Consider the following 105,446-nt stretch of genomic DNA (forward strand, 5'->3'; position numbering starts at 1 on the left):
AGCCATGCAGAAATTAATCAACACCATTTGACCAATCACAATTGAGCATTTCACCCAATCACTGTGTTATAATGAAATTCATTGCTTAATATTTTTTTAGACATTTTGCAACATGCATTATGGATGATGAAAGGAAAAGACTAAAATATAGATTATTATGTGATATTATATGGCTGAATTTGACTGATATTATCATACAGATAATTCAGGTCTAAATGTTCTGTTTATAGACTATATTTAGTTCACTGTCTCTGGCAAACCCTATTTCTGTATATCTGACTCCTCCAAATGACAAAAAGAGTTACAAACACTACAGCCAAAATTATGTAGACTTATTTCTCCCTTTTGCTGAGTGTTCAGTGGGGTTGAAGCCAGGGCTCTGTGAAACACACTCAAGTTTTTCCTCTCAAAAGATGTCTTCATGGAGTGTCAAGATGAAGAAGGCCTCTAAGTTCCAGAGAAGTCACATCTTAACTCTACAGCATACAAAGAAATTCCACATGTGTTTGCTTCCAGTTTGGAGAAGGCCCACATATGGGTGTGATGGTCAGGAGTTCACCAATGAATTGTGCAATATGTATGACAAAAAATCCCACCCTGATTATTTTCAGTTCAAGTCTTCATGTCCAACTTCAATCTTGTAGAGCTGAAACAGCCATCTTACTGCTGCTAGGTTTATCACTTTCATCACTCGTTTAAACTGAGCCAAATCTCACTCTTTGGTCTCTTTGCTACTTACTGCCCCCATCAATAATACGATAAAGAAATGCCTACATACACTCCCACACAGTGCCTTCCTGCACTGCTTTTATAGTTTCACTCTTTGCACAACAACAAAGCAGAACAGAACAGCTATCTATACAAATAAATCAAATGTAAAATAAAACAAAATAAAGAAATTACTCACTTCTATGTTGCTCATGTTGCTCCTACAAAAGTGCAATATAAGAACGGCCCAGTCCCCTCAGCTGCATAATATATTGTATACTAAATATATAAAGGTGACAAGCAAATGTTGTAATACAGCTATCATTAAAATCAAACAAAAATATAATCATTAACAAACCATGAGCTTTAGAAGTAATAAACCATATGTAATATTAACAAAGCAAGAATATTAATATAAAAGTTTTCTTAACACATACATATTAATGAATGTTAATTAAATCATTCTAACAGTGAGTAAAAAATTCTGTATAAATTAAAATAAATCAAAGCATGTTGTACAATGTTGAACTCAGGTTAGTGGGTGTGAATATTAGAGCTCACCATTCTTCCCCTCTGACAGATAATTAAAACACTAGTTCATGTTGGTGACTGTGAATTTATTTATCTGTGTAAAGTAGATAAAGTTGTAGAATATTCAGATTTTTTATTCATTATTAAGCAAAATATTATTTGACATAGACATTCATTACTTTGTTGAGTATAAATTATGAACAGGTTTTTTAATTCTAAAGTTATTTGTATAAAAACGTGAGCAAATATTCTAAATCACATAGGCAGCAAGGTGGTGTGGTGATTAGCACTGAAAGCTCACAGCTCCAGGGTCACAAGTTTAATCCTATAAGGTTCCTGTAGAAATTGTGTTTCTAGACCAGAAATTCTGCATTATTTTTAATGGGATCCATTTGGGTTCCTATTTAGGTCTACATAGGAATTAAATGGGATTTGTTTAAGAATCCTCATGGTGCACTTTTTCCACTTTGTCTTTAGTTTTTTTTCTAAACAAATAGAACCCTTTTTTTTAGCCTGACAGGGTCTCTGCTGCTTAAAATAGGCTCCGGATCCACTGTGACTATGCAGTTAATGAAGATATATGAGTGTAAATGTAAATAATTTTAGTTAACTGTGTTCTGCAAACATCTCTCTCTCTCTCTCTCTCTCTCTCTCTCTCTCTCTCTCTCTCTCTCTCTCTCTCTCTCTCTCTCTCTCTCTCTCTCTCTCTCTCTGTGTCTCTGTCTCTGACAGTGTTGCATCTTGTTTGATAGATGGCCTACTGCAGTACTACCAAACTCACCTGAGATCTGCAGATCATCCTCTCAGATATCACATCACATATAAATAATGCTGAAAAACACATTTTATTAGTCACATACACAACCACACACAGCACAGACACATAACTATTTGTGTCATGATAATAAAATAAAATAAAATAAATAGACTTTAATAAAAAATTAGACATTTATTGAACTGTACAAGTTAGAAAGGAAAAAAAGTCTATATTCTATACATAGAAAATATAAAAATTATTTATATACTATATACTCCAGTTGAAGTAGTGGGTGTTGTGAAGACCAGAAAAGTCCAAGTTGAGAGCCCGGATGGTCTGTTGGAAGAAGCTCCTCCTCATTTTCTCTGTGTTTGCCCTCAGGGAGCAGTTGTACTTCCTTGAAGAAAAAAAAGAGACAATTGTTCGGATTTGGATTGCTGAGGTATTTTGCTATCTTCCTTACCTTGGTCCAGCACCACTTGGCTACAGATAAACTATAGACTACAAGTTATGGAGCTCAGTGTGGATTGTGTGCTTGGCTGATTGCACCACCCTCTGGAGAGCTCATATTTCCTGATTGGTGCTGTTCCCCAACTAGGCTGTGATCCTACTTGTTAAAATGTTCACAATGGTGCAAACGTAAAAGTTCCATAGCACTGCCAAATTCGTGGTCAATATCTCGTAATCTAGTTCTTAGCTTATGATGATCTTTGATTTGTTTGGGTCATTGTCTGTTCTTAGTTTTAAATTAGACAGAACTCTTGCAGGACATCTGCATCATACACAAAAACCTCAACTGGATTTATTACTCCTTGGAATCCTTTCTCATGCTGTCTCATGCCTTTCCTCATGGTATCTATTCTTCTAGTGTTTATTATTATTATTATTATTATTATTATTATTATTATTATTATTATTATTATTATTGTTGTTGTTGTTGTTGTTGTTGTTGTTGTTGTTACCAATTTGGAGATGAGAAAAACAAAAAACTGGCTTGCAACAGATAGCAGTGCGTCCTGTTTAGTAAAATCTACTCTCAAAGGGCAAACCATCAAAGAACAGAGCATCAATACACTCCCACACCAAGGACCCTTTAATTCTTTACATGCACCAGGCTCTGGTGCAGTGGAAAGCCAGAAATTATGTCTCCAGACTATCTAAAGTGAAATAATATGACAAAAGCTATGTTTCTAAAACAAATGAAGCACAATCAACAGGAGAGTATACAGACTACATTAGACAGCATCAAATATATTGATCTAAATGTACAAATATATAAACTGTACCGAAATATATAAATATATATAATTTAAAATAAATAGCATGAGCATGCTTCTATAATATGCTTACTCACACCAGCTGGATTTGAAATCATTGACTTTTGAAGTACAAGCCATGTTTGAGATTAAGTCATAAGTATCTCAATTATGATTCTTACCTTCATAAAAGTTAAAAAATCTGTAGTTGCACTGTTTGTTACATGACTTGTCTTTTCTCAAAATCTAAAATCAAAATCATCTCTTCTGTCAGCATGTTTGCTTTGCTACATTGTCCAATTTCCTCCTACACAGACCATCTATTGTAGACCACTGCCATTAGATCTGTGGAAATTAAATATTTCAGGCAAGGTTGCAAATATTTTGGGCAAGGCAAGCTTCATTTTGGGTGTTTTTTTTTTATTCTTACAAGTTTGGCAGAAATGCTCTTTCACAAACGGTGAGAGAGGACTGCAAACGCACTTTGACACTTTTAATAAGAGCAAAGGAAGAGAAATCCAAAATGTTAGGCACCATCAAAGTCAAAACCCCGGCATGGACCAGGCGATGAGCAGACAGAGAAGACTAAAGGCAAAACAAATTTGTGAATCAAGAAAGAGGCAATAATCCAAAAATTATAACAACATTAATCAATGACAAACTGTGTGGTCAAATCAGGCACGGGAACTCTGAGAGTCTACTTCACAGCTGTGTGTGATCAGATAGATGGTGAACTTGGATGTGAATATCTATGTTGGTGCTGGGTGTAGTACTCAAATGCAACTGGACACTGAACCCGGCATTGACATGACAACAATCTTAATGTAAGAGATAGTCAAAATGCATTGGTCCACACATCTAGAGAAAGAAAGTTTTTATGCATAACTGTGTTGTATGGAATACAAGTGGATAATTTCTTCATTAATTTGCTCTCTAGCCTTAAATTGTCCTTTCAATTTCAGCTCATTTTGTGGATAAGCAACTGGTATTGTTAAGCCGTCATAGAGTAGAAAATGTATGCTGTACAAACTAGATGATTGGTTTGGTAACATCTAACAGGTTAGATTCCAACTGCAGAGCTGCTCTCCATCACTGTGAACTGCCTTATCAATGGCACCTTAAAATCCTGCCGTTATCTGCTTGGATTTAGCAGCCGTAGGCAGATTGTGAATAGAGTGCAAGTTCTGCAGTGTCAGGCTGAGTCACACTTCGACTCTGTGCAGTGCCGATGGGGGCTACAGGAACACAGCAGCCTTATACATCATAATTCACTTCTATACGGCACCTGGCCAGCCCCCATGCACCCTCAGGGACTCTCCTGAATAACAGATACACACTGCAGCATGTGCACAACTTCTCATCTGCCACTCTATAACCACTACAGAAACAAGCAGATAAAGCAGAAAATGGGAAACATGTTTCAAATATTTGTAGCTTTACACAAAATATCAGAGTAATATAAACATAACTCGAACCTTAACCCCACCAGATCTCTGTCCCCTTAAAAAAAATTGTGTTGTGGGTACCAGCCAAATGTTCTTACCAAGTAAGACTAAAATTTTACTAAAAAATTCCATCCATCCATTCATCCATCCATCTATCTAAGCAATCTGGGTACACCCTGGAGAGGAAAATGGCACAACAAATTAGAGATGCCAATCAAACTGCAACAGATGTCTGTGGACGGAGGAAACCACAGTACCCAGAGGAGACCCTGAGGCACAGTGAGAAAATGCAAACCCCACATACAGTGGGAGCAGCACCCCAACCCTGGAGGTGTTAGGTTTCTGCTTCAGGTAAATAATTGTATAGCAAAGACTATTAATGACATTTAATGTTATACAGCAATGTTACAGGATCTGTACATAAAAATTTTTGATACAGTGGAATCGGCCAGTGCTGTAAATACTTTCCAAGAATAACACATGGGCTGATGGGATGAACTGTAAAACACATTTACAGTATCACGCTGGTCTGATCATGCTTTTTTTTTTTTTTAGAGAGGGCATAATATCACTTTTCCTTTTCTGTCACACTTATTGATATTGACGCTGTTGGGAATGAACTGATCTTATATTATTTTCTTTAAAAGCTTTTATTAGAGTTCAGACAAAAATGTCCAAATCTTCAGATGGAGAACAGGCTTGTGGTTGATCAAAGTACAAGCAAGACAACAAAAGGCTAGGTCATAGACCGAAAATCCAGGTCCAGGTTTTTTACAGTGCAGAAATTTTACTGTGTATTTTCAAAATAATCATAGCTTATCTTTGTGTTAGCTCACAGCAACCTTTAACCAGCTTTGGGATCCATGAGGTGTAAGGACAAAGATGTCAGGCTGTTAGATTTTTTTTTACCATTTTTGTTTGTTAGTGATCGTCAAATATTGGAAACAAAACAAATGACATCTAAATTGAATTGCAACCTTTAAAGCTGCTGAGTTGCAGATAATAATTTATTGTTGCAAGATAATTACTGGAGATGAAAAAGCTAGTTCTATTGAAAAGTTGACCTTTTAGGCCATTGAGTACTTTTAAATACTTTCTACAGAATGAGGATTGCTTATGTAATAAAATAGGGATACATTTTTTAAACCAAACATCCTCTAAGACCGTTTATAATCCAGCTGGCTGAGGCCCCAACAGGCCCACAACTAGACTGACTGCAGAAGAACAAGTGTGGGCTGCACTGCAACCGAGGTGTGAATTAGAATGATTTATACACCCCATGCTTGTGATCGGAAAGTAAACAGAAACCTCAGCAGAATCAATCAACAGGCAGTCCCCCCGAGAAGCATGCTCCTCCATCACCCCACTGAGACCTGCTGAGCTCCTCCATCACCCCACTGAGACCTGCTGAGCTCCTCCATCACACCACTGAGACCTGCTGACCTCAGCGCTAAATGCTAAATACCTACCCTTCTGCCACAGCAAAAATGATTCTCAAATTGAGCTGTAAGCAATACCATTAATTTAAAATTCTGTAAGTCATAACTCTGACTGTGTGGCAGGGAGGACATGCCTGACAGAGGAGACTGCTTGGTTAAACATATGAAACAGTGTGCACAAGATGAAAAAAAAAGTTTTTGTATGAATTCAATTAATTATATCTAAAAAATGTAATCCTCCATTAAAATATATGTAAGGCAATCTCCTCTAATATGTGTCTCTGTAGATCATGTTAGAATCATACATTACTGTTTTTGTGTCTATTAACACAAACTACCTTGCTCTCATTGTTCCTTATTTATGACATTACATATAAGAACATTTTTGTTGTTGTTGTTTTGGTTGAAAGAGCTGTTTTGGTAAAACTTTATACATCTATGCAGATGTCTGAAAAACATTTTATATAATAATGGCTTTTTTTTAAACATTCATTCATATCCGAACTTCTCGGGTCACGGGCATCAAGGCAGGATACACTCTGGACGGAGTGCCAACCCATCGTAGGGCAGACACACACTCTCATTCACTCACACACTCACACACTATGGACAATTTTCCAGAGATGCCAATCAACCTACCATGCATGTCTTTGGACCGGGGAAGGAAACCGGATTACCTGGAGGAAACTCCGAGGCACGGGGAGAACATGCAAACTCCACACACACAAGGCGGAGGCGGGAATCGAACCCCCAACCCTGGAGGTGTGAGGCGAACGTGCTAACCACTAAGCCACCGTGCCCCCCCATTTTTTAACATAATTAGATCAAAGATTACAATTTATAGAAATGTTAATCCTTATTTGAATTGGTTTAATTAATTCTCCTAGAACTAAAACAAGCAATCTTGTAGGAACATTTGAGTTGAAACAACTGAAGGTTATACCAAGGTTGCCCCTCTACCAAGGGGGAACTTGGCCTGCAACAATGTTTTTGGTAAGAAATACATGTCAGTGTAGCATTCACATTAATGCCAGGACCCAAGATTTAACAGCAGTATAACCTTCATAGTGCACCCTGGTGCCACAGGGAATGGTGACACACTTTCACCTGGTTGTCCACATGATGGGCAAGTCGTGGCCTAATGGTTCGAGAGTCTGACTCATAATCCTAAGGTTGTGGGTACTAGTCTCGGGCCGGCCACAACTGCAAGGCACCGAACCCCCAACTGCTCCCCGGGCACCGCAGCATAAATGGCTGCCCACTGCTCCGGGTGTGTGTTCATGGTGTGTGTTCACGGTGTGTGTGCACTTTGGATGGGTCAAATGCAGAGAATGAATTCTGATTATGGGTCACCATACTTAGCCGTATGTCACGTCACTTTCACGTCACTTTCACGTCACGTCACTGATGTAAAATATAATGTGATTAATCAGACCAGCCCACCTTCTGCATTGCTTCATGGTCCATTTCTGATGCTCACATGCCCATCGCAGGTGCTTTTGTCAGTGGTCAGGGGTCAGCATCCCTGCCCTGTGGTAACTAACATAAGATGCACTGTGTTAACTAACTAACTAACTAACTAACTAACTAACTAACTAACTAACTAACTAACTAACTAACTAACTAACTAACTAACTAACTAACTAACTAACTAACGGCACTATCCTACTACTTGACAGGTTCCAATGTAAAGTGAAGGTTTAGTGTCATGGCTGATCTGTGTAGATCAATCAAGTAATCAAATATTACAATAATTACAATAATATTCCTTAACTATTAAATATTTTTATTTGCCATGCTACCTGTCACCCTTACAGTTTAAGATGTGAGTCAATCTAACTTATTGTGACTGGCTATAAAGATTTACTAGAGGATTTAATTGTGATGTACATCAAGAGACACAAGTAAATGAAATGTGATTGAATGCAATCACTTAACACAGTACATAGTTTAGATAAAGCCTCATTTGTGTAAGTGCTTTATCGCCCACCCTCATTTTGTAAGAGAATGCAGAGAAGAGGGATGGAGCAGGGATGGGAACAGAGGGTGAAGGATAGATTAGCTGAGAAAGAAGGGCTTTTGCTACATTGAACTGCACTGTTATACATCTGTCTGTGCCATTAGGTTCACTCCATGTATTGTATCAGTTCACTGAATGTTAAAGGGGAAAATTCAAATTTTTGTTGCTGCAGGTCATGGAAAGCTGAATGTAGACAATTTATTTCACAGTGAGAGTCATTTTATGTACTTTAAAACCCATATAGTTACAGATTGTAATTTAAACTCACATCAGACTTGCTTAAAAATTTAAATCCAAACAACTCTCTGGCTGCGTGCAGACTAGTGCTAGGAATCTGGATAAAGCACAGACAGGAAAAAATAAAGCCCAAACAGCAAGCATTAGGATTAACAAGATCTGGCTTCTTCTAAAGCTAGTCTTGCCAGAGCCTAGAGAACTATATATATATATATATATATATATATATATATATATATATATATATATATATATATATATATATATATACGGGGATAAAATAGACCCAAATGCAGGATAGCATAAAATAACAGGATTTAATAACTAAAAACACGAAACAGGAACACAGACTAAAGACTAGACAATAATAACAGGGGATTCCAGGGCAACAGGGCCAACGCAGCTCAACTAAATACTAACAACAATTAATACATGAGGAACAGGTGTGCAGAGGCAGGGAGAACGAAGAAGGGCATCACAGACACGTCAACACAGAACATCAACAAAAGCACGTGGCCAAAGTCTGGGCTGAGTCCTGACATACATGTTTAATTTCAGAAGTGAGTTTAGAGCACTCCTCTGCTTGAGATACAATGTGAATAATCCTCAGGATTATTGTATGTATCACTATATATACTGTATGTATATGTGTGTGTGTGTGTGTGTGTGTGTGTGTGTGTGTGTGTGTGTGTGTGTGTGTGTGTGTGTGTGTGTGTGTGTGTGTGTTTGTACTTTATGTATAGTGATACATACAAAAATCCGGTTTCACATTGTAAGTTAGGCAGAGGAGTGCTCTAAACTCACTTCTGAAATTAAACATGTATTATAGAAGAAGAAAATAAGTAAAGAAGTGCACCCAGAGTTTCAGTGGGAATAATCATTTCTCCCTCCTGACACGACAAACACAAACAGAGGGACCATAAATGTGATTGAGATGGCACTTAGGTGATGTGGCTGCCTGCCTAAAAGCTCTGTTCCAGCCAGAGATTATAGCTTCATTCACTGCAAACAGAGTGACATTTACAGCTGCAAATCTGTGGGCAGAAACCAAGCTGTTTTTCGAGTAAATGCACTATTACCCAGCATTTAGGTCACAGGAAAAGCTTGCGCATCTAGTCAGATGTCATGTTGTTTATACACTACTGATTAGGTCTTGCCAGTACAAAAAAAGGAATTTGATCAATAGGAGATTCCATACAAATTCAAATGTGGTGCTTTTATTGCATTAAAAAGTGTATCTACTATCTAAGTAAGCTGCAATGATATTCAGGCTTTCCTTTTGTAAACATATCTCAAATCTAGGACTGGAAAATAATTTGTGCAAAGAACTGGCAGGGGGTTCATTTTCTCAGTGTTTAATCCCAACTGCACTCTGTTGGCTGTATGCAGTACACTCTGCAGTACTCCCCTGCTATTCCAGAGAACAAGAATGTAGAGAAATACAAGCTCTGTTAGCTCTATATCAAGTATGATTATCTCTGCAATCTGAAAGGAAGATTTTTGTTTATATTCTCATAGCTGCATATGCATACAAAAAGCTCCATGCCAAAAGATGCTTATCTCTGTTGCTGGAATAATCACTACACAGCGCAAACTTACATAGGAAATTAATGATCACCTGTAGCTTTGTCACTTAACGCAATGTAAACACAATGTGAAATTACAATGCATATTTCTTTTGTAACATAAGGCTTTTTATGAGTACTCGTGTCCTTAGTACAGTGAGGTCACTGTCTCCAGTTGTTAATAATTAAATACTGACAAAGTTTGTTTATCACTAATAAATGTTTAGTTACTTGAATGCACACATTATAGTTGATTCATGGTCCTTTCTCACTAGGGCTTAATTACCTATTTAATCCATAAAATAAATCCTCATCTTACAATGCACATATTTTATTATATTTACAATGGCAGACTGATGAATAAATACAGGACACCTCCATCAAACTACTACCTTCTGCAGTCACCTCATGCTGAACCTATTTTGTTCTTTTCCTTTTCCATTTGTGTCATATTCAGTGATGCCAACCTATAAAACATAACATATCACCAATTTTATCTGAGTGAAAGAAGCAGTGAAGAAAGCAAGAAACCAGAAACCAGGAAGTAGACAGCTTACATATAGGGCTGATATTTTTCTTTACTGCTAGATAGATACATTTACAAACACAGTTTGTTTTAATTTGTTGAGATTTAGGTTCAGTTCATCATTTACCACATGAAACCACATGAGCACCACTGCATACAGCAGAAAAGTATCTCAGTCAAGTGGCTGCTATGCATTTTGAGCATTAGGTAAGAAATGACTGTACTGAAAAAACAAAACAACAAAAAAAATCGACAATGGTCTATCTGTGGATATTAAGCACCATTTGCCATGATAAAGATGTGGCTACTAGTACTTTTAATCTCTTTGGGTCTAAATTCCATATATTATGCAAAACAATAAATAATAATAATATTAACCAGAAGGAGACTAAAGGCAGTAAATGCAAAATTGTGTGTAATTGTTGTCATTTTAAAAGTATAATACTTTAATGTACTTATTATCTCATAGTGATATTTTGTAATTTTGCAAATTTGTCATTTACACCTTGTGTATTCTATTCTGTCTTTCTTATGTCCTTAGGCTGCTGAATTTCTGAATCTTGAATATTATAGTGTAACAAAAGAATCTGTCTATTTTATTGTAACAAAAGAATCTATTTCACAAGGAATCACAACAAGTACACAGTGGACTACTGAATTATTGCAGTAGATTTAATCTGATAGAAAAGCAATGGATTTGTCACCTCCATAATCTCTCTTTTCAGAGTTAGATAAAACAAGAATGCAACAGAAGCAGCATTTTTGAGGCTATGCCAACAACACGTCTAGACATTCTTGTAACTAATTCTGCTAAAAAAAACATTAAAATATACATTAAACATGAGAGACGCTGTTGAAGAAAAATAAAAATATTGAAAGTGCTTTGACCTTAAACCTGTTTGGAATCAGTTCATCTCCTAGTCACCTCGATAAATCCACATAAATCCTACAAACATCCGACCATTAAGATATAAAACTTATAAGAATGTCAGACAACCCCATAGTCACACTTATGGATGGAAAGATCGATGGATAGATGGTAATAATGGTAGCTAGTGATGAAAATAATCTCGGGTTCCTGATCATGACAGGACAGGAATCTATTGAAGAAAAATGATTTTAGATATTTGACCTAGTTGTGATCTTGATACTGTTTGGTTTGATTTCAAAATATAATCAGTTTATCTCCTGGTTCCGAAGATGATGCCCTCTAAATCTTACACAAATTCTTCCACTCATTCTTAAGATATCACATTAAAGAAAATCTCAGGCAGATGGACTGACAGACGAACAGTGTGAAAACATAATTACTCCCTCACTCAATGACAGAGGCTTAAAAATACATTATATTTTCATTATCATATTATCATTTTCATTGGGTTATGATGACATACAATATGAGTGAGAAGATTGGGAGAAGAAAATCTAATAGAAGTCTAGTATATTGATAGAGTATAACTGCATGAATTGTCCTACTTGTATTTAAAATATCAACAAACTGGGTTTACCCCTCCTTGAACCGCCACCTTATTGTGGTGGAGGGTTTGCGTGCCTGAATGATAATAGGAGCTATGTTGTCTGAGGCTTTCTGCGCCTGGTAGGGTCTCCCAAGGCAAACAGGTCCTGGGTGACGGGCCAGACAAAGAGCGGTTCAAATCCCCCTTATGAAGAATTCAAAAGCAAAGTCTGTGACATCGCCCGGTATGACGCAACTGGGGCCCCACCCTGGAGCCAGGCCCAGGGTTGGGGCTTGCATACGAGCACCTGGTAGGCCCACCACCTGCAGGAGGAACAGTAAGAGGCCGGACACGGAATCTGGCTATTGGGACATGGAATGTCACCTCGCTGGGGGGAAGGAGTCTGAGCTGGTGCGGGAGGTTGAGTGATACTGACTATAGATAGCTCGCCTCCATGCACAGCTTGGGCTCTTTAACCCAACCCCTTCGCGAGAGGCTAGACTCTTTACTACTCTAGGCGGGTTGGTGTGGGCTTGCTCAAAGCCCCCCATCTCAGCCGCCATGTGTTGGAGTTCACCCCAGTGAACGAGAGATTCGTTTCGCTGCGCCTTTGGGTCGGGGATAGGTCTCTTACTGTTATTTGTGCTTATGGGCCAAATGGCAGTGTAGAGTACCCGACCTTCTTGGCGTCTCTGGGAGGGTGCTGGAAAGTGCTCCGCTCGGGGACTCCGTCGTTCTACTGAGGGACTTCAACGCTCACGTGGGCAGCAACAGTGACATCTGGAGGGGCGTGATTGAGAGGAACACCCCCAGACCTGAACCTGAGTGGTGTTCTGTTATTGGACTTCTGTGCTAGTCACAGTTTGTCCATAACGAACACCATGTTCAAGCATAAGGGTGTACATCAGTGCACGTGGCACCAGGACACCCTAGGTCAGAGGTCGGTGATCGACTTTGTAATTGTTTCATCTGGCTGTATGTCTTGGACACTCGAGTAAAGAGAGGGGCAGAGCTGTAAACTGATCACCAGCTGGTGGTGAGTTGGATCCGATGGTGGGGGAGGAAGTTGGACAGACTTGCCAGACCCAAACATACTGTGAAGGTCTGCTGGGAACGTTTGCAGCGTCTCCGGTCCAACCTCCAGCAGAGCTTCAACCAGATCCCGAGGGAGGTTGGAGACATTGAGTCCGAGTGGACCATGTTCTCCACCTCCATTGTCGACGCGGCTGCTCAGAGCTATGGCCGTAAGGTTTTCGGTGCCTGTCGTGGCGGCAATTACCGAACCTGGTGGTGGACCCCGGAAGTAAGGGATGCCGTCAAGCTGAAGAAGGAGTCCTATTGAGCCTTGTTGGCTCGGGGGACTCCGGAGGCAGCTGATAGGTACTGGAGCGCCAAGCAAGCTTCAGCCTGGGTGGTTGCGGAGGCAAAAACCCGGGTCTGGGAGGAGTTCGGTGAGGCCATGGAGAAGAAATATCTGGCAAACCGTCCGGCGCCTCAGGAGGGGGGAGCAGTGCCCTGCACACACTGGGAATCTGCTGACTTCGACTGGGGACATTCTCGGACAGTGGAAGGAGTACTTTGAGGATCTCCTCAACACCACTGACATGTCTTCCACTGAGGAAGCAGAGGCTGAGGGCTCAATTGTGGACTCGTCAATCCCCCAAGCTGAGGTCACCGAGGTAGTTGAGAAGCTCCTCAGTGGCAAGGCACCGGGGGTGGATGAGATCCGCCCTGAGTACCTCAAGTCTCTGGATGTTGTGGGGCTGTCTTGGTTGACACGCCTCTGAAACATCATGTGGTGGCTGGGGACAGTGTCTCCGGTCTGGCAGACTGGGGTGGTGGTCCCTCTGTTTAAAAAGGGGGATCGGAGGGTGTGTTCCAACTACAGGGGGATCTCACTCCTCAGCCTTCCCGGAAAATTCTATGCCATGGTACTGGAGAGGAGAATTTGTCCGTCAGTCGAACCTCGGATTCAGGAGGAACAATGCGGTTTCCGTTCCGGTCGTGCATCACTGGACCATCTCTATACCCTCGCCAGGTTGCTGGAGGGTTCATGGGAGTTTGCCCAACCAGTCCACATGTGCTTTGTAGATCTGGAGAAGGCATTCGACTGTGTCTCTCGTGGTGACCTGTGGGGGGTGCTCTGGGAGTATGGGGTCCCGGGCCCTCTGCTAAGGGCTGTCCGGTCCCTATATGACCAGAGCAGGAGTTTGGTTCACTTTGCCAGCAGTAAGTCAGACTTGTTGACCCTCACCTATCATGACCGAAAGGACAAGATCCCGGATACAGACGGCTGAAATGAGTTTCCTCCGTAGGGTGGCTGGGCGCTCCCTTAGAGGATATACTGGTCTGTTGTGGTGAAGAAAGAGCTGAGCTGCAAGGCGAAGCTCTCTATTTACCAGTCGATCTAAGTTCCTACCCTCACCTATCATGACCGAAAAGACAAGATCCCGAATACAGGCGGCCGAAATGAGTTTCCTCCGTAGGGTGGCTGGGCGCTCCCTTAGAGATAGGGTGAGGAGCTCGGTCACTCGGGAGGAGCTCAGAGTAGAGCCGCTGCTCCTCCACATCGAGAGGAGTCAGCTGAGGTGGCTCGGGCATCTGTTCCAGATGCCTCCTGAACGCCTCCCTGGAGAGGTGTTCCGGGCATGTCCAACCGGGAGGAGGCCCCGGGGAAGACCTAGTACTCGTTGGAGGGACTATGTCTCTCGGCTGGCCTGGGAACGCCTCGGTATTCCCCTGGAAGAGCTGGAGGAAGTGTCTGGGGAGAGGGAAGTCTGGGCATCCCGTGACCCGGGCCCGAATAAGTGGCAGAGGATGGATGGATGGATGGACAAACTGGGATTAATTTAACAATATAGCTTAAACCATGCTTTTTCAGCAGCTTATTAAATAGAGCTTGATTTAAGACATCCATTTATTTGACAATATATTTTTTTTTATATTCCGTGCATACAGTTAATTGTATGCACAAACTAATGAATCCGCTAGTCATTAAAATCAAGGTCATGAAATCCTAATGTGTTCAGGATATAGGCTTTTTAATCAAGCTCCTAATTTGTTATTTTGTTGTTGAATTAATAAATTGTTTTTGTTTTATTTGTTTTATTAGCCAGATAATGATGATGGAACTGAACAAATGTGCCATGATCAATGTATTAAGACTGCAGCAGCATATTCTCAATAGATTTATATTTACATACTTGCCATCTATTCATTTTTCCATCATCATTAGAGTTTTTTCATTTTCATTTTATGCTACATCACAAATCATTATAAGTGAAAAGTAAAAAAAATATTCAGGCCACATCTAGGCTTCAAGGCAAGTGCTTGTTTATGAATGTGGTCACCTATATTCATTCATTCATTCATTCATTTTCTACCGCTTATCCGAATGGTCACCTATATGCTACTGGAAAACCCTGATATTTTTACTCAAGAAAAAGCCAACTTTTGTGATGTCTATTAGAAAGAAACCTTTATTGGTCACAAAACAATTTTCTTTTGTATATCCCTGCTTGTTAGAAAGTGTAGAGTCCATGATCCAACATCCCAGGAGTAGAGAAGGGCCCTGCTCAAGAGCCCAACATTAGCAGCGCTTTGACTTAATGCTTTGACTTAACCCCAACCGAACAAACTAGAGCCTTAAGCATTTGTGCCATGCCTTATTACATGCCCTATTACTTGAGATCTGAATTGAGCCACCCATAAATTTGCACTTATATTTCAATGTACATCCTTTTTTATTACTTAAGCACTTGTTTCACCTGGCTCTGAATACAACTAATTGTCTTCATGTAAATACTGACATACTGCAATGCCAATAGGAGTTAAGAAGTTAAGATCATAAGTATGCATCATATGACAACTTTAAACAGCACATTAAAACTTCATTTAAATATTGTGTTCCATGTGATGTCATTTCGATCAGTCTGCAAATTACACAAATTAACATACTGTAAATCCGTGTTTCGGTTCATTACATACATTTTTCATTTTAACACAAGTAATAATGCAGTGTACCTGGTGTACATATTAGCTACTCTAACGCAATATAAGCATTCGATTTTGCACTTGTGCTAGTCTATCACTAGCCTCCAAGCTCTTTATATATTCAAATGCTGTTCTCCACTGGACTGTGTTCAACTTGGCTCTTAATCAATAATTCAGGCTCAGGCAGGCAGAGGCACACAGGTCACCCTGCGGCTTTGAACAGAAGGGCAGGCCATGCTGGCATTAATTTAATCCTTCCGTCCCACCCCCTTGGAAAAGGCTTCTTCCCATGGTGGCGGCATTCATTAGGCCTTTCTACCCAGCAGTTTGTTCCCTTCAACATCACCCACAAGACCACCAATCATGCACTCAGAATAAATAACTGAACATATGCCCTTTAAGATACAAAAGGAAAGCCTGTGCCAGAAATTATCCAAAACCTGCTTGTTTTTATTTACAAATTATTGAAAATGATCCCGAGCCAAATTGTATACTTCCAATTAACTCACAAAACCTGTTTTGGTGAATTAAAACATAAATTATCGTGCTTTCATTCTTAATTCTTGAGAGAGAGAGAGAGAGAGAGAGAGAGAGAGAGAGAGAGAGAGAGAGAGAGAGAGAGAGAGAGAGATTCATCTGGGAGACACCCGAATTAATTTGTGAATCATCCCGTGAGCTGTAACCCCAAAATGGCCTTGAAGCCTCTCCCATTTCTTACTTGATGACTACCAGAAAGTTCATCTGAAGCACCAAGGATTTCATTTCAGGTATAAGATGGACTATCACTTCCTTGCATGTCCACTCGCTGCTCTCTGTATTGCATTTACTGCCAAAGCTAAAGCTATAATAGCACTTGAATCACTATTTTTTTCAAGACCTCGATGTAACTTTTGTCAGTTCAAAGCTCACTCCAACTGTTACTTCACTTTATACAGAACTGGTTTGTACCCTGTATTGTATCTGCTTAAACCCAGAGCTGTTACCTGTTAGAAACAAATCAAAGGTCACACCCAACATGCACCTGATGTTAATTGCTTTCAGTCCAGTTAGATTTGTTCACTGGTCTCCACTGTGGTCGATGTGTAGGCTGACAGATTACAGAATCTATTTTAGTGCTGGAGAATAAGGAACAAAGCCTGACATATGATTACTGCCGTCTCTGCTGATGATGCCGGCCCCTGCAGTGAGATAGATTGCAAGATTCTTGTGCTGCAAATGTTGAAGGAGACAGAAAGCATGGAGAAGAATGCCCATGAATATTTTAGACTGATGACTAACAGACATGAATTGTCTGGTGATCACATGCATCGCTACACATCATTCAGGGTGTTGAGACATGCATCACTACACATCATTCAGGGTGTTGACTACAGAGGGAGAGTAATATTTTATCAACCCCAGAGCTTACAGAATAGAACATAGACTAGGGCTACAATCTAGAAGAGACAATCAATTATGGGTTATTATGTTAATGATTTTTTAAAATTAATTTTGTTTTAAATCATGTGTCTAATCCTGCACTAGACCATCAGAGGCGGCTGGACTTACAGCAAAATCAGTAGTAGTTGCAATGTACAATAAAATTACATGAACTATCATGGATTAATACTGACTTAAATATGAACTAAGGCATATGTTAAGGCATGTAGTTATATGAACAAATGAAGAGCAAACCTTAATTCACACATGAATAACAACCACCATAAGTACATGTTTGTTAATGAATGTTTTAATGAACATGTAAGAGTAAAATAAACATTCTATAAGAAAGAATATAAATTCTACAGTATCCGGGGTGAGATTATCCAACGTAACAAGGGTAAATCTTGGGGAATATTTAAGGTATCTATGCACAACAGAAAGCTATTCACAAGTGCAGAAAGCTCCATGCAGACATACATCATCAATATGAGTCCTGAAGAGCATGTAGAGCCTAAGAAACTGTTATCTTCTCAGAAATAATAGTTAATTTCTAAGTAACGAATGATTAAAATAGTTCACTGTGAACATAACAGAAACAATGTTTCTGTTTGTCTTATGTTTGTCATGTAGAACTATAGTTAACTATGGCTTTTTAAATTAATATCTATTAGTTAATCACTTATGACAACATTATTAAATCCCATCTACAGAGTCTTACCTTCCTTTCGAAACTCTAGGGACAAATGTACTTAATTCCAGCACTTGGCATCTAAAATTCGTAAATTGACTGTAAAATGACAATCTAAAGTAATTCAACAGATATATAATTACAAATTCCACATAAATCTTTGACATTAGTAGCTATACTGTTTTTATTTGTTACATTTCTGTTTATATTGGTAATTCTCCTAAGGTTATGTTGTTTTTTCTTGCCTTTATGAAGCTCTTTGACACATCTATGACTGCATCATAATCGAAACCATTTGTTACCCTTTACAGAACTGTAAAAAGTGTTTGATATAGCAAATTAGGTTTTTCATGTATTAGACACCAAGAGATTATGCTTTAGTCATCTAAACACAACATTAAAATAAATAAGCTTTTGAATGTAATGTGCTTAAATGTATAGCCAGAAACTTGACTGAGTGCAGTCCATTCACTCACTGAACTAGCTGTTCTTGTCCTGTGCAGAGCAAATAGCCACTCTTACAGGCATCAATTATTAGCAGCTCAGATGATTTTGCAAGCTTTGCCAGGTCTCAGCCTTCATAACCACAAATTACAGCCTGCTCACAGTGTGATTAGGGGTCAAGGCTGGGTTATTCTGATTCAATCAGCCTCCCTCGGATACTTCAGGAGATTATAAACCTTTAGTGTTCAGTCTCCGTGGGAGCATCCTACAGTTCCTCTGCCTGGATTATTTTTTTTTAAATTATTTTTATTATTACACATAAATAGTGTTAAAACATACACAAAATGGAATATATTGCAATATTTTCCAATACACTACTGTGCAAAAGTTGTAGACATCCTAAATCATCTTAAATGTTTCTGTACTATCATGTACATTCATATGTCAAAAGAAACTACCAAAATTTGATGTTTAATAATTTATTGTCATATAAATAAAATGTCTGAATGCTTGGTATGCTGTTTAATAAGAGAGAATATCAAATGCTGAGCCATTATTCAAATTAAAATACAGTTCAACCTGATCGTAATTTCCTGAAAAATCTGAAACATGTGAGACAGATGAAGTCTATAAAAGTTCTACAGGAAGTTATTTAAAACGCTTGAATAACCCAACCACCCAATTCTCTTATAAAACCATGTACCAAAGAGAATTTAGGAAATTTTAAAAGGTTTTGATTTAATTTAGAGGGAGTTTTCAGTTGGGTCTATGGTTACAGCATTTGGCAGACACACTTATCCAGATCGAGTTACATCTATCTTATCTATATAACTGAGCAGTAAGGGCTTTGCTTAAGAGCACAGCAGGAGCAGATCGATAGTTCTGGGATTATGCTGCATGTCATTTTTATTTAATAAATGAATGATGATAATACACAAGGGTCTGTATTCAAATTTCTATACCAAGTTTTAGATCATCTGGAAGCCTGCAAAAAGCATGAAGCATAAAAAGTGCAGAATGCAGAATATATATATATATATATATATATATATATATATATATATATATATATATATATATATATATATATATATATATATATATTAATTATTGTATTTACAGCCTAAAATATATTACATACATTTAGCATGACATATTATTGTCACCTCAAACTGTCAGGCAGCAGAAGCAGACTTAATATGTTCCTTGCTGAAGTCAATGTTGAAATTGACCCAAGTTGTGTTTTTGTCACAACAAATAACTGTGGTTAGTCTGAGGTCTGACTATTGATTTATGCAATTTTTGTATTAACTGAATATTTCTTCTTGTTTACTGTTAGTCAGTACAGTCAGTGTATTATATATACATACTGTACATATATATTTTGTGCTTTATGATCCATAATATTGTCCCATAAAAAGCATTAGTTTTAACCATATTATTCAAAGTTTGTTTGGTTTGTTTATTTTGTAATTTAACATGTATAAAAACAAATGACTGTCTTAGTAAATGAAAGTGTTACTATTATTTTACTAATGTATTGTAATAGGAGGTGCACACAGTAGCTTTAACATACGTTTTAGTTTAAGCACAAAAGACATTAACTAGAATTTATTCCTAGGGTTCAGTTAAGTCTTGTTATAATGATTAATTATAAGTTTAACGAATGAATTAATGAATATATTTATTTTTCAAAAGACGAAGAATCTATTTGCATATAAAATGCTTTAATCAAAAACAAAATCGAAATTTGAAAGCCAGCATTGCATCCAAATTTAATTACCCTTCACCTGTTATGCCTAAGAGAGACCTGATGTCCTTTAACAAGTGTCAAGATACACTTTTGTGCTTACATGCGCAATACCAGAAGCTGCTACATTTACATAATACAGTATGTACTACTGCAGCCTATCTGTCAAGACACATCGAGTATAATCTCAGTAGTATTCTCAAAATATAGTTACATTCATATTAAAATAGCATTTGTAACACAGTTTAAAATTTTAAAAGCATCAGTACATTTTTATTGCAAAATAAATCTTAAATGGTATTTGTGTATGTTTCTTTTTTCATTAGAAGTGCAGCTTGAGAGAAATAATAGAAAAGATTTTCTGAATGGAAAAATACTGTTCTTCTGCATAAGGAATTATGTGTGTCAGTGTTGGAGATAGCAGCTACATAAGGTCAACTGAGGGTGTAAAGTGACAGCAAGCGTGACCTACTCAATATGACAGAGATGCAGAATGGATTATGATAGCCTGTGTACGCACACCATGTTATGTGGGTTTATCTGTGATTCAAACAAAAAGCACTATTGACGTAAAGGCTAATATTTGACTACTTGACTATGTGCTTGCATGCATGATAAAGACAGAGAGAGTATGTGTAGAAGAAGCTGTGTGTGTGTGAGTGTGTGTGTGCGTGTGTGTGTGTGTGTGTGTGTGTGTGTGTGTGTGTGTGTGTGTGTGTGTGTGTGTGTGTGTGTGTGTGTGTGTGTGTGTGAGATAGAGATAGAGAGAGAGAGAGAGAGAGAGAGAGAGAGAGAGAGAGAGAGAGAGAGAGAGAGAGAGAGAGAGAGAGAGAGAGAGAGAGAGACAGTGAGAGAGTACACTGTTTTGTAGCATCTACTCTGCTGTTTCCATGGCCACGGCAAGTAAGCTGTCAGTCCTGGTTGAACACTCGTTGGCACTTTTCCCCCCACACAAGATTAATTGTACATGATGCTTTCCTACATGATTGTACGTTACCAGCAGATAATCACTAGTATGAAACATCATCAATAAAAGTTTTTAGAAGCATAAAATGCAATCGCATGTGTTGCACACAATACAATAGGCATTAACTAAGTTTGTTCCTGTGGCTCACTGAATCCTAGCAACCGATTTATTTACATGTGTCTTAAAATATCATAAAAATATAAATGATTTAAAAGATACCCTTGTTTATTCTCTATGTGTATACTGGTCAAGGAGGATTTAAGTCAAGAGTTTCCATCCTCATATACATAAGCACTAATTTTTCTCAGGTCACCTATCTATCTGTCTGTCTGTCTGTCTGTCTGTCTGTCTGTCTGTCTGTCTGTCTGTCTGTCTGTCTGTCTGTCTGTCTGTCTGTCTGTTTATCTATCTATTATCCAGAGGTCAAATCAAAATTGCCAGATTGGTTTGAGCTTCTGGGAAGGATATAGCACCAGTCTGGCCATTCTCCTCTGATGCCTCTCATCACCAAGGTGTTTTACCCAGAAGACCCTCCACACTCAGAATGTTTTTTACAGCATCTTGTGTAAACTAAGGAAATACTCTGTTCTGTGTAAAACACAAATACAAAGAGCTCAGATACTCAGAATTTCTGAAATACTCAAACAAGCCGATTGGCACCAACGACCATGACACAGTTAGTCACAGAGATCACATTGTGATGTATGATGTGAAGCTCTTGACATATATTGGCATGCTTTTATGCATTGTGCTGCTGACACATGATTGTCTGATTGGAGAATTGCATAGGGCTACCGTTGTTCCTATTAAAATGAGGGTATATAATGAACCATGGGGTGGGGGGAAATGTAAACCATGGATCAATTATTTAGTGTTGTGCTGTGCTAATTCTGGGTGATGATCCAGCACTGTGCTCATTACATCATGGTCCAATGCCATCTACACACACATGGGGTGCCGAACTGGTGAAGCTGGGCTTAATTGCCCTCTCTTTAACATCCCCACTGAGCTCAGCTGGTGGCAAGAGAGTAACAGAACTTATCACCATAATAAAAAACAGCTGCTCTTGCTGAGTGACGGAAAAGATAGGACAGAAAAAACAGGAAATGAAAAGCTTGATGAGTGTCGAGGAGTTTATCTCCTGCACCCTTGCATCATTCCCACTTTAACCTCTCAAAAGATTCTTTCCTGTTGCCTTTTTTATTCAATGTTTACAAGATTCTCTACATTTTCCTCTCAGCTGCTTTTTCTAGTTCTCTCAGCCTCAGCACTTTATTTTCAAGTCCATAAAAGCTGAGTGCCAGTGACTGTTGATATACTGTTCAAAAGGATAAAAATGAATCTAATTTCCATATAAGAGCAGTGATCTGAAAATCTAATCAGGTGTTTGTTTTCATATTTTGTATTCTCAGCTTGCCTTTGGAAAAGGATGGACGTAAGTCCCAGAGCCAATAACAACAGACAAAGCCTCACCAAAGCCCCTTGAATCATCAGTCCACAAGAAGTTTATATCATAATCTGTAAACATCAGAAATATTCTGCCTGCATTCAGTCACTCTGCTTAACACAAGACAAAAGTGCATTATGTCTATGTCTTTAGAATCACTTTCATAGCTGAGTTACCTGAGAAAATAAAACTTTTATTGAATTATGGGTTCAAGAAAAGCTTAGATGCTTGAGACATGTGCACCCCAGACCTTTGGTACACTTACAGTACATTTAAATATGTAAGCAAGTGTTTTAATGTATGCTTTGTTTTAATGTGTTATGCTTTTGTTCAGTTCTCATTGTTCCCAGGATAAGCTCCAAATATGTATTAAAAATGAAAAATAATAGGATGTGCTGGATCAAGTGCTATTTTATAAACTGTCAAAGAAAGAAGAGGTGGAATTACTGTTCAATTAAACCAATGTACAGTGATTATTATGATATTTACTATTAATATTTATGCTACATTAGACTGGCAGTATACTAGCCTTTTACTAAATGTTTAAAGTTAATATTTGATGATTAGCAAACTAAATAAAGGTGATTTGCAAGCAAACTGGCTTAAACACATTCTATAATAGCTAATAATAACTAGGGATGTGACTGAATACAGCAGATATAGTATTCGGGAAATTTGCCATACATGAATATGAACACAGATAGGTGAAGTATTTGTTGCTTTGCGAAGGTTTGTCAGAAAGTTTCAGACTAGTGCATTGAGATCCAACACAATGAAACAAAGAAAGCTTTCACTTTAATGTGGAGTTTTAAAGAACAGCTCATGAAGAGTGTTGCCATTTCAAACTAAATTTCTCAACACTCTACATTTTAAAAATTGTACAAACTATTTTGACGTAGGAAAAAGTGGATGTATTCTTTTTCTTTTTCCCTTTCCTTTTTGAATGGTGTACATTTCTGATCTGCAGTGTATATCTGAAACTTGCTAGCATTAGAAGAGGAACTTGGCAATCCTGTAAGCAGAATATGAAAACAGAATAGAATTTAAGAGATACGGATATAGATAATGGCATTACACCCTAAATAGTTATCTATCTTTGTGATTCAAGCTGCCAGTTGGCTAAATGATAAATTACTCTGAGCATTGAGGTGGTTAGATTCAAATAATTATGTAATGAAATAAAGCGTAACTGTAGCCTCAATGTCTGACAAATATCTAGTGATTATACTTGTAGTGACCCTGTGCCCTCTATCATAATGTAGAATAGTGGGTTGATTCATGTAACACACCAACTTGTACCAACCAGTGAACTACAACAGCATAAAGTGATGTTCTGTGTCTTATGAGAAAATTTCAGAATGGCCCACTCTTGTAGAAATATGGCGGAAAAAAAAAAAACTGTTAAATTGTGCCGATTTGGAAGGACACAAAATGACAGGCTTCCTATCTCAACTGTCTAGGCTGGGTTAGTTTGTGCCATATCAGCCTCAGTTTCTTGTTCATGGCTTACAGGAGAGGAACCTGATTCTGCCTTCTGCTGTTGTGGCTCATCCACCTCAGAGTTTGACATGTGCATGTTGAAGTGCAATACTTTACAGTTGTAAAGAATTTTTGACTGTAGCCTTCCAGCCTGTCCATTCTCCTCTGACCTCTCTAATCAACAAGTTTCTTTATGCAGATCAGCAGTTGCTGAAATACTAAACCGACCCACCTCAGATACTAGCTCTGAAATCGATTTCCTAGTAAATGTCCTGAGTTTGTTATGCAATTATAAATCTTTGTAACTAGTTTTATTCCTGTTTATTTGTACCCATTTTCTACTTGCATTCTTAATCCTAACTGGTTTGACCTTACTCTATCTCACGTTAATGATTTTCCTTCCGATGTTCAAGTCTTCCTGTTCATAGATCCATGCTTAAAAGGATTTTTTGAAAGCCTAAATAAACAGGCTTGGCAATTACAATTACAACCTACTGCGTCTGCATCCTTTGTAATATCGAGCTTTATATAAATGCCATTCAAAGCTTGTATTTCCTTTTATAAGCCTTACATATTGTTCCGGTCACATTTGACCCGTTTTTAGGATAAAATTGCCCTAGATTTCATTCTTGTAGCCTAAGATTTTTTTCATAAAGTGACCCAGAATGAAAATGAAACACAAAATGAAAATTGTTTTAAATGTTATACTTTTTACAGGAGCTACAAATTGTTGTCAGAGGGTGCCTTGACACACACACACACAAGATCTACATCTGCAAGCACAAGCACCTGGAATGCAAAGAAATGATTGAAAAATTAATAAATTAGACTCCATTTATTCTGAGTTTTCAGATCAAACCAGAGAAAAAGAAGGGCTGTGGAGTCCTAAGCTTTTAAGAGTAATTGGGCTGTGTTTGTGTGTGTGTTTGTATGTGTGTGTGTGTGTCTCTTTTGAAAATCATATCGCCCATATCACAAAAACAGCCTTCTTCCACCTTAGAAACATTGCCAAGCTGAGAAACATCCTGTCTGTTTCTGATGCTGAGAAGCTAGTTCATGCATTTATGACCTCTAGACTGGACTATTGTAATCCATTACTAGGTGGTTGTCCTGCATCTTTAATAAATAGGCTACAGTTAGTCCAAAATGCAGCTGCCAGAGTTCTCACTAGGACAAGAAAGTATGACCATATAACCCCAATTTTATCATCTCTACACTGGCTACCTGTTAAGTTTAGAATTGATTACAAACTGCTGCTACTTACACACAAGACTCTTAATGGTTTAGCTCCCATGTATCTAACTAGTCTTCTAATACGTTACAGTCCTTCGGTACAATCTCAGATCACAAAACTCATGAAGTCTGGTAGTTCCCAGAATATCTAAGTCCACTAAAGGTGGTTTTCTTATTTAGCTCCCAAGCTCTGGAATAGTCTTCCTGATAGTGTTCGGGGCTCAGACACACTTTCCCAGTTCAAATGCAGATTAAAAACTCATCTCTTTAGTCAGGCATACACATAATAAATAATATTGTGCACTATTACATTAGACTTGCACATTTTTTATGAACAGCAGATATTAATCCCTCTACACTGCTTCTCTTTTTCTACCCATCCCGAGGCATCCAGACATTGTACCAGCTCCGATCATCTTCCGTGCGATGAAGATTTTGGACCTCCACTGAGATGAGGCCGACTCTATGAGAATCCTGAGACATCTACCAGCTCCAGTTGGACTCTGATACTAAGAGGAGATCTGAACTCCATGTGATCCTTACACCAATACAACATTTGTTTGACTGTATATTTGTAATCACACCCTCTAATGTCACCCAAATGAGGATGGGTTCCCCTTTGAGTCTAGTTCCTCTCAAGGTTTCTTCCTTTACCAATTTAAGGGAGTTTTTCCTTGCCACTGCTGCCTGAGTCACCTCAGACTTGCTCATTGGGGATAAATACATATACATACATACATACATACATACTGTGAACTATATATATCTTGAATTTTTATTATATAAATTTTTTATATTACTCCTTATGTTTACCTTCTGTTCTATGTTTATATTCTGTAAAGCTAAAGAATGTCCATTGTAAAACGCGCTTTATTTGTGTGTGTGTGTGTGTGTGTGTGTGTGTGTGTGTGTGTGTGTGTGTGTGTGTGTGTGTGTGTGTGTGTGTGTGTGTGTGTGTGTGTGTGTGCATTTTAAGAAGATGTCAGGCTAAAGGAAGAAGAGACAGTGGGTAGTGGAGGTGTGATATGAACAGCGTACGAGACAACGATGAGGACTATCTTAGAAAAATTGTTGTTCAGTTATGATATGAAGGATCTGTATGCCACTTAAACAAGTCAAACTTTCTGTAAAACATGTCTTTGTTATGTATATTTGTTTTTACTATTCATTAGTATTCATTTTATACAGGCATTGTTTTATACAGTAAACATTCTTGGTAAATAATGTTCATAGAAAGAAAAACAAGATTTTTTATTTTACTGTGTAGTGTATTGTAAAATATCAGAAATACAAGAAAAAAAATGTTCTCATAATAGATTGTAAAAAACATAAATTCTGTTGATTACATACTCAATCATACGAGTTTCTGTTTTATAAAAGATATAATCATAAAAAATTGGGTAAAGATGGGGATTAAAAAAGTAATAAGATTAAATAAAAGATTAAAATACAAATAAGATTGAATAAAATAATTTAGAGTTTAAGTGTTTAGAAATGTGCATAATATAGAAGCAAATGAAATAAAGTGGCATGAGGAAAAATATGTAGACAAAATGTGTATAAAAATGCGGCATTTGAAACAGTTACTGATGAAATTATGTGCAGTTTTTGCGCATGAAAATGTAAAGCGTGCAGTGAAAAAGAACTAAGCAAAAATACTATACTAGAAAATAGTGTAATAAGTTCATTAACATAGCTTTCCACATACTCAAAACAGAGTTAATGTTTTAGACACAAGTCATTTTTGCTCATTTAAAACAGGTCAGGCAGTGAGGCTGAGCTCAGCAGATAGTCCACATAAAAAAAAAATACACAAGGTTACACAAGGACTTCCTGCCAAAGTACACTGACAGCTACCAAAGTAATTCATGTGATGGCTAAGCAGATGTTCCCTGTCCTGCTAGCTGATTGAAGTAACGTCAAGGAAAGAAATATTATAACTTCATTTATTTGATACATTCACACTGTTCTTCGAAATCAGCTAATCCTGAGATTCACTCAGATTTTATGCTTTTATTAAATCACTGAGAAGCCAGTGTGAATATATTTTACCAAAAAAATTGAGTGAGGTCTCTTGTTGGTGAGATGCTCATATAATAATTAGTTTCTATAAAGGCCAACTCTATGGCTTCTTTCAGTTCCAGCCTGAGCTGCCTCAACTCGGACCTGCCACTCTACATCTACCCCAACCCTCAGTGATGGAGATTGATGAAGAACAATGCTTCATCTCATCTTTCCAGCCTTCTCAACATGGCCAGCAAATGCTGGCTGAAAGGAAGCTGTAAGTAAATATTTCAACAATTCACTGTTAGTCCACCAGATGGGAGAAACTTCAGTAAGTCATGGAGAAGAAAGAGAAACTTGAGGAGATCTAAGAAAAGAGGGAAACATTTTTAAAAATGAAACAAAAAAAAAACAAAAAAGGAAACAAAAAGAGGAGGAGAAGATTAAGGTTGTCCTGGAGCAGAGGGAGAAGGTTGATGTTAGGGAGCAGAAGAGCCAGATACAGCCTATACATCAAACATACCAAGATACAACATTAAAGTCTGTCTGCAGATCTTTACTCAACACTTCCCCTTACTCTCTCTCTAGAGATAAGTGTGTAATGGGGTGTTTATTTAATACACTGTATAGCTGCTGTCTGAAATGACCCTTAACACAGAAGACATACACACGGACTATAGGGGTTCAATCCCAGTTCCCTGATACTAAAATACCACAGTGTTTTTCTGTTTATACATGTGTGGCTCATTGTTTGAACATGTATACCTCTCCTTGTACTTTGTACTTGTTGAGTTCCTGAGCACAATTTCCACAATGTTTGTATGGGTTTCCTCCAAGTTCTTCTGTTCCCTGCTTACACAATAAAGTGTCCCCGTGTTTGTGTGTATTCATGTATAGTGCTGTAAACAGGGTTGCATAAACATTACTGACCAAAGAAAAACTTGAGAGCATATTTCCTTTACTCTTTTCAGAGAAAAAATTGAGAAGATCTTGTTCACATGGTTGAGAAGCCAGAGACACAATCCAGATTATGAAGCTGCTTAGATTTGAAGCTGCTCAAACAAACGAGAAAACACGCAAGACATCCATCATCATTTATTTCTTGCAAACATTCAACTGAAGCACAATAAAGTGCTGAAACATCTTGAACTTTTTAATAAATTAAAATAATAATAAACTATTACCAATATAAAACAAATAAAACTAATACCAATATAAAACATGTACAAGCATCAAAACCTGTCTGCAAAATCAGAAGCACATCAACATTAACTAGTTGGGCATGTGGTAGCCTACTGGTTAAGGTGTTGGGCTACCAAACAGCAGGTTTTGAGTTTGATCCCACATCCCCCAAGCTGCCATTGTTGGGCCCCTGAACAAGGCCCTTAACCCTCAATTGCTCAGCTGTATAAAAAAAATTAGATAATGTAAGTTGCTCTGCCAAAAGCTGTAAATATAGTTCTGATTGGTTACAGTCAGTCTGGAAATGACTGGGATCACAAGAAACTGGTTTTATTAACGTTTAGGATGGTTTTGAATGATCTCTAAACTAACCTGAGGTCAACACATACTCTTGTAAGAATAAACTTTTTATGCTGAATTTTCTTATTTCACTTGTGTTGCTCTTTAATTAAGACAATCTCTATAATTACTTAAAATGTTTAATCTTTAATCCTTAATCATCACTACACAATGAGGATCCACGTTGAGCAGCATTTTTTTATTTAAAGGTGCAGAATGTAAAGATTTATTTTTATGATCAGCACTCTAAATCTTAAGTGAGTTTGACACACATTCTTGCCATTTTCTCAAAAAGAAAATCTATTTAAATCATTATATACAGTCAAACAAATGCTCTTATGTTATGATATGTTAAGTAAATCAGGACATGACAGTGGATGTTTTTCTCCAAAAAAACAAGTGCTATAATACCTGAAATATACACCTTCCCTGCTCTTTGAAACATTAATTAATCATTCATTTATTATTGACATAGAGGCTTTATAGATTTAAATAGATCTGCAGTTTAAAATTTGGTATAGACTTATTACAAGGGAATTCTTTCCCAAAATGGTCACAGCCCATACAGTGAAAGCATGAAATATGAACAGTGTGTAAGGCTTAACTGACAGACCCAGTGATGGCTGGTATGATTATTAGAGAGGAGGCCTAAAAACAAATCTATTAATAACTTGATTATAATAGAACTATTACGCTGAACAATGTGTTATATCACAAAGCTGAAATAATGGCCTAGGCATCTGAATTGAAGAACTTTGATTCTCATGTTCTTTCAATCTTTTGTAAAGAACTGCTGGGTTCCTGCCTTGTACAGTTACCAGCTAAACTGTAACCCTTTCATTGTAGCCAAGAATTCTCACACTTATTCCGTTTTGCTCCTAATAAGCTCCCCTGTTTAGGTTCTGTTTGCTGTCTACTTCTTTGTCAAGCTTGTGTTGTTGTCATTGTTTTGGTCCTGTGTGCCACAGCCTCGATCATCATCTTTGCTCTTGCCTTGTAATTATGTTGGCTCTGTAATTATTTAAGCTTAGACAAAAATGTATCTAGAGTAACTCCTCCTAGGGCTTTCGAGCCACATGCACCAAATTTGGATATGTTGTAGACCCTGGTCTGAAGTTTGCTGCTATTAATTTTCTAAGCAATCCTTTCGAACTATCTACACCAAACTCGGCCAGCTCATTTTGGGGTGATTTTCATGGCTACTGTATTTATCCAGTAATTTATCCATCTTAATTAATATTTAAGCATATTAAATACGTCATTATAATCTGTTTACTTCCAGATAAAATGAGGCCCACTGGCTGTAATTGTGCAGTGTATTACATAAATTACAACACTACATAATGGTATCATTTGGTTGATCCAGGATTATTATCATCATCTACAAATCAAAAACTAGTAAAATTTTGTCAAATATAATAATACTTTAATTGCTTAAAATATCTTAATGTACGGTATGTGGGATTATGTTAATACAACATAGTGAGTCATTTGAGGGTAAAAATATACTGTATAATATGATGTTCCTGATATCTTGTGAGTCACCCTGATGATCTTCTAATAGTAATTAGCAGTCAGTGTTGATGGAACACAGGCGACTCTGTTGGACCAAATTCGTGAAAAATAATATGCATACGTCATACGGCAACTCATCACACTTTGACTTCAGGCAGAAGACTCAGGCAATCTGAAAGACAGCAATAAAGAGTCCTTTTAGTAAAAAAATAAAATAAAATAAAATAAAAAATAAAAAAGTATAAAAATGATTTATTCTATAATTTTGGATCCATGATACTGAGTTGAATTTTCAGTGTGAAAAGCCCTAATGGGTTGAACAGGCTACAGACCTGGGGATTAGTCACAGGGTTTCACCAGCTCATCTGGTTCCAATGCTTCCCAGTCCAACCTTCCTAACCTTCTACAGACAGAATGGATTGGGAAGCTTTGGAAGATCTGGTATGTAGCCAGTTATAAATAACAGTTATAACAATTGTTCCTGTTACAATCATGTGAAACAAACTGGAAATAAAACACAAGCTACTTCTGGGTTCTCCCTGCTATACTTCCCACTCATAACAATCTCACAACAGACCTAGTGTAAGAGTATACATGAGCTTTTCTATTTGTACTTGTGCCCTTGGCATAGTAGATATAAACTAATGTATCAAAATAAATCTCTCTCTCTCTCTCTCTCTCTCTCTCTCACACACACACACACACACACACACACACACACACACACACACACACAAGTTCAGATTATTGAGTTAATACAGAGAGAGAGAGAGAGAGAGAGAGAGAGAGAGAGAGAGAGAGAGAGAGAGAGAGAGAGAGAGAGAGAGTTCACATAAAAAATAAGCTGGACATGCCTCAGGTGTGTTGCATTAGTCACTATGACTCTACTTTCCAGTTCATAGCATCAGTAAACCACACTTCATCTCCTCCTCACCCCCTCTGGCCATTCTCTTGACCCAACTGAAACAGGTGTATCGGTTGTCCTCCAGAGAGTTGTTGAACCATTCTACTTCCTTTCATTTCAGACTGCCAGAGCAGTTTCATTCAGAACTAAATGAGACCGTGTATCAAAGTCATCACTAAGCTTAGCAACATCTTCTGATGGCACTGACGACCACACCAGACTCTCCCCAGATAGACTCCTCATAAACTAGCCAAGACTATATTTTACTGAGACTGAGCTGTAACTCATCGCACAAACTGCTCTTGGCATAGCCTACCTGCACTCACAGTAAAGAGTAAATTGTAGTTTAAAGCTGATGTGATGGAAGAGGTTAAAAATAGAGATATCAATAAAGAGGTACTACAGTGTTCAGCTCTGAAGATAATGTGTTAATAAAATCCCATCCATTCTCTACACCATTTATCCTCAGTCACAGAGGACCTGGATCCTATCCCAAAAGGCTCAGGGCACAAGTCAAGGTGCACCATGGACAGGTTATCAGTCTATCACAAGGCACAATTGCACAAACACTAAAGACAATTTAGAGACGTCAATCAGTCTACAACACATGTCTTTTGACTTGGGGGAGGAAAGTGGAGGACCCAAAAGAAACCCCTGAGACAAGGGCAGAACACACAAACTCCACACACACGGTGTTATCCCCTGGAGTTATGAAATTAACATGCTTACCACCAAGAAACCACCCTATGATAAAATATGTTTTTTTAATAAAGTTTAGACTTTATTGCCAGAATTCAAAGACACTACATACATTTTACTTCTGGATTTGGAGGCAGACAAACTTTTTTTCTTAAAAAAAAAAAACCCCACAAAACATAAAAACCCTACAAATGAAATAATAAATAAATAAATAAACCATTAGCCTCCTGCTTTGAACACAGTTCTCAGTTTTCGTCAAATGAAACGCTCTCATTTCCTTTTTTCAAGTACAAAGTGGTCAGATTTAATCAAACTTCATACACTTACAGTAGGCCTGAGCAATTCTTATCCACGTCACCTACAAACATTTGTATATATTAGATTGTATATTAGATTTATCCTCAGAAATGATGAAAAATTCTTGAATACAGTACAAATTAATCCCTATGGGTATTTAAAAAATTCCCTGCTGTCAAATTATATGATTTAGCACAACTACAGAAATCAGACTGAAAAGTCATAGCAAGTGTTTATGATAAGATAGCTGCCCTGTTGTAGTTTTTGATATTATTTGAGTAGAAGCAGTTTTAATTTGTCTCATATATATATATATATATATATATATATATATATATATATATATATATATATATATATGTGTGTGTGTGTGTGTGTGTGTGTGTGTGTGTGTGTGCGTAGATCTATATAAACACACAGTGAAATCCTTTTCTTTGCATAGGATATAGGAGTTATTAGGTTAAGGTCCTTGCTGTCTAGCTGTCACTTCTTAGTGCCTACCACCTAATTCCTCCATCAACTATAATACACAAACAATACCTTTATTTAATGAACTTGTTTTTAAAGATAAAAACTAACAATATCATCCATGAAGCCGCGCTGCCTAATGCAACGCGGCTCACATATATAGCGACACGGACAATCACACACAATGGGAAACAGGTGTGATGACCGGGGAGGAGCAGACGTGGACGGGGCAATCACGTGACACAAACAAACAACAAACGCACATGGCACCAAGTCTGCGCTGATCCCTAACGGATCCGCGCTGATCCCTAACATAAAGCTTTTAACATGGATGATTGGTTAATTAAGGAATAAAACATGACACATCATGCAGTTATAGGAAAAATATCATGTGATGAAGCAATTTACCACTTGACAGATTGCCTGTAGTTTCTGCCATACAAGTCCCTGTGTATTAGATGTTACTGTGAAAACAATTTGTGTTTAAACTTTTTGTGTTTAATAAGCTATATTTTAAAACACATTTAATGGCCCTTTATCTAAAATCTATTTTAAAACGATAGGTTTGCAGAATTGCTTCGTAATATATAAAGCACCATTTATATTTGTATTAAAATATGACACGAGGTACTGCCATAATTAAAATATGACGTGTTACTGCCATAATTGTTACCATAATTACTATTACTTAATTTTATTAATCATTAGTTTTATCCAAAGCATCAACTTCATAATTTGTGCAGTTTATATTAAAACATGCATACATAGTGGTTTAATGCTTTTTATGGACTATATGCATTTGAAATATGTGTAAAATATTTTTTTATATGTTTAACAACCTACTAGTTTAGAAAGTTTTAGACACACAGCTAGTTGCTAAAAAAGAACTATAATGAAAGTCATAAATTTTGGAATGATGTTCTGTACTATGGAGATATAAAGGGCCAACGCACATTTTTATGGCAACAATTTTTTGGCAAATGTGCAACTGTGGACCTTCTTTTTTAGAATTTAAAGACATCTTACACAAGACAGTATATATAAATACTTATAATGTGTCAGCTATGAGCTACAATTAGAAAAGTCTAACCAAGTTGTCTGCATGTTGAAAGTACATTACTGTTTTGTAATCAAGTGTAATCAATCTTATTATGATTAGCATAGCCTGCGTTCCCCTGCATGAAGCTCATCCAGTATCCTCATTACCTCTGCTATAGACTGTGGCTAGTTAATTTTCCCAACCTGGGTACCCAGTGCATAAGTAATTAAAATGTTGTTGTTGTTCTCCGGTTGCATCTTCTTTGGTGTTGTACTGTGGATCTTAATAGCATAGTTTTATTTCCCACATGATTTATCCCGGATGCCCTTCCAGTTGCAACCCTCCCATTTACAATAAATACAGTAATAACACAGACTAAACTGGTATTTAGATTTTAAAATGGGCCATTTTATCACTAGCATTTAAAAGTATAATTCAAAAGCCCATATTCATTCGCCTGCTTTTCATCAGATAGAAAATAAAATCTGTAGAAAGATGGATTCCTAATCATATAGAGGAATATATTAGTCCTGTGCTCTGACCATGCATTTAAACATCATGCCAAACTGCACAGTGACCCTTTCCTTGCTGTAAGAGCTCACAACTTACTGAAAAGGGAAGGATACTGATAATTTGCTTAGCACTGACTGCAGTCAGTTGACAGAAAAGTAGCAAAATAACACAGAGGGAGGTACACTCTGTCTGTTTAGGATCTCAGAAGCCCTTTATTTTCCGTTTGACAGCTCATACTGGAAAATGTGACAACATGAGGAGTAGTTCCTAATTGGGCTAAGAAGCTAAGGAAGATGAAGAAAATGTTCAGACCTGTTCTGAAGAAGCCTTGCTTAACAAACAGTGGATGTCAGGCCTAGATATGTTTTATTGCTGGGTCACTGCATTGCATTACAGAGATGAACAGAAACAGATACACGATGTTAGCAGTCTGTTGAGGTGTATAGATAAATCTACTTACTCATCCATTTTTTTTTATTATTTTTTTTATACAGGATAATATTAAATCTGTAAACACAAAATTAGTGCAGGACCCTCTTTACACAGATGACAGCTCTCAGCACACCAGCTCAATTAACAGCTAAGTGATTGTAGAGCAAAAGGCTGCAAAGATCCACCTGCTCATGACAGTGAATGGCTCTCTGGGATACAACTGGTTCCCTTCACTGATTGATATATAAATTTAAAAATAATTTGATCATAGACTGTGTTGGTGAATATTGGGTGTAATAACTCTACAGTTTCAAAAGCACTTCAAAATAATAGAAATAAGTATGGGGTAATCTAATACATACACTCTGAAAACACTGATTGAAATAGGTGAGCCTCTATAAAACCAAACTTTATGCTGTCATACATTACTGATTCTAATATCAAGGTTTGAACCCAGTTAATGTTATGTCCAGCAAAATATTGCCTTAAACAGTTATCATAGAAAGTCAAACTCAAAAAATGCTGTTAAAGTTCACAACTGGATCCATTGAATGTACAGTGTCACTTGAAAGTTTGTCAACCCTTTTGAATTTTCTACATTTCTGCGTAAATATGATCCAAAACATCATCAGTTATAAAAACAAGTCATAAGAGTATGACAATGTGAACCCAATCAAACAAATCAGCCAAATATATTGTACATGGAACTTTTTTATAGGAAAATGTTATATTTGAGCACAACATTATTCACTTATTTCTATAAATCAATACAACTAATTAACTAAAACATTGTTGCACAGTAGGTACCATTGCTGCCTTATAGCTCTAGGGTCCCCAGTTTGAACGAAATTCCTTTTGGGCTGAAAATAAATTTAAAAATAAACATTTCATTTAAGGTTTTGATGTCTGGTGTCTGATCCAAATAGCACTGTAGGGCACAAACTGTAAAAGGTATAAAATTTCTCTTTGAATGCAGAATGCTTAACAGACTTAATTCCAAAATCCAGAGCATACAACTATCCAACTTCTTTAACTGAATAGACTGCTAGCAAAAGGCTAGTTTTCAGAGACATATCAAATCATCTTCATGCACAGACTTATAAAGACAACCATTAAGGAAATCCAGCACAAGGGGAGGTCACACACCAGGAACTTAGCAAAACATGTGCATGAAAGAATCTTGCCATCTTTATAATTGTAGCAGTAACTCAATGGGATCCTAAATAATTGGAATCCATGGTGCTGTGGTGCAATTTAGACTAGAATGGGAAGTGCTGCTTTCAGCCTTCTCAGAGGGCATCTCAAAATCCTAGGAAAAATACAGGGGTCCAGTCAAAATGGTGAACACCATTCACAGAAGAACCTCCTTAATGGAGTACAAGGCACATATGCTAGTCACCATTGCATTTAAAAGTGTGTCATGGGCATGTAGTGTGCAGTCCCAGTTGGCGATTCAATCCAAATGATCTGAGCTTAAAGATTTAGCAAGCCTAATGGGATCACTGATGTTGATGCTATAATTAGTCCTTACATCCTCTACAGATGCCTATACTGCATTTGGCAGCCTGGTGAAATCTAAGTGGCAAGCAAGATTTACTTTGATCACTCAGGGTTATTTGTGTGAAAGTATGTCTTTATATTTGTGTTACCTTTTGGCTCTCTTTTCTAGTTCTATAGTTCATCGCTAGATCTGGCAGAATCTCTACTTACACTCAAAATGTGCAACCATTTCCGCAACATTTTGTTCCGTATGATCCATTCCTGTTTGATTCCTCCTGCATCTTCATGTGGGGTTTTCTGCATGTGTGAGTCACCTCATTTAGTCATAGGTAATCTCATGTGGACCACCTAAAGACTGAAACTTCACAAAAACTGTGTATGCCAATGACTCACCTGCTTTGGCTATTGTACCCTTGAACCTGTAGACCTACTGTAGACATGCTGTGATCAATGTGGTTGTATAAAGAAGGTTGTTACATGCTTGTTTCTGGATTCTCATGTCCAATATGTTTATTCTAAATACTGTATAATATCAATACTTATAGGGATCTAGATCTGTATCTGTATTTTTTTATTATAGCTGCTTGTTAACACTACTAAGAAAATAATCTTGGACCGAATAGTCCATGGGAGGCAGGCCACATTTAAGCTATGGTAGATGGAATGATAAGGTCAATCTAAATGTGATATGATGGTGAAGTCATGAAACCTGCTTTCTCCTATTGAGGGGTTCTTTGGACACAAAGGTCCTGTACTGTACATCATTCAGAGCTGCTTCATTACTTCTTCATCCAGAAGTAATATGCCAGTCAGCTCCCTTACAGGGGGACAAGAAATGCATATTGGATGCAGAAGACTGCAGATGAATAGTGCATGTATTGCCTGTGAATTATCAGTGTGTCTGTACTCAGCCCTTGGACAATGCAGTTCTGGATGTAGTGCTCTGTCTGGTGTGACCAAGGATAGGAAAAAAAATCACTGCTAATGATTCATCATATTAACCAGATCATGCAGGTGTGGGTGAGCTGGGACATGCTTGAATCTTCATTAAAGCTGTCATTGAAGTCCTGGCACCGTGGTACCTTGTTGTCATTGGTGTTATGCAGAGGACTATGTTCAATGGACTGCAACCTGCAATCCTAATTGAGCCACAAATATCTTTTGGGATGACTGTCACAGCTAGCTTACAGCCTGCCATAGTGCTGGCAGAATTGGAACCAGACCCTTCCCTATACATTTCCTGCAGAGAAGTTAAAAGTTGCAAGTCAACTGGTAGGTCTTTTCAACCTGAAATTCACTGTTGTTGACAAAGCAACCGTGCATTCATCTGGAGAAGGATGACTGATCTTTAAACTATATATAGGAAGGGACTTTCTTTTTATATGCAGCCCAATGGCTAAATGGCTAAAGCTCTGCAATCCTCAAAATTCCCCAAAATAGTATATCCTGGTGGCTCACCATTACACAATACCAATAAGATGTGAGCTAAGATATAGATGGTCACAACTGATACAACCAACGGACTTGTGGACCTTGCAGACATATTTAAAATGCACAGGCAGCAGACCATATTTCCTGTGCTTCTTGCTATACTCGCTTGTCCTGGCCAGATTTAATTCTGTCAAGACACCGCCAGCTGAAAATGCTATTTCAGCATTTCACCACAGTCGGCACAGGGGCTGTCTGAGTTAGACACAGCTTTCTTCAGATGATCAATTACATACACTGACCTTTACATACACTGAAAAAATTTTGATTCCCCAATGTATTAGCAATAAGTAAAATAATCATAATCAAAAATTAATATAATTCCACCACAAACACAACAAAATATGTATAGGAATTCACATTCAAATACACAGCAAATAAGACATTGGAAATTATCATTTCTTAGGACAAGAAGCAATTTAGGGCTCTATTTGGCTTTGTTGTGTATTAAATATTAATTAGACCAAGTACAAGAGAACAAGAACAATGGAGAATTAAGAGTAAATACTCTCAGCCTGAATGTATATATATTCTATATTATTCTAGACAAATTATTTATCGCAGTCCAGTAGTTGCTTGGAACTGCTTTGGTATTATGCTGTAAATGCAGACGTCTAAATCCTTAACATAAACAAAAAATGCATAATTAATATAAGCAACATTATCTCTATTCCTAACATCAAGATTTTTACACAATACAATAAACAATAAAAGTGTGTTGTTACCTTTCAACACCTGGCATAATTACAGCATCATTATGTATAACGGTTTACAAAGTACAATTCTGTGTGTCAGTAATCTAATTAAGTTTTCTTCTGGGATTTTTCAAAACATTTTGTTTCTTGCATTCATCTTTATATCATTATTATGATTTGCTATGCAAATGATTCCTTTCTCACTTACGATAGTATCATTTCTAGTTTATCTGCTTTGTCTCCAGAATTTATATCTATATTTTTATATATATTATATATATATTTATATACTATATGAATTCAGAATCCAACCCTCTTTTTAGTCATGAAAATCTCTGTGCATTATAAAATTTGTCTTGCACTACTTTTTTAATGGCTGCTCCTTTAAAAGAACTTTGCAGAGCATGCAATCTGCAAGTCATTTGAAATAAAGCAGAACAACTTCTTAATTTAAAGTCCTTCCTTTGCTCTTTAGGCACGACTCTTGTTTCTTTACCTTGTTTGGTCTCCAGTAGTGATCACATCCTCTTAGCCCAAGGGCAATCTTTCATTATGCTTACATAAAATCTCAGTAATCAAAGCAATAATTAAAGTGCACCTTTTGAACTGGTCTGAAGTAGAGCCTGGACAATTGCAATACTTTGTCTCACATAAATTTCATGAATAAATGAATATTTTAGGCCTTTTCATGCTCATGCATAAAAATCACTTGCTCATAATACTCAAGAGTGGTGTTCTTTAGGATGACACATTTTCCAATATTTGGAATGTCTTTGGGATTGATGTCTTGATCAGATGTATTAGCATGTCTGTCTTTCTTTCTGACTGATGAAAAGAGGAGAAAACATTGTTGCCAGAAAAGGTGTACTAGCTACATATACAGTGGTATGAAAAAGTGTTGGCCTAATTCCTGATTTTTTTTTTTTTTTTTTGCATATTTGATTACAGTTCTGGTGGAACAACCAGTTATTAGGTTTAGGGGCAAACACCTTTTCACACAGGGCCATGTGGGTTTGGATTTTGTTTTCCCTTAATAATAAAAACCTCCATTTAAAAACTGGACAATGTGTTTACTTGTGTTATCTTTTACAATTACTTAAGTTTGTTTGATAATCTGAAACATTAAAGTGTGACAACCATGCAAAATAAATAAAAAATCAGGAGGGGGGCCAACACTATTTTTTAACACCACTTTGCATTTGTCATGCAGTGCTAATGTTTCCGAGCAGCTTTCTATACAGAGACGAAGAAATCAAATAAGCCAAACTGAGGTTTCTGATTTTCAGTGTCAGGTTTTGGGTTAACTATATTTTCATGATGGTTCTGACTTCATGTTGGTTTGCAGGAGATTTTGGACTCAACTGTGTGTTTTTCTCATTACGATAAAGTGCTTTATTGCCATCTAGTGGACTTGGTTCTGTGAGCTACCTTCAAATATGATACACAAATGCTCCAGAATATGTTATATGTTTGTAAACATGTGTTGATGGTAAGTAAACTATTCGTTAATTTTATTTGTTTTCATCTTTCTGGTCGCTCAAAGTGATGAACACTCACAAAAGTCTTTTGCATTGTGTCATGGCTTTTTATTTATGCACTCTATAGCCAAATGTACACTGACATCCGAGCAATCACACTCATGTTTTCTTTTTTTAACACCTCCCACTTCCTGTGCTGTTATAATACCCTCCATACTTCTGGGAAGGCTACCTAGTAGGTTTGGCATGTGGGCTCAAGGAGGCATTTGAATTCATCTCTAAGGTGATGAGGTCAGGTGTTGAGTCTGTCCTCCTTTGCCTGGCAAAGTTTTTCCCAGATCTGAGTGCAAAGGTTAGTCCACTGGGAATGTGCACCGCCTCTAGCATGTGCTCACTGCTCCATAGTAGTGGACCTGATAGGTAAGTTGCTCTTAGTGCTGAGTGTAACTTAGAGCTGGTAGACCCGAAGGACACACACACACACTCCGAACCCAATTTCTGGAGCAAAGACAAGGTTTTGTGAGGATGTACTGTACATGCCTGAGGAAGGACACACTAAGGCCAGATATCACGTCTCTCAAACCACCAAGCTCTGATGACTGTGAGGGAAAAGGAGTGAATTACACACATGATCCTATCCTTTGATCCTTTAATGATGATTAAGTAAAGAAATAAAGAAAGAATAAAGAAACTACATTAGAAAGGCAGCAGTAGCTCCAGTACCAATAGCAAGAATCTGGTCATATTTCTGTGCACATAGTAAGTAGAGAAAATGAGAAGCAGTGATGGGGTGTGAAGGTACTGTACAGTATTTACTTGACTCTATTTGCTCAAGGTCTTGGCATGAATGTGCACACCCACAAGAGGTTAGAAGGGGTGAAATACATTCTTCCTCTCTCTCTCTCTCTCTCTCTCTCTCTCTCTCTCTCTCTCTCTCTCTCTCTCTCTCTCTCTCTCTCTCTCTCTCTCTCTCTCCCTCTACCATTCTACTCCTGATATACCATTGTTCTTGACCCATCCATCCTGATGCTCTTCTTCTGGTTGGGGTTCTTATCTGCTGAAAATGGCTCCACATATACAGCCTGGAGATCCATGAGATTGCTGTAGAATAGTATCACCAATGAGATGGCTTTGGACTGCACATGCCACAAACAGTTTTGTCTCCTTCACTGAACAGTTGAAACTTCAACAAAATAGAATTCATATTAAAACTAGAATGAGCTTCTTTGTTACGCAATTGCACTTTTTGTTCATAAAGACAGTTTTAGAAGGGAAATTATTTATAATCTCATGCAGATGAGGATGAGTTCCCTTTTGAGCCTGGTTCCTCTCAACATTTCTTCCTCGTATTGTCTTTTTTTTTTATTGATATCCCAAATGTATATATTTATTTATATAATTGTAAATAATGTCCACTGTTAAACATACTGTACAAATCCTCAGTTTCAGAAAGAAAAATGAACAGATAACTAAAAGCTTTCTATATTTGAAAAATTGACTTTTAACTAGAAATTCAGCAGCTTAGATGAACTTGCTGCTCTTGTGCAGGGCAGGAAGAAGATGCTACTGAGCATGTGCAGAGTAAGTGTGAGCACTGTAGCTTGTTGCTGACTGAAACAGTTAGTGCTACAACTGACACTGATACAACTGCCCAAACTTTCCTCTTGAGAGAATATGAACCACAGTTCTGCATCTCTGTGCTGCCATTTTAGCAACGGTTTGAAACACCACAGTGGTCATCTTACAGAGCATTTCACCTTGGAAGGACTTAGTTAATATTATAATATATAACTATTAGCGATGTGTTCATAGTTAAATATTAATGATAAAATGCTCCTATACTAACAGCACTTGTAGAGGGTTCATTTAAAATATTACCAGCAGATTTGAGGTGGTTACATCTATATGTCTGCTATATTTCTTCTATATTTGCACATTGGTAGAAAACAACTTATTTATTTATAGTACAAATTTTGGCTCGTGATACCAAAACTATTGCAGCTTTTGTTGCTGAACAGAACAATTGTCAGTCAATGCCTCAAGTGCCCCTTATTATAAATAACCATACTTTCCTCTTGCGAGAAAAAGAACTGCAGTTGTCAGCATGTTTATGTCTTAACATTCTCTAAACTTTTACTTCTAACTGTTTTATAGGATATCACAACTCATCAGAATCAGAATCAGAATCAGCTTTATTTGAATTTGTTTATAGGAATTTGTTTTAGTGACAGAAGCTCCACAGTAACTCATGACACTTTGAGCTACTGTTGCATCAGTCAGTAAGGAATCAGTTTTGGGTCTGTGGTGAATTTGGAAATTGTGCTGACTAGCACAATTGTGCGCAGGAGCTCTTGGTTGCTTAATTCCACTCAATAATAAGCCATTGTTAAAAAAGACATTATTTACATTTACATTATTTACTGTCCAGTGTCGCCTAAATGAGGATAGGTTCCCTTCTGAGACTGGTTCCTCTCAAGAAAAGTTTTCTTGCCACCTTTGTTGATGCTGAGAAGCTAGTTCATGCATTTATGACCTCTAGACTGGACTATTGTAATGCATTACTAGGTTGTTGTCCTGCATCTTTAATAAATAGACTACAGTTAGTCCAAAATGCAGCTGCCAGAGTTCCCACTAGGACAAGAAAATATGATCATATAATCCCAATTTTATAATCTTAAGTTTATAATTGATTTCAAACTGATGCTACTTATGTACAAGGCTCAAAATGATTTATCTCCCATGTATCTAACCAGTCTTCTAACACATTACAATCCTAAACACTCTCTGAGATCGCAAAACTAAGGATTTCTGGCAGTTCCTAGAAAAACAAAATCTACTAAAGGCGGTAGAGCGTTTTCACATATAGCTCCTAAATTCTGTAAAAGTCTTCCTGATAGTGTTCAGGGCTCAGACACACAGTTTAAATGTAAATTAAAAGACACAGTTTAAATGTAAATTAAAGACATATCTCTTTAGTCAGGTGTACACATAATACTTCCCATAATCTTGTGCTCTAATACATCTGATCAAATACATATTATCATCTAGTGCTTGTTAATATTATGAACAACAGCTACGATAATTCCTCTCCACTGCTTTTCTTTTTCTACCCATCCCGAGGCATGCAGAGCTTGTACCAGCTAAAGTTGTGTTCTGTGTCATTAAAGGTTTGGACCTTCACTGATAAGAGGCCAACCCTGTGAGAATCCTGAGGCATCTAGAGATGTACCAGCTCCAGTTGGATTCTGCTTCATGAAGTACTCAGACATTCTAAGAAGAGATTCCAACTACATGTTCTCTGAGAACAACAACCACTCCTTCGATACACAATTGTCAGACTGAATATTTATAATCACACCCTCTAGTGTGCACCCAAATGATGTTGGGTTCCCTTTAGAGTTTGGTTCCTCTCAAGGTTTCTTCCTCTTCTATCTAAGGGAATTTTAACTTGTTACAGTCACCTCAGTCATCTCAGGCTTGATCACTGGGGATAAATACAAACACATTTAAATATGAGTCTAATATTAATCTTAAATTTTTATATTACATTGATCTTTGTATAATATAATTTTTTTTGTATTGTTTCTTATGTTCTGTAAAGCTGCTTTGAGACAACGTCCATTGTCAAAAAGCACAATACAAATAAATTTAAATTGAAATGATTTATATTATACTATACAAGAATGTCAGTTTTGTGTAGTTGAATGCTATTGCATGCTATTGTGTGAGGGCCTTAGATGCAGATTTTAAAAATAGTCAAAAGTATAAAAATATACACATTTGTATATGAAACACGTCTATATTCACACATCTCTTACATGTAATGTCATATATAGTACTGAAAAGAAACAGCCACAAGCTCATCTGGCAGTTTAGAAGATTATCATTTGTTATTATTATCATAATCATTCCATATCATAAATATTTATGGCATATTCATGTACGTCTGACAAATCACATTTTGCCCCTGATTGCTCACACGATGAAAGAATGTTTTAAAGTTTGAAGAATGAGAACTTTTGTCTGAGAATCAACTCATCCGTTTTGATCAGCAAGCCTACCGTTTAGTTATTGTGATTGAGTGAAAACTTCAAGAAGGTGTACTGTAATAAGCTTTTACAAGGAATCACAGGATCATGGCTACATTGCAAATTAGTGTGGTAAAAGAGGAATAAAACTTCAGAAAATAGACCAATAACAGTTGGCTGAGGAGACCCTATGTTAATTAGAGCTATTGTATTTTTCTTATATCATCACATCCTGAAGTGTTTTATTCCTTGTATAATCAGTTGCGAGGCTAGAACATGAACATTGGGTGGGTCTGAGTATGACAGGGTGGCTAAGAGTTTGAAAAGAAATCTTAGTCATTCAAAAGAACTTAAGTGATTGTAGAAAATGGACAATGAGTCGAAGGCTATCACTTTATTTTATTAATAACCACAATGACTCACTGCCTCATCAGATTTGTATGACATCATTTCACACACACAACCACAGCAAAAGCATAAGATTTTGAGTCCAACAACAGAAACCAGACCTTCTCAAATTCCTTACTAAAAATAATGTCTAAAGTGCAACATCAACATTTTGTTAAACAGTTAAAAAGCTGTTTTAGTGTTGCTATGTATTCCTCATAAACTGCAGCTGTCTTTCAGCTCTCAGATTCTGCTCTCCACTCTGAAGAAGCCTTTATTCGTCTCATATACATTATAGTAGGGGGAAATTATTTTCTTTGCATATCCCAAGCTGGAGTTAGAACACGGGTTACTGCACCCTGGAGCAGAGATCATTAAGGGCCCTTGCTCAAGGGTTCAACATTGGCAGCACTCAAGACACATACATGTTTCTTATATCATGTGATTACAGAATAGGAGAGGCAGGTGGAAAAGGAATGGTGTGGCATGCGTTTCTCTTTATTGCACGGAGTTGCAACACGACTTTCACATCACACCTATACATTTAACACTGGCTGCTAAACGGGTCACTGTGCGTAGCTTAAAGTACTTAAGCACCTTAAGTTTCTCTTTGTTGGGTGAAACCAGGTCAATCTGTAGTATCACCACTGCTTATAATGCAATGGCCTTTTTATTTATTAAGGAAGACATGTCATATGATTTGCTCCATTTATAGACACATTTAATATTGTTTTCATCATGTGCAAAACAATTGCTTTAGAACAAGTTTTTTTTTTCACTCACTTGCCCCTTTTTGGCTCTGATGCAATCAAGACAGTAAAAAAAAAAACTCGGCTGATGTTATTGAAAATTACTTCATGAATAAAAGAACGCTTTGGTAGTACAGAGAAAATCAAAACATCTACAGAGAATGTTTTTTTCACAAACGTGTGAAAAAAGCGCCAACACCTTTTTCCGTCATTTGCTTCCAGCAACCTAGTTAAACTATTCCATTCTTTAGGTTTCACATTCATCACTAGAACATTATATCAGATGATGATCAGAAAATTTTGCATCGTCAGTTTTTATTTATGCATTTTTCATTATTACATTATCATTCCAGTTGGTCACAGTAACGTAAGTAAAGCACAGAAACCAGATTGTTTCCTTTGACACAGAAGTCTGCAGTGATGTCTATGAGGAGCAAGTGAGGTGTTGATATTGTTTGCTGCAGCAGCTGATGCATGTCAGCACCTTTTCATGTGGCTTTTTTGCACGAGAGCAGCGGAAACCTGTTTAAATAACGACAAGCTTGTGCATTTAGTCACAGCTAGCAAAAAAAACAAAACAACAACTACATGCCACCCAGCTTACTGATCAGTTTCCTCTTTGTAGGCAATCATATCCATTCTTGCTCCTGAATCTTTGACATTCGTCCTGTGAGCTCTACAGAAACAGAACCATAAGGGGAAAAATCCACAATGAACTGTAAATTATAGTTTTATTTAGCATAATTTAAAGTCATTACACTGTTAGTTCATTTATACAAATGTTTGTTATAAAAATGACAATTTTGTCAAAAAAAAATCAAGTTCCCAGTGTATAAATGCAGTACCAAATACACCAAAGCAGACAGACCAACAAAGATGTGATGCATCCACGGTTTTCTGAGGGCTTTTCCTCACTGACAAAACCAAAACCGTTCAATAGTCTTAGCACAGAGGAATTTGTTTTAATAAAGACTAGACTAAAGGCAACAATAAGAAACGGCTTGGATGTTTATTACGCTTAGAGTACAATAGAACAGGTCCGCTGTCTCAATGTGCTCTCAGTCTGATATCTTTGTATCCAAAGGCACTCTTTGGCTGAGTATTGTAGTCAAAAATCTAAATTAAAAAAATATATAAAATTATAAACTATTAGCATTCGAGAAGCCTGACTAACACGGAGACACAGCAAGTAAGCCTTGATACGTAGAGAAATGTGCAACATTTTCAGCACGCACAAAACAAACAAAATAATCCAAGTACCACTTCACTTTTGAAACCACGCTACTGTTCAGCAATGTCAGTTCTTTGCATCAGCCACAAACCCAAGATGGCGATTAAATGTGCAGGCGCTGTAACGTGATCAAGTTGCAACCACATGGTATTTATAATAAATGCTGCTGAGATACATCAAAATAAAGGAATAAAGCTTCACTCATGCATAGGCTTATGTAATGCAATTTGTCCAAAAAAAAAAAAAAAACGTCAACCGCTAATTTAACTTTTTTTTAGCACATAGCATATTCGGAAGAAGAAAAAAAAAACAAAGACAATCTGAATTATTTCACAAGTACAGATGATCAATTGGTGATTTTTGGCTTTTAATGGCAGTCTTAGTGAAGCTGCTCTTTACAGAGCACACATAATGAAAACTTCAGAGTGTAAAACCCCCTGCATCCATACACTCATTCTTTTGCTAAGCAAAAGCTGAATCTTGATGTTTGTATTATATTCTAATACACACCTAGCTTTACACAAACACAGCAGCAAGCACTCGCCATCATTTGCAGGAAAGTGAAACTTTAACGAGAATATGGACTGAAATGTCAATTATCAATCAGAAAAAAATAAGTGAAACAAGATACTTAATGTGTCAAAAATCATTCTAGTTGTGACTGCTTTTGTAAGCTCTACAGGCATTTGGAGACATTCCTGTTTCTCCAAATTTAAGCATGTACAGTATGAAATGAGTTTGGTGTATTTGAATAATGCCTATGGAAAGAAATGCATGCTGTCATTCATACCTGCTGGGGCTAAGCACTGACTCACTGTGAAAAGCTGTGATTCAGAATGAATCATTACTAAGGGTTAAGAATGAAGCAGTCACAAATGCCTGGCACTAAACCTTTGAATAGAGAGGACAAACGCTCTATTTTCTTTTAGTACTTTGCTTGTCTCTCTGTACAGGGCACTGAAATGTGTGCTCACTTGTTCACAGGATTCAAGGACTCAATTCCTAGATGAAGCGACTCGGAGTCAATTCCATTGTAAGGCTTCTGACGATTCACAGGAAAAGGCGGGATTATGGATCAAATCCAAAATCAAGTCAGGCACTTGGAATTAAAGTAGTGAGGCAGCGCTAGACACAAATATGTCAGTATGTCATGTAATAGATTGACACTGTTTTGTGTGATGGAGGGAAGACAAAATAGGAAGTGTGAGCTTCCGGCATACAAGGATCTGATAACACTAATCATTTTTACAAGACAAGACTTGTGAAAAATCTTTAACTGTTTGTGTACGTTCATGTAGCCACTGTATTGGGTTGCATTTTCTTTTGTTTCATTCAAAGATGGTGTGACCATGTTTATAAGACAAATATGTCTCAATATAATGGCACACCTTTCTAATGCCTCATTTCACAGAAGCCAAAAAAAAAAACATTGAAAAAAAAAAATAAAAATAAAGAATATGACATTTTGGGTAATAGTAAAATACAATGTCTAAAGAGGTTTTTGCTTTATTATTCTCAGTTGTTAAGATCCCTGTATGTGTATAAATATTACATATAATGCCTCATATTGTTTTTTTTGTGTGTGTGTCAGGATCTGAGCTAACCTGCGAGGCACAAAAAGGACAAAAACTTCAGGCAGTAGAAAAAGTTGTTTCTCTCCTCAGACACTGCTCGAGTCAGAAGCTTAGGTAACTTTGTTTCTGTATTGCTTTGATTCATTCTAAAAAAATATTGCCATGTATCTTGAAATTCCATTTTTAACCATGAGGTAAGTGCGAGAGATCTTGACAACCAGAGCGTTCCAAGGAGACAAAGGAGGGCAAAAGGGAAAGTGGTTCTGAAATCAACAGCTGTTTCTTCAGTTCCAGTAAAGAGTGCATAATTTGGTGAATGTTGAAGAAAAATAATTCAGGGAGCCAAAAACAATACCTAGAGTGGTTAAAAACAGAGAAATGGAGAAATGGCTACCAACACCAGGATCATTTGTCTGTCCACTGAGCTCTCCAAGTCCTTTCCGCCTGTCCCCTAGGCCAAACTACAAGAGGACGCATTTTTTGGAATTCTTTTTGGTGACAGGATAGAGAACGGCACGCACAGCCTCAGCAAAAACTTCCCTGACGCCTTCCTGTAGCAGAGCGGAGCACTCCAAATACTTGACGGCGTTGATCTGCTTTGCCAGCGTCGTGCCCTGCTGCTGTGTGGTGGGCGCCAGGTTCTGCTCCTTTAGCTTCTTTATGGTTTCGGTGTCGTTGCGCAAATCGCGCTTGGTTCCCACAAGCAGCACAGGCACGCTGGGGCAGTGGTGCGACACCTCCGGGAACCACTTGTGTCGGACGTTGGCATATGATGACGGGCTACCGATAGAAAAGCAGATAATGAACACGTTGGTCTGAGGGTAAGAGAGTGTGCGCAGCCGGTCGTACTCCTCCTGACCCGCTGTGTCCCACAGGTTCAGGCTTACGGTGCGTCCATCAACACTCATCTGGGCACTGTAGTTGTCGAACACGGTGGGGATGTATTCTTCGGGAAAGGCATTGGTGGTGTACGAGATGAGAAGGCACGTTTTCCCCACCGCCCCATCGCCAACAACGACGCACTTTATTGTCTGCATCCTTCTTTAGGCCACACAGCCAGGGACACCTAGAGTGCAGAAAAACTGACTCAGTCAAGGTCACTGGTGAATTAACACAACCTTTAATTCTTCTTAAAGTTTGAATTTTGAACATGTTTATGTGAGAAAATAACATATTGCATACAAATGTAAACGGTATCTGCACCAAAAATGTAAACACACACACACACAGTCAGGTGTATAACAAATACTCCATTGATGGGACCAGTTTTGGGAAGCTGACGCAGGTTCGGAAACAAAAACGTGAATTTAATCGCTTTTAAAAAGATTTTGACGAGTTCGCCTAAGTAACTACACATGAAAAAGACACTTGGACTGTTAACGTTGACGGAAGGAAGTTCAGTCAGCAAGCAGCTACACAGTACAGTATTTCCGAAACTAGGCTAACTTTTACCGGCTAACAGCAGCGACAACAAACAGCCTGCTAACAACTAGTTAAATCGGATGAATGGCTAACAAGTGGAAGATGTAAAAACAATAACAACAGCTACATAAACCTGGTAGTCTGTACAGTACCACTGCCATTTTCGGCGTTTATATACATCAGTAATTACCCAAGCCAGGGCCAGAGATAGCTAACTCAGCGTTAGCGCGGCTGCTAACCCTACCCAGCTAATTCATTTCCGCTTCCTTTGCAATTCAAAGCTGTTTAGCTAGCTAATAATAACAACAATATACACAAACACTAAACAGGAAACATTTTACTTTCGCCTCTTATAACAGAAATGTCTATCAAAACATGCACACTAACAGCTCACTAGACCTAACCTACATCCAAACCTGCTCATAATAACAGGATTAAGGTTTCCCAGCTACAGCTACATTAGCCAGCAAAGGTTAGCTCTTTGGCTAATTACCGAGCTATTTTGTTGTTTTTCCGAAATTTAAAGTCGGTTTTAAACAGTGTCACAAGTTGTCTATATAAATAAACAATAACTTTATTTAACAACCAGAAATCTAGTGAACCTGGTAGAACCTCCGCAAAACTGTTTTATAGTTTCCGTAAAAGTTTAAATGAAATATCTCACCGCCTCAGAGATCCTCCCGCGCCCTGATGTAACGCCGCTCCAAACTGAACACAGGAGCACAGCGACACACAGACTAGCGTCGGCGCAGCTACTTCACAATAAAAGTCCAGCTTTCACGTCAGTGTAGGGCTCAAAGGTTCACTGTTTTTATGTTGTCTAGTAACCGGGTGTGGCAGAATGCAATTTAGATAACCGTTTGTGTAATTTAGTTCATCAGGATCTTATTTGATCATATTAGAATCTTATTGGAGCTTTAATTGTATTTTACTGGAAATAATGTCGTGTTAGTGGAAAGTACAGATGGTGCTTTGCTGTTTTTATTTCATTACTATCTGACCAATATTTAGAATGTAATGAGAATAAAACAAGTGATTTATGTATAATCAATACATTATCAGTGCTAATGCTGTTCCCAAAATAATGTACTATATGTGGCATGAATATTAAGAGTAGTTTGGTTTTATATATATATATAAATAAAACAAAAAAGTAAAAAAGTATTATATATATATATATATATATATATATATATATATATCCCATTAAAATATTCCTGCAGACATCCATGTCTTGACCTATGAGACAATTCCTAATTAGAATATATATAGGTTTCTTATTGAAAGAAACCTATATATATTCATCACTGCACTGAACTTGGGCTAAACTGGAACGCAATCAAATCAATCACTAAACAGTATTTGGTGCATGGTTGTAATTTGAAAAGGAGAGAAGTGTCTGAATTTTTTTTTTCCAGAAAGTGTAGGATTCAATATTTTTATTTGTCATGTGCAAATATGTGATTTGATATAGTATACAAGTTGCAGTGAAATTATAATCTGCTCTGTTCTCCAAGACTGTGCATATAAATCATTTTAATTCAAGAGCCAGATCTTATCCCTTGTATCTCTGCCACAGCTCAATGCAATGGAGACGTGTCATTAATATTATTTAAAACAAGTGTGTGACACATGCCACTCGCAAATGTGCCTCTGCCCACCATTCCCAAACAGGCCCCATTTCCAAATAGTTATAAAAAAAAAAATACGTAAAAAAAAAAAAAGAATATTAATGATGAGAAAGAAAATAAGGTAATCGAATGAATAGTCAATAAAGTATGTTTGCATGTTAAATGTAGTAGCATGATACACAATTATGTAGCAGTGAGGAGCATTTTGCCCTGAGTGTCTAAAATTACAGAATATAAAGTGATATATTACTATGCAGATGAGTTACATGCAGTAACAGGTGAATCATTACATTATACAGCTGAAGAAGTGTAAAGTGCAACAGAAGTAAGTGTGGTGAAAGGATGGTCCGTATGAGCATCATAGTGTTATGCAGTAATGATTACTACAGCTGTCTACACTATCCAGCTAATAAAAATGGATTAATACAATAAGCTATTATACAATATTTTCTATTTTTGGCTTGCTGTGTGTGGAAAGTTAAGAAGAATGCATTGTGGGAGAGGAATTAAATAAATAAAGCAGCATGGCATTTACACATATTCAGTTGATACTTTTATTCAAAATGACAACAAGGGATCAGCAATCAAAGAAAAAGGCTGACCAGAAACTTCACAATAGCTGGATCAAGAATAGAGAGAGAGCCATAGCAAAGCCAACACACCCAAACCTACACACTTACATGCAGAAAGAAAGAAAGAAAGAAAGAAAGAAAGAAAGAAAGAAAGAAAGAAAGAAAGAAAGAAAGAAAGAAAGAAAGAAAGAAAGAAAGAAGCTAGTTGGTTTCTCTGTAGGGAAAAAACACTAAATATACAGTGCATTTACATAGATAGGGCAATAACTATACATGAGCCTGAGCCTATAATAAGAGAAACATCAAAAGGCCATAAAGCCATATAATAATTAACACTGGTCATGATGTTGCCAAATGTAACTCTAACATAGCCAAAGTAACTACCAAATATAAACCATTATTTAACAAGGAATTTGAAAAAATTGAAAATTAATAAACTTATAGTTCTCATGGGAGCCACAATGAATTTCATTTACTGTTTTCTATCTTTTTCAGCAGGATAAATGATAGCTAAAATGTTATCAAAGATTGAAAAAATTACCTAATCTGAAATTGTTTTCAAAGCATTAGTTACTAAGTTGATAACATCTGTAGCATTAAAAGCATATAATATTTTCAATTATGTAGTAGCCTTCAGGATCTAGCTAATTGAAGTTAGCTACAAACAAATTTTATTAACTTACCTTTTCAGACCAAGTAGCCTACCACATGCTTATGTGTTGTGACCTGCTGTTATTGCTGTATGTACGATATAGAAACCTAGCTGCAATTTTAGCTGCTGTTACTAACTATGCTGTTTGCTCAAATCCATATAGTAACAGGTGAGATCAGAACCATTTGTAATCCAGTTAAATGCTTTGTTACAGAGATCATACATTTCTGCATATCATAGTAATGTAAATGTATTATAAATATGCATTGTTCATAATTTGATTGGTAAACAACTGGAAATGATCCTGTATTATCATAAAAGTAATCTCTCAATCTCTATGAGATCTTTGAGCAATCTCTCTGGTAGTCTTCACCAAATCAAAATTATACTTATTTAAAAATAACTATATAAACTATAACCTAATAATAATGTAGCAATACCTATTTTACAATAAAAGGATACCAGCATTAATATATTTGGTTTAAGTTTTATATAAAATATATAATATATCGTTTACATAAGCAAATTTACTTTTTAATCTTGGAGTTTGAGGACAGCACTCTTACTGTTTAGTAATGGACCTGGGTCAACATGTGGCAGGTCACAGACACAGCTGACAGGCTTCAGAATAGGATTGACAGCCACAGTTAAAACTGTTGGTGACTCATTTCAGGTTGGACATAGCAACATAACTCACAACGCTGAAGGTCTTGTACTCACCTGTCCTCACAGAGTTCTTTACACCTCAGTGAAGGACAGAAAGTGACAGGTTTATCTGCCGCCTTTAGTAGTCTGAAGTTCAATCAGTTAATTAGTTAACTAGTTAATCAGCATTAGTTAATAAGTGTTAGGGCTGTAGGATCTACAGTACAGACCAAAGGTTTGGACACACCTTCTCATTCAAAGAGAACATTTAGTTCATAACAAAAAAAGTGTGAAACAACTGAAAATATGTCATATTCGAGGTTCTTCACAGTAGCCACCTTTTGCTTTTATTACTGCTTTGCACACTCTTGGCATTCTCTTGATGAGCTTCAAGAGGTCGTCACCTGAAATGGTCTTCCAACAGTCTTGAAGGAGTTCCCAGAGATGCTTAGCAAATGTTGGCCCTTTTGCCTTCACTCTGCGGTCCAGCTCACCCCAAACCACCTCGATTGGGTTCAGGTCCGGTGACTGTGGATTCCAGGTCATCTGGCACAGCACACCATTACTCAGATTCATGGTCAAATAGCCCTTACACAGCCTGGAGGTGTGTTTGGGGTCATTTTTTTCACACTTTTTTGTTATGTATATAATTCCACATGTGTTAATTCATAGTTTTGATGCCTTTAGTGTGAATCTACAATTTTCATAGTCATGAAAATAAAGAAAACTCTTTGAATGAGAAGGTGTGTCCAAACTTTTGGTCTGTACTGTATAAAATGATTGTGGGGTCTTCTTACATACACCAACAGAAAAATACAAACAATCCATAAGGTCCTAATTGAGCATACCAGATCCATACTATATGTTGAAACCCAACCCTCTGCCACATAGCTCTAGTTCCACCATTGGGGCCCAACCTTCTCTGGACATAAGGGTTTATTTTTGTGTTTGATCATGGTATTGTTTTTTCCTCTGGGACAGAGGTGCGATCAGTAAAGTAGACCCCAACATTCAGAACAAAAGGTGTCACAAATCCAGACAGTCCAATGCAAGTGCAGAAGTCTTTATTGATTAAACAGGTAAAAACAAATAAAGAAAGGATAAGAACCACAACATAAAACTGAAATGAAATGAAAAGACTAAGGCACTCACCACATTGCATCATTTTGTTATTAATAGTTCATTTAATGTTAACACCAATGAGACTAAAGTCCTCAGGGCAGAGCAGTTTTCTGTAATGTGACATCTTTTGTTTTTGGCTCATTAACAACATAGGCGATAACAGGAACTAACCCCTTTGCCTTGAAACCTTGACGGTTACTGAAACAAACCACTGACACTCCTTCCGTAATGTTAAATAAATGTCACCTAACGCAAGTCTTACACACCACAGCAATCAATTATATGCATTCCTTTGTTATTTAAAAGCATTTTATTGGGTTTATTATTAGACATAGATCATGTGGAGCAGCCACCGTAGAAGTCTCTGTGAACAAGCTGTTATAGGAGCATATTTTGTATTGGAACAAGAATACATATATAAATCATTTATATTACAGACATAAATATTTAGATCCACACTGCTATAAAAAAAAATTAATGAATACATTCTAACCAATATGCTGCCTAGTGCCTATTGATTTAGCCTTTTTGCAGTGAATGCTAAATAACAAATCCCTTATGCTAATGTAGCCCATTTCAGTTCATCATGCCACAACAGATGGCTCCTTCTTTAGAGCTCATAAGCTCAATTTTGAAAGAATTTATATGATTCCATCTGCCATGCTACCCCATGAGTCTGGCATGAATTGACATACCTCATGTTCCTCATGTTCTCTCTCTGAACTCATGTTAATCTAAATGGTGTATCATTAAAAACAGCCTCTCTGCTGTCAGGCAACTCAATAAGAAAGATAGGAGAAATTATTTACATTTACATTTAAAGCATCTTATCCAGAGTGACGTACAAAAGTGCTTAAGTCTCTAAAAAAGTGCTTTAGTCTGTAATCTTTGGTCCACCTGCATGCTTTAGTGACTGGATGATTTTAGTTCAATCTCTGCAAGGTAAATGAACTTGCAGAATTTTTCAGTGCATGGCCATTTCATTGGACCAATTATTCAACTGACATGTTGCACAATGTAATGCTCAACTGGGTGACAGGAGTAAAAACAGGCTAGATTCCATTCCATTCCATTCCATTCCACAGTGACTATGACCATAGCTTTTCCTGACAGTGTGATGATCCTCTCTGAAAACCTTTCCAGTTTGCTATAAGTGATCCAGTTCCTAACAGCCTTATGGTAGCGGGGTATCTGGGTGTTCAGCACTGCCCCTGATAGTTAGGTTAGGTGAAATAGTATGCTAGTTACACATTTCCCTTTATTTTTACATCAAATTTTCCTAGCATTTTAATTTTTAGCTGAAAATAACTTTACAAACTATATAAATTTTAACCACCACTTCACTATTAATGGTTATTCTGCATAGATAGATAGATAAATAAATAAAGAACAAAAAAAAATAGTCTATACAGTGTCACTTGTAATTTTGTAAACTCTTTAGAAATTTCTATATTTCTACATAAATTAGACCAAAACATCATGAGATTTCATCATCGGAATTCCTGAAAGCAGACAAAGTAACAAAATCAAAAACCATGGCAAAAACAAGGGAGAATTCCTCAGAAAAAGAGTTATTGTTAGTCATCGAGTTTACAAAATCATCTCAGAAGACTTTGGACTTCACAAATCTAACTTTTTTGGTTTAAATGAGAAGTGTTATTTTTGGAGAAAAGAAAATGCTGCATTCCAGCATAATAACCTAATGCCATCTGTGAAACATGACCAATCATGCTGTTCTAAGACAATACACTAAAACAATGATCACAAGCACAAGTATGTGTACCAAAGAATGTTTAAAGTGGATAATGTTTATATAATGGCCAAGTCAAAGTCCTGACCTTAAACTAAAAGAAATATAGGACCTGCAGCAAGCAGTTCATGTGAGGACACCAACCACAATCCCAGTGTTGAAGCTGTTCTGTACTGAGGAATAGGATAAAATTCTTCCAAGATGTTGTGCAGGACCGATCAACTTTACTTGCAGTTATTGTGGTAAAAGGTGTCACAGCAGATACTGAAAGCAAAGGTTCACATTCTTGCAAGTCACCGATATGTAATGCTGGATCATTTTTATCAATAATTAAATAAAGAACTATAATATTGTTGGCTCATTTGTTTGATTGCATTCACTTTGTTTACTATTTCTGTGAAAATCTGATGATGTTTTGTCATATTTATGAAGAAATATAAAAATCTGAAGGTTTCTAGTGACACTATATATATGGAGGGAGTTCACCATAGGGCAGGGAGTTCACCAGAGCATCAGGGGTTGCCACTGGAGTCCTCTTCCACTCCTCCATGACAACATCACTGGATTCACGGACCTGGTGGTTGTTAGAGACCTTGCACTATGAAGTCTGTATGAAGTCTGCTTGGCCAGTCCCTCACCTTTACCCTCAGCATCTTTAGCATGGCAGTGGTCGTCTTGAAGGTGTGTTTGGAGTCGTTATCCTGTTGGAATACTGCCCTGCGGCCCAGTCTCCAAAAGGAAGAGGATCATGCTCTGTTAATGTTCTTCAGTTTGCGGGCTTTCTTATGCATCATCTTTAGAAGAGGCTTCCTTCTGGGATGACAGCCATGCAGAACTATTTGATGCAGTGTGTGGCATATGGTCTGAGCACTGACAAGCTGACCCCCCCCCCCCCACCACCACCACCACCACCACCCCTTGAACCTCTGCATCAATGCTGGCAGCATTCATACTTCTATTTCTTAAACTCAACCGCTGGATATGACGCTGACCATGTGCACACAACGTCTTTGGTCGACCATGCTGAGGCCTGTTCTGAGTGGAACCTGTCCTGTTAAACCGCTGTATGGTCTTGGCCACCGTTCTGCACCTCAGTTTCAGGGCCTTAGCAATCTTCTTATAGCCTATGTCATCTTTATGTACTGTAGAGCAACATTTTTTTTTCAGATCCTCAAGAGTTCTTTGCCATGAGGTGTTGAACTTCCAGTGACCAGTATGATAGCGATAACATTTAACACCCCTGCTCCCCATTCACACGTGAGACCTTGTAACACTAATGAGTCACATGACACAGAGTCACAAAATATAGCTAATTGGGCCCAAATTGGACATTTTCACTTGAGGGTGTCTTCACTTTTGTGGCCAGCAATTTAGACATTAATGGCTGTGTGTTGAGTTATTTTGAGTTGACAGCAAATTTACACTGTTATAGAAGCTGTACACTCACTACTTTACATTGAATCAAAGTGTCATTTCTTCAGTGTTGTCACATAAAAGATATAAATAAAATATTTACAAAAATGTGAGGGGTGTACTCACTTCTGTGAGATACTGTATATACACACCTGCACCCACTGAACACTGTACAGAGAGATGTTTTGTGTACGGGTCTGTAAATGGATTAACGCTGATCAAAGTCCACCCTAGATAACTGGCAGCATCAGGAAACAGCATAGTGACAGAGACCTCATTCACGTTCATCGCTTTTCATTTGGCTCTCGCTTAGGGAACAAGAACAAAGGGATTATTGAAATTTGGGATTATATTACAGTATAAGAAACGTTTGGTAATTTTCATGATTATGACCATGATCATCAGGCAGGGGGCGCTCATTGCTTTCTGTTTCTGTTCGACTGTGATTGTGAGCAGGGAGGAGCAGGTCAGTTGACCCTGTTTTATTATTATTATTATTATTATTATTATTATTATTATTATTATTATTATTATTATTATTATTATTGTAATATTACAGTAATATTATTGTATATGTAAACCGTTAATTATTTTTATTTTTGTTTTTTCAGTTAAAAACACTCACCATCCATTTTAATAAGAACGATTGTTATTTGTTGTTAGTTGTTTAACCCTGACAACCATTGCTTCTGTTTGAGTATATCAGAAACTGCTGATCTCCTGGGATTTTCACACAGAATAGACTTTTCTTTAGAGTTCACACACACACACACACACACACACACACACACACACACACACACACACACACACACACACACACACACACACACACACACACACACACACAAAACATCCTGTGTGTGGAGGAACTGCAGACTGAAACTCTTGTTGATAAAAGATATCAAAAGAGAATGACAGGAAGCCTATTAACTTAAATGAGTACCAGCTACGCTAAGTCAACCGTGGTGAGTAGAAAAGAATCTTAGCATTCACAACACATTGACCCTGAGGTGGATGAGCAACAACAGGTCATCTGATTTTCTAATCATCAGCTGTCCAGTCTGTGCTAATGATAGCCTCAGATTCTTGTTCTTGGCTGACAGAAGAAGAATCTGATGTGGTCTTCTGCTGTTGTAGCTCATTCTCCTCAATGTTTGATGTGGTGTGCATTTCAAAATGTTTTCCTGCTCACCCTGGTTGTAAAAAGTGATTATATTCATTAATATAATTAATATATAAAATCTGGTCATTTTCATCTGACATCTTTGTCATTCACACACACCATTCTCTGTAAACTCTAGCGCTCTAGCGGCTATTGTGTGTAAAAATCCCAGAGATCAACAGCAATGGGAACAACAACAACAACAACAACAACAACAACAACAACAATAATAATAATAATAATAACAATAATAATACCTTCTTTTTCCAAACCAGGCATATTTTGCAGAAACATTTGACACAAGCCCATTGGATAGGTAATGTTCATTTACCTAACGATTTTATAAAAATGCATGTTATTTTTTGGTAATCAATCATTTTTGTTGTCAGAGCCGAATAATAGTCACATCTCATCTGTCTCATCTTTGTTTGTGCTGAAGAAAATGGGTTATTTCCCAGTCACTGAAAGAAGGAGACTTGGACATTCATAAATATGATGGTAAGACTACATTCACTGCAGAGATTAATCAGAATAATTATTTATATACTTATTGTTTGTTTTTTATTTTCTTTTTCCTATTTTTTTTACCTTTTTATTTAGGAAAGTGGCTTTTAGAGGAGGCAATGAATCAAGCCTCCACAGGAAATAAGGGCCTTGTCCTTAAGTCTCCTGGCCGTCACCATGCTATTTCTGCATACCTACGGACAGTCTACCACTTCAGAGAAAATCCTCTGTGTCTACAGTAAGACTTTTCCTTTATGCAGATTCATTAATCACACCTTAAATTTATTCTTACAAATGACTGATCACACATTGTTTTGCTGTGACTTTGATCAGGTTTATAGTAATTTGCTCATTCTAATACATTATCATTTTTAGATTAGCAACTTATTTACAGTGACTAGTTTGGAGGACAGTACGGAATAAAAGCATTAAAAAATGTTGAGGATGGTGAACTGTTCATATACTGCTGCAAAAAACCTTACAATAAAGGAAATGTTATGTAACTCTATGATATCATTACATATAAAACCATTGAGCCTGTTTTGAAAGATGTTTACTGATTTCAAGCTTTAAATTGGTTTATTCTTTTGGTGGGTTTTTGCTTCTGTCAAGAAATAAGTGCTTGAGAAAAATATAGAATAAATCCAATTCAAACCTGAAATAAAAAATGTAGAAATAGGCCTTATAATTTTGTCATTTTCTAATAAAGAGAAATATTAGTTAGATTTGCATGTGGAAGATAATACTTTGTGCACTATAAAAGTTTTACATTACACAATTTATATAATACACTAATAAAATATTTTAATAATCACCCTAGTTTCACCCAGATGAGGATTACTTCTCTATTGTGTTAACTACTTCTTAAGATTTCTTTCTCATATCATCTCAGGAACTTACTGTTACTCACTGTTGCATCTGGTTGCTCATGGAGGATATTTCAAATGTTAAATTTATCAATAATATCCTGAATTTCTATATTTCTGTTGAACTAATTTGAGACAATGTCAATTGTGCTATAGAAATAAATCTGAATTGAGTTGAATGTTTAGTTATGATAACATCAGCAAGACCTATCTGACAGCAGGACCTATCTTGTCCTGCACATGTTACACACAACACTATAAACAGTTGATAAGAACAACACATCAATCAATAATATATTATAAATTGTAATAACCGGAAAATTGTTGTAGTATATGAGGAATAAAACATAAAACACTTGTGGATGTAGCGGTATATATGTATGTATATACATATATATACATATATATATATATATATATATATATATATATATATATATATATATATATATATACATATATATATATATATATATATATATATATATATATATATATATATATATATATGGTCATAACTCCATGCTCCTCAGCACACATTCTGTTATTGATTATTTTCCTTTAACTGCATGTACAATCATTATTCATTATTTACTTGATTACGTGTTTAACTGATTTACACAGGTATGAAGTTTTCTTCCAAAATGGCATTGACTGTGGAGGAGGCTACATAAAGTTGCTGTCTGATTCGGACGACCTGCGATTGGTGCAAGCATCACTTACATCACTAGCACAGTTTATCACAAACATTTCATCATCACATAGACTGAATGTGTTTTTTTATATATATATCCATTTAGAGTCAGTTTAATGATGCCACACCGTACACCATCATGTTTGGTCCAGACAAATGTGGAAGTGTATACAAAGTACATTTCATCATCCGCCATCGGAACCCACTGACAGGCGATTATGAGGAGAAGCATGCCCGGCAGCCTGACACTGACCTGAGTGACTATTTCACGGACCACAACCCTCATCTCTACACTCTTAGTGAGTATTTATAAGAGAACAACATTTGGTTTGTCACTGAGCTGGTAAAATCACTAGCTGGATTGAGATTGCTTTATAGTAAGGCAGCAGCAACAATATCACCATAAAATAGTCCAAATAACTTTCACTATGATAATATGAGAACTAGAAAATGAGCTGTTAGGAAACATTTTAGTTTTTAGCTAATCTTTATAAAAATTAGCATTTTATTATGTCATTATTTGAACATGCTACATATATGCGAGGACCAATTGTATATTAAATATATAATATACATTATATAGGTATATAAGAGGACCAATTTTACATAAAACATGCATATTTTTCAGATTTGTATCCTAACAACACATTTGAAATTCTAATTGACCAAACACTAATCAATAACGGCAGCCTACTAGAGGACATGGATCCCCCAGTGATGCCTCCACGTGAGTTAGAGGACCCGGAAGATACTAAACCCTTTAACTGGGATGACAGGCGTTATATTCCAGATCCCACGATAACCAAGCCTTATGACTGGTATGCTTATTCTTTTTTGTCTTTTTACTATTCAACACTATTTTGTAATTGCCTACTGACTACAATAGCAATATAATTATTGAATATTAAATTGCTCATTTACAATACTCAGTACATCCTAAAAGAACTCCCTCTTTTAAAAAAAAAGAAATTAATATTTTTTTCAGATTTACAATTTGTATATTTATCACTAATTAATGGCAGATTAATTCATTCATTCATTCATTCATTCATTCATTCATTCATTCATTCATTCATCTCTAACCAAATTATCCTGAACTAATTTAAAATCATTAGTTTTACTCATATCTTATTACTTTCAGGTCAAAATGGCCCGAACCTTCCGTAATATAACAATATGAATTTTAATGATTTTTCATGTTCATTAAAAATACAAGCCTGTCAGATTTTCTTTTTTTTTTTGTCTTAATGTTTCTTAACTATTAGTAAAACACATAAAATGTCTGTTGCTAAAGATAACACATGATCTGGATCTAATAAAGCTAATCCATAACAGTTTAATCAAAATGTTTTGCATATTTCTGAAAGGGCAGTGCAAAAGAAAGGAATTGATTTTGCCTACAATTATGCTGATGTTCTCCAAAGATCATGACATAAAATTTGAATCTTTAAACACACAGACAGAATGAAAAACTTACTTAACAAAGTGAGCCTTAACAATGTAACAGGCAATAATTTAAAAAAAATTGCATAAATTAAAATGGCAGATTTAGTCACTCTCACTCGTGTGTGTGAAGGGATGAAGAAGCACCTCGGCTTATTGCTGACCCCACAGCGCAGAGACCTCATAGCTGGATAGAAGAGCAGGAGCCCTTTGTCCCTGATCCTGAGGCTCAAGCTCCACATGACTGGTGTGTAAAGCAACTCCACCATACATGACTGTGTTCACGAGTCACACTTTACACACACTCCCTCTTTTTTCTCTGTGACTATACAATACATTTCACGCACCCCTCTTTTTACCCAGTGTTAATAATACTATACATTTTTCACACACTCCCTCTCTTTACCCTGTGCCTATTGTTGTGGAAGTTCTGAGGTTCGAGAGATTTAAAGAATAAAGTATAACACTGGTAGACACGCGCAAGAGTAAAAAAGGTTACACAATTTACTGTGCTCAGCTGCGCAGCAGGACCCAACACTTCACATGTAGCATGAGAGATGAAGGGCCAAGATCATTGATTACATCAAGGTTTTATAGACAGAACCCAAGAAGAACAGAAGATATGTAAAAGCAAAACATCATCAATCATTGGCTCAACATTACCTCATGCATCTCCTGACCAAGCTAATCTGACCAGGCCAAGGTCTTCTAGAGGACCTATAGGACATTGTTTATGGACATCTGCCCTTGTCATAATCTTAACAAAACTTACTGATGACGATGTCAGTCTCTGGTTATGATGCACACAGGGTACAAGCATAGAAGAACAAAGCCTTATGAACATCTTAAGATTAGAAATTTCCACCACACTATACTATAGACTTTACACACACTCCCTCTCTTCATGACTATACCTTACTCTTTACACACACTTCCCTCTCTTCATGACTATACCTTACAATTTACACACACTCCCTCTCTTCATGACTATACCTTACTCTTTACACACACCTCCCTCTCTTTATGACTATACCTTACTCTTTACACACACTCCCTCTCTTTACCCTGTGACTATACTATAGACTTTACACACACTCCCTCTCTTCATGACAATACCTTACTCTTTACACACACTTCCCTCTCTTTATGACTATACCTTACTCTTTACACACACTCCCTCTCTTTACCCTGTGACTATACTAGACTTTACACACACTCCCACTCTTCATGACTATACCTTACACTTTACACACAATTCCCTCTCTTTAAGACTATAACTTACTCTTTACACACCCTTCCCTCTCTTTACCCTGTGACTATATGATACACTTTACAGTCTTAACATTTCACAGCAATACATTTACCAACCAGTGTTCTGGTTTGGTCCTGAGTGCAGATTTCTGTCTGTGAGGAGTTCTGCATGTCCTCCCCATGTCACAAAGGATTTCTTCCAGGTTTTAGGGTTTTCCCCACCTATTAATAACATGCAAGTCAAGTCACATTTATTGTCACATCACCACAGCACATGTGCCTTGGTGAGTGAAATTCTTAGGAGCAAATTGCAAAACAGTTATACAGATAAAGATATAGATAATGAGTTGGCATGTGAAAATGTGCAGTATGCTCATACATATAGTTAGTGCAATATGTGTACAATATGTACAATTAACAAACAGATAATAGTACACACAGTGTACTATTGGACATCCTTACAGTAGCACTACACATTATGTGCAATATGTACATGTAGTTGGACTGACTACTTAGAGTGCACTTAGATGTGAAGGCCTGTGTGTGTGCCTGGTGAAAGGGCTGTAAAAGACTAGAACCTGATATAGGATGTATAGTCCAGTGTTCCTTAGTTAAGCACCAGATACACCAGGACCTTGGCCGGGATAAAATGCTTACTGAAGATGAATGACTTATGGCTTTTTTTCTCCTTTTTTTTAAATATTTGATTGTCTTTACTATACGTTTTCACTTACTCAACCTCAAACGAAATTAAAAAATTAATCAGTGACGGTTGTTATGTAAATGTGATTTTTAAAACTTATTTATGTTTGTTCCTTTAAATAAATGTTAGTCCAACACTGAAGTTCATTCCTTTGGCTAAACAGGTCAGTGGAGATGGATGGAGAGTGGGAAGCTCCACTCATTGATAACCCTGCCTGCTCCCATGCGGCAGGCTGTGGGCCGTGGAAGCCTCCCATGGTGCCCAACCCAGCATATAAAGGGAAGTGGAAACCACCTATGATTGACAACCCAAATTATCAGGTAGGTCTGTGCTGCAAGTGCTCTCCAGTGTATAGAGCCTTGATATTATGCAATGGTATACTGAGACTGAGGCATAAGTGAAATGTCATGTTCTTGTCTCAATTTCACTAACGGCACAATGCTTGTGATTGTGGTTGCTTGCTAGTTGTGTCCATCTCAAGAACACCTCAGGGATGCCATGTGATCATAGTGTGTGCCAAATTACTTCTTGCATAATCCTATCAAATGCCTTTTCCAAATCCAGGAATGACGTGTGTACTGGCTTCTTCTTATCTCTAATAAACCTGATTTTTTTTTTAAATAACATTTATCAAAAATTATATAATACCACATGAATGGGTTGTTCTTATATCCCTTTTCAAAATCTCCTAAAGACTTCCAATTAGAAACTTTTACAGGATTCCACTGTACTTATTTTAGTAAACAAACAGGACTTTTTGACTGTGTCTTGTGAAGAAATTAACTATTTAAAATCTTGTGTTCCCTTGAGAAAATACTAAAGAAAGAAAAGTCTAAAGAAAATTAAGAGTCATTAAGAGTCAAACTTTCAAAATGAACCCAGCTTGCTGCTATATGTATTAGGGAAAATGGCAGGCACGAATGATCCCTAACCCAGCTTACTTTGAGGACACTCAGCCATTCAGAATGAGTCCTGTGTCTGCAGTAGGCTTTGAGTTGTGGTCTCTAACTGGAGATGTGCTGTTTGACAACATCCTGTTGTGTGATGACCTCATGATCGCCAGACACTGGACAGAGGACACATGGGGACAAAGTCAGAGAGTAAGCTGTTTTAAGATCCTAAAACATTGTTGCATCCAATAATAGAAGCGACTTACTGTAAAATATAGATGAAATGAACTATTGACATATTGGTGTTAAATGGATTAGATCACGACATCAAGCATTTGGTATGTGTCAGGTAAGTAGAGCTGTAACAGATTTAAATGCAGTATTTAGTCTTATTGAAGAAACTGGCAGACAAATGCAAAATATTGTCCAAAACCTTAACCCATAACAGGCAGAGGTCAGGTCATCAGCAAACATCAGCAACGGGGCCAAATCCAGAATCACAAACAAAAAGCAAAAGTTAATAGAGTTAATACCAGAACATTAACACACACAATATGACTTGGTAAATTACACTGCAGTGAGAATCTGCCTATATACAGAGTGTCGTCATTGTGTACAGGAATGTGTGATCAATAATCAGGTGACTGTGAACGTTACATGGTCCAGGGTGGTGGGTTCAGGAGTTGACCTGACAGTATGAAAAAAGACAGTTGCAGTAATCATTATATCCTGTTAACAGTTGCAGTGGATCTGAGCCTATCTTGGGAACACATTCATTCATATCTACTGGTAATTTTGTGGAACCAGTCCAACTTCCAACATGTTTATATTAGGTGGAAGGAAACAGGAGAACAAAGAGAAAATGGAATGAAAAAATAGAAACTCCACACACAGTAACCCAAGTTCAGGATCAAACTTCAGGAAGTTATTGAAGCTATTGTGTAGCAATGGGTCTGTAAACACCCAAGCTAACAGTGGGCTAAAATGGGAAGTGACTGGAAAGTTGGCACCTAGCTGGACTGGCATCCATGGCACATGCAATTTTTGTCTCTGGAGCTTAAGATATTGTAAATAAAGTCAATATCTAGGCTCAAGATTCTGAAACAATGTTAATGTAATCACACTGCAAATCCATGACATAGAGCAAACATCACACAATGTGCAAACATCTTGAATTAGTGCAAATGAACCTAATATATCACATAAGATTATTATTAATTAATTTTAAGATTATTCAGATTGTTTTTACTTTGTTTCCAGCTTAACATTTTAATAGTCCATTGACAGGTCATTTTGCTTTTTTTATAGAAATAAATATTTTGAATGAAAAAAATAGAACAAAGCAATTTCAAGCATGAGATTAGGTTTAGAAATTGGAGTAATAATCTTATATTTGGTGTAGTGTAAACTTATAACAGGAAATACTAGATAACTCCGACTATATTCAAAATATTTGAACTTGTTATGGTGCCAATTCTTTTGTAGTGCATCTGCAGGTAGTCTTTAGTAGATCAGTAGAAAAAGAGAGGGAAGGTTTCATGACATACTCATAGACTTTTATGCTTCTTGTAGCCTGGAGTTGTGGAGAGGTTACTGCTTGCCACAGTAAAGCGTCCCTGGCTCTGGGGTGTGTACGTGTTCACCGTGGGCCTTCCCATCATCCTCTTTATTAGTTTCATGTGGCCTGATAAGGTAAAACCTGTTAGAAATGTTGTATGTAATTTGCAGTGTTGTAATGTAACGGAGTAAAAATACTTCGTTACTGTACTTAAGTAGAAATTTCACGTATCTGTACTTTACTTCGCTTTGTAAATTTATGTGACTTTCACTATTACTCCACTACATTTCCTAGATAAAATGTATACTTTTACTCCGTTATATTTCCATTAAGCATCTTTGTTACTCGTTACTCGTAAAATAAAATCAGAAGAAATGTGTGAGACTGCAATAAGGGAGGTTTGGCGAATCACTACTCCTAGATTGTATAACGCACGTCCGCATGCACGCTCTATGGAGAAGCACAGGCACGCGCAGTCAGAGCTGGAGGAATTTATGTATAACGTTAATCGGAAAGCTGCAAAGACGCCAACCAAAAGCAGTGAAATTTCACTATTCTTATTACCAGAGTTGATAGCACAAACAAAATATTAATGCAAACAATCAATTCTATACTACATAAAAATAACATCTATTGATTCGGTCTTTGTCTTGTGAATATTGTTTTTTATTAATGACTGCATTCATTGGACACACTGTTAGTAGAGAATGCACACATGCATGAACTGATTTGATTCAGGACTGGCATCATTACATCATGCATAAAATTTTGGTGTCCACTTTTGCCATTTAATAATACCATAACTTTTGGCTTACTATGTAGTCATATAATATATAATATATAATATAAAACTCTTCTTGTTTTAAATTCTCACCTAAAGATGATATCATAGAACCGCCCCTGTTCTTATGCCTACCGAAAATCACTGAAATTTTACTTTTTACTTTTACTTCAAATACTTAAGTACATTAAATATCAGAAAATGACTTTTGATACTTAAGTACAGTAAATATCAGATACTTTAAGACTTTTACTTGAGTAATATCCTAAAAGGTGACTTTCACTTCAAGTATTGCTTTCTAGTACTTTATACAACACTGGTGATTTGATTGGTCTGATGGAATGGTTGAACAACTTCAGCTAATAATTCTTTAAGAAATATCAGGAAAAGTTCATACGTGACATCTTTTTTTGTTTGTCAGCGATTTGGCCCCTCGGATCAGGATTATTACTACAAAAAATGTGATGAGCCTCAGCCAGACAGTCCACAGGATCCAGAGGGCAACACCACAAATTTCACAGATAATGGTAGTAACTTTCGATTTGAAACATGTTTGATTTGTAGTGATTAATTACATAATTTTCTTGAATTGTGTGTTTATTTATTTTACAATGATCAAGGACCCAACAAATCTACTGGCCTGAGGAAACGGGAAGCCAACAAAGCACAGAAAAAATCAGACTTGGAGTTAAAGGTTATTATTTATTTATGGACTTACATTTTCAAGTGTTTGAAAAAAATACATTTTTTAAGGTTCTTCTTTGTTCATTCCTGTCTACAGGTCTTCAAATAATGCAAGTCAAAGTTAACCAATGGAAGACAAAACATTTACTTAGACTTTTATACATTTTAGACATTTATTTAGACTTACAATATACTATACTTGAACTATTCACTGGACACTCCAGAGGGAAAAAAATATTTTTCCCCCCTTTACTTCTTAAAAAAAGTGATCATGTGATCATGTCAGATAAAGTGATGGAACAGAAAGTTCATTTTGTAAGCTTTCTTTTTTCATATTTACTATTAAATACTAAATGTAGCACATTAAACTATCTGATAAATGATAGAATTTAATGGTGTTTTCCTATTGCACTTGATTTGAGAAGAACAGTCACACTGTTAGCGGTCAGCCCTGACAAAATCACTTGAAAGTAACAAAACTTGTGCTGCTTTTTTTCACCGTTTTTAATATATGTAAGTATTCCATCAATAATCATAGTGCCATCTTTGGCTTTGCACATCTGGATCCTATGTCATCTGGAGCTCTGTCAGAACAGTGTGTGTGTATAATTATTCAAATGTCCATGCTTTTAAGCCTTTTAAGTAAAAACAATTACAGAAGACTCTGGTATACATCGATTCCTTTATTTTTCATGCTCCTTATCCTACACATTGTTGCAGTGAGCCAGTACAGCCTGACAATGCATGCCTTTGGACTGGGGAAGAATCTGGAGTATCCTCAGAAAACCCCTGAAGCTCAGGGAGAACTCATGCTCACTCTCGCTCGTTCACCCACTCCCTCACTCACTCTCACACACCCCAGAAGTGTGAGACATGCTTAATACTAAGCCCCTGATGATTCAGATGTGTCTAATCTAAGTTGTCTCCTGCAACTACAGGCAGGAAATATTTAATTTTTATTTTGTAAGTGTTTATAACCTCATTGTTATATCTACAATATGGTAACCATTTATCCAAAAAAAAAAAAAAAATGTTAATGTATTGTGACAGATGTCTATTATCAGCCTCCAAGTGAATACAGTACAAGTATTTCAGATAGAACTTTATTCTCTTCAATTTGATGAATAATTAAACAATTCCACAATTCTTGGCATAATAATAATCACATCATTATGGCGAAAAGCAAACAAAAAAGTGCATTCTGGGTGAAAAACAATCACTTGACACATATGTAACAATCAACCAGGGAGACTGAACTCTCCTCCCACTCACCAGTGCACTAGTCCTTAATGTCTCTTGTGAAATACTCCTCGTGTATGAACTGTACATCTGCGTTTGAGCTCAATATGAGTCGAGGCATTTACATAATCAAACTGTGGGTAACTCGTGAACTTTGACCTGAAGAGCAGTTGTATGTGTCATAATGTACATCACTTCTGTCAGAAATAAAAAATAGAAAGTAGGATATTATACATTATCTCTAGATCATGTTTGAGCAAAAGTAAAACTAGAAACTTTGAGATAAAGTTTTGTTAAACTTAGAGAACTCATTACTGCAGATCAGTATGGAATAGATATCTATGTACACGTTTAAAAAAAGCATATGGCCTGTACAACTGTGACAGTATTTAAGGTTTGAGCACATGTATAGGTCTGGATTATAATTTTCTGTTAAAAAACATGAAGATGTGGTACTTATACCACGATCCATGTTAGAACCGTGCATTAGTTATTTATCTTCTAAGAGGGAAAGAACTGTAAATCTGTATCTTTGAGTTTTATACACATACTGATTCTTCTTGTTTGGATTTCAAATATTTACTAACTCGAACTAAAAGCGGCATTTTTACATTTCCCAAATCAGCACATATATCATAGCGATCATAATACAGTGTATTTATTGTCAGCTACATATACATAACATAACAAACATCATTTATTTTTATTGTGCGAGATGAATTTTGAACACTGGTATATGCATTAGGCTACTGAGTAGGACTACCTGTACGTTGTGATCAATGAGCTAGTGTGTGGTGAGCTGAAAAGAAATCAACTCTTCACCTCACTAGTGTGTGTGTGTGTGTGTGTGCATAAAATTGTGCCTTGCTAGTAAAGGTTACATGTTAGAACTTGACATACATGTTCGTCATTAACTGAACTGCTTCACAAGATGGGATAAAAGAAAATGTTCCGGGGAAGAAATCACAGTCGCAAACATCCGCTGACTCGATCGGAACACTCCGAGTTACTCTGGAGTAAGATGGAGGATTTGAAAGAGTGTTTAATTTCCAGGCTCTCTCTTTTGTGAGTGAGTGAGTGAGTGAGTGAGTGAGTGTGTGTGTGTGTGTGTGTGTGTGTGTGTGTGTGTGTGTGTGTGTCTGTGTGTGTGTGTGTTTGTTAAAAAGCCTGCAGCTGTGAGAGACAGGCTTAACAGAAGAGAGATCAGGAACACCAGATAATGGTTTAGTTTCCTTCCAGGTCGGTCAGCGTGACAGCAGAAGCTCTAGCTCTGCTTCCTACTTGCTCCGACAGTTGGGCCAAGTCACACCTCCACATGCTGCTGTTACTATGATGTACAGCACCACCTGAAAATGCAAACATTGTATATTCCCATATCAGCAAACTATATAGACAAAAGGATATGAACACCTGAGCATCACCCACCCATATGTGGCTCTTCTCCAAACTCTATACAACCATACAGAATGACTTTATATTCTGCAGCATTATTTCCCTTCAGTAGAACTAAAAGTCCCAAACCTGTTCTAACATGAACAGCATGCACAAAACAAGCTCCATGAAGACAAGCTTACACGTCGAAGAATCAAGTTTCCTGCACAGATGCTGTTTTGCATATGCTGTCTAACATTTCAGTTGAATGCTGTTTTGTACAATACTTTACAATACCTCATGCAACTGCTGCTATAATACTGTGTTCATACCAGTATTTCTGCACATGCAATATTGTTGAACACACAGTATTTACACTGTTTGGTGTGGTTTTTGTGTATTGTCTTTTGTGTGATGTCTTTTGTGTGATGTCTTTTGTGTGATGTCTTTTGTGTGATGTCTTTTGTGTGATGTCTTTTGTGTGATGTCTTTTGTGTGATGTCTTTTGTGTGATGTCTTGTATTTTTTGTCTGCACTGTCTTTTGTCCTGCACTGTCTTTCTGTCTTTGTGTCTTGTCTTGCACTGTTTACACCAGGTTGCAGAGATGCACTTTATGTGGCTAGGACTGACTAACTTAAGTCTTTAGCTCTGTCTTTATGTAGCACCAGGGTCCTGGAGACACATTGTCTCATTTCACTGTGTAATGCAACAGCTATATATGGTTGAAAGGACAATAAAAGCTTCTTGACTTGACTTGAGATTCCTGACCTCAACTCTAATGAACACCTTTAGGATGAACTGAAACATTGACGGTACAACAAACTTCTTCTCCCAAAGTCCCTGTGCTCACCCAGTGCTCACCCAGTGCTCACCCAGTGCTCACCCTGTGCTCACCCAGTGCTCACCCAGTGCTCACCCAGTGCTCACCGTGTGCTCACCCAGTGCTCACCCAGTGCTCACCCAGTGCTCACCCAGTGCTCACCCAGTGCTCACCGTGTGCTCACCCAGTGCTCACCGTGTGCTCACCCTGTGCTCAATGATATTCTGATTAATCTTGCAAATCCCCAATGTTACGGTCCAAAATCTGGTGAAAAGCCTTCCCAGAACAGTGATAATTATTGTAACACCAAAATGAGATTAAATGTGGAATGGGATGCTTTAGCAAGCACATATTTGTGTGAGATGGTTGTGTGTGCACAGACTTTTAACCATATAGTGTACAAGTGTCAGACACATTTTCACATTTGAAAATCGAAATCTACTCTAAAATTGTACACAATCTGCCTGCACATTATTCATAATAGTCCTTTTAAGTCTAATAGACTTTTCTACCTGAATTTCATATTTGTTTAACAAAGAAATCTTGATCGTTTTAGCATTTACATAAGGAGCAGTGATAATGGGCTGACTTTTTATCATTCAGATGTAAGCCTGTAACTATTTGCTGAGCTTTTAGCATAGGACATTTAGCATCTGCAGGATGAAGAAACAGGATTAATGCTTCCGTGTTTCTCATGAACATAACAATCTGCGTATTAACTGCAGAGTAAAAGTCTGGTTCCAGGTTATACAATATCTTCTATGAAGTGATAACTAAGTAACTGACTTCTTTTGTGGATGTTGCACAAAATGAAATGTATCTATAAATGGTGTTATTACCATTCACCAATAAATGACTTATTGTAATCTGTGGCAAAATGCAATGGTAAATAGATTTGTTGTAAAATGGACTCAAAACACAGGCATCATGATTGAACAGAATTCTGCAAGCCCTCTTGATTCATAAGCACACTGATCTTATAAGATGTTCCTGCAAGACACCATAAAACGTTCAATGTTTTACTCACAAGTGATACAATTATGATGATGATGGTCATCTTCAGGTTCTTCATACACATGGCACGAGCCAGGTTGCGACTCGTTGTTTTGAAAGTGACAGACTGTTATAAAAGGAAGAAGAAACAAAAGTAAAACATTGTCACGGTCACTTTCAGCAACATTTAAGAGTTAAGAACACACTCACTGAGTCCACCAAATTCTCAGTCTTGTCAATGAGAAGTTCCAGCTTCTCTCCTCTCTGTGCCACAAGATCTAAAATGAGAAGATTCAGCATTGTGAGATACTTTTCTGCTCACCATGAGTGTAAAGAGTGCTTATGAGTTACTGTAGCCTTCCTGTCAGCTTAGACTAGTCTGACCATTCTCCTCTGAGCTCTTTCATCACAAAGGCTTTTTCCACCTACACAACTGCCTCTCAGTGGATGTCTGCTGTATTTTTAGCACCTTTCTGTGTGAACATTATAAACTGGTATTTGTGAAAATCCCAAACAGATCTTCAGTTTCTAAAACATTCAAACTATCCCATCTGACACCAACAACCATGTCATGATCAATATCACTGAGATCACGTAGCGAGGTATGATCAAGGTTGTATACACAGTTTCCTCGGAAGGTACATGAATGACAAGGCCTTTTTTTTTTTGCATTTGGTTAAACACAGAAGACATTCATGTTTGAAATCAAGAGGTGAATAAGAGATGAATAAGAATTTCAGTTTCCATTTAATGCTAAATGCTGTAAATGTAATGTACACATTTAATGCTATAGATCTGTTTTTTTTTTTTTTTTTAAAAAAAGACATTTTGTTTGAACCGAACTGGTGTTTAAATTATCAAAACTATTGGAACATGTGACTGACGTGTTTACAGCTGCTTTGTTAGGATGATAATTTAAATCCTGAAAATTTTGCATGTCTATTCTTAGCGTGTGTCAAATCACCTACAGTACAGTGCGTTTCAGTAGTTACTGCTTTGACAGAGTACGTACTGATCGGTAAATGTGTGTAGCACTTCTTGTACTACTCTTTTGGCACTGTGCTATACAATAATAATCTATAGAAAAAAAAACTATTTCTTCTTCAAAAAACCTAAGTTTTTTTCTTGTTTAAACCGTCAACAAGTTACACAGCTTTGGTATAATGGCATTCTTTAAATAAGTTAAACCAGCATGAAGAACAGAGAGCTGTGGGATTCTCTGAGATCTGTCTGAAACTCACCAATATTCCGGACCATAATGCCTCTCAGGTCATCCACCTGCATCTGTGTCTCTGTCAACCGATCTGAACTTCTCGGATCTGAGTGGTGTTTCTGTGATGAGATCATAATAGAAATAAATACAGGTCAATGCATATGGGATTGCTGTGTAGAACAATATTGTTGTTGTTATTATTATTATGCTTGTTTTTGTCACACCCGTTCTGTGTGATTGGTAATCATGGGATTGTACCAGAGTACCTGTCAGCTCCCTGATTAAACCACTTATCAGCTCTTACCAGTCGCAAGGCCTGATCCCAAAACATCTTTACTTCATTAATCTGTAACTGTTCTACCAGTTTATCAGCTAAACGTGCTCAGCAGAGTTTTACTGCATTTGATTCAGTAGCTACTGCTCAGCTCTGCTTGATGCAGTATGTATATAAATATAAATATATATATATATATATATGTGTGTGTGTGTGTGTGTGTGTGTGTGTGTGTGTGTGTGTGTGTGTGTGTGTGTGTAGTATAAATACAATCCAGACATATTTACATCCACCATGTTGGCATCGTCAAGTGACCCAAGACGTCATTATAACAGCAAAATTGTTTAACATTTTTTCTCAGTTGTTGTTAAACACGTACAATTTAACCCACGAGGAACAGCATTTAATACCTATAGCACTAAAAAGACTAAACAAAGCCTTCCAATGTGTTTGATTCTTCAACGCCGGCCCTGTTGCTTTATGGAACAGTGCAGTGTCTGGATCTCAGCAGCTTTTCCCTGCTCTAACAGTAGAACTGCTAACTGCTCTAATATGGTCAAATTCTCTTCATTTCTGCTTTATCATCTCTATTGCCTATTATTTTTATTTGATCTTAATTAACTGCCACTTAGATATAATGCTGTTCAATGTAGCTTTTCAAAAGGTGACAGTTTTGATACGTGCCATAGCAGCGTCTCTGACACCAACAGAACATGTTTCTTGGTCTACTTGAGTTAATTCAGTCATCATGTCTTACAATATGAAGGAATTTATTCAGGATTTGTGATTTGATTTTTTTGTGCATGTGCAACACACTCCCTACAGAACTGACTGCAGTTAACATGATGTGTGTGTATGTGTGTGCGCACAGGACAGGAAGCTGGAGTGGGGAAATATCGGGTTAAACGTCACGCACCATTTGTGCAGCAAGAGTGCTGGAGAACTCGCTGTTCATGGCGTAGGGTAAAGCCGTCTGCGCCCGAGAGCCGTAGGTGGTCTGGAAACGTTTCTTGACTTCGTTCAGGAAACTGAATGCACGCGACCTCTCAAATCCCTGCACACAATCCACAGAACTGTCATCTGTCTCATCTTGAAAACGCTCAACATGTAAAATAGCTTAACACATGATGCCATTTTTACACTGAACATTTCAACTAGAACTTTTCATTTCCAACCAACTTTAAAACACAGTTAGAACAGAATTCACCTAAAACAAGTGTGTGCTGTGCCCTTAAGATTACAACAACCAACAAGCTCAGAACAGAAACACAGTTGTTCTGTATGGGTCGACATGAAGGGCATCAGCAAACCGGTTTGCTACTGTTGTGCAGTGGGGAAAAAAAAGCCTGAGCGACCAGGGAAATTCCACAAATCTCATACTCACTTCATCTGTGATGCATAAATAGATAATTCGGTCGTGACAGATGTAGTGGAAGAGATATCTGAAATCAAGAGAGATTATGTCAGGCATTATATTTAAGAAGCTGTTCAGATTCAACAGCAATGTAAAGGAGCCTCCATGGTTCCTACCTGCCATGCGAGTAGGTTAGTTTGTTGTTTTCAGATGGAATCTTTGCCAGAATTTGCTCCGTCACCTCAAGAAAGTTTCCTGCAAACCAGGCATGTTTGGCGAGTATTGTGTTTCCACGAGCTACCACAGCGAAAAGGATCGCCATAGCACAGAGCTGGAGAGTGCAAAAACAACGTTGGTGGTCAATAACTAGTGAGCAATTACAAGGACAACATGTATCAGTTTAGTGTACACACACACACACACACACACACACACACACACACACACACACACAGGAAAATCATTGCTAAACCAGTGGGGATTACAACACTAACATCAGTTCCAATCTTACACCATCTGTCACACCAGTGACCGAAAATATTCTCGTCCTGTAAAGTTTAAAAGTATTGTCACTGCATTTGTACTAAAAAATAAATATGTCTTGTTTACATGTGAATATTAATGTAGGTAATGACAATGTAGGTAATGTAGGTATCGCATCAAAGTGCACAAAATGGCGTAAAAAAAAACAAAAAAAACAAGTAAAATGTTACCACTTGGATACAAGAAACTGTTTACTGCTGAGATTTGAATTGTAGGTTGGAGGCCCGTGACTGGGTGTTGAGAATCCCTGCTCTCCGTATTATACATAAGGGATGGAACTGCATATAAACATGTTAATCAAAATGGACAGAAAATGTGTTCTAACTTATGATGCATATACAGAAACTAAAGAGTTTAAGCGTCTTCGTGCCCATTGGTAGTCGCTGCTCCATGTCGCTCTGTATATTATTCATGTTCACACCTTCAAAAAATTTGCAGCCACAAATCAACTCAAAGAAATTTTTTTCTATTATTGCAGTGGTGGCACAACTGGTTAAGGCTCTGGGTTGTTGATTGGAGGATCAGAGTTCAAGGCCCAGCACAGCCAAGCTGCCACTGCTGGACCCTTGAGCAAGGCCCTCAACCCTCCCTGCTCCAGAGGCGCTGTATCATAGCTGCCCCTGCACTCTGACCCCAACCTCCTCAGTTGGGGTTTGTGAAAAAGAGAATTCCACTGTTCTGTAACGTATATGTGGTGATAATAAAGGCTTCTATGCCCCCGTTCTTCTATTATCCCTCCAGAATAGTTCAATTTAGGGTAAAGAAAATGCAAGATAAATTGCTACATTTGAAATGCTAGTTTATCAGCGCAAGCCAATGATAGACAATATTATGATGAGGGATGTGGTAGATTACTGACCAGAAGGTAATGAGTTTGAATCCCATGTCCACCAAGCTGTCACTGCTGGGCCCCTGAGCAAGGCATTTTTCATCTCAATTGCTCAGTTGTATAAATTAAAATAAATTGTAAGTCACTCTGGATAAAGGTGTCTGCTAAATGTAAATGTATTATGACAATTGGTAGTTTTTCCTCTGTAGTTCTCCATTTCTCAGTGATGTGATCAACATGGCATTTGGCAGACACTCTTATCTAAAGCAACTTACATTTATCTCATTTTATACAACCAAGCAATTGAAGGTTGAGGGCCTTAGAAACTGAGTTAAGACGTTAAGAACTGTGTTTTATGTCCATTTGTACGCAGCAAAGGAAAACCCGCAGATAATTGAGCATTAAAGACAGAGAAAATGTCTAAACTATCACTGAAAATATAATGATGGAAAGCAGGAAAACAAATGGCAATGTTTTGTTGTTAAACAGTAAAGAGACATGTCAATAAAATCCCCTGATTACTCAATCAGCTTGACTAGCAGTGTTATCTACTGAAAATAAAACCTGGGAGACTGCTAAAACTTTCATTCCTCTCTGTTTTAGTAGAACTAACTCATCCCCTGATCAATCATTCACCAAATACATCACGTGTAAACCACCAAGCTTCCAAACAACACATAAATACGACTTATTTGTCGCACCAATATTCTGACAAAACACGCCCCATGTATAGCGATTGGCTATCAGCATCCAGCCTGGATTGGCTAATACGCCTGTCACTCACAAAATGGGCCAATCTGCTAAGAAATAACAGCTAACCCTATCAAACGAGGCGGGCTTTAAAGGAATACGGGTGGGGAAAAATAACCCTACTGACATTAGCTATTTAGCCACTAGCATAATATGAAACATTTTTGTAGATAAAATAGCTGAGGCAAACAAACCGACGGAAATCTCGCCTTCTAGAAGTACATGCATTTTACAATTATAACCCTGTATGGGTTGATAAATTATAATAAACATACCTGATACCGTTAAAATCAAGACTTCTAGGCTTTACTTGCGTTGTAAACATTAAAAGCTTCAAAGCTGCTGAAAGTTCCTTCCGCAAGTTCCAGTAACTTCCGCCACACTGCATCCCGGAAATGACGTTATCTCTAGCGTTTCCCACGAAGTCTAGTAATAAATAATTGACAGTGAATATTAACACTGTGTTAATAAACACTGTGTTATCTGATGTTTGTAGAAAGCTTAAGGCATAAATTATTGAAAAACTTTCTGGTTTAAATACGTTCTACGTATACTTTTATAAAAACGTACAACACAGTAACTAAACCTAATCACGAAATTTGCTATTTAGGTACATGAATGAGTAAGTCCTGAAAATGTTGAGTACTGTTATATTTAGGTCCGATTTTATACTGAAAAAAATATAGTTAAACAAACAAACAAACAAATAAATAAAGTGTCTGTGACACCAGTTTGTATCAATGACCCAAACACTCTATCATCACTGTCACTACTATTAGAGAAAGTCTTTTCTTCACATACTCTATGTTGTTTGAGTAGTTGAGAATTAAGAAACTTACTCCATCATTACAATACTGTCATTTAATAAGATATATTTTGTTTTGGGGCAAAAATGAGACTGGTACCACGAGGCAAACAAAGGTGTTTTTTTTATTGTTACTATGATAAACTGGCGAAATATTTTCTGTCATTTCTTTACGCTTCATCGAAAAAAGCCCAAGATTTGTCATATAGTGTATAGGGAGTAACTATATACCCCATGGAGCACACTGAGAAATACGAGGTCGTTTGGGATTCGATCATTGTTTTGGTGGCCTGGTAATGAATAACAAATGACGTCATGTGCCTGCGTCGGTATCATAACGTCATCTTTAAGCGACATCTTCGGCGTTACAAGCATGGCTGGTACTGATACAGAAAAGAAACCGGTTTTGGAGATGGTGAGTTTAATAAAGTTACCCGTTTAACCTTAAAATGTTTTAGTGTATTCTTTACATTATAGCAACAAGGAGATCAAAATACAATATTACACGGATCATTTCAGCAGACAGTAAAGAGCCCACTAAACAGTAGCTGATTAGTTTTCTTTACCTTATATACTAGTTTGGATAGTATGCTAAGCTCTGTGAAATATTGCAGCTTCAAGAAAAACGGCTATGGCTGTTCGTTACAACAAAATCATCTGATTCTGAATTAAGCTTGAATCAGAATCAGAATCAGGTTTATTGGCCAAGTGTGTTTACACACACACAAGGAATTTGGTTCCAGCTGTTTGTGACTCTCAAAAGTACAGACATAACACTATACCATACAAGATAATACAGACTATACAAGATGTGATACAATAGACATTATGAGTATTAAATATGAACACAATATATGACTGATCAGTTATGTACATAAAGTGTTGGAAGTGCATAGTGCAAATAACAATATTGTGCTTTTTATACAATATACAGCAGCAGTAGTGTGTGTAATATATACAGATGATGTGAAGACTGACAGTTCTGATAATGCAGTACTTATAGATATCTCTCACTCATTTTCTACCGCTTATCCAAACTACCTTGAGTAACGGGGAGCCTGTGCCTATCTCAGGCGTCTACTTATAGATATGAAGCAGGGAATATAGTTATGGTGAGCTGTTAATCAGGGTGATTGCCTGGGGAAAGAAACTGCTGCTGTGTCTGGCAGTCTTGGTAAGCAAAGATCTTTAGTTCCTGCCAGAATGGTGTTGGGGGTTCATGTTGGGGGGGCTTTCCTAAAGTCCACTATCATCTTCACAGTTTTAAGGGTGTTTATCTCTAGACTGTTCTGACTGCACCATAGCACCAGCCACTTTGCCTCCTCTCGGTATGCAGATTCATCGCCATCTTGGATGAGACCGATGAGCGTAGTATCATCTGCAACTTTGAGGAGTTTAACAGTTGGGTCACTTGAAGTGCAGTCATTAGTGTAGAGGGAGAATAACAGTGGGGAGAGGACACATCCCTGTGGGATGCCAGTGCTGATTGTCCGAATGCTGGAGATGACACCTCCCAGTCTCACCTGTTGTTTCCTGTCTGTCGGGAAGCTGGTGATCCAATGACAGATGGAAGGGGGGATAGTGAGCCTTAGGAGTTTGGAGTGAAGAATTTCCAGAATTATAGTATAAAAAGCCGAACTGAAGTCGACAAACAGAATCCGGCATATGTCCCTGGGCAGTGCAGGTGTTGCAGAATGTAATGTTGTCCAATGTTGACTGCGTCGTCCACTGATCTGTTTGCACGGTAGGCAAACTGTAGAGGATCCAGCATCTGTTCTGTTTCAGTCTTTAGGTGGGCCAATACCAGCTGTTCAAAGGTCTTCATGACAACAGATGTCAGCGCGACAGGCCTGTAGTCATTCAGTCCAGTGATGGAGGGTTTCTTGGGGACAGGGACTATTGTGGGGAGTTTAAAGCAGGAGGGGACTTCACACAACTCCAGAGATCTGTTGAAGATATGGGTGAAAATAGGAGCCAGATGATCAGCACATGCTTTGAGACAGGAGGGGGAGACCCCTTCTGGGCCAGGAGTTTTCCTGGTCTTCTGTCTCTGAAAGAGCCAATTCACATCCTCTTCACAAATCGTGAGTGCAACTTGAGTGCTGGGAGGAGTTGTTAATGGGGTTCCCAGAGGTGTGGTGTCAGTCAGTGTGCTGGGTTGGATGGGGAGGTATGAAGATGCTGTTCTCAAACCTGCATTAGAAGGTGTTGAGGTCGTCAGGCAGGTCTTTGTTTGCTTCAGTGGGAAATGGGGGGCGACTCTGGTAATATGTGATGTCTTGCAGGCCTTTCCTCACTGATGCAGGGTTGTTATCTGAAAACCTGCTTTTCAGTTTTTCAGAGTAGCTTCTTTTGGCTATTCTGATCTACTTTGTCAGTAGGTTCCTGGCTTATACAGAGTTTTGTCTCCCCCTCTGTAGGCATCTTCCTTGGCTTGTCGAAGTTTTTTCAGTTTGGCTGTGAACCATGGCTTGTTGTTACTTTGCAGAAGGTTTTGGTTGACACACAAACGTCTTCACAAAAACTGATGTCAGAGTGTCAGTCAGTTCATCCAAGCTGTCAGTTCCAGCCTCAAATCAGTGCAGTAGTTCCTGCAGTCTTGTAGTTCCTGCTTTGCCTCTCTGGTTCATCTCTTCACTGTTTTTACTACAGGCTTAGTAGATTTTAGTTTCCACCTGTATGTTGGAATAAGGTGAACCAAAAAGTGATCAGAGTTCCCCAAGGCTGCCCTGGGTACAGAGCGATATGCGTCCTTAAGAATTGTGTAGCAATGATCCAGTGTATTTTTCTCCCTTGTGGGACAATTTATATCCTGTCTGTATTTTGGAAGTTTAAGTGTAAGTTTTGCTCTGTTGAAAAGAAACAGTTCTTTTGGAATGGGAGCGCAGTTCTAAATCCCCTCTGTCGTAGCTGTAAATGGTGAGACGGAGCAAATTAAAGCCAGGTGTTCTTTAATAGAGATGTCCTTCTTTTTACCTGCAATTCTGAGCATGGACTTCCCACTTCCATGTTCAGTGAAATATAGTATGATTTATAAAAGTAAGTGTATGGAAGAGTAATTCAAATACTTGCAATTTAAACGTTTTCTCACTAGAGGGCGCTGATAGTGTACTACTGTATACTGATGCTTCCTAGGTTTGACTACTATTCAGTTTGACTGTAGTTTTAAGCTTTATATTAAAAGCATGTTAAAGTAAATAAAGTTACAATGCAGAACAGCTGATGTTTTACTCATTCATTTTTATTTTGGTTCAGTCTCAACAAGTCTAACTAGTACTTAAATGTTCGTTATATCATCTAATATTTTTATTTATCATTCATTAGATTATGGTCTTATATGAATATGGACTTATATGTGGCTCTCTGTACAAGAGCATCTGCCAAATTGTGTTCCTAACCAATGTCAAGATATATTGATGCTGTTTGAGCAGAGACAACTTTCTGTTTTAATTTAAGCAGTTTAGCTAAAAATATTGCATTAACTATATAAGAATTGATGCCTTTTTTTTTACACACACACTCCATTTTTGATGACTCAAAAGTAATTAGACAAACTTACATAATTCTAATATAATGATGTATAATAATTCTAATAATAATACCCTAAAAATAAGAATTATGTTTAATTATTCACTGCAAATCCTTTGCATTCAATGATCGTGTGTCTAAAACTCATGAACAGCAGGAGATGCTTTGCCTTAATCTTTACTACATATATCTGCCTTCAGATGCTGCTTGTTTGAGTCTTTCTGCCTTTGGTATTTTTGTCTTCAGTAAGTGAAAGCATGCTCAGTTGGATTCAGGTCAGGTGACTGGCTCAGCCATTATCGGATATTTAATTTCCTTTCATTACCAATGTATACTGTGAAGTGTTGTGCTATTCATTTGGCAGCATTAGACTGACTCTGAGCAGAATATAAAGCTCTCTTCAAATTAGAATTCATCCTGTCAGTGCACACACTATCAATAACTACATTACCTCATACATCATACATGCCTATGTAAAACAGCCTCTGCCATGTTTGTCAGATGATGTTATGTTTGTATTATGAACCCTTCCTTTCCTTCATTCTCCTCTCCTCCTGTCAATCTGGTACAGGATTATCTTGGTTTATTATGACTGAAGAATCTTGTTCCAGAACTAGGCAGGCTTTTTTAGATGTTTCCTAGCCAACTTTAATCTAAAGATTTTTGTTAAATCCGTTAAAAGCCTGAAATTGAAAGTCACGTCTTGATTTCTTCATTTCAGATCTATTGTGGTGGTGTATAGAGGCAAAATGTTGAAAATTCTGTCACTCGTTAAAAACATAATGCAACTGAATGTATGTATGTGACATTCAAATCCTGTTAAAATTGTGTAGTGAAGATGTGTGTACTGTATATAAGAGAGAGAGATGATAATCCGAAAGGACACTGCATGGTAACAAATCTTTCAGTGATGAAATTTCTACTAATCATTTGAATTTCCTTTGGTCTGCTGTTTATCTGATGAGCAGAAATTAAAGTGTTACCATGTTAATGTAGCTTTAATCTGTCACCGCTTTATTCTTTATCTTCTTCCAGTTTTGAGTTAGTCTGCCCCTCCTGTCCTGTGTCAACAGATACTTCCGTCCCAAAAGCGAAACCTCTGATCAGTGCATTTCCCTGACTTTTCTGATCTCTCCACCTTTCCTGTCGTCTGTTAACAGCTGATTCTCCTCAGTGATTTGGAGCCAACATTAGCTTTTATTAGTTATTAATTATCAGGTGTTTTGGCTTGCAGTTTCCCAAAGTCTCGTTGTCCTTTAGATCCTTAGAAACACTTTAGAGCATGTGGTGATAGTTATTCCTATAGCGATATAGCTTCATCCTGGATTACAATGTTTTCATGATGTTGCTGTGACAAGTCTTTCGACATGATTCCTTTGAGATTTATTTTATTATGGTTACATGATTGTGGTATGTTTTATAGTTCTGAATGTCATTTTAGTTTGTTGGTATTTTGTCTCTTGTGAGCAGGATTAGTAGCTACAGTCAGGTCTATCAGTATTTACACATTGGCATCATTTTTGTAATGTTGCCTCTACACCAACATAATTCATTTTTAAATGAACATCTGGAGTTGGTCTCCTTAACATCCACACTTGGCATCATCATTAGTTACAAGAAACCCAAATCAACCCAAGAAACAGATAGCAGAAACCCAAATCAACAATTCGGTAATTGTTAAAAAGAAGCAATGCACTGGTGAGCTCAGAAACACCAAAAGGCCTGGAAGATAATGAAAGACAATTAAAGTGGGTGATAGCAGGATTCTTTCCTTGGTGAAGAAAAAATTGCTTCACAATGTCTAGCCAAATCAGGAATACTCTTGAGGAGTTTCAATGTCTAGTATCAAAAGAGAACTTCATGAATGTAAACACAAAAGGTTTATAACAAGATGCAAACCACTGGTAATATTCAAGAACAGAAAGGCCAGATTAGACATAAGGAATTCTTCTGAGAAATTAAACAAAGATTAACTTGTACCAGAATGATAGGAAAAGACAAGTATGGAGAGGAAAAGGAAGGGTTCATGATACAAAGCATACCACATCATCTGCCAAACATGGAAGAGGATATTTTACATGGCCATGTATGACTGCCAATGGATCTGGGTGTGCTAATATGCTGATCCCTGTCTACCAACGAAAGCTCCAACAATGGGCACGTGAGCATCAGAACTAGAACACATGGCACCAGGATGTACTATGGGAAGAAGGCAAACCGGCAGAGGCAGTGTGATGCTTTGAGCAATGTTCTGCTGAGAAACCTTGGGTCCATTTGGTGCCGTTTATGCGGATGTTACTTTGACAAGTACCACATACATAAGCATTGTTGCAGACCATGTACACTCTTTCATGGAAACGGTATTCCCTGATGGCTGCGGCCTCTTTCAGCTAGATAATGTGCCCTGCCAAAATTGGTTCAAGGATGGTTTTAGGAGCACAACAATGAGTTTGAGGTGTTGACTTGGCCTCCAAATTCCCCAGATCTTAATTCAGCCAAGCATCTGTGGGATGTGCTGAACAAACAAAGTCTGGTCTATGGAGGCTCCACCTCACAACTTACAGGACTTAAAGGATATGTTACTAACTCAAACCAAATGAGCATGCATTTCACTTACTGAAGGTAAAACTGTATACAGAGAGACCTACAAACAAGCAACCATTGGAGATGTCTGTAGTAAAGACATGGTAAAGGAAACTTGGGTGATGTCCTTGGGATCTAAGCTTCCGGCAGTCACTGACTGAAAATGATTCACCTCCAACAATGGAAAGAAAAACTGAGTCTGTAAAAATGGAGGGACTATAAAAATAATTGGTTATGGTTTCTAAAACTGTTAATGCAATGGTTTTCTTAAAACGAAAGCTGAAATTCTACACTTCTCTTGATGGCTTCATTTTTTTAATGCTTTGTGGTTGTGTACAGAGGCAAAATGACAAATTGTGTCACTGTCTAAGTAACTTTTTTTGAACATCCCATTCCATATTTAGACCCTTTTGCTGCTATTATAACCCCCACTCTTCTGGGACGGATTTCCATTAGATTTTGTAATGTGGTTATGGGGGTTTGCACTGATGGTCTGTTACAACTACATTACTGAACTCAGGCAACAGTGTTGTGTGAGGAGGTCTGGGGTGCGGTCAAGGATGAGCTTGAGGTCAGGGACTTACTGCTGGCAGTTCTTCCACAGCAGCTTTGGCAAACTGTGTCTTCTTGGACATTGTAATGGAAATTGTAACGCTACAGCATGCATACAAATGACATATGAGGCGAATGTGTGCATCAAATAAGTGTGATGGTCAGGTGTCCACAAATGTCTGGCTATGTAGTGTATCTTAACTAGTTAAACACAAATACGCACAAATGCATTAATCAGTGTTCATACACAGGGTGTGTTGGCAGATTAGCAAAGCAAGCTAATGATAATGGGTAGATACAAAGGATATAAAAAATCAACACACATCTTTGAACATTGCAGATTGTTGTGATATAAAAATATCCAAAATAAATTTGTTTAATAACGTAAAAAAATGTTCAAGACAACAGCTGGTGCTTTAAAAGAATTCTTGTGTAGCTCTAGGTATCGCATGTCATCTTCCAGAGGGAATCTAAACTGACTCAAAGCTGCCATTACTGTGTTCTGTATTTGTAAATAGGTCCAAGCGGATGGTGCTGATGAAAGCTGTGTGACGTTCGTCCTGCATGAAGAGGACCACACACTGGGAAATTCGCTCAGATACATGATCATGAAAAAGTAAGTAGATTGTTCCCATTTGTACAAGCACCCCTTGTTTTCAGGAAATAATGCCATTTTATTTAAACATTTATTTAGGAGATAGAAGCAGTAATAATTTGTGGAAAGATACAGTTTATATATATATATATATATATCAATCAATCAATCAAATTTTATTTATAGAGCACCTTACAACTGCCAAAAGGAGCACAAGGTGCTTTCCAGTAAAACAACAATAAAAACAAAATAAATAGAATCAATAAGAACACAATGAACCATAAAATAGCAGTTGAAACCGGGTCTATGCGTTAAAAGCTTGTATGAATAAATATGTCTTCAACTGCGATTTAAAAACACTCAGCACAGTGATGGATCGTAAATGTGCTGGAAGTGCGTTCCACAGCTTTGGTCCCTTGATGGCAAATGACCGGCCTCCAAACTTCTCATAATTGTATTTGGGAATGACCAGAGAGGTATGTCCAGAGGAGCGGAGAGATCTGGCTGGTTGGTAGACCTTTATTAATTCTGTGAGATAGGCTGGGGCCAGACCATTGATGGCCTTGAACACACAGAGAAGGACCTTATACTCCACCCTAAACCGCACCGGAAGCCAGTGAAGCGAGTGGAGGACAGGGGTGATGTGTGAGCGTTTGGAGGTGTTGGAGAGAAGACGTGCTGCCGCATTTTGTACTATTTGAAGCCGATTGAGAAGTGATTGATTAAGTCCAGTGTAGAGAGCATTACAGTAGTCAATCCTTGAGCTGATGAAGGCATGTATAGCTTTTTCAAGGTCAGCTTGAGACAAGAATGATTTTACCTTGCTGAGTAGTCTTAACTGGTAAAAGCTCGCCTTCACTACTGCACTGATTTGCTTATCGAAATGCATTCCCTTGTCAAAAATAACACCCAGGTTACGCACGGTAGGAGCGTATATATATATATATATATATATATACTGTATATATAAATTAGAGAGAGAGAGATAAGAATAATTTAATGCCTCAAAGCATATTGACTTTCAAAAGAAGAAGAAGAAAAAATGTGTGTGTATATGTCTCATACAGTACAGACCAAAAGTTTGGACACACCTTCTCATTCAAAGAGTTTTCTTTATTTTCATGACTATGAAAATTGTAGATTCACACTGAAGGCTTCAAAACTATGAATTAACACATGTGGAATTATATACGTACATAACAAAAAAGTGTGAAACAACTGATAATGTGTCACATTCTAGGTTCTTCACAGTAGCCACCTTTTGCTTTGATTACTGCTTTGCACAATCTTGGCATTCTCTTGATGAGCTTCAAGAGGTAGTCACCTGAAATGGTCTTCCCACAGTCTTGAAGGAGTTCCCAGAGATACTTAGCACTTGTTGGCCCTTTTGCCTTCACTCTGCGGTCCAGCTCACCCCAAACCATCTCGATTGGGTTCAGGTCCGGTGACTGTGGAGGCCAGGTCATCTGGCACAGCACCCCATCACTCTCCTTTATGGTCAAATAGTCCTTACACAGCCTGGAGGTGTGTTTCCTGGGATAACATTATCAATCAAATCTGTGGCAAAAAAAAAGATCATAAATAAATATATCCCAGGAAAATGGGATATATTCATTTAACTTCAGTGGGGCACAAAGTGTCTCTGGGACCTCATCAGCCTTTGATTGACCCCAAAGGAGTGGGCCATAAAAGTTATCTGGCAGTTCACTTGGCACATGTATGGTGGGTGGCTTTTTTCCCCCTGGTCTTAAGACTGATTGACAAACTTCATCAACACTTGAATGGAGGTCGAAAGTGACCCACTGGAGACCTTTTATTGTCTGAGGTCACAATAGGACTGCCTTGTTATTTGAACTTAGCAAAGAAACAAGAATACTGGGGAAACTGCTCTAGTTTTAAAAGTATGATGATGACGAAAAAATGATGTGGAGAACGAAAAGAAGTTTGGAACAATATCTCCTCTCCTTTTGTAGAGAACCTAGCCATCAACTCACAATGTGTTAATTTTTTGTGCTTAAAGAAAAATAGATAAAGATCTATCTATCTATGTGGTGTGGTGTGGGTTTATTGGATCATATAACATTTATAATCACTATAAACTGCACATTTCTATACACCTGTATACGATATTTGTATGACTCCTGTAGATCATTCCATGTTGTTGTGACTTTCCAGTGACCTCTTTCTGTTTTCACAGTCCTGATGTTGAGTTCTGTGGCTACAGCATCACACACCCATCCGAGAGCAAGATCAACTTCCGCATACAGACAAGAGGTGAGGTTTAGGCCCTCGGAAATACTCTAAAAACTAAAAAAAGATTGCCTACCATTTACTTTACTTCAGTTCTACTACAGTAGTGTTCACAGTAATTATCTTTAGCTGCCCTTTAGATTATAATGCTCTCTTCACTCCAGCTTTCATTTGCAGCATTTTATGTAGAGACAGTTGGACATCGAAGCACATCTTTCCTTAAGTCTAGGTGTCTTGGGCTTGAGATGAGTTTGTTTCATGTTAATTAGATTTTGTTGTTTTGAAGCAGGCTAGACCAAGAATAATCAAATCACTTCAGTGGCATTGGAGCAGGCTCCCAGGAAAGAAGACACCCCCCACCCCAGACATCTGTGTGTAGCGTCTCAGAGTCCACAGATTATAGCCTGAAATAAGCAGAAACAAAACACACCTAAAATTCCGCTCATAAATGCCATGAACGGCACTTAATGCAAGTAATCTCAAACAAAATTCAATAATCATCAGCAGGATCAGTTAATGCATTATTAATCCTCTTGGAATGCAAGATAAGTGTTTATGACTTTTCTGGAATTTTTGGCCCAGAAGCTAATTGGAGTCTAGTGGTTTGTGTGTGTGTGCGCGTGTGTGTGCGTGTGTGTGTGCGCGTGTGTGTGCGCGTGTGTGTGCGCGTGTGTGTGCGCGTGTGTGTGCGCGTGTGTGTGCGCGTGTGTGTGCGCGTGTGTGTGCGCGTGTGTGTGCGCGTGTGTGTGCGCGTGTGTGTGCGCGTGTGTGTGCGCGTGTGTGTGCGCGTGTGTGTGCGCGCGTGTGCGCGCGTGTGTGTGCGTGTGTGTGCGCGTGCGTGCGTGCGTGCGTGCGCGCGCGCGTGTGTGCGCGCGTGTGCGCGTGTGTATACAGCTAGTATTTCAACCCAAATGCTTCATGCCTTCATATAACTGATCAACAGCATACATAGAATTTTTCACTTTGTGGACAGAAAAGAATGGATATGATGGATACAAGTCATAAAACTATATTGCTCATTCAATCCAAGTGCAAACAACAGACACACAATCAGATCAGATCATTTGGATGGCACTTTGGATCTGATGATCTGTGACTATATCTTTGTTAAAGCTTTTTGTTTTACAAGATAACAGGAATAGATTTTTTAGGAAAGAAAGGGAATAATAATAATAGTAATAATAATAATAGAATCTGTAATGGATGCGTCATATTGGTGCCTTCACTCAGTTTCTGTCGTAAAGGCTGCACAAGATCATCCCATATCCAATTATGTTTAAGAACTTCAAAAGCACCTTTGACACGAAAGTTTCACACCTTTTACTTACTTAACTATCAAGGCAGACTAAAGAGTCGTGTCCATGGCCGTATGTAGGACATTCTTTATTTTATAGTTTCTAATACAATACACTTTTAGTAGTCACTGATTAGACCACACACAATTAAGGTTAAATCTTTAAGCTAATTACTAATCTTTAAGCTAGTTCTGTTTCACTATTCACTATTTCAATAAGAGTGCCATGTTGACTAAACTTTGATTGAGCTTTATCTGAGAGAGATTTTACAGAATTTCCTCATGTAATGGAAAATATTCATTTCAATTTTATTTGTGTAGCACTTTTAACATTAAACGTTTTCACAAAACTTGGAGACTCTTAGTTTTAAATTTGCATATGCAGTTGAATGCCATTTTTCCTGTGCTTTTTAAGTGGTACTATCCACAGCAAGCTCAGGTATCTCCAGGCTGTCCATGTGATGCTATCCTCAGCAATAACCTCTTGCCCAAGACCTCTCAATATGTGCTCCCTTAATTAAATAAATTTATCTGTATAGCACTTTAAAAACAAAAGCAACTTTACCGAAGTATAGAAACAGAAGTTTGAAATTAGTTTATTGTTTATAACTTCATCCTCATTTGTGTGATAATGAATGTAAATGTAAATAATGTCCTTTTTACATCAGTTTATATTTGAGTGTAATTATGCAGCCAAGAGCTCCTGAGGAAACAATAGTTAATTCTTTCCTGCCAAAGTTTCAAATATGCACTGATGGCACAATGGCAGTTTGAAGACAGTGTGATCGTGTCCAAGTGCTTCTATCCCCAGCAATCCCATGGGTCAAAACTATCCCCAGCTGAAGTGTAAAACACTTTTTTCACTGTCTACAATTTTCTTAATTTGCTAGGCGGTCTTCCAGCAACCGAACCTCTGCGCAAGGGCTTGAACGACCTAACCGATGTCTGTAAACATGTCCTGCACACATTTGAGGTAAGGCTGAACCCAAACACACAATCACACATCACACCACCTCAAATCAAATCAAATTTTATTTGTCACATACATCTGCACCTCATACATCTCCACCTCTGTAGCTCACTGCCACCCCTTCTACCTCTTTTTGAATGAAAGAATTTTGCATAATTTGATTTGACGGTATGCAACTAAAATAAAATAAATGAGCTGATCTCATAAATGTGCTTAGTGTCACTAGTAAATCAGTTCTAACTAAGCTAACTGCTGAATACATTATTCTACAGGCACAAGTGAAAGACTACAGAGAACGGCAGGGAGAAGCCATGGAATAATCCAGAACAAAGAGGATTGTCATATGAGTTGCATCTGTTGCTGGACATGATATAAAGCCGGAGAAACTACTCAAACCTTTTGTCTTTCTCGTATAAAGATATTGTGTATATTAACTGTGCTGAAGAGTCTGTCAGTTCTTGTGGAAAAGATGCTGATGAAACGCTGCCATTGTGAGAGTCTAAACCACTGCAATGGTCACACTCATGATTTGGAGGATTTGTGCACAAAAAGTCAAACCATGCCAGTGATGTTTAGTATCTCTTCTCAACAAACTACAGCACTGCAAGCACTGGAAACATCGATGTGATAAAATAACATTTATTGCAGCATTTTTGCCAATAAGTAGGTACAATATAAATGCATTGTTAATAATGAAAAATAAAACCCTTTAAGAAGGAAAGAAAATGTACACAATAGGAAAAAGTAAATATATCAAATATCTGAAAATAATATAGAACAGTTTAGAAAAATTAAGACATAAATGTTGTGTTAATTCAGATTAGTATTAGAGTTGGAAATAGCAGAAATATGGCATGTATGGAATAAAAAATATAATCCTTATCAAGTTTGAAAATGAAAAAATTAACAAATTAAAATTATAATGAATATCATAGCCTACATAATAAAAGAATTTATTAAATGCAATACAAATCAAGCTGCTCCTTCTGTTCATACAGAAGTGCGAAAGCACAGTTCCACCTTTTGACATACATTTGACATGATTTTATTTAATTTATTTTTGGTAGGACGTAAACCGATAGCTCGCATAATATTGTCAAGTCCCATGTAGTAGTACAAGGTAGGTGTGCATCTCAACATTTCTGTTCTGACATCGAGGTGTTGGAAGGAACTTTTCCTAGATGTTAAAACATCCGAGTCACTGACTGCCTTTAAAAGATGGATGAAAGACCTACCTCCTCAGGAAATACTTTAACTAGCACTTGTTTTACTAAAAAAATTGTTTTTCTACCTGCTGTTCTTCCTGTATTTCCTACTAACAGAAGTTTGACTGATGGTATTCTTAGTATGAGAACCTATGAACCAGTATGAATGTATTCATTGAGTTACACTTTGACAGATCAATGTGGGTGATTTTGGAAAGACTGCAGGGATAACGTTAGTTAGCTAACTTTTTCCATATGTGCAGTAAGAGACTAGTCAGCTCAATGTATAGTACAACTCTTGTGTAATAAAAAGCAGCTCTGCCATTTTTATGTGAGACCAAAAAACTCCTCAGTCCTGATTACTTTTTTCTTTCTCACTTCACAGACGTTCATGAATTCATAAAGTAGGCAAGAGCGGAAGTAACCGCTACAAGAAGCAAATGATCCACCATCCTGCATCAGTTCCTATTCACTGACTTGGCTTTTCTGCTGGGAGTTTTTGGGGTTTTTTTTTTTTTTGCCTTTGGTCTGACTGATGCTTTTGCTTAAAAAAAGAAAAAAAGGAGTTGTCTCCCATAACACTGTAGCAATGATTCACAAATTGTAAAAGCCGCGGCTTAACCAGAGGTTAGCATCTTTTGGACATTAGACATTGTCATTTATCTTTTAACTTAGGAGGTGCCAGTGTTTTACTCTGAATCAAAGTAATAATACCATGGTGGTTTCATTAGTGATGGTTTCACTGCAATCCCACGATTGAAAGATGTACCATTTTTCTGATCAGTAGTTTACACATTTCCTTTCAAATTAGGCAAATCAATTACACTGTAGATGAGATGATGCAGATGATCAATGCAGTCATGTTCATAAAATAGAGTCCTAAAATATGTTAATATTACAGCTTGTGCCATTTATCACAGTGTTACAAATAGCGTTTAAACATTGCTTTCTTTTATTACTGATTATGGCACATCATCTGTGCTGTTCCACCAGTAACGCTTCATTAGTTTTATAGAAGTTCCTAAGCTTTAACTAATGTAAAGATGGACATCAGCAATGAATAGAGCTTTACTCTCACTTCAGTGCAATCTCAGTATTTCACTCATCATGAGCTGCTAAAGTCCCCTAAAGTGTAGCTATCCAGTGGCAATACTATTTTCAGAGCTCCAGGATCCAGCCTGCATGGGCCACAAGTGACGGACAGCTTACAATGCTCAGCCAGTCTGTGATTATCCTGTAAATTTGTTCATTGTGCTGGAAATCTTCTTGAAGAGAAGTGATTTGGTGACTCCACTCAGCTGTTCTGGTCCACACTGTAGTTTTTGAGTGGAAGTATGATGAGAATTTGAGTCACCAGGAATGATGGGAATCAATTATATGGTACAGAGGGCAAACCTGGTTGCTGCTAAGCCCAGGAACCTCAGGTTTCATGGAGTAATTAGGAGGAACTGTACTTCTGACTAGACCGCGAGCTGGACCGATCCAGACCATTACCAAGACTTGACCCTTTCCAGCGGAATCCTGAGCCATGTTCGATGGCTGGAGAGTTTCTCTGGCACCAGCAACAGAGGCATGACTAAGAGATTAGTAGGAACAGACACAGTTAGAGCATAATCAACTGTTCTGCCATGTAAAATGCAATGAAAAGTTTCATTTCATACCTTGAAACAATTTTTGAACTTCTGGCTGACAAAGTAGAGAGCCACAGGGTTGATGCATGAGTTGAGGGAGGCCATATTGATTCCAATGTAGTCCATCACAAGAAGGAAGCTAGCAATGCAGACAGGGGTTAACAGAAGAAAGGAGAGGGAGAAGTAAACAGCACGTTAGCTGTGGGAGTGCATTGAACTGTACTGCAAATGGCCTTGTGGGAAGATCTGCTGATGGTGCACTATTTATCCAAAGTCACTACTGATAAGTGTTCAGCTATGTCTTTCACAACTTAATTTGGGCTGTCAACTGGTAGAAGGTAATGGAGAAAGTAAAGAAGTGTGTTACTACCTTAGGAGCTCACAGCGGTTGGGGTCATTCGGATTGTAGATTGTCTTTTTCAGGATGCGGCTGAGGTGCAGGGGCAACCAGCAGAGAGCGAAGACTACCACGAGGCAGAATACAGTTTTAGCCACTTCCCGTCGCTTGAAGAGGAGGCAATACAAACCATAAAAGATCATAGGAAAATGTGATAAGGGTGCCTAAATTTAGAATTTCTAATTACATTCCAAAAGACTCAAAGGGTGCCAGTACCTGCTTCATATGATCATTGAGAGCAATGCGCATTCCTTTTTTCCTTTTCAGCATCTCACATGACATGAGGGTGTAGAAGACACCAGTGCAGGCCAGTGGTAAACAGAAGTAAAAGCCAAACAGCCACCAGTCCTTTATATCCTGATAAAACTTTGGGGTAGAGATTCAAAATATTCAGTACATTTGAAGAATTGAGTAAAATCCACATTTATGTTTCAGAAAGTTTTGAATGTCAGAAATCAGATCTTCTGTAAAGTAGTAAGATAACTAATAAGATAATCAAGATAATTATGGCTCCATTGAATACGAACAAAAAGGACACCCTTAGAATCCATCTATGCATAACCTTATGGTTAAAGATATAAAATCCTATTTGTGATTGAATGCAGGGGGAATGTGGTAATACCTGCAGGAACTGTGTGGTCTGTACAGGATGGAGCAAGCACACCAACAGTTTCTGGCCTCTATAAAATGTCTCCATTATGTCAAAGGCCAAAGCCTCGGGCACCGCTAGGATCACCGCTAGCAGCCAGATGAGGGTTACTTCCACAGCTTTCCATAATGGAATCCCCATTCCCTTCACCCGGCTCCATGAGGTCACAGCATGATATCTAAATGGATAGCAACATATGCTTTAATACAAGTCATAATTCATTCATGCATTCTAGGGTTTTTTATATACTTAGTATACACTTATAGAATTATAACATCATGATGATGAAGAAGTGACTTTGACCATGACATTTGTGCTGGTCAGAAACCGTTGATCTCCTGGGATTTTCCATGCACACGTGTCTCTATAGCTTAAACAAAATTGTGCAAAAAAATAATAAATATAAATCGTTTGCAGAAACACCATGTTGGTGAGAAAGGTCAGAGGAGAATGACTAGACTGGTTGGAGCTGACAGGAAGGCTTTGGTAACAACATGCCAAAACGTAAGGCAGATGGCCAAGCCAAGAATAGGAATCTGAGGCTGCAGTATCTTTAATTGTCCAATTTTGGTAAACTGACAGGATACCAATGTATGTGAAAATCATAGATCATGAATTTATTTATGCAAAATGATTGGGTATTTGCTTGAATGAATATTTGAATACTTAAGACTGTTCTCTTTATCCAATTGTTCTGAATGAAATCCTGTGTTCATTCATTTATGTTTCAGGTACACAACTGATCTGATTAATCAGTTAACATATTTCAAAATAATACAGTACTAATGCCCTTTACATACATATGCTTTGGCTTTTCATACTAACCTGTCAATACTAAGTGCGCACAAGCTAAGAACTGTGATGCCCACTGAGGCTTTTTGGATGAATGGCATGAGCTTGCAGATGCACACACCAAAAGGCCAGTCTTCTGCAAGCAGCTGGAGAGAAAAATAATATTATATTATTTATTATGGAGACCAGTACAAGCAAATTGGACAGTAAAGGCATTTATACTCTGACAGGTTATAGCATGTAATATATGAAATGTAAAGAATATGTATATATTCATATATTTATAATAATTAATTATTATTATAATGAATTTATATAACTGAAGTTGTTTAGATCGTTAACGCTTACACTCTGCTTCTAAGCCTTTTTACAGTTTCCTTAGTATGGAGATAAAAAGCACTCGCTTCATGTTTATTTTAAGTTGTTTGAAACAACTCAATTGTTCTGGTGTGTGTTAATCCACACAGCTTGTTCTGTGTAGTTTCCTATTAGAGGAATCATATGAATACCAAATATTCAACTATTCTTGCTTCCATGTGCAAGGCGCTTAACTTGATTTGTGGAGGGAAAAAAAACTTTTTATAAATTAATGCAATCATTCTAACATGTTGTTATCTCTATAGTATTTGTTCATTCACATTGTTTTACAGTATATGGTGGTATTAATGGTGGCAAGTAATTAACAGATTCTTAAAAATGAAAGAAAAAAATCAGGATCTGACTTGTTTCTTATAACATTACATGTAACTTTAAATGGATCTAATGATGGCCTGTTATGTGTTGGTAAAAAAAAAACACATCACCCTGTAATAACAACCCTCTTATAACATCATGTGCTTTTGTCTTTATTTATTAGAAATGATACTTTACTTATCATGTCTATCAAGTTTAAATACATATGTGATATTTTGGGTTTTTCTGACATTGTACTAGGTTGCCGTAAAATGCTGTAATGAGTGCAACGTTTTCCAAATGATGTCAGAGATATATGGTTCCCATTTCCTCTTAAAGCACACTACTTGGCTGAGCTCTACGTTCAACCGCTGTCCAAGTTTCCTATACACAACGAAGCAATTCATCATTCCAGAGTTAAAACTTGAAGCATTTATATCCACCCATCCTTAAGCCAGAAGCCAAAAAAAAATTGCCTCTGTGAACTGTCTTACAATACGCTGTAACTTAAACTCTTTTATGTATTACAGCTAACGTTTTTTCAAGCCTGTGGTCTAACCAAACTTTCATTTTGAGACTGTAATTGATATTTACAAAGTGGATGGCACTAATATAAGTCAGACACGACTTTTTTTGATTACATTGCTTGCATCGTGTGTATCCTACCTTAAACACGTTGATAGGGATGGCAATGAGTATGTAGAGAAGATCTCCTAAAGCTAAGCTGCCAATGAGCACATTCGGTCCATTCCTCATGCACTTGTTCTTGTAGATGATACGCAGCAGTGTTGAGTTTCCGATGATTCCTACCACAAAAATTATGCAGGATATGACAGTGTTGATGTATTTAAATGTGTGCTTTATCTCACTGGGCCTGACACACATAGGTGGGAATGGGATACGGGGCGAGTTCCTTGACCCAGCCTGCTCTGTACTGGAGCCATTCCAGGCTGAGCTCTCTACCTCCTGATTGGGAACATCGCCGAGCACAACTTTGGTTGAGTCGCGACTGAAACGGGAAGCCCAGCTGCAGCCTGTCAGGAGTAAAATCACCAGCCACACAAGTTTCATTCTCTGTTCTCTGCTGAAACACTGGAATGGATGAGGTTGTGGGTTTATGAGGTTCCTTTGCTACTTTGTGATGCACCTGTAACAAAAAAAACATGTGTTTTTAATAATCCAACAGAACGACACATGTAGTGCATTATACACAAAAATCAAGACAAGATCTTTGCTGAGGGAAGTCATTTTATTTGTGTGATAAAGAGTGTTTCCGTAAAGAGGATCTGACTGTGTTTCAGCTGGATTAGTCTATGGTACATCCTAACTTACACAAAGCAAAATAACAGCATGCAACTGATCTGTTTTCCGAACTAAAGTCTTAAATCTTATCAGAATGGACCACCACCTTTTACACTGTCCTTTACTTTTGTATCTTATCTGTAAACATACACACAGAGGACAGCTTCAAGATAATGGACTTGTGTCATTCAGTTCAGTAGACTGTTCAGAGAAATATCAAGGCTTCTCTGAGAATACTGAAAATTATATAATTCTTTTCTTAACCATTCTTGTTACCATTCTTGTTGCTTGTAAAAGTGGTTGTACTGTGACATACTTCGTGACTGTTTTGCATACTCTTTCCCATAAAAGTTCCCCCTCCAGCCACTATATATTATTATATTATTTGCTGAGAGCTGGGAAAGCTGGGTGGGACTATAGACAGAAAGGTCCTTTCTCTTTCTAGTCTTAAGGGCATAGAAGTCATGTGAACCCCCCAGTATGAATAGCTGAATTGATCGACCACTAAGGCATATGTGAGACAATTTGACAAGTGGTAAGTCAAATTAGTAACTGTTATATAAGCTGAAAATAAGGCAATTGTAAGAATGTGGAAGTGCTTCTAGGGTTATCACCATATGATATTTCATGATAATGTAACATCAAAAAAGCACACATCATGATTCTCTCTAGCACTATTCTAAAATGCACACAAAAAGGGTTAAAAATAAAATGAAGAATAAAACCATTTCTGCTATATGAAGAAACAAATTCAATGGAAGACACTGAACTCACCAGCAGTTGCATAAAATTTCAAGCTGAATATCTCTAAAATTATGGTAAATGTCACCACTGAGTATTATAAAACTGATACTAATTTCATAACCAGGCAAAAACAGAAACGTAACAACAAAACAAAGGAGTCAGTGTAATGGTCCCACAATGGGTAGTATGTATGAAGAGTATAAAGCTCAGAAACAGAGGTGGAGGGCAAGGGGCATAACAAGGGGCAGACATTACACAGATTAGTATAGACATCAAAATTTAAGATGTTTCGGGAACGAAACATAATACAACAGCTGCATTGCTCACATGTACCATTTCAAGTCATCCCATAGTACCCTCAGGGAAATATTGGGTTTATAAATGCTTCTTTTGTATAACCACATGAACTTTCAGAGACAGTGTGCTCACACATGACTAGAACAGCCCAGTGAAAGTCATCATTAAAAAAAAAACATAAATCTTACAGCAAATCAAACCATGCAAAGATAGATCTCATTTATTACAGTGATAGAAATGAATTATTATTCATTTCTCATTTCAGCTAATTATTTCAAAAGCTGTACAAGTTTAATAATTGAATCATGAATAAAAATATCTTGAATTTATTGAAGAAATGATTTGCAAAATTGTTGTTTTGGAGAATTTTTGCTGAATGATTTTTTTTTCCCCTTTTCCCCACATTATTTATTATTATCATTAATTATTTTCCATTTTGGCAAGAAGATATTTTACAGTTAAGGGTGCCTTCTTATCTTGTATGCCTACCTTTAAAATCATTTAAAAAATATTTTTAAATTCTCAGTGTCATATTTTATTTTTTATATATGTTAAAATCATTATTTTTAATTTTACGGTTTAAACAGATTAGAGCAATCTTACAGCACGTCTAAACAGAATACACTGAAGATTGCAGCAATTTGCAGATGAAAATCTTTTCTGAACAAAAATCTCCACTTATATAAAAGCGAATATTAATGTGTGGAAGAACAATGCATGACAAAATGGGTCATAAAAGTCCAGAAATGCCATGAAACGAACTGAACATTTCCAGAAACATTTCATACGACTGAAAACATTTTGATAGGAACCTTTTTTTTTTCTAAGTAAACACGTTTAAACGTCATAGCACAGTGCATCGCTCTTCTTTGTTGATCTTGTTGGATGTATTCAATCAGTCATAAATAAAAGAATTTCTGAACATGAGAACACATATTTTCGAATCTTACCTTTGTTCTAAGTTACTTCTGATCTCTGTTCCTGTAGCAGTCTCCTTTTCTGTTGTGTGAATGTTTCTGATCAGTCGCTGTGTTCACACTTTACGCACATCTCCTGCACCGACGGATATTGACGCGCACTAGTCACTGTGCGTTTCTGGGGCTCAGTGTGTGTGTGTTTCTGTGTGTGTGTGTGTGTGTGTGTGTGTGTGTGTGTGTGTGTGTGTGTGTGTGTGTGTGTGTGTGTGTGTGTGTGTGTGTGTTGGTGCTGCTGTTATATACGGGCTGATGAGGGCTGTGAAGAGCCGATGAGTTTCATGCCCTCCAGCCGCACTCATCTATTCACTCGTTTCCATATCCATCCCTCCAGACCACGGGTTCTCAAGCAGCTAGAAGTCAATTACAGAGTAAAAGAGTTTTATTCCTATATGATTCCAGGCCAGATTGCATTTTTATAAACAATAGGTACAGCAAATATATATATAAAAGTATATATATATATATATATATATATATATATATATATATATATATATATATATATATATATATATATATATATATATTGAATATTGAATATATATTGAGGCATTAGAGTTTGTTATTTCTATACATTCCACTCATTCTGAAGGATTAATAGAATAAATATAGAATAACCAACACCTCTAATGATAATTAATAGTCATTTCCACCACTAGCATGTTATTAAAATAACAACACCACCACAATCTGGGAACGCATGCATATACATTATATCACTTAAAACTAAGGTTCTAACATGGTAGGGGATGCTATGGAAAAATGTTGCCCTTTTTTTATGGATGATATCTGATTTGTTTTCCAGTTTTACAGATCTCTTATGCAAACAGTTAAAATAAGGTTATAAAAAGTGTATAGTATTTAAGCATCACCAGATAGTTAAATATGAGTATAAATACTTTTTTTCACGTTTTGTAAGACTGCATGCATCTCTGGAGCACTTATTTCTCTGTTAAATAAAAATTAAGAATGCATATGCATACTCACATATTAAATATTAGATAGAAATACTTATTTATATATAAAATTTTTTAGAGGAACTGATCACCTGGATCAAATTCAAGCTCCAATTTACCTTTTGTAATCCAGACAACTCTTAAAAATCTGGTTAAAACTTAGAACCATGGAGGAAGAAACAGCTGGTCTTGTTCACATCCTCATTATCAGTATCTATTAAAGGTAAAGCTTTCTTAATTATACACTGAGGTATGCAAACACCACACACAACCATCCAACCTCCCACACACACACACACACACACACACACACACACACACACACACACACACACACACACACACACACACACACAGAGCTAATACGCTTGGTAAACATTATAGACAAACAGCAAAATCTTCCTTTGCTGATCTTGCTCTCTGTTGTGCTTTTGGTTTACAGAGACCTGGATGCAAAACATTTCATATTAAATTTTATCAAACTTAAAAATATTTTTAGGTTAATACTTCTTCTTCTTCTTCTTCTTCTTCTTCTTCTTCTTCTTCTTCTACTACTACTACCACTTATCATTTTTTTTAAAAATGTTTTAAATCCAAATGAAACATTTTCTTCATATGCCTTCACTTGGTCTGAGATTATTGCTGACAGTGACACTGCCGACTGCTTTGGATGTAACAACTCCATGACAATTTAGGAAAAGAAAACAGCACCCAATGACAGCACATGACTTCTAAATAGCTTTAAAATGAGCATGGGCTGTTTCCAACAAAGGCAGCCTGTTTTTGGCCTCGAGTGCGGGTGTAAAATTCACAGAAAGTGCCTCAAAATAGCTTGACGACTTGCTAAATATAGTGAGATGAAGCCTTAGGCAAGACAGGCATTAGGGTTTATCTTTAATTCTGCATGTGGACAGCTGGGAGAAAGGAACCCAGGTTACTTCTATGTCCGGTGCAACTTTAACCTCAAAGTGATCACCATGACACAACAATGTGCATTGTTGGAAACAGAGGTATGCTAATAATAGTAAGCACACATCAGAACTGTGGTCCGAACTGTCTGTTTTAGTCCCAAGCCCAGTGTTTACAGGATAGACTCCATAGCCACAACAATCCAGACTATTATAAAGCAGATATTGAAGGTGGCCAATTGAATTGCAGATATTGAAAGGCCAATTCTTTTGTTTTTGCTACACACTAAAGACATTTGTGTTTCAGACCAACAGATGAATATGAGACAATAAATAAGAAATTCAGCTTTCATTTCATATTTAGGTGTAGAAGTGTCAACAAAAAAAAAATTATGGCAGACCACCTAAAATTTAGGTGAGCAAAAATATAACTTGTACACTTAAAGTGAATTATAGTACAGACTTAAATTAAAGCATAGACTTAAAGTAAATTAAAGGAAATAATGTTAGATATCTGGTTGCCTACTTTTGCTAACTGCATTAAGCCAGCAGCTCACTGATACAGCAAACTGCTGACTTTTTTCTAAAAAGTTTCCCAAGTTTCTACCACTGCTTCATTCAGATGTTTGTTTTGGGGGTTTCTCCATTCAGTCTCCTTTTTACTAGGTGAAATGCTGCTCAGTTGGGTTAAGGTCTGGTGATTGACTTGGCCAGTCTAAAACCTTCTACTTTTTTCCCTGATGAAGTCCTTTGTTGAGTTGTCAATGTTGTTACAGACAGAATGTTTCTGTAGACTTCTGAATTTATTCTACTGCTACCATCATGAATGCCACTGACTGTTTTTTGGGGTTTTTTTCTTAAAAGTAATCACATATTAACTGCTTTTTTTCCTCCACCGACCTGTTCAATGTCTAGTTGTTCATATACCAGTGGTATCTTTTCCCCCCAAATTATAGTATAGGCTCTTCACAATGCACATGTATTGGCACTGATCACTTTTCCCATCTTTTCTCAGCTTCAAAATGGCTTGCTTTTGTCCCATAGACAGCTCTCCTGACTTCATTTTGGTTCATCCTTTTAAACAAAAACATGTAGTCTTTAGAGGCAAAACCAAAAGTAAAATTTTAGGCCATTAGCTATTAGTTTGGCCCTGTTAGATTGTAATTTAAGCAACCATTCTAACAGGAAACACCTGTCAGTTATTACTAACTTTCCAATATTTCTGATAATAGAAAAAACATGGTTTCAAACAAAAGGTGTCATGCTGTTTAAAACATCTAAATGTAAATTTCTGGAAATGAAAGGTGAAATAAAGATATTTTGTCTCATCTTTTGATATCAAAACCAAACTATATGCTAAAATCAAACCTCTCCTTTATCCCCGAAATAGTAGAAAATGTTGTATCACAGGAGTTATGCTCATATCTATATAGGAATAAAATTCATGAAATGTCAGGCATTTCTCATTATAGCACAGACACAGCACTGGTTAAAGTGATAAATGACCTACTACAAACCTCTGATCAGAGTTCTGTCTCCTTGTTTGTGTTGCTTGACCTTAGGGCATTTTTGACATCACTTATCATACTATTCTCTTTGATGGACCAGAAAATGTTAAGGAATGAGTTAGGGAAGTGGCTCTTTTCTGGCTCAAGTCTTATTTGACCAATTTATATCAGGTTGTAGATGTAAATAGAATTTTCTATGCAATATAGAGAAGCAAGGTTGTATTTCAGGCCCACTGCATTTTACACCTGGGTAAAATTATTCATAAACATGGTATTAGATTCCACTGTTATGATGATGGTCCATGGTTATATGTTTCAACAAAGCCAGATGAGAGGCAACACGTTAATAAAGTTATGGAATGTATAAATGACATTAGATACTGGACACTTATTAACTTCCTTTAAGGACAAATGTTCTAGGACCAAATGCAGTTAGACATGAGTTTTCTGATTACATCTCTGCTTTTTCTGTTTTATCATTTGTAACAATAAAAGGCATTGGTGTGATTTCTGACTTCGGTTTTCTTTTTGAAGCACATTTACATAATCTTACTACAATAGACTTTTATCATTTCAGAAATATTGCTAAGATAAAAAAAAAATATAAGGTCACTATAATGTTGTGAGATAACACAAAAAACCCACACATTGTGTTACCTAGACAAGCTCCATTTTAGTCCAAACTGCACAGGTTCCCAAAAGATTTCACATTAATTAATAAAATATTACCGTTAAGCTACAACGTATTGAATAGTCCCAGACCACGTGTAATGTGTCTGTCTGTGTTTTCCCCTTGTTTCTGTCTGCCGTCTCTCCCTGGTATTAATTGTTTTGCTCCGCCCACTCATTGCTCACCATGGACACTAATCACATTCCATCTCTTCCCCAGGTGTCTTGTCTTTGTCTCTAATCGTCTCTGCTTTGTTATTGGCTCCTGTCCACTATATCTACTCTGTCTGTTCACTTCCCTGGTGTTGGTCGTTGTAGGTGTTTGGTTCATGTTGTTCTCGGTTCCTGTTCCGTGTCCTGATCTGTTTTGCCTGCCTGTATGTTTGTTTCTTGTTTTTGTCCAGTAAAGTCCTATCTGCATTTGGATCCTCTCTTGCCTTTTGTTTCACCGTGTCACATCGTGACACCATGGTAGCTGCGCAAACTTTTTTTTTTTTATGAGCCACCATAACTAATTTGATCAAAATGTGCAGGCTATTTGTTGGTACCTCGAGTATTGAACTGCACAGCAGGAGGCAGAGCTTTCTCTTCCAAAGTCTCACAGTTATGGAACAGCCTTTTTATTAGTGTTTGGGACTCAGACACAGTCTAAGTGTTTAAGTCTAGGCCAAAAACAGACTTGTTAAGTTTAACTGTTTAAGTTTAGTGTCAATATGTTTTCTTAAGTAAAGGAGCAGATCTAGATGCGTTTTAACGAAGTGATGCCCTCATGTCTGTTATATTCTTGCTCTCCCTTTAAGTTGTGGTGTCATAGCTACTCTTGCCAGAATCCTTGCATTCAGTCTGCACACAATGTACATTGTCCTTAAATGTCCTTGTTTGTCCCCCCCCCTCTCTCTCATAGTCAAGCTGCTACATATGCAACACATCCCAAGATATCACTTACCACTGATACTGACTTCTTCTGCTTGATCCATCTGGATGCACTTCTGGTTGGAATTCTTTAGAAACCACTGCCTGTTGCTAAGGATTTTCCCACATGCAAAATCATTTAATGTCAATCCTATATGAGATTACTGTGGCTTTGGACTGCAATTGCTATGAAAGTTTTAGGTCTTCAATTTTCATGAACAGTTTTTCCCTCATTTGTCCGTTAGTGAACAAATGATTCAACAAATCTTCAACAAAATAGATTTCATGTCAAGTCTGTATGAATTTCCTTGACTTGTAGTACACAATTATAGGTAACTATATAGGAACTATAGGGTTATAGGCAATTGCAATATCCAGTGTCACCCAGATGAGAATAGGAGGCACAGGGTGAGTCTGGTTCCTCCCAAGGTTTCTTCCTTATTGTCTCAGGGCTCACTGGCTCATTAAAGAAAAAAACAATTCTGAAAGTCTGCTTTTTGGCAATGTTAACTATTAAAAGCTTTATACACATTAAATCAAGCTCTATTAAATTCTGTATGAGAAAGGAACATATGCTGTCATATGAATATCTTGAATGTGTACCAGGATTCATTTCTTTCCAAATGCAACTACAGAATGAGATCATATAATGAAATGATTGTCTGCAAAAAAAAAAAAAAACATCCTTTAATGGAGCTCTATTAATTTGAGTGTTGTATGTGAGATCAATTTGAATTAATGCTGCTTTGACATTATTTGTGTTGGATTGGCCATTTTAAAATTATTTCAAATAATTGTAATTAATTAAAAAAAACCTAAGTGTAAAACCTATTTTATTCACAATTTCACTTCACTGGGGCCTGATAATCTAATCTACCTATTTTCTCTAGTTGCTCTCATTAACTGACGTAACTTTCTCTTGTGTTTATTTATATAAGAGATTCGGTAACTCTCATGACAAAATGTTTCCTGAATGTGTCTTGCACACCATCAGTCAATTCATTACTTAAGTCATTAACTATGCAGGTCTAACCTTCCAGGACTAGCCTTGTGCTCCACATTTCCTTCCTCTGTATCAGTAGCCCACAAACTTGCCTATACTTCAGATTTATAACTTACATTAGAACAATAGTACAGCTGTCAGCCAAGATGCTGAGCTCAGTGCAATCAGTTACACACAGAAATAAGTGTTATGTGCAGCGTGCAAACTTTAGCCAAACTGCAGCTATGGTTTATGTAGCAGAAAGGAAATGTTTAATGTTGTCTGGTTGGTTCCTACTTTTTCTTTAACTCCTGTCTCCAGGTACTGTAAGCAGTTTGAATTTTGAATTAAAAACAATATTATATTATTTTCCAGGAAATATTTCTTTGTCAGCAAGTTATGGTTGACCACAATTATGTGAAACTTAAGATCACCACAGTAATGAATGTATGAACTGTATGCTTTTTCTCACAAATTGTAAGTTACAGCCAAAAGAATTGACCAGCACACTATCACATCTCCACACTGTTGCCACAAATTTGGAAGCACACAAATGTCTTTATATGCTGTATATGCTTTATAAGCTGCATTTAGATTTGACTTCATTTTAACTTAAGAGTTTCTAACCTGTTTCAACATGACAAGGGAAGGTATGTTGAGGAAAGATCCATCAAGACATGGTTTCAAAGTTTGAAGTAGACCTCAAGTGTCCTGAACAGAGCCCTGACCTGAATCCCTCATCCAACATCAGAACTTTACATTACTCATGCTCTTGTAGCTGAATGGACAAATCCTTAATGCAACAAAATATAGCCTATAGAAAGCCCTCCTAGAACAGTGGAGGTTATTATAACAGCTGAGGGAGCAACTTGTACAGTATTAATAGCCATAGTTTTCACTTGGGCACACATGGGTGTCCACTAATTGGACACATAAGATTTTAATAAATGTGCTGGATAGGCATGAATGAAGATGAAGTTTATGAAGCATGTACTGTATGAAGATGAAGTTTATATTTTATTGGGTGTAATGTAATCTAAATTTATCAGACTTTGGCATTCCGGACAAGTCATTTTTCATTTAAATACTGAATCAGTATAAATCAATAACACAAGATCAAAAATAAGAACATAAGAGTGATGCTGGCACTGCAATAATGACAACTAACTCTATGTATTGAAGTTACCGCTTATCATCCCAGTGTCAACTGCTCAGCAGAGCACTGCTGTTTGGACATACAACACTGTGG

At 37.3% G+C, this 105,446-nt stretch overlaps 5 protein-coding genes across 11 annotated transcripts; 2 read left to right on the plus strand and 3 right to left on the minus strand.

Moving 5' to 3' along the window:
* Positions 1–44,324: 44,324 nt before the first annotated feature.
* Positions 44,325–50,107, minus strand: rhogd (ras homolog gene family, member Gd). Of its 2 annotated transcripts, XR_003438941.2 has the most exons (3): positions 49,973–50,107; positions 47,917–48,952; positions 44,325–45,757 (listed from the first exon to the last, which is right to left on the minus strand). XR_003438941.2 is itself a non-coding variant. In XM_027135761.2 (2 exons), exon 2 carries the CDS (start codon positions 48,921–48,923, stop codon positions 48,348–48,350), a length of 576 nt encoding a protein of 191 aa, XP_026991562.1. In that variant the 5' UTR covers positions 48,924–48,952; positions 49,973–50,107; the 3' UTR covers positions 45,799–48,347. The 2 variants fall into 2 exon arrangements, 1 of the variants encoding a protein (XP_026991562.1); XM_027135761.2 differs by lacking the exon at positions 44,325–45,757 and having other exon boundaries at positions 45,799–48,952.
* A 7,206-nt stretch (positions 50,108–57,313) lies between these two features.
* si:ch211-274f20.2 (calnexin) lies at positions 57,314–67,858 on the plus strand. 4 transcript variants are annotated; one of them, XM_047802107.1, is made up of 14 exons: positions 57,315–57,559; positions 58,534–58,574; positions 58,648–58,756; positions 58,859–59,000; positions 60,253–60,334; positions 60,429–60,621; positions 60,951–61,140; positions 61,899–62,012; positions 63,883–64,039; positions 64,622–64,819; positions 66,182–66,301; positions 67,370–67,475; positions 67,569–67,642; positions 67,730–67,858. In XM_047802107.1, the coding sequence occupies exons 4-14, from the start codon at positions 58,882–58,884 to the stop codon at positions 67,739–67,741; spliced, it is 1,365 nt and encodes a 454-aa protein (XP_047658063.1). In that variant the 5' UTR covers positions 57,315–57,559; positions 58,534–58,574; positions 58,648–58,756; positions 58,859–58,881; the 3' UTR covers positions 67,742–67,858. The 4 variants fall into 4 exon arrangements, with proteins under 4 accessions (XP_047658062.1, XP_047658063.1, XP_047658060.1 ...); XM_047802104.1 differs by having other exon boundaries at positions 58,698–58,756; XM_047802105.1 differs by lacking the exon at positions 57,315–57,559 and adding an exon at positions 57,953–58,061 and having other exon boundaries at positions 58,698–58,756.
* An 863-nt stretch (positions 67,859–68,721) lies between these two features.
* On the minus strand, positions 68,722–77,448 carry sybl1 (synaptobrevin-like 1). The gene is made up of 8 exons (XM_027135261.2): positions 77,295–77,448; positions 75,074–75,228; positions 74,928–74,985; positions 74,460–74,597; positions 73,298–73,388; positions 72,267–72,334; positions 72,091–72,183; positions 68,722–70,217 (listed from the first exon to the last, which is right to left on the minus strand). Exons 2-8 carry the CDS (start codon positions 75,217–75,219, stop codon positions 70,149–70,151), a joined length of 663 nt encoding a protein of 220 aa, XP_026991062.1. The 5' UTR covers positions 75,220–75,228; positions 77,295–77,448; the 3' UTR covers positions 68,722–70,148.
* Positions 77,449–78,086: 638 nt separating this feature from the next.
* Positions 78,087–90,035, plus strand: polr1d (RNA polymerase I and III subunit D). Its single transcript, XM_027135262.2, has 5 exons — positions 78,087–78,239; positions 85,006–85,103; positions 87,280–87,356; positions 89,517–89,599; positions 89,869–90,035. The coding sequence occupies exons 1-5, from the start codon at positions 78,132–78,134 to the stop codon at positions 89,914–89,916; spliced, it is 414 nt and encodes a 137-aa protein (XP_026991063.1). The 5' UTR covers positions 78,087–78,131; the 3' UTR covers positions 89,917–90,035.
* Positions 90,036–90,219: 184 nt separating this feature from the next.
* LOC113635690 (endothelin receptor type B-like) lies at positions 90,220–102,424 on the minus strand. Of its 3 annotated transcripts, XM_047802108.1 has the most exons (10): positions 102,292–102,424; positions 98,236–98,612; positions 95,609–96,089; positions 94,304–94,416; positions 93,452–93,656; positions 93,046–93,195; positions 92,803–92,936; positions 92,463–92,571; positions 92,197–92,377; positions 90,220–92,114 (listed from the first exon to the last, which is right to left on the minus strand). In XM_047802108.1, the coding sequence occupies exons 3-9, from the start codon at positions 96,011–96,013 to the stop codon at positions 92,240–92,242; spliced, it is 1,254 nt and encodes a 417-aa protein (XP_047658064.1). In that variant the 5' UTR covers positions 96,014–96,089; positions 98,236–98,612; positions 102,292–102,424; the 3' UTR covers positions 90,220–92,114; positions 92,197–92,239. The 3 variants fall into 3 exon arrangements, with proteins under 3 accessions (XP_047658064.1, XP_026991060.1, XP_026991061.1); XM_027135259.2 differs by having other exon boundaries at positions 90,220–92,377; XM_027135260.2 differs by having other exon boundaries at positions 90,220–92,377; positions 102,364–102,423.
* Positions 102,425–105,446: the final 3,022 nt, after the last annotated feature.

The sequence above is a fragment of the Tachysurus fulvidraco genome, chromosome 17 (genome assembly GCF_022655615.1).
Source record: "Tachysurus fulvidraco isolate hzauxx_2018 chromosome 17, HZAU_PFXX_2.0, whole genome shotgun sequence".
In the NCBI taxonomy this organism is placed as follows: Eukaryota; Metazoa; Chordata; class Actinopteri; order Siluriformes; family Bagridae; genus Tachysurus; species Tachysurus fulvidraco.

Excerpts from the sequence above, each read along its gene's own strand:
- LOC113635690 (XM_047802108.1), bottom strand. The coding sequence starts at position 96,013 with ATGAAACTTGTGTGGCTGGTGATTTTACTCCTGACAGGCTGCAGCTGG. Across the intron at positions 93,657-94,303 it reads TGCGCACTTAGTATTGACAG|ATATCATGCTGTGACCTCAT; the intron begins GTTAGTATGAAA and ends CTATCCATTTAG. Across the intron at positions 92,937-93,045 it reads TCAATGATCATATGAAGCAG|CGACGGGAAGTGGCTAAAAC; the intron begins GTACTGGCACCC and ends CTCCTCTTCAAG.
- rhogd (XM_027135761.2), bottom strand. The coding sequence starts at position 48,923 with ATGCAGACAATAAAGTGCGTCGTTGTTGGCGATGGGGCGGTGGGGAAA.
- si:ch211-274f20.2 (XM_047802104.1), top strand. The coding sequence starts at position 57,476 with ATGATTATGACCATGATCATCAGGCAGGGGGCGCTCATTGCTTTCTGT. Across the intron at positions 58,757-58,858 it reads GGACATTCATAAATATGATG|GAAAGTGGCTTTTAGAGGAG; the intron begins GTAAGACTACAT and ends CTTTTTATTTAG. Across the intron at positions 59,001-60,252 it reads GAAAATCCTCTGTGTCTACA|GTATGAAGTTTTCTTCCAAA; the intron begins GTAAGACTTTTC and ends TGATTTACACAG.
- polr1d (XM_027135262.2), top strand. The coding sequence starts at position 78,132 with ATGACGTCATGTGCCTGCGTCGGTATCATAACGTCATCTTTAAGCGAC. Across the intron at positions 78,240-85,005 it reads AGAAACCGGTTTTGGAGATG|GTCCAAGCGGATGGTGCTGA; the intron begins GTGAGTTTAATA and ends ATTTGTAAATAG. Across the intron at positions 85,104-87,279 it reads AGATACATGATCATGAAAAA|TCCTGATGTTGAGTTCTGTG; the intron begins GTAAGTAGATTG and ends CTGTTTTCACAG.
- sybl1 (XM_027135261.2), bottom strand. The coding sequence starts at position 75,219 with ATGGCGATCCTTTTCGCTGTGGTAGCTCGTGGAAACACAATACTCGCC. Across the intron at positions 74,986-75,073 it reads CTAACCTACTCGCATGGCAG|ATATCTCTTCCACTACATCT; the intron begins GTAGGAACCATG and ends TCTTGATTTCAG. Across the intron at positions 72,335-73,297 it reads CATTATGGTCCGGAATATTG|ATCTTGTGGCACAGAGAGGA; the intron begins GTGAGTTTCAGA and ends TTCTCATTTTAG.